Genomic DNA, 144,179 nt, shown 5'->3' on the forward strand with positions numbered 1-144,179 from the left:
TCTGGATCCTGGAAGTCTGAAATCAAGGTGTTGGCAGGGTTGATTCCTTCTGAAAGCTCTGAGGGGAAATTTGTTCCATGCATCCCTCCTGGCTTCTGGTGATGGCTGGTGACCTTGGTTTCTCTGACTTGCTAAGGCATCACTACAATCACTGCCCCATCTTCACAGCTTTCTCCCTGTGTCTCTGTGGCTTGACCTGGCTGTATTTGATTAGGGACCCATCCTGTTCTAATACAACTGCATTGTAACTAATCATAACTACACTAACCCTACTTCTAAGTCACATTCTGAAGTACTAGGGATTAGGACTTTGAGATATCTTTTTGGGAGACACAATTTAACACTTTCAGAGCAGAGAAGAATGTATGTTTTTTTATCACTGTATTTCCTTTTCCACTGACAAGAACTGTCAATGAAGGAGGTATGGGCACTGTGACCTTGAACTATATTTCAAAATGGGTTGTAAAATCTTTTTTAAAAGATCCAGCAACTGTAATTCTTCTTGCTAATGGTGTTACTTGGATTGAATGTACATATTTATTTCAACTGTTTTCTGAAGTCTCACAAATATGACAGAAAGGGATAAGGTAAAACAGAAACAATTTATGGTCAAGAGTATAGGAGAGGAAATGAAAGCCATAAAATTCAGGAAGCTGGAGAGCAGGTAAATGAACCAAAACTGACCTACAGACTTGGGAAAGCTGAAACCTAACTTCACAGAATGGAAAGCCTAGAGGCCCGTCTATTCATAATACAAAGCCACCCCCACCATAGGGAGCAGATGGGACTAATAACAGGAGGACGGAAGAAAGTCTGGGTAAGACAGAGGAATCTCACATGCTTCCCTAATCTTGCTCAATGGGGTGACCACTCCCCTTAGCTCAGAAGAGGGCTGCAGGATTATTTGCTGGAAAAACTGAAGCAGAGGGACTTTGGTCTGGGGGAAACCAACACACATTTGAGTGTGAAGGCACAGCATGAAATCATGGGGATGAAATGAAAGTTAGAAAATGCTGGAAAGCCATCTGAAGCCACCTGTCAAGCAAGGATTCATCTCTGGAGAATCTATTAAGTCCAAGGAAACATACAGAGTTGCAGAAAGTTGTGGTGTCCCCCCAGAATGGAGGAGCCAGACTATCTCCTGTGATACCTCCCCTGGAAAGCCCCACACCTGGGTGGTCACACAGTTTCTTACAGTATAAACATTAAAACAAGGACCACCAGATGGTTAAGGAAAGTCTGCATCGCAGAGAGCAAAATAAACAATAAAAATAAGAAAGAGGAAATGGAGATAATGAAGAAGGAAATTTAAAAGATAAAAATACCCTTGCACACTGTTGGTGGGGCTGTAAATCAGCACAGACACTATGGAAAACAATATGAAGGATCCTCAAAAATTTTTAAATTGAGCCACCATATGATCTAGAAATTCCACTTCTGGGAACATATCCAAAGGAAACAAAAAACATTAACTTGCAAAGATATTTGCACCTGCCCATGTTGACAGAAGCATTCTTTACAATAGCCAATGCATAGAAACAACCTGTGGCCATCAATGAATGAATTAGAACATTATTTATCCATAAAAAATAAGGACCTAGAAGGCATTATGCTAAGTGATGTAACTCAGACAGAGAAAAACAAATGTTGCATGATCTCACTTACATGTGGAATCTGAACAGACAAACAAACAAATGAAAAACTCATAGAAAAAGAGATCAGACTTATGGTTACCATTGGTGGAGAGTAGGGAAGGGAGAGTTGAAGGAAGGTGGCCAAATGTATAAATATCCAGTTTTAAGATGTATTAGTACTAAGGACGTGACAGACAATATGATCACTGTAGCTTACTGTGCTGTATGATATAGAGGGAAGTTGCTTTAAGAGTAGATCCTAAGGGTTCTCATCACAACGAGACTTTTTTCTTTTTCTTTACTTCTTTCTTTTTTTCATATTGTATCTATATGAGATGATGCATGTGAGCTGAATCTAATTCAGTAATCATTTCACAATATATATAAATCAACCCCTCATGCTGTCTGCCTTAAATTTATGCAGTCATGTATGTCTATTATTTCTCAGTAACACTGAAGAAATAAATAGAAATAATGAGTATCCTCAGAAAATATAGAGGCCATTCATTATACCTTGAAATACAAACAGAAGCCAAAGAAAAAGTAACATTTAAATAAAACAAATTGACTAACAAATGAAAAGTCCCATGTTTTAAGTAACATCACCACAATAGATATTTTCTTCTCCAGAACACCAGAGACAAATAAAAGATCTCAAAATTCCACAGAGGGAATAAAATAGTGATATATATCAAACTGGGAATCAAATGACCTGAAACTTCTCAATAGCAGCCCTGCTCAATGGCAATATGAAAAAATGGCTCTTTTCACACAGGCATATTCTCCAAACATATATCTTCTCTCTATATTTCTCAGGAATCTACTAGGCTTATTTTGTGTTCATTATCAAAATAAGGGAATACATCAAGCTAGAGAAAGAGACAAGTCCAAAAAAAAGGGCCACATGACAGAAAAAAAGAGACATCATGAGGATGATATGAAGGGGGCCAAGGTGGATGGCTATGCAGTAGACCTACAGAGATAAAGATATGCGGAGTTGTGGACCTTTCCTGCTCTGCTGGTGGAGAATGGAGATGTTGTGGGTCACTCTTGGGAATAATCCACCTGTACTTGCCCATTTCCATGGATGTACAACCTATGATCCCACCCTTTTGCCCCTCTGTATGGATCTTTGTATAGAGAGGCTTCCCTTGTTTTATAGCACTTCACTTTATTGTGCTTCATAGATACTGCATTTTTTGCAAATAGCAGGTTTGGGGCAGCTCTGTGTTGAGCAAGTCTATGGCACCATTTTCCCAAAAGCATTTGCTCACTTTGTGTCTTTCTGTCACATCTTGGTAATTCTCACAATATTTCAACCTTTTTCATTATTATTATTTGTTATGGTGATCTGTGATGATACTATGGTAATTATTGTGGGACACCACAAACTGCACCATATAAGATGGTGAACTTAACCAATAAATGTTATGTGTGTTCTGACTGCTCCGCTGACTAGCAGTTCCATGGTCTCTCTCCCTCTTCTTGGGCCTCCCTGTTCCCTGAGATGAAACAATATTGAAATTAGGCCAATTAATAACCCTATAATGGCCTCTAAGTATTCCAGCAAAAGGAAGGGTCACACATCTTTCACTTTAAATCAAAATCTGGAAATGATTAAGCTCATCAAAAGGCAAGACAGGCTGAAAGCTAAGCCTCTTGTACCAAACAGTTAGCCACTTTGTATATACAAGGGAATAGTTCTTGAAGGAAATTAAAAGTGCTCTTCCAGTGAACACATGAATGATTAGAAATAAAAACAGCCTGATTGCTCATATAGAGAAAGTTTTAGTGGTTTGGATAGAAGACCAAATGAGCCACAACTTTCCCTTAAGCCAAAACTTAATCCAGAGTAAGGTCCTAACTCTCTTCAATTCATTGAAGGCTGAGAGAGGTGAGGAAGCTGCAGAAAAGAAGTTCAAACTAACAGAGGCTGGTTCAAGAGGTTTAAGGAAAGAAGTCATCTCCACAGCACAGAAGTGCAAGGTCAAGGAGCAGGTACTGATGGAGAAGCTGCAGCAAGTTATCTAGAAGGCCCAGCTAAAATAATTCATGAAAGTGGGTGCACTAAACAACAGACTTTCAATGTAGATGAAATAGCCTTATATTGGAAGAAGATGCCATCTAGGATTTTCATAGCTACAGAGGAGAAGTAAATGTCTGGCTTCAGAGTTTCAAAGGACAGGCTGATTCTCTTGTGAGGGGCTAATCCAGCTGGTGACTCTAAGTTGAAGCCAATACTTACTGACAATTTCAAAAATCCTAGGGTCGTTCAGAATTGTGCTAAATCTACTCTGCATATGCTCTATAAATTGAACAACAAAGCTTAGATGAAAGCACATATGTTTACAACATGGTTTACTGAATATTTTAAGCTCACTGTTGACACATACTGCTTAGGAAAAGAAGCCTACTTTAAAAATATTACTGCTCATTGATAACGCACCTGGTCACCCGATGGGCTCTGATGGAAATGCACAGCAAGAAGAATGTTGTTCTTATATTTGCTGACACAGCATCTATTTTGCAGACCATGGATCAGAGAATCATTTCAACTTTCAAGTCTTATTCTTTAACAAATACATTTCTTAAGGTTATACCTGCCAGAGATAGCAATTTCTCTGATGGATCTGGGCAAAGAAAATTGAAAACATTCTGGAAAGGATTCACCATTCTAGATGTCATTAAGAGCATTTGTGATTCATGGGAATAGGTCAAAATACCAATATTAATGGTTTGGAAGGAATTGATTCCAACCATCAGGGATGTCTTTGAGAGGTTGAAGACTTAGTAGAGGAAGTCACCACAGATGTGGAAATAGCAAAAGAACTAGAATTAGAAGTAATTAGAAGTAGGGCCTGAAGATCGACTGAACTGCTTCCATCTTATGATAAAACTTGAATAGATGAGGAGCTGCTTCTTCGGAATGAGTGAAGAAAGTGGTTCCTTGAGATGGAATCTATTCCTGGTGAAGATGCTGTGAAGGCTGTTGAAATGCCAACAAAGGATTTAGGATATTACATAAATTTAGTTGATAAAGCAGCATCAGGGTTTGAGAAGACTGACTCCAATATTGAAAGAAGTTCTACTGTGGGTGAAATGCTACCAAACAGCATTGCATGCTGCAGAGAAATTGTTCCTGAAAGGAAGAGTCAATTGATGCAGCAAATACCACTGTTGTCTTATTGTAAGAAGCTGCCAAAGCCACTCCCACTTTCAGCAGCCACTGCGCTGATCAGTTGGTGGCCATCAATATCAAGGCAAGACCCTCCCCCAGCAAAAAGATTATGATTTACTGAAAGCCCAGAGGGTGGTCAGCATTTTTTAGCAATAAATTATTTTCTAAATTAATTAGGTCATTTTTTTTAAGCAATGTTATTACACATTTAATAAACTACAATAGAGTGTAAACAATTTGCATATGCACTGAGAAGCCAAAAAAAACATTTGGCTCATTTTGTTGCAGTGGTCTGAAACTGAACCTGCAATATCACCAAGGTATGCCTGTTTCTATATTCTCAAAAAGGACAAAAGGTAGATAAAGATGTGGCTGATCTATGCAGTGTTTATGAAAGTGGATCCATGTGTCCATTCCTGCAATATTGGTTAAAGAAAATGAGGTGGATCCACTGTAGTTGGCAGCAGGATATTAGCTGTGTATGGAATCAACAAAGTTAGATTTCAAAAGAGCAAAAACTGTTTCTTCCCATTCTCTAGACACTTCATGACACTATCTCACAGATAACAAAAAGAATTTTAATCAACTTAATTACTGACAGAGACTGTCAAGTTTTTGTCTTTGTAATACAATTACATAATCCAATAGTTTAAAAAAACGTAAATGGAAAATAACCTTTAGGCATATATATAAAATTTTTCATTTCCTATCATATAAAAGGACAATAATAGTTTTTCTGCTTTTATGGTTATTTGAAAATTAAAGTGAGATCGTATATGTAAAATGCTCACCATAATACCTGGAGGAAGGGTATAGTAGCTATGCCAAATGAATCGGCTGCAAAAATTTAAGATGGCTAGGTGGAATTCAAAACATTTTTTAAAATTTTTGCTTAAGAAACAATATTAAAAATAAAGATAGTTAGATATCTAGTCTAGATCCAAAAGATAATTTAAACCCTTAAGTGACTTGAAGTATAAAATTAGGGTCCCTAACTAAACCATTGCTAATGGACTAACTTATTAATAGCTTGCCATGTTCAGCAGGTGACTGTATGATTTCCAATGTGAGACAATGTGTTTGGAGCAGTGTGGGTAAAATTGCAACATTTCCAGAATCTCTCCCCTGGCCTTAGTGCATCTCCATACCAAGAGGTGTTTCCAAGGGGTGGACAGAAGCAGTCCATCTCCATATCAGTGGGTAATTACAAGGGAGAGCGAGGGCATATCTGGACCAGAGGTTGGGTGGGGTCCCTTTTTGCAGCCAGGTCGTGAGAGACACAGGAGAGCAGCAGTGGATGACTGCTTGTGAGCAATAAAGAGTTTCTCCCACTTTATTTCTCCCTTTGACTGATTTCAGTTTCAAATCCCTGGAATGGGAAAATTTCTTCACCCTGGAGTTACAGGAAAGTTTCCTTGACTCCCCATGTATGTCATGCTCAAAGTGTTGTCTGAGGACCCGGTCCTCTGCAATCTGTTTGTTACTAGTCTGTGATTAGATAAGAACATGAATGGAGAGTAAACATTCAGAAAGTTTTGCATCAGTTTGATGGGGTTATTTTATATCTTAAGAATGTAATTACAAGAATTGGACTTGCATTATTATCTTATTTTTCTGGAATATAATTTACGTTTTACAAAGTTTGGGCCAATAATAGATGGAGGAGCAGGTAGAATAATAGGTCCTCGAATTTATTCTAAACAGCAGCTCAAGAAACATGGATCAGAAACAGGAGCCTACTTCAATTGCTCTATCAGATCATCCTACTTTATTTTCTTTGTAGAAATTATCACTCGGTGAAATAAACTTGTTTGTTGAATTTTTATCTTGTCTCTTTCCTTCTACTAGAAAGTAATCTTTGGCAGGGAGGTCTTATCTGTCTTAGTACTGACAATTAGAACAGCATCTGGCACATACTGGATGCTAAGTAAAGTTTAGTTGAATGAATAAGTGGATTAAATTGTAACTGTATTGGTATCACGGTAAGGATTGATTGTTATTATACAAGAATCAGAGATGTTAAAAGCTCTATCTAGGTGTGGCTTCCAGCTGTGGTGGGATAGTGAGGTTAGTAGCTCCCTCCTCCAAACCACATAATTCAAGTCTGTGACTCCAGAAAATCTTTAGAATTTTTATGAATAATAAGCTTCTTTGAACAAGAAGACTGTTTTCTGACCATTTAGTATGTTAATTATAAACCTTTTTTTAAACTACAGATTTCAAATAGACTCCACTGCTAATGTATTCGGGTTAAATACTCAAATGTAGTTGTAGAAACAAACTATTTTAAAAATGTTTTCCACTTATTTTCAGACCATTTTCTAATCCAGACCAACCTCCCTTGGCCTATTAGTGTGAATTACAGATTCTTCACTGTCATGGTTAAAAGAGAGTAAGTTAATTTGGGTCCTTGGATGACTAAAGCTGGAAGGATATTTTTAACAATTCTAATGACTGAATCTTGAGGTTTGCTGCAAGGACAGTATTAGAAGCTGCTACTGAAGTTAGAAAAGGCTGATGAAGAGGTACCGTTGCAAGGGTTTGAGGGCAGGTGGGGTAGAATAGGAAATAGGAAAACTGTTTTCCAATTGCATAAGAGTACATACCACAGCTGTCCTTACAGAAGCTCAGAAACGCAGCAACTGAAGCTGTCACGTAATAGACAATTTGATGATAGTAACTAAGAAAACACAAAAGGCAGCTAATCTCCCCCCTGCTGATAAAGCTGTCTGAGGTAGATCAATTTAGTCATGGTTGTTGTTCAGAAATTGCCCTTGTTTGATGTTCCACAAGCAGATCATGTAGTTTCCTAGGAAACATCCTTTTTCACTTAAATCTAATTCTCCCACATTGCGGGATCTGATGAGTCACTCTGACTGACTTTTCTCTCACTTCCCTCTATCCATTAAAAAGGACCCACCAGCTGGAAATCTACTAAATGAAATGAATTTATTAGCTCTTTTCACCTTTTTCTTCACTTAACTCTTATGTTTCTTCTTTATAAGTCTAACTGCTTCCCTGATGTGAAGGACCAGAAATAATGAAGGAACGAAGTGTGTGATGTGAGCAAGTGGTGAGCAGTGACTTCTCTCAATTTCTTGGTTATTAAACTATATTTCAGCTTCTGGCTTTAAATGGAAAATATTACATGCATAGAGGCATTTTTTCCCTTGTAACCTGTATGGAATTTGATGTCAGTTTCACTTAATTTCATCTTCCCAGTCACCGTGTACTGTGCAGTTATATGAGAAAGAGAGAGAGAGAGAGAGAGAGAGAGAGGGAGGACAGAGAAGGCACAAGAGGAGAGAGTGAGGAACTTGGAGATGAGAGGGGAGCAGACCACTAAGTGAATCTGTGCACATGTTTTCATTCCTAAGTGAGTCAGTTAATAGGAGCATTGCCACAACAAAATCTAGAACATGAAGGTACTCAAAATAAAATTCTAATTTGTTCGTGAGGTGCAAATATATGATATCTAGCTAGCTAGCTAGCTTTTTTTAAATGCAAGTATCATGTTGACCACTTCTAATACACTGAGCTCACAGTTAATTAAGCTTGCACATTCTAAGCACAGGTGTCTCCTCCATACTGGGAGGTAGCACAGACATGAGTGACAGAACTCTGCTGAGACTTGGCACGAATAAAGCATTCTCAGGCAAAACCTCCCTGTCTCTTTGCTCTGATGGTGGCAGAGAATACCACCTGTGGGAGGGTTCACACGCTGGCTGAGGGTGCTCCCCCACACCCTGAGTTGGTCATATCATTTTTTCTGCTTTTTTTTCTACACCCTCAAGCCTTTACAAATTGCTCTGCTTATGTTACCTCATGTGAGGTGATGCATCATCCACTCCGTTTTACAGATGAGAAAATCAAGGGCTAGAGTTGGTAATGGCTTTGCACTAAGTCACACAGTTTAGAGCAGTTTTAGGACTTGTGCTCAGCTCAGACATGCATGATCTGATGCACAATTTATATTCGTTCCTTCATGGGCAAATATATTGGTTTTCTTCAAGCTGAAAGGCAGTAGAGACGATGAAAATGCCCGTAGCTGAGCCATCAAGTCACTAAGCTCATAAAAGCCCTTATAAATATATCCCAAGCCTAGATGGGTTCACCAATGGGGTTCAAACAAAAGCATGGTCACTATGTTCAGAAACAGTTTGCAGTAGAATTGGCTGTGGCAGAGACTTAGTTACACAGTATCATCTCCTCCCCAGAAAGAGTTTTCACTCCAGGATTTGAGAAGTAGAGGAGAAACTTCCTCAGCTGCTTGCTATGCTGATGGCTCCAAGGCTGTCTGTTGTTTTGGGACACAGGGAGGGAGCTATGGATGTGCACACTTCACTGGGTGACCAAGAATAAGTTCACTTTTGGTTAGAACCATAATGACAGCCTTCTCACTTTTATCTGCTTCCCACTTCAGGTTTCTTAGTACACATTTATCTAATGAATGGGCTCCTTTCTAAACTCTTGAAAACCAGCAGTCTAGCTCCCAGACAATGCATAAGTCTTTTCCTAGTGTGTAATGCACCACCCTACAACTTCAGTGACATAAGAACGGTCACTATGGAGTTCAGCTGGTGTGGGCTTGAATGGTCTCGGAAAGATGCACCTGCCTGAAGCTGTCTACCAATCTAGTCGGGGCGTGGTTAGGACGACTCTCTGCTCATGTGTCTCTCCTGCTCCATATGTGTTCTTCTCATCATGACAGCAGAGGCTGTAGAGCACAAGGAGAAACACACATATAAGGCCAGGGGCAGAAATGACACACCTCCACTTCCACTGAGTTCTCTTGGTCAAGCAGTTGCAGATTAAAACCCACAAGATGTCTGTCCTGCTCCCCACAGTGGGACAGGGCTGCAAAGCTAATGGCAAAAGAGGTGGCTACAGAGAGGATGAAAAGCACATTGAAAATTCTAGGCCTGACACTGACTGTGTGAAAATGGTCATGTATTTATAATCAGAGTCTTAATTTCCTGTTTGGCTAAACTGTGTTATGAGAAGAAGCATTGGGAAGCTCCAGTTTGAAATGAAAAAATAGCCAGGGTTCATCAAAGCTCCATCCTTTTTCCCACTCTGCCTGACCTACTCACCCTGATATTCAAGGGGACTTCTGCCTGAGTTAGGGAGACTCAATTTTAAGCTTTTATATCTTCTGTTTTATCTGCATATCATTTTAGGACCTTGTATGCTACCACATGACAATTAAGACTATAGAAGCAATTATTTTCCAGGAGGCACAGATGTTGTTTATTTCATTTGAGAACCCAAGTCCTTATTGGTCCTACTTTTAAGGTCCATTTCCCAGGAAATATTCCATGCACAGAACAATAAAGAACAGCAAATGACATTATTAATATCTGAAGACTCATTAAATTCTACTCAGTATTAAAATGTTCTAAACTCTCTGGAGAGTTCTGAATATAAATGTCCATTTAACTTACCTTTTAGCTCCAGTATTTCAATTGAGAAGGAATCAGATTTTGGTCAGCAAATGTTATGTAACAGCTACTTCCAGAGGGCTCTAGTCTGTTCCCATTTCCTTTGGATGTTTGAATTTGAAACTGTAGGAAGAAGTCTTTTCTTGGATATTAAGATTGCCTTTACTAACTTCAGACTCAGAACAGCTTATCTCCTTGTCTTTAGGGGACAGTAACTCTGTAAATCTCTGTCTTAAACTCTAGTAAAAATGGTTGCAAATCATTCTGGAATCTGTCATGGCAGCTTCTGTCACTGGAGATGAGCAAAAAATTAAGTCAAAATGAATAGGAAGCTTAGTGTATCTTTTGGGAGACTAACAGGGCATTTAGTGACCTGGTTGAATCTGGAGGAGTTGTTTCCCTAAAATTGAGGCATGTACATGGGTTCAGGTGTATTGTAACGGGAAACAGGAGTGGGGGGTCTGCAGATACTCACAGACTATGCAATATTCACAGAGCCGTGTAGTAAAAGGCTGGACTTGTGCTGGGGAACAAGATTGGAACCTGGTTCCAAAACCAAGCCAAGCACATTTAATAGACCTGGGACACAAGGTTCGGACTGATCGTGTCATCACATGGATGCTCTCTGTGCTGATGCTGAAACCAGACTAACCCCAGCACGCCATACACTCACCGGGCCAAACCGACTCTGCATACAGGTGATTTCTCTGCTACCTGTCTCCCCCTCTGGTAACACCAGCAACTCCTAGAACTAAAACAAAAGTGGGAAGGGATGTGGGGGCCTGTGTGTATCTGACAGGGCCTCAGAAGTAAAATGGAGCTGGGATTCCAAAGAGAGTTTGATTAAGTGACTGTAGAGGAGAGGCTGGGAACACAAGTGATGCAGAAGCTCCACATCTGTGACCTCTCTGGGTCCCAGACTCCTGCTGGGACCTCCCAGGGGCAACTCAGTCAGAGCCCAGAGGGCCAGGGGCCCCTGGTGATGGGAGGGTCAGACCTTGGGGCACAGGGTCTGGCAGAGAAGGAAGGAGAGGGACAAGGGAACAATGATGGAAACATCAGTGCCGTGATGAAGGCCACCGTGACAATTATTTGGTCTATCGGTCTGCTCTTCTTCAAATAAATTGCCCTCATTGCCTTTAACTGTCTCCTTCTTATCAAAGCTGAGGCCTTAGAGATGAAATATCTCATAAATACATTATATCACTTTAATAGTTTCTTAGTGTAGGATCTTAGAGCTTTGTTGCTTGCATTGCTAAAGAAACCCCAAACTGAAACCCAAAGCACGAATGCAATACGGTGTCCATTTCACTGAGGAGGGAGCTCAGAAGGCCTGCAGGAGCTGAGACCTGCCCATATTCCAGGAACGAAATCTTAGGTCTGATGCCAAGGTTACCTCTGGGCTGTCAATATGCCTCTGTGCTTCCATTAAACCCTGTGAATATCGTAGATCAATTACACACCCACGTGTACTGACCACCTAACATGTGCTTACAGGAGATACAGTGGGAAACAGGACATCACGGAGTTAGAGACTCTAGTCCTTTTAGAGACCTGCTTAGAAGTGACAGCCATCAGCAGCTGCTGGTTTGCAGTGATATATTTGCCAATGATACGGTGGAAATTCTGGAGTTTATATATTTATTTCAGTAATCTCCCTTCTTGTATTTTAGATCCTTTTATGAATCCATTTGAACTTCTTTTTCTTTGCGGCTTCCTCCCTACCCCCACCCATCTGCCTTCCCACAGTTGTGAGAACCAAGAGTTTTAAGGGGAACTGCTGCTCAACTTAGCATCACTGCCATGGGTGGGGTTACCTCCTGACCCCAAGGATTAGAGATGCCCCTTTACTCTGAGAGGTACTGGTCTCTGGTTATAACACTACCCAGATATTTATCAGGCATCTCCAGGTATCTGGCATGGAAGCAGGCAGATTGCACACATAATCACCTTTAACGTGTTCCTATGCATGAAATTTATTTGCACACATCAATTCTTTGATTACATTGTTGCTGTCACCACAAGGGTTAACATTATGAAACTAACAAAGAGTAAACAATTCTAGTTTCCAAATTCAAGGCACTTGGTCTGCTCAGGTCCATATAGTTCTCATTTGTTTTAAAGCGTACAAGAGTAAGAATAAAACAAAGTAAAAATGGTTAAGTAGGGGGAAAAGCCCTTGAAAGGGGAAAATAAGACATTAGGTGGCATGTGCTAGACTACCCTTGAACGAGTTTCATGAACTTGGGTATCAGTGAGAGAGGGAGCATGTGCCTCCCTGCCCCCACCCCCACCCCCCCACGTGGCATCTTTCCCTGCTCTATTATTCTGAAGCAGATCTCTGATGAGACTATGTTCCTTTTTCCTGCTGGCCTGAGCCTTCTTTCCTAGTGAGCACCTCTTTTTTTTGTTTGTTTCAGCCCCTTGTTTTTTACACCTTTCAACCGATTTGGGCTTTGGAGAGGGTTTTCTCCACAGCTTTGGGAAAAGTTGCAATCAGCTACAGAACCTTAGAAGTGTAAGACCAGGAGGCAGTTTGGAAATCATCTACTTCAACTTACTCATCTTACCTACAAAGAATCCATAGTCTAGCAATGCAGAAAAACATATTTCTGTGCTGATAGAAATTCTCCAAATCTGTACTGCCTGACATGGTAGCCATTGGCCACATGGATAAATTGTGCATTTGAAATGGGGTTTGTGTGACTAAGGAACAGAATTCTAAATTTTATTTACATTTAGTTTTAACTTAAATTCAAATAACTAACTATGGACAGAGGCTACAATATTAGACAGTGGAGTCTAGGAAGTTCTTGTGATGGGCCCAGGGTCACACAGCATTTACCTGCAGGAGCTCACCTGGTTGCTAGGGACTTGGCTTGGTTCAGGGATCTTCCTCAGCCTTCAAATACTGGATGAATCAGCTGACTAAAACAGAACACATCACTAAGGTGACAGAAGTGAAGTGTCAGCTGCCTCAGCAATGACAAAGCAAAATGGGAGTTGTCAGATCTGGTAGTGGGAGAAAAAGAGGGAGGACCAATATTATTATCTTATAATAAGGGTGTTCCAGATATAATGTTCAAAATGATGCAGAGAAAAAGAAGTTTGGGTGCCTTTTAAAAAAAATTTTACAAAGATATCTGAAATAGAAGCTAAAATATTTATAGAACCATTTCAAATTTGAAGGCTGGGGTGGGGATAGGGAAGATAAGATGCAAGAGGTATAAGAGCACTAAATTTGTCTTGAGCAGGAAGTTAATAGATAATGTCCTAAAATGGATAAACTGAAGAACAATATAAGCATAATCCATCACTGGTTAAAGCTGTTGTCTCTGTGGAGTGGGCTGATGATTAGGGAGAGATGGTGGGGTGAGGGGGACACACAAGGATTTTTTATCATTTTGGCTGTACTTGTGCTTCTTAGTTTTTAAATAAATGAAATAAATTTCTATGAGCTTCATGGATTTGAAATTAGGGCAGAAAATAAACTTATCAGAAACTCTTTTCTCTTAAATGGAGAGATACTAGGAAGTAACCCTTAAGACACAGTGAAGTTGATCATTGTTTTCCCCAGAATTAGCCCAACACACAAAAATATTTACACACAGGATCATTTGTATTTGTCTAATATACAAAGCCGGGGATTTTATCTGACAATCTCAGTCTCTGGCTGCCTTCAATTAGATCTTCTAAATAATTACCCAATGCTGTCAAAATAAGAAAAATCAGGCTAGATGTTACACAAATTCCAACACAGCTTGTAACCTTTCCCAAAGAACAAGCACAAATGCAGAGGAGGTCTTGCTTATTGGGATAGCCCAGCCCAGGAAGGGGGGCTCCTGTACATGGCCCAGTCTGCCCACCAGTCACACAAGCTGAGATTGAATAGGACAGAGCCAAGAAGGAGCTTACTTACGAGCTAAGAGAAACAAGGCGGCAACACCATGCTGTGGCAAGTTCAGTTCATTTTTGAGCCACATGTCAAGAATCATAGACATCTGGCCTCAGATAAGGGTTGAGGATGGGCAGCTGACCAACTGCAGACCCTGAAGGGCCAGCCTCAGCATGTGGGAAGTTCATAGGTCCTAATGTGGCATAACCAGCTGGTCATGGGACCCGTGGCCTGGTGGAGAAGACTGGTGAGACCAAAGTACATACTGGACTCTAACCAACAAGTGGACGTGTGAGAAGGGCTGCCCAGCACAACCAGACTGGCCAATCCATCCCTGGTCTGCCAGAGCACACTCTCCAAGTTTACCCTTGAGAAGAGGGAAGTGGGATATCAACTAGGTGCAGCATAATGTGACCCCTGGGCAGTAGCCCATTGTCCCTCTAACCATGGTCAGTAGGACTCTTTATGTAATAGTGAATTCATTCTTTAATGATTCTTGTAGTTAGCTTTACCATCTCCATTTTTACATCTCATTTCCTAAAATTTCACCCCGAGTTATTTCACATTCTTGAATGAATGTCATCAATACATTAAACCTCCTGACAATTCACTGTACTTCTGTGGTCTAAAACATGCAGGATTCTCTCCCTGTTGGCCCTACCAGGGCAAAGGAAACAAAATAAAATAAAAGCAACGTTGTTTGCTTTCATTCCCTACTAGAAATGAATTCTGGAGGCACCTAGTCCATAGTGTTTCTATCCCTAGAGAGACTGGTCATCCCCAGGATTCCATCCTTTCTACCTAAGTTGACTGCAGACTCCCAATCTCACCAAACCAATGTGCAGTACATTTTCCCAAAGGGACATTTTTGTGGGTCTCCAACACTAAATTCTTGCCCCAAATTCCCAAGGGAGCTGTAAGCTAGCCCTATGTTGCTAATGTAGAGCAGTGGATGCAGACATTCTCACCCTCTTCAGCCTCTGCAGGTCCTTCCTATGAAGTGCAAATCTCCTCCAGAAAACCACCTGCTTTTGTGTTCAGCTCATTGCTCTTGCACGATACCAAGAATTATCACAAATGTCATACTTACTTCAAAACTGATTGCATAAAGTGTCATGCATACAGTCTTGGTCTGCTCAGGCTGCTATAAGAAAATACCATAGACTGGATGCCTGACACAACGCACTTTAATTTTTTAATTTTACAGTTCTTGAGGCTGGGGAGTCCAAAGTCAAGGAGTCAGCTGATTGATTTCCAGTGAAGGCTCTCTTCCTGGCTTGTGTACGGTTGCCTTCTCACTGTGTCCTCTCCTCTGGGTGTGCACATGGAGGGAGAGAGAGACAGCTCTCAATCTTGCCCTGCTAATATGGCCACTAATGACATCATAAGGACTCACCCTCAGACCCTAATCTAACCCTAATGTCCACCCAAAGGTCCCATATCCAAAGACCATCACCTGGAGATTAGGGCTTCAATACATGAATTGGTGGGGAGTGCAAACATTCAGTGCACAACATTGTGTCCCTGGTTCTCCCCAATTCATATCTTTTTTGCAAGTAAAATGCATGCATTCCATCTCAACAGCCCTGAAACTTTTCATTCATTCCAGTATCAACTCTAAAGTCCAAAGTCCAAAATACCATCCAGATATATCTAAATCAGGTATAAGTAAGACTGGAGGTAGAATTCACCCCCAGGCAAAATTCCTCTCCAACTGTGAATCTGTCAAACAACAGAATGGATATACTTCCAGAATAAGATGGTGGGACAGGTATAGGATATTCTTTTCCATTCCAACAGGGAGAAATAAGAAGGTAATTAAGGGTGACAGGTCCCAAGAAAGTCCAAACCCTAGCAAGGCAAATTCCATCTGCTCTTTAGTCTCAAGAATAGTCCTCTTTGGTCCAATGCTCTGCCCTCCAGGCCCATTGGTAGGGGGTGTGCATCTTCCAAACCCATATCCAGTCCCCTGGGTTGGCAGTCCAAGCCCCAAGGCTCTGCCAGGTGACAGTAGGTGCCCAAGTCTTGGAACAGCCCTGTGGAAGCATCCTGATCATCTCTGAATCACTCTTAGGATCATTCTTCCTTTTCCTTAAAGAATAGTACATGTTCACAGCCAAATAGCTATATACAAAGCAGTCCTGGAGGATCAACGATGTTGGACAAACCTACCTTCATTTTCTTGTTTTTTTTTTCTGTCCCCTTTAGAACCAGATGGCAGTGTTTTGCCTGTATAATCCCACCTGTATTCCTGGCGTCTGCTGAGACGGTGGCCTAAGTCCATGATCTCCTTATCAGATGCTTCAGTTACGCCCTCAGTGTTCTCTTCAGAACAAACTTTCCCAGTATGGATAGGCTGAACTTTTCAAATCTTTGAGTTCTGGTTCCTTTTTGCTTGACAATTCTGCCTTCAATTCATCTCTCTCATCTTGCATTTTACTATAAGCAGTAAGGAGGAACTGAGCCACACCTTCAGTACTTGGTTTAGGAATCCTCTCTGCTGAATATCCAGCTTCATCATGCATGCATTCTATTTTCCATAAAACACTGGAACCCATCGCAACAAAATCCTTATGAGAAGGATCTCCTTTCTATCAGTTTCCAAAAACACGTCCACCATTTCCATTGAGATCTCCCTAGCAATCTTTATCTTCCATAGTTCAAGGATGCACCTCAAAGCACTTTCTGTCCCTACCCACTACCCAGTTTCTAAGCCAGTTCCACACTTTGGATTTGCTACAGAAGCACCCGTGTCTTGGTAGCAAAATCAGTCTTGGCTTGCTCAGGCTGCCCTAGCAGTACCACAGACTGGGTGGCTCACACATGGAAATTCATGTTCTCCTAGTTCTGGCAGCTGGGAAGTAGACGATCAGGTGCTCTCTTCCTGACTTACAGGTGGCTTCCTCCTTGCTATGTCCTCAGCCCAATTCCCTCCCAAAGCCTCTGTATCTAAGTAGCAACATATGGGAATTTAGGGATTCAAAATGTGAGTTTTGGGGGTGGGGGACACAAACATTCAGTCCTGAACTACTGCTTAGATTGAATATATGTTCCTTGCTTACAGACCTGGCTCCCTAGTGGTGGATGCAAGGCATATCCCCTTGCTTTATGCCCCAGCCCGCTGGAGTTAGGCTAATGTATCCCTTCTGATTTGTTTCTGTGCAGCCCCCCTTAGTATGAGTGTTTGAGTCAGATCACACCATCCACAGGAGATGTTAGCATGCATTTTGGGCCCCACAATCTAATTTATTAATGTAATCATTCTTGTCCCTTCCCCAGAGTATCTCCCACCTCAAAACCCAGTACTTCTATTTTTTTCTTCCACTTCAATTACATCTGTTGCCAGTGTTGGGGTTTCCTTGGTTCACTGAGAAATAGTATAGGAGCAGAACTCAAACATGCTTGACAGGTCCGTGGTGCTCTGATAATGGAATGACTGCAGAGCCAGCCAGCCACAGATTTCATATTAACTCTCCATCTCAGGTTTTGCATTCGCTCTCGATCTGTTTGTTATAGTTTCCAGCACCCTGTGTTGTTTGCTTAACTTTTGGCATTCTGGGTTTAGTGATTTGACCATTTGGAGGTTGGCTTGACCCAGGTGCAAAGCAACCTGACAGTCTAATTTGTTTCTTGCCACCTGAGGTGTCCTCTGAGCTGCAGCTAGAGGAAATTCAACACTAAATTGTTTTCATAACTGTTGGTGTGTCAAAGATTTGTCATGCACACCTTCATAAACAGGCATGAGAGGCTTCCAGTTAACTAGGACTTCAACAGAGTGATTCAAAATTTAAGCTGTGGACCCATGACAAAATAGATCCTATAGCTCTCTGCTAGTGAAAGAGAATTGGACAGGTGGTTTTTTAAAAATTTAGACAGGAAAGAGACAGATGAGGGAGAGAAAGAGGAAGAGATGGGCAAAGAGATAACAAATGTTTTTTACACATGAACATTTTTTTTAACTCTCAGGGCCTTGATATCTATATTTGCCATTTGAGAGGGTTGCCTAATGACACCCATGACTTCTAGAAATCTTAAGGGGAGTATCTATGTTATGCTGTGTCACGCTATTCTGTTCTGTTCTTTAGTGGTCCTCAAGGTATTCATAGATTGGAAACTCCAATCATTTATCATCCAAACCAGGAGACTTTTGATATCCTTCAAATTCAAAATAAAATGTAGCATTGAAAAGAATTGACCTTTTAAAATGTTTGAAAGATCCAAGAGTGAGAGGCGATGTAATTTAAGTTTTCTTAGGAAATAAAAATTCCCCTGCTGATAAAGAATACTTTATCTACATGTATGCTGGTACATCTGCACCCACAGCCCAAACAGTATGGGGAGCCAGGCCTGGAATTGCCATTCAAGGGGCTCCCTGATGGATGGAGTGCTTGTCACAAAATAAGCCTCCAGCAAAGCCAGTGACATGAGCAAGTACCGAACTTTGGAGTCACGGCTGATTTTTAGATGTAGGTTTTATTACTATTTAGGTTTGGTAAGGCCAAAGGTCAGAAGATGACTCTGCCACTGGAAAGAGTCATACTGCCACCTCCAGCCACCCTGGGAGTCACGAGTCCCTCCCTGGGGCTTCCACAGGAAACCTGTGGCTGGTGCCATTTTATGAGGAGGTTTCCTTGCCTGTGTCCTCCATAAGATTGAGAGCAGAATCTGCCTCTTTCGTGTCTGTTGCCCCAGGATATGGTCATCAGGAAGGGGACGAACGAGAGATAAGTGAGGCACGCCGGTAGAGAAGCATTCCTTCCTGGGTTTGTGACAGTGTAGGGTCAGCACTCACGTGGATCCGCGTGTGGGCTCCTCCTTAAATTTTGTGCCCTGGGGGCCTTGCTAGCTTCGCTAGTCCGGGCCCTGATGGATGGAGTGCTTGTCACAAAATAAGCCTCCAGCAAAGACAGTGACATGAGCAAGTACCGAACTTTGGAGTCACAGCTGATTTTAAATGTAGGTTTTATTACTATTTAGGTTTGGTAAGGCCAAAGGTCAGAAGATGACTCTGCCGCTGGAAAGAGAGTTTATTACTCACAGTTCCCAGGAGGGGTACCACGTTTGCAGGACCAAATGGAGAAGTATCAGGGTTGGTCAGGATGCAGAGGGGACTAGGGAAAGCATGGACAAAAGCCTTTATTACAGTTTCCATGGGAAGGAATGAGCGAGGCAGGGTAAGCAGGCTAGTTTGAATAATTTCAGCATGCTCTGGGATAGAGGGGCTATGTCTAGTTGTCTGCCACCTGGTCCTGGGGTGATTAGGGCAGAAGAATTGTGGCCTTGAGTATAAGAGCCGAGAAAAAGGAGGGGTTGGGTGATGGGATCTGGACTGGTTGGTGTGCATGGAAGGCGAACATGGAAGGCATACTTGCAGGCCAGTCCTTTACCATCTCCAGGAATTGGCTGGCCCTGGAATGGGCAGTCGCTCCATATCAGCAAGGCCCCAAGACGCCAAAGCATCAGAATAAAAAGACATGCTTAAAGCAAGCCTTTCTGAGTTTGTGCTGTCATATGTAAACCTCCGGGTCTCAAAAAACAATAGTGTTAATAATGTCACAAACTTACCGAGCTCTCATGAAGATTAGAGCAAAGGGCCTGGTTGATGCCTTTATGCACATATGATCAGACAAATCTTGAATGTATACCTCAATTTGTGTGAAGGAGGGCTTCAGTGCTGTTATGAAATTGAATGTATACCTCCACTTTTGGCCACTTCTTTGAATAATATTCTGAATAATTCTGCAAAATAGACTTGTTGCTCCAGAAACTTGAGTCTCTCTTTAGGCCCCTGAAGCTTCTTGCTTTGAACAAGGCTAAAAATATTAAGAACCTTCTTTCCCTGGGGGATGATGGTGCTCCAGGCTTCACAGAGGAAGTCAGAAGGTACAGGGGGCTGTGTTTGTGTATTCCAAAGAAAGTTTCTGAAACTTTCCCAAGATTCAAAAATAATTGGTTTTGGCTGCTTTGCAAGTGCCAGAGGAAGCTCTCTCTAGGCTGGTACAGTGAAAGCAGCATCTTCTCCCGACACCGAGCAGGGATTTTTCTAGCATTAGAGCATGTTAGAGAGATGCTGTCCCTATGGCATATGGAAGCCACAGCGGACAAAGGGTAAGTTTTGTCACCAGGCATTAGCTTTCACCTGCCCATTTTAGGGATGGGGGAGGATACAGAGCCATTAACTTCCAACCTTTGTCTCCCATTCCAGGGATACCATCAGTGGATTTAAAAAAAAAAACGAATCACCAACAGTGTGTCATGTGAGCTGCAAAGAGGAGTTACTGTGTTTGCAGCAAGACAAACATAGAAGCCTTCTCCAGGGACTTCTGCTATTCTCATGCTGTCAGTCAGTGTAAAATAGGATCCTGATCAGGAAGCCTGTGACAGTGAGAAGCTGTCCCCTGGGCCTCCCCCAGGGGTTGGAGTGGGTCTTTGCCAGGCAGCATTAGTGGGATGACACTGCTTAAACTTAGTCTAAATATATAGAATGAGACCAGATTGTGGGGCAGCATAAACATGCTCTTCACCTCTCTCATTCTAACAGTTGAATGATTTCTTTGGAATCGTCTGGTTAATTCCTTCCTGGACTAAGAAGCACCAATGTACTTTGGAACTATGACAGGGAGCCCATGTAACACTGTGGCCTCTGCTCCTCAAAAGCAACATTATTAAATGTTAAGTGGTCTCCTTACTCATTTTAGTTATTTTTGTGTATTTCCTTTAAGGTAAGATTTAATGTACCTTTGCATTGTGGAATTTGTTGACAGACTATATGTTACAGCTCTGACCTTTGGAAAATTACTTTCCTTCTGAGATAATTTATAACCTGTAGAAAATATTTGATATCTTAATGTTTTCCATCTCTTACTCTGTATTTCATTTTATTGCATTAAGTAGACCTTGTGCGCAGTTAAGCCTCTCAGATTAAAGCAGCTGTATCATTTCCAAGTAGCTTCTGAGGGGTGGCACTGGCTATGCCCACAGTAGACCTGGTGGGCCTTGTCTTGTTCAGTGAAAGCTCTTAGTTCAGGTAAAGAAGAAAGAGGAGGAAGAGGAGATAATATGGTGATTAGAATTTTGTTTGAGAATTTACAAAATGCCAGGTATTTCACTGTGCTTTTTATTTTCATAGGTAATCCTAACTACTGTTTGAGATAGGCATTATTATAATCTCCATTTTATAGATGTAGACACTGAAGCACAGAGAAGTTAAGTACATTGTCCAAGGTCGATTGTACAACTACTGATCAGGCAGGAATTGAAAATATTTCTAATAAACTATTCAATTACTTTCCTTTTTTAAATTATTCAATTAAATAGTCACTGAAACTAAATGGCACTAATGGACTTAAAGTGAAAACCTTTCCCCATTCTCCAGGCCTTTTTTAAAGAGGCAGCCATTTGTTACTGTGATTTTTTTCCTGATATTGTATCTCCATAGTTCTAAATATCGTGATTGCATTGGGCTTTTTACTTACCAAATTCAGACATTATAAATGTCCTGTTATGGTAGATATGGGCTTATCTGACCTACACATATCCCTCATGCAATTCCTCTTCCCTTTTTCTCCCAGTCACAATGTTTGCATTATTATTTTTACATAAATGATGTCCTCTGCCAAAGTGATTCTTTTTTCATTTTAGCATATTTTTACATTTTTTTCTTGGAATTGACATTTACCTAATTGCTCTGTCTGCTGAGTTAGCTATGAACCTCTTACAGGTTTGTTCTCAGATGTTCTAATGGATCTATGACACACTGGGGGCTCTTCAGAGGACCTTAAAGTTATGTCACCTTCCCCCAGAGATCACCTCTTTCTTTGTGTCCCAAGAGGGTCTGAGTTCCTTTCACCACAACCCTGTGCTGCATCCTCTCCTCTCTGTATTCAGCTCCTTCTACACCACTTACTCATTTTTGGTAGCCCATATCCTCCAGTGATTTCTTTTAAAATGATATGAAAAGACAAGAGACTGCTGTTGATGCTTGTCCTGAGATTTCCTTACTTTATTCTTGCAATGCTGAGTAGATTGACCGGGTAAGAATTCTAAGTTGAAAACCAAGCTTTTAGAAAGGATGATGTGTTCTCTTTTAGTTTCCTATGCTGCTGTGGGAAATCCTATGCCATTCTGAATCTGCCTCACTACATGAAATCTCACTTTGTATCTTTAGGAAGAGTTTAGGATCTTTACCCCTACTTTTCTGAATTATCATTATGATGTGCACTGGTGTGTCTGTGTGTGGAGGGGTATGTGTATGTGTGTAGGTGTGTGTGAGGGGCTAGGTGTACTTTTTTGTGTTTTTTTTTGCCTGGAACCTCAGTTTGTCCTTCCTTTTGGTGACCCTTACCCTCCAGCCCTGGCATTTTTCTTGTATTATTTCTCTAATAATTCCTTCCCTTTTGATTATTCTATTTCTATTTTGTCCTTCTAGAATTCTTATTGCTTAGTTGCAATGTCTTCATTTATTCTTCAATTTTTTTTCTGTTTCAAATGAATATATTGGACATACAACATCATGCAAACTTAAGGTATGTAACTTGTTACTTTAAGTTTCTTATGTCTCTCCTTTCAAACTCTCTTTGTTCTTTCCTTGCTCTGCTTCTTGGAAGTATCCTTAAACTTCTTACATTCAAAGCTTTCTGTCTTTTAAAAAAGTTCCTGATATGAGATTTCAATATCTGTGATTTTTTTTTATAATTATTACTTGTTTTATAGCATGCTGCTTTTGTAATCTCTTTTCTCCCATGGATGGGATATAATAGTTTTTGGTTTATTTTATTTTTATTTATCTAAATCTCATCCACTTTATCTTCCCTATTTCTTCTAGGTTTCTATTTTTTCTATTTGTTTTGGTTTCTGGTTGTTTTTTAATGTTAAATATTTCATTCAGTTATTGGTGCTTTTTAGCTAACCTTTAAGTGGGAGTCATAAAGTGCTCCCTCATGCTCTGGACAGGCGCCTGACTTGTGAGCTGTGTGATTCCGTGGCTGGGTAATTTGGAGCAGAGGAAACTTTCTTTTGGAGCATTATCACTCATTGTCACTGCCTGGAGATATTTTCTGCGGAGCTGTTGTGTACTGAAGTAAGGAATCGTCTTCACAGGGGGTATGTGGTATGTGATGGCCTCAGTGTTTACTTTGCAGATTTTCAGGCAACTCAGCTGTGTCCACATGCACACCCCACTCAAACCTTCCCTGTGACCTGGGTCCTCCAAGTCCTCTGCTTTTCTCAGGACTGAAGGTCAGGCTGCTCTTCCTCAATGCTGTCTCCTCCTGCAGGCATTTTACTCAGAGCGTCCTTTGCTGTGTTAACTCTAGTCCCCATCTTCCATTAGCTTTCCAGCTTAAAACTTGCTCAAATCTCTTCACCATTGCTATTTCTCCTTTCCCCTTTGGCCTGGTTGGAATGGCCTGTTAAATTCTTCTGCTGTTATTTAATGAGAATTTGTTGCAGAAAGAAGAGATAAGCACACAGGCTCCTCTGCCATGTTTAGCAGTAATCCTTAGTGTTTCTCACTCTCTTTTAATGCAGACTCTTTTTGCAACATATTTCTTTATTATTTGTGTGTTTTTCTCATATGTATAATGTTTTATTTTCCTTTGACCCTTTGCAGTTTCAATAGCACATGTTCAGAAGCAGTGCTTTATTTTATTCATATAAAAATCCTTGGTATAAGGCATAGGTATTATTATATTTTTCACACTTGACAGATGGAGAGACCTCCACCCAGGGAGTTTAATTAACATGGCCAAGATCACTCAGACAAGTTTTTCAAGCTTCCTCATTACTGCATTTCGCCTCCCCTCCGTTCCACTTCCAAGGCCTAATTTGTGGCAGCTTTGTGAAATAAATAAAGGAAAGAAGGGAGGGAAGAAAGAGATGAATTTCAAGCACTTGGTTTTAAAAATTTTATTTCTAAACCTATCTGAATTTTCAAGATTAGGTTGGGGGTAATTTGAGGATTTTAATATAGTCCATAACATACAATCACTATCTCAGTGAACAACTAAGATTTGACTGAAATAATAGAATGATCTACTGTTCTAATGTAGAAACAGAGAAGTGAACAGCATGTTGGGTGGTGGGGGAGAGGTTAAAAACTGAGGAGCGCACCTCACATATTTAATGCCTTCACAATCTATGTTAAGTAGGTTTATTGTGTAATGTGAACAAAATTGACAGCCACATCTATAGGGCCTTAATTATGACCTCTGGACATAATTTAATGGAGCTAATGCATATTTATTGCAGCATGCTTCTCATTAAACAACAGCCTGGCCATTAGATGTAAAATACCTGTAAGCAACATGATCCACTTTCTGCTAAGGACCTTCTCTGGCCACAGCACCATTGCTGTGATTATGCGGGGCACTTGGTGTCCTGCGAACTGGAGGCATGAGAGGCGGTGACCTTGGCCTTCCGTAGCCCAGTCTGTCTGTGGGCCCTGGTGGAACTGGGGAGGTCTGTATTGCTTTACTGGAGGCAGGCACCAGGGATGGGCTGGCTGACGCCCCCCTCATGGGCCCTGTCTTCAGATGCCCAGGTCTGTTGCCTGAGCTCTAACTGAGCAGGCAGCTACAGGCTGTTACTGTGGATAGAGCTTGCAGGGCTGGAGAACTGCACGTGGGAATGCAACCCCGCAGCTCCCTTTCTGAACAATCCCTGGACAACGCTCTCCGCCACACTGGTTCTGGGACATGAATAGTTCCTCAAGTTCTGAATCAAAGAACAGTCCTCAAATTGCTGAATATTTAGCTAGCCACTTAGTCCATTGTCTGCTCTCTTCAAGACTGAATACCACCATTGCTGTAAAAACTTCTGGAAATCAAGCAAGTCTTAATCACTCTGATTCTTAGTTGGTGAGGGTGCCATTTAGGTTTTGTTTGCTCCTCATTTCACTGTGCCTTACGTGGCAGCTTCGAGGCAGCCCTCCATTTGAATCCTCCCTCTGCTCTCCACTTGGTCTCAGTTTCTACATCTGTAAAATGGAGACAATAATACTATCCTCCACAAGTAGTAATAATGATGAAGAATGAAAATGTACGCAAACTGTCTGATGCTAAAGTTGCCTTTCTTTTCACCTCTGTATGTTATTTACAAATTAGTTACTAATTTAGATGATAGTTTTGCATTAAATAAGCATTATATTTTACATCTGACATTACATTTGGCTAATAAATTTATATATCCTACAAATAGATTTATATATTTCATTTAAATTGTATTATACTGTCTTTTAAAGTAAAAGCCTATCTGTGCACCTAGAGATCTTAGCTGAGTACATATGTGTGTTTCATGAATTTTCCCTCCAGGAAGGAAATGCTGCAGTTGTCCTTTTAGGTTGGCTGCTTTCTGACACAGGCCCAGGACTGGGCTGACTCCTCTTCGTTTCCCTCTGAGCTCCTTTTTAGGTCAGTTGTGAATATCAGCGCTGTGATCAGTTTGGCTTGTAGGATGTTAGGCATGGTGATCATAGAATCAAGTTGGGCGCTCTGAGCTCACGATGCACATCCTCAGCAGTCCAGCGAGGCTTCCTGAAAATGACAGCTTTATTCCCTGAGACCTGGGTCTCAGTGCCTTGCCCTGGGAGAAGAGGACCAGGTTGCTGCTGTCCACCACTGGTCACAGGCATAGTTCCATCCGCTTACAGCCCCAACTACTTCTTCTCTTGTACCTTATAACAATTATCGTACCTTGAGAGCTGCTATCTACAGTAATCCATGCTCCTGCCTGAGGTGGATTACATCCATATGACACAGATGGGAAAATCAAGGCTCGGGGCTATATGAAGTTAGCCAAAGGTCAGCCAAGCAGATGCAAGCCTGCATCTCATACCTTCTGACTCCAAGTTGGTGCATGGTTTCAGTCTTCTCCATGCTCTTGTAGTGGTTTATGCTGCCGGCACCCACTCTTGCCTTCTCGTACTAATCCCACAAAGTCAGACTCAAAGAGATTCTTGACACACTTGAAGGATGGGATTCCTTCTCCCTGGAGCAGACAGACCAGGAAAAAAAAAGTGTTTCAGTCTGCCTTCTTTGACGATCACCTGCCCTCCCTCACCCCAGGGGCATGCTGTAGGGGTGTGAGAGAGGGTGACAGCTGGCAAAGCCCCCTCTGTAGTTGTTATGCATCCCTCTCAGGGCTGAGCTCCCTCCCTTCAATGCTTTTGGCCTTTTAGGAGAACGTGTCTCACCACTTACTCAAAGGCCAGGGCCTTGGAGAAAAATATACTGCTGCATAGTCAGATTTATATCGATTCTTCCAAGTTGTGGAGGTTTCATTTATCTGTTAGATGGCTGGGAGTTTATAGGGATTCTTACATTTGGCCAAAGAGTGCCTTTTTAACCACTGAGTTCTATTATTCTGTAATTTTCTCTTCATCTCTTTAGGACGGGCCTTTCTTGTCAAGGAAAGCTGTCTGCCACTTTTTACAACATAAATATATTCCTCAGTGACAAAAAGAAGTGCATGGTCCAGACAAGAGCTCAGTCTGAAACGATGCAGAAGAAAACCCAGGTCTAGCCGGGAGCAGGAGACTTAGAAGGAATTCTAATTCTTGCCGGACCCAGACTTGCACCAGAGGCAGGGAGCCAGTGTGACAAGCTAAAGATCCCCCAAGTCATCAGGACCTGTGTGGATTGCCACGTGCCTGTGTGTGTTGGTGTCTGGAGGTGACATTCTGAGTCAGGGTCTTAAACGACAGCTGGCATTTGAAGCCTGTGTCCATGGCTCAGCAAGGGTGTGAAGGCATGGCTGAGCTGGCCAGGAAAGTGTAACAGTCTGGACCACAGACAAGTCATAGTTAAGACTGCCTGTCTTTATAAGGAAAAAGACTGTTGTGTGACCATCCCAGATGGCGTTCTAGACTCTCCCCAAGCTATGGGTTTTAAAACCTAAACAGACCCCAGCCTTCAAGCCCCATAGGCATTTGGCAAGTAGATCTTTCAGAGATGATTTTATCCATTTTGCTCACGGATAGTCTCAGTGAGCTTATGTGTGTGAGGAATCATGGGGCTGCATTCTAAACATGGCAACTTTGACATGACCAGTAAATATGCCTGCCTATCTGAGGCCAAAATTGGTCTCAGTGGATGTGATTGAAGTGGTTTTGTGTTTCTGATTTCTCATCACTGCTTTTTTTTCCAGCACAGACCAGCCCTTGCAGGACGTTTTGTTCTGTATGGTTGAGTTGTGTATCACTTCGGGCCCTTTAAGGGAGAAAAATGAGAAATAATTCAATGTGACTTCTGCTGCATAAATGAGACCTAGAGCTTTGGGAATGTGTTGAGCAGTAATAACAGAAATCACTTGTTTCCTAAAAAGGCATTGCCTGAAACACCACCACCACCAAGTTTTTAAATGTAAGACTGAGTGACTTAAAAAAGTGCTGTGGGAGTTTTAAAGGATTTTGATACATGTAGTTTGAATGAACAGTATAAAGCAAAAACTTGCATTTACTAATTCCCCAGAATGTGTCTGTGCTTAACTGGGGAATTCAGAGAGAGATGTCTCTATAGCTGAGCTCATGTCTGTGCTCAGCTCTTTACTGCTAGGCTTCTGAGTGTCCAAATTCTGAGAAGCATGCTTCTAGCACACCCTGCTAGCACTTCCCAGGAATCTGGTTTAAGCATAAAACATGGATGGATCCTGGAACACCTGACTTTTGTGGCTCAGCCCCCAAGGAATAACCCTTTCTCCCTTGCTGCCTCATTCCGTATCAATAACAGGCATGAATATATGCGAGCTCATTGTCTTATAACTATACTCCAAGAGGCTAAGGCTTTTACTTAATCCTTAGCGTAAGCCCCCTAATACTCAGAAACAGAGCCGTACCCCCTGCTCTGGCTCAAGATGAGGAAGGAAAACACTGACTACAGATTCTCATCTTCTCCCTTTACGATGTCACCTCTTGGTCAACATACTCTGGGAACTGGCAGCACTAGTCTCTTTATCCTTTCCTCCTATAATCCAGGTGCTGAGATAGCATCTTTCACTCATTTTGACCTATTCATTCATTTTTTTATAGTGTGATCTGTCTTTCCTGTAGGTAGCTGAATAACTGATTCCATTTTTTCACTGAATTTTCTAGAACTCTGCCTTTTTCTTTCCTGCCCAAGACCAACTAGATTATATCTTCTTGGAAACATCTACATTATGAATTCTTCTGTTCAAAACAGCTAATGTTGAAGATAATGGTTTCATTTTCATGTAATCCTTAGCAAATAGATAGGAAGAAGGTGAGGGGGATTGCCTAATTCTAATGGCAAGGACTCAGATAATTTTGGATTCCTAGGGCTTCCTCAAGTAGTCTGTGACTGTACCAGCTGGAAAGCTGGTCTTCCTTCCTCGATGTCGCCAACTCTTAGATATCAGTAAGGTTCCAGAGCCCACAACCGGAAGGACTCAGCAGAGAGTGGGAAGCTCTGAGAGGTACAGAGTGGAGATGAGGGAAATCAGTACCACTGTACCTATTTTAGTAAGCCTTTGCCATGCAAGATGAGAAATACTTTTCTAGAATCTGTACTTCAACACTTTCAAAGGCTATGTTTATTGGGTTGAAAGTGCACACAAATTACCTGGAGATTTTGTTAAAATGTAGATTCTGATTCAGATCCTAGGTGATTCTGATGCTGGTGGTCCAGCACCACATTTGAAATAGTAACATCTAAAGCCCACTGTTCAATGCAGTAGCTACTAGGCATGTATAGCTCTTAAGCATTTGAAAAATGATTAGCCCAAAATCATATGTTTTGTTAGTGTAAAATGCACACAGGATTTCAAAGCTTTATTGCAAAAAAAGCATGGGATTTAAAATTTTTCATTAATAATTTTACATTGATAACATGTTGATAGTAGTTAGGATATACTGGACTAAATAAAATACATTATTAGAATTAATTACTTTTTGTTTATTTTAAATATTTTAAATGTGGTATTAGGACATTGAACATTCCATATATGGCTCATATCATATATCCTTTGCATAACACTATTCTAATCATTTTACCTCCATTTCATTGGCTGTGGGTAGCACTGAATATATCCTCTACCAATGGGTCTCAATTTTTTATGCATTACAGCCATTTGTTGAACTTGCTAAAACAAATATTGCTGGTCTACCTCCAGACTGTGACTGGATAGTTCTGGGGTAGGGTCCAAGAACTGCTATTCCTAACAAGTTTCTAAGTGACACTGGTACTGTCAGTATGTGGATGCACTTTGGGTAGCAAGACCCTAAAGTCTTTCTCCTCTTGCCTATCCAGTGGCACTCAGAATATTCTGCCCCTCTCTTTGGTAGTAGAGTCTGTGAACATATCTTCTACCTGTCTCCCTACCTACAGCAACATCTGCTCACCCTATGGCATAGGAAAGCCCCTGAAGGAAAGGTTCTGCCTGTTCCTCTCAGTATCTCCAAAGCACCTAGTTCAATAGTTGGTTTGTTAAATTGAAATGAAATGAATTTTCATGTAGCTGTCAAGTTTTACCAACACCATTTATTGGAGAAACTGCCCTTTCCCCATTGTATATTCTTTCTTCCTTTGTCATATATTAATTGACCATACATGCATGGCTTTATTTCTGGGCTCTCTACTCTGTTCCGATGATCTATGGGTCAATTCTTGTGCCTGTACCATACTGTTTTCCTCACTGTAGCTTTGTAGTATAGCTTGAAGCTAGAGAGCATGATACCCATGGCTTTGTTCTTCTTTCTAAGGTTGCTCTGGCTATGTGGGGTCTTTTATGGTTCCACATAAATTTTAGGATTATTTGCTTTAGATAATTGAAAAATGCCATTGGTATTTTGATAGGGAGTGCATGGAATCAGTAAATAGCTTTGGGCAGGATGGCCATTTTGATAATATTAATTCTTCTTACCCATGAGATGTGATAGATTTCCATTTATTTGTGTCTTCTTCAATTTATTTTCTCAGACCTATTCAGAGTACAGGTCTTTCATCTCCTTGGTCAGGTTTATTCCTAGGTATTTTACTCCTTTTGACACAATTATAAATGAAACTGTTTTCCTGATTTCTCTTTCTGCTAGTTCATTGTTAGTATATAGGAATCCAACAGATTTCCATATATTGATTTTATATCCTGCAACTTTGCTGAATCCATTTACTGGTTCTAATTGCTTTTCTAGAGGGTATCATGCTAAGTAAAATAATCCAGGCAGAGAAAGACAAATACCATATGATTTCATTTGTATGTGGAATCCCCCCCCAAAAAAGAAATAGACCCATGAATATAGACAATAGACTCTTAGTTACCATAGGGAGAGTAGGGAGAGGATAGGTGAAATAGGTGCAGGAGATGAACAAGTACAAATTGTAAAATAAGTTTGTCATAGGAATAAAAATACAACATGGAGAATATAACCAACACTACTATAATATCTTGGTATGGTAATGCAGTAGCCATGTTTACTGTGGTAAGCATCTAGTAATGTACATAATTATTGAGTCACTATGTTGTATGTCTGAAACCAATATAATATTGTATATCAACTGCATTCCCCCAAAAAAATTTAAAAAGAAATGAGCTGGAGTTAATCGAATTAATCATCTTTCTTCCTTTTTTATTTTCTTACTAGAATCTCTGACAAGCCCCAACTATTAAATTAGGAATTAAAGGAAACAGGAATAAGGTTGGTCTTCTGATCAGTCTATTGATCCGTTAATTATTGAGCAAATTGCATTGAGTTTTGGGGCTGTTACTTTTCATTAATTTAGCTCAAGGTAAACCTTATAGCGCTCCAGGTACTGAAGCTTAGGGCAATGAGTTAGCCCAGTTTCACGGGTAAGTGTTTACCTAGCTGGAATGCCAGGAGAACGCTGCCAAGTCCTGAGGAAATTAAGGCTAAGGTGTCATGGGAACTCTGAGGCAGGAGATAGCAGATGAACTAGCCTCTAAAATGTGCTGATTAAAGCCTTGCTATTCAGCGTCCCCCTTAGACTAGAGCATCAGCCTCACCAGGCTTTCAGGCCGACACTTGGACTTACATACTAGAATCTGCATGTTAACAAGAATCTCAGGCAATCTGTAAGCACACTGAAGTTGAAGAAGCAGTAGACTGAAAAACAAATGTAGAATCAGGTATCATATAAACCCAAGGTTAACCCTGGGCTTCTTTCCTGCCTTCCCTGAGGGAATTCTGGGTGTCTGGCCTAAGACAAGTCAGATGGTGGGGTGGAGGCAGATGCCCCACGCAGACGGAACTGCATTTCACTGGGAGAAGCAGACGGGTGGCAGAGCTCTGCCAGCCTGCGACAGCCTCACTCACCACAGGAGCAAATCCCTGAAAGATCCTTGGCTAGGGGAGTTAAGAGAAAGAGAGACTTTGAACATAACAGTGGGGCTGTGGGATCAAGCAGCAGGAAGCTGCTGCTCCTTGACAGCATGAAAGGAAGCCCGGCTCTACCAGTTTACCTGTCTGGGAGCCACCTGTCACATACGAGTGGGAAGCGGATTTGCTGTCAGGTGTTAGGCAAAAATCGCATCCCCTCTCTCCCAGATCATGGGGGTGAGATAAGGACTGAGGTTGCAAGGATGATGGGGGCCTCTCCCCTAGTTTATTGCTTACCCTTTTCATAAGAGGAACACAGTACATAGGGTTACCTCAGTGGGTTGAAACCCTTGTTATGTTGACAAGTAGCAGAACGTTCCAGTTAGTCTAAATGAAATATCATAACTTGGCATCATGCAACAGGCACTTGAGGAAGCAGTAAAAGATGTCTCCAACACTCTGTTTTAATTGCGGTTAACATTTTTTCTAAGTCACATCAGTTACTAGAGGCTGAAACTCTAAAGTCAAAACCAATTCCCAGCAAGGAAGATGAATCACCTTCTTTCTATTTACCATAAAAAAAAGAATTATCTTTACCTTATTGAGGCCACCAGGAAGGTCAAAAGCAAATTTACAGACCAACTCTAGCAAGTTATTAGGCTTTGAGACCAGTTTGAACACCTGTGTTGAATGTATTTTCTCTAACTGTGCCCCTTCATCTCTCGCTTTCTCTTTTTCCTAGTTTTGATTTTTATTCCTATCTTAGTATCATGTTATGCATGTAATGTATATAGTGGAATAAGGCAATTAAAATAAACATATAAAATAAAAGTGGATACATCATTGTGACTGAATTTCTTTTAAGTGAAAGAGGCTTCATCATACCTACTCAAATATAATGGACAGCTACAATTTTAAAATGTCAGGAAAAATAAGTAGGTGGTAAAGGCAGAAAATAATCTAGAGCAAAAACAGAAAATGCACTTTACAATATACATAAAAATTACTGCATAATTCTAGGGAGCATAAAAGCTACCACTAATAAAACTGGTAGAAATGTTCATTTTTATTTATGTGCTTTTGGCAAATTTATTTATAAACATTTATTCATCCAATCACATATCCATTGATTCAACAACTATTCGCCAGAGCCCTGTGAGTGCGCCAGTCCTGTCACTATGTGTTTTGAGTATATCCAAGAACATAAACCAAACTGTGACCTGCCTGCCTTTCAGGGAAGCAACCAATCCATAAGTAAACAAAGAAAATCATCACAGCTTGTGACAATGATAGCAAACAGGAAGTGAGAAATGTGCCTATGAGCAAGTCACCCCAAAACCAGTTCAAGCAACTAGCCATGACTGAGCACACATTGCTGGGGTGCCTCGGTTTGAGCTGGGCTCAGCCAGTCAGTTCTGCATATCTGGGGGAGGCTCACCAGACCTTGGCTAGGTCTCACACCTGCTTCTGAGCACAGCTGCTAGAGCGAGCAATTCAGGGCTGGCTCCGCGGAGATGACTCATCTCATCCTCCCGCAGGCTACGCTGGGATCGTTCATTCAGCCATGGAGCAGGGCTCCCAGAGTGGAGGCCGCAAGCACACAACGCCTCCTGAGGCCTTGCTTGAAACCCAATACATTCCATCTCCTGATAGAAGAAGCTGCTAAGAATTGAGGCCATTTCTGCAATTTAACACATTAGGACAGAACGCTCAGGACGAAGTGCTAAAGTATTGTGCAGTTTGGAAATTGGTTGGATAAAGAATCAGCAAGGAAACCAGCAGAGTGCGGTGTCCAAGGAGTCCCCAGAGGCAAGCAAGAGATAAAGAGTTAAAACTAATGAGACAGACGCAAGGAGCACAGAGAAGGAGCCCACAATAAGTGGTAACTTTTAAAGGCTTCAAAGTATAAAATGATCTAAGGTTCACATGCTGGAATCTTATTTCAGAGTTTGCTAAAATTACTGACAAGCACAAACCCATTGATCCTTCCTCGTCTTTGCATTTTTCACCTAATCATCTGTATTGAAATTGGGAATTGGTTATGCTCTTGTATTTTGGCCTACTTATCAAAGCAAGAACGAGCAGGGATTCAAGGGAGGGAGGGTGTTCAGGAGTGTTCAGGAGGGGGAAAAAACTATTTAATCTGACTGCTTGTTTATGGATCTGATGCAGGAATTTACAAAGAAAATATGTTACACTGCATCCAAAAGTTGCAGTCTGTCATTTCCTTTAATATGTATATGATATATGTATGTGTGCATAGGTTTTTAATATATATACACACACACACACAAACACATATATCACATCTATTTTATATGTAAGTATATGCACATATATATCCTTTTTCTGTATATAATCCATTTGGGGAAAATGCAGTTACTTTATTTTTAGCCTCTTAGTCCTTTTTTCCCACTTTCCACTGTGGTCTGTTTCTGATGATGTGACCTATTGCACACCGTTCTCGGAAGTGTGATCACCAGTATTACTCAAGCGTTACGAACAAGCCAGGAATGATGTGCTCCATGGTGTTAGACATCCAGTATTATGATAAATAGCTCTGTGCTCTAAAGGCGAAAGAAACATTTCAATCCCACAGAAACAGAAGGGCCCTAACCTTTCCTGATTCCACAGATGAACAGATTCTGCTTTCTAGCTCTGATGAGATGGCAAATTTCAAAATGGAATTAAGAAGCTGACATACACACCTGAGTCAGGCTCACCCATGCTTCAGTGACTTAACCATAATGGAGTTCCTGTTTCTTATATTGCCTGTTGACACACAACCTGGACGTGGTTTGTTATAAACAGTTTGTGTCAGAAAGGATGAAATAAATATACAGAACTGAACCCAGTGGCCCCAAACAGTTCCTCCTTTCTTCTCAAAAATAAGGAAGTAGATTAGTTGTTTATATATAGCTTATCTCCTGTCACAACCCAAGCAGGAAGCATAGTTTCATTTCTATGACAATTTATTTCTATCATATTTTGCCCAGAAAGTCAAAGCTTCTCATTTAAGCATAATAGCATTGATTTTCATGAAGATTCTGATGAAGTTAATTACTTGAATAAGCAAATAATTAGGTAACTCATTATTTCCCAAAGTGTTCTGATAATAAATAAAATCAAATTTCTACTGTAGAAAACACCTAAGAAATCCTGCAGAGCACAGACCAGCATAGTAAGTATGGAGAAATTTCTTACTAAAGAAATTGGTTAAATATTATGTAATTCAGAATTTTACATACATTGATTGGACCTGGAACTCTATTATTTCCCAAAAATATCAATTTAAAGTTCATGTTAGTGGGGTTCTGCAGAACACCATTTGGGAACCTCTGAGCTCTATTTTTTTCTTTTCCTGAACAAAGTGTCAGATCCTCTAGAAGAGGGCTAAGTCATAAAATAATTACTGGAAATAGATGCACATAGCCATACCATCCATACTCAAGCAGAAGTAGCTCTCATATCCACATGGTCTTAAATAATTCTAGAAGAAAATTACAGAAAACCAGGTTTGCAGGGGACACAGCATCCCATGCAAAGAGAGCTAGTGAGGATCTTGGTAATATAGAGGGAGGCAAGATAATGTTTTAAAATCCTGAGAAATAACACCATGGAGCAGCTGTGTTGCCTAGCCACTCAGAGTGGGGACCCTCTGGGTATAGCACCCAAGTCAAACCTTGACATCTTCTGGTTAGGTGACGTCTGCCAAGTTACCTAACACCTTTGGGCCCCAGTTTCCTTACCTAAAAAAATGGGATAAACTTAATACTCAATTCAAGGGATTGTTGTGAGGATTAAATTATGAGAATGCTAGCTAGCATAAATAAGCACTTAGTAAATGTCAGCTACTGCTCAAGACAAGAAAGAAATGGAGTTGCCATAAGCAGGGTTTGGTTTTGGGTAGATACTGCTTTCTGCATCTTCTGCCTCAGACCTGTTGACTACAGTCACTGGAAAGGAATTAAAGATCGCCTAGCTAATAAGCCCCACTATTTTATCAAAACAGAAACGAAGGCCTGGGAGTGACTGGGCTGGAAGCATTTAGGTCTCAAACGCTTGCGCTCCTACTCATGGCACTGTAGGAATTTAAATGACACAGAAGAAGTTCTCGTGTATAAAATTAACATGTTCTTTCTGAGCACATACTGACTTTCTCCTTTAATTCTCTGAACATCTTGAATATTCTTAAATATAGTTTTGAAGTCAAACACTTCCATTTTATTCCTGAATTTATTCGTGATGCTTTTAGCATTTTGCCCTTTAACTTGAACTGGATGCCAATAGAAACAGAATATTCCTCATTTTTGTAAGGGAGACTCTACTCTCATTGCTCAGGAGTTTTCAGTGGGGATGGAGGCTGACTCTCTTAGCCTTCCTGGACAGGCTCATCTGGGTCTGTCCCCTGTCTCTGTAACTCTAACCTCCTCTCTAATATCTTTTTACTTTCTCCATCAAATTCTAGGACACTGCCCCTGTTTGTTGTCTAGCCCAGGGATGTAGTTTTCTGCAGGGTCAAGAGTGACTGTTCTACATCTAAAGCCTCCCTTCAGATTCAGCTCTCAGATTTTTCTTTTCCTTGTATGTATTTCTGACAATAGGTTATTTTTAACTATCTGCCTTGGCTTTACAAATACATGAATCTTTTCTTTTTAACTAACATTCTGGGGATAAAGTTAGAAACCATCGCAATTGTCCCCCTTCTTTTTCTGCAACTCTTTGGTTAAAATTTTGTTTTTCATTCCTAGTTTCACTGCTTCGTGACAGAAAAAGTTAGCCTTCCCATTTTCTAGTCTTTCAAATTTACTGAGCTTTTCCTGAGATCTCATGTACAATTGACTTAGGCTCTTGTTCTAAGAAAATTTCAAAATAAATTTTTTTTTACCATGCATATGGAAAGTACTATTTAACCATTGGATGAGTGTTATTGGCTACTTTATTATAAAAATGTCTATAATTTCCTTCATTTGAAAAGTTTTTGAAAGACTGAGATTTTTGCTAAAAGCTACTACAATTATTATAAATGTTCCCATTTTCCTATATTTCTATTTTTTCTTGGATATTGTCTTCACACTGTCATCTAATCACTATGCATTCTACCTGTTTATCAAAGTCAATGACTATTCTTATTTCACATAATATATTTACTCAAAGTTTACTTTGTCTTATGTTAATTTGAAACTACTTCCTAATCTTAATTTTTTTCTAATTTTCTTAATTTAAACTTTGAGAGTCACATGTGTCCCCTTTTAGTACATATTAAAATTTGTCTGGTGAAGTGAGGTCACAGAACTGAGGAACCATCTGTCACTGACTGTTGGCTCTCTCTCACCTTTGACCCCAGAAGCCCTCCTGAACATCCACTCATTACTTCACCTGATTTCCTGTGCAAACCAGACCTGCTGTGTATCATTTTTTAGTAAGTTACAGAGCAGCTTAATGACTTCATTAGTGAGAACAAATTTCCTTTCTATTAAGTCTTAAGATGATGGACTTTTTAAAGTTCATCTACCTAAAAGGTACTTTTAAGAAAGGGATTAGTATAAATATAATGTAGTAGTATATCAAATTTCTTCTTAAATATGCTAGGGACTGTTGGATACACAGGCAAAAATCCAAAGCGTCTCTGCGAAGGTTTCTCCCATGTGTCCATGGGCAAGTCCTGAGGCCCATCTGAGGCTTAGTTCCCCAGCTATGAAATGGGGCCATCTGTTTATCTTAACTATTGGAGTGTCCCTATCCCATTCAGGGGTTTTGTAAGTTTGTGACTACAGAAACAAGACAGATCCAAATACACTCAGTTAGGACACACATGTCCAAGAGAAGCTGCACAAACTCTCTGAGACAGTTTAGAATTTAATGCAGCTTATAGACAAAAGAGGTAATAAACGATTTGAATAAGTGATGGCATGTGGTTGAACCAGTTTTTCTTATGCACTTGTTTTTTTTTTAATACATGTAAAAGTTCAGTGTGATGAGTCCAATAACTAGAGATGTTTCTTTCACAGAAAATGTGCATTTCCAAGCTCTAGTTAGTGGCTCATGCGCTTACCCATGTAGTCACTCAATAAAGTGATCACCAGCTCCTAACTAAAGCTGCAAGTGAGTGGAAACAACCCTGAATGAGACATCAGCCCCGGAGCCCTCAGCTCGGTGACTCTCACTGTGGTTGAGTTAGAGAACAAAGAAAAGGACTTGGATTGTGGCCCTAAGATACCATGTGGTGATAATCAAGAGGTATTTCCTTAAACACCAGTTATGTAAGGCATTCCAGATGTTATATTAAACATATATTACGTAAGTGTGTATATGTGTGCATATATATGTTTTAAATATGACAATATTCCTATTAATCTCCAAGAGAAAGACACAGCATTCAACATAATTGCCAAAGGAATTCTCCTATTTTTGTGTTTGTTCATTTGACAGAACGTCTTGCTGGATGCATGTTCCATGGAGGAACCTTCGGGATGTGCTTGGCTGGACACGTGTACAAGTGTAGATGGACTGAGCAACTCTGCTTAACCCTCCGGCCAAATGCTGAAGAGCCTTTCCTATTTAAACAAACAAACAAGATCAAGAAACAACTGTTTAAGGTAAGCAGAAACTTTTGAATTATTTATTCTTTGAAAAATTGGTATCATAGCTTCCTACAGTTATGACCACATGTTTAATGAGAACATAGGGTCAGACTTACAGGACACTTATGGGAAGTGTCTTCTCTGAGCGTATCACCAATAAGTTTGTAGGAAAGGCAGGCTAACATCACATTTATTTTGTTGTATCTGCAAAACAGACAATCCAAACCCAGAAAAACACTGTGTCACATTTTACACCAGTTCTCAGAATAACCGAATGAAATCATAGAAAAGAACCCGAACTGAGAAGACAGAAGTTATTTGAAACACTGTTCGACTCCAGGGAAAAGCTGTCTTGGATTTGGTCTCTTATATTTTCATCCATGATGCCAATTCCTAGATGTGCCTTTGGCCCGCGTCCTACGTGCAGCTCTACTTCACAGCTGCAAAGTAAACAAGGGGCCAGGAGAGGGACAGAAGTCAAGATCTTGCAGCCAAAACCGCCTAAAATTAGGGATAAAATGATTAATGCCGATGACACATAGAAGAAGGAAGCAAGGCCAGACAGAGACGCTGACAACAGGTACCCAAGGATAAAGAGGGAGACTTCCAATTGGAGAGCAATTGTGGTGAAAAGCCCACATGTGCAATTTATTAAGATGGAGAAACTTACCTTTGTAGTAAGAGAGGAGCCATTTCTGAAATATAAATGGAAGTGGAGGCTGCAGATGTTTCAGGGTGTCCTGTTAGGAGAAAAGGATGAGGCCCGGCAAGAGTGTATGTTGACTGTCTGTGGGATTCACTAAAACAGGCTACAGGTTTCAATTAAATAGCTATCCTAGGGCCAAGTACTCACTGATGCCTTTATCCACGGGTTTTCTTTTTAAAAATTTTCCTCCCTCAGGAAGCGCAGGATAGACTTAGGAGGCATCGTTGTTGAACGGCAGGCATTTCACCCTTTCTCCATAAGTTTCAGTCCCACAAAGAGGAAGGCACGAAGGATAGAGCTGAATAGGATCGTGGCCACTCCATTCTGCACAAGAATGTTTTCAGTTCTCCCAAGCCTGGGCTTGAAATACTTTCCTATAGAAAATACCAAGTAAAAAAGAGAAACCTAGGGACAAATAAAGGGTGAGTCAAATGATGGCATTTAAAAATTTTGCTGTTCTTTTCCCCTTCAAAGGTTACATACTCTCAGCCTCACTGACCCTTACAAATATGCTTTGGTCTTTAAATAAGTGAGTCAGAATGGCACCTGCATGTGCCACATCCTCACAATTAGGCTGTAAATGTGTTGATTTGTAAATAAAGTTATACTTTTTATATTACATTATGTAAAGGTCATCACCTTAGCATCACACAGATTTTTCTTCAGAAAGGGATTTTAAAAACTTCTCTGCAAAAGGCATAATAATCATCAAATACTTTTGTCCCTCCACAAACCTATCCACACATGGAATCCCTCCAGTCTCTCGGTCCATCTAGGTTGTTCGATAATAGCATCAACTCTGCTCTCTCCCTTTTCTGTCTCCCCATCTCAGGGTACAGAAAGCAAAACAAACAAAAACCAAAAACCCAAAACAACATGACCAAAGTCCTAAAATACTCCATAGGGGCAAGAATTACATTGTAACTCTGGCAACGTCTGCACGTTCTTGGGTGTGGTTGTGATGTCAGGGTTTTATGCATCTTCTTTAAGCTGATGACAGGAGAGGAAACACCATGAAGAGTGAGTGTCCGGGAGTCTGGCCCACTGCTCCCCACCCTCTCGCCCCACCTTCCCAGCGTGGCCGAGACCGGTGCTACACTCAGGTGACTCAGTCCATGCTAAGACTGCAAGGCAGAATAGTAGTAGTTTTCAAAAACTTGAAAAATATGGTAGAAAAAACAGGCATATATTTTTGCTCTCTCTTACTGGGATAGTGACTTACTCATACTCGGAGTTGCTTCTTTTGCAAATAAAAGCTCCCAATTTTTACCCCCTCTAAAGAGCTTTCATAGACTTAAGGAGGTAAGCATTTAAACATACTTACTCCAGGGCATGGTGCAGAGTAACTGGTTAGTAACTGCTGCTTGACTTGAAAGCTACAGAAAAATTTAATATCACTACCCAACATGGTTATTTTAAAATATCTTTGTTTCATTATAATGGTGGTAAAATCATGTCATGAGAAAATTGGCAAGTGGAAAAATCATACCAAAATAGTTCTCTGCTATGTATTCTGTAACACATAACAAATTTTAAGGTATTTTTTTTCAGAATGTTTCTTCTGTATCATATATGTTTCATTTTATCTTGGTAATCATTCTGTACACAGTTTGGCATACTTCTTTTTTCAAACTGTTTTCCATATTGCTTCAGAACCATGACACTTTAATACCCCAGAATACTGCATGTCAGAAAAATATATTCAGGTTTTTGAAAAATCGTCTTATTTTTGGAATTTCAAAAATTTTTTGAATAAATGCACTTGCAACAATTACCCTTGTGCACCTATTAAAAATAAGTTTATTGATTTACACTAAGAATGGATACTATTATAGCACATTCTTGCCACACAACTTTTTTTTAGTTCATTTTTTCAGCGTGAAGCAATTGTAAATTACCTAGTGTTCCAAAGGTATTATGTATGAAATATCTTTCAGCTAGAATAAATACAGTATACCAAAAAGATAGCACAAAGCTCTGGATACACTAGCAAATGCATTGTAAGTGGAAATGATGGATTTTACCTGGAAGTAAATTACTCATCTGCCTGAATCTCTGAAAATATTAACCAAGCAAAAATAGTTGCTGAGAATACAGTACATTTTTCAGCAGACTTTTTTCATTAAAAAAAGATACTTTGAGAAATTTGTTGAGCAAAGAAATTTCTGTTTCTCCTCCCAAACTTGTTAAATACTATGCATGGAAGGAATTCTTCACCCAAGGTCCAAGAACCAGGCTGGGGCTTCATGAATGGACCTTGGGAGGTCCAGGAACTGCTAAAATTGTGTGCAAATCTACAGGTTTTGTACCTATGTGAAGTGGGCTTGGGAAAGGACTCTACTTTTGTCTTAGAATCCAGTGCTGAAGTGGGTGGTGTCTCAGTGTCCTCCAGCTATAAAGGGATGTATGTGCTCTTTGATGGTCCATCAGCTCACTCTTGTGTTTGGGAATGATGCTCCCATGGGGAGAGAGGCCTCCCTTTTCCTTCCCTCTAATCCAGCAGGAAAAGGATGGACTAGGCTGCAGGAAAAGAATCTGAGGATAGCAATGGCAGCTGGTGGATCTGCTTGGTAGCAGGAGGAAATGAACTACAGAGGTTTGAAGTGGGCTTCGAGAAAACATGAACCAACAAACAACCTCCAAACCAACTCCTCCCCCAGAGGCAGAACGCCCAGGCCATGGACTGTTGTCCATTTCTCCCTCCCCAGACCCAAAATGCAGTCCTGTTTAGAGGGGCTCCCAGCTATTGGAAAGGAAGGGAATGTGTCTAGTTATCCCAACATTTCATTCTATTCTTTTATACTTAGCAAAAGCCTTCAGACATTCTACCACTGAGAAAATTGAGCCCAAACCAATACATTGTAAACATTCAGCACATTTTTTCCTCCATATTTAACATGTTAATATCTGTGCATGCATTTAAGGTAATATGAATTCTTTCGTGCCTTGTCCATTTCCAAATACTAAAAGTGATTAAATTGCTAAGGCAGTCACAGAAGGACATTTTCTAAAACTCAGAGACACTGTGCTGTATTTCTAGAATATATAATCAGATCCAGGGATCATCAATTTTTATTTCTGGTGCCTGAAATTTCCAAAACTGTGTTAAAAAAAAAAAATCTGCATGCCAAAGTGGTACCAGGCACTGAGCTAAGAGGATTACTTACATTATTTCACTTAATCCTCACAGCAAATTGAAGAGGTTGCCATTTCCAAACTCATTTTATTTATGAGGAAGCAGGCCCAGAGATATTAGTTAATGTGCCAGAAACTTCCAAGCTCATATGTTACAAAACTGAGACTTACATTCAGGTTTTTCTGCTTCTATTGTTTTTACTCTTTCCAAACATTGTCTTTTCCTTAGAGAGACTGGAGATTCTTTTAAGATCACCTGTCAGAAAATGCATATGGTGCTATTCTTTGGAATAAAACTGGGGAGGTTCTGCTAGTCTCAGTCAGGACCAGAAAGGTACTGCCAAGCATAAGCCACTTCCAGCCAGCGTGGGGGTGTAGAGAGCAGAAGCAACTGCCTTGATAAAATAATGCTTCCACTACCCTTGACTTGTTGCAAATGATTCCTCTGAATGAATCACATCATCGACGTTTGAGCCACATTTGCTCTCTCGGCAAAATGGATCTACTTGGATACAGGTTTGTTGTGCTTTAAATTTGGACCCAGCAGTGCTTTCATGTAGAAAACATTCCTTTAAAGTGATGACTCATTCACTCATTCACTCTTAATGATTCTCCTATAACCTGGTTTATGGGTGATTTTGGCTGTGGCGTGTCACCTGGGACCCAGGGATTTAATAAGTATTGGCATGCCACCTCCTCCGCTGAGCGGGCAGAGGAGGCACTTTGCCCGACACAGATTCAGTGTGCTCAGCCTAGAGCTCTGCATTGCAACAAGTGTGCATGTGCCTCCTCTCTGGTGTAGGACAGTCCTGACAGGGCTGAAGGCTGACCAGCAGCTCATGGGTGTTGCTGACATGGTAATATGATCAGCTTTCAGGACAGCCTGGCCCCAGACTCACATTGGACCATGCCGAATTATGGTCCCTTGTTCCTATTCTTAGGGGGTTTGCAGGAAATGAAAGAGACACATCTTGCTCTTTTCCCTCCTCCTCCCTCCCCTTCATGCCCCTCCTTTCTCCCTCCACCCCCATCCTTTCTTTTTTTTTGTAAACAAATATGTTTATGTTGGAGATGGGGGTGGCACAGGATGGGGGGTGCTGACACTCTTCTGTAAAGGGTCAGAGAGCAAATATTTCAGGCATCGTGGGCCGTATGGTCTCTGTTGCAAATACTCAACTTCCTTGTTGCCGCATAAAAACGGCCATAGACAATACTTGAGCGAAGGAGTAAGGCTGTATGGCCACATTCCAATAAAGCTTTATTTATGGACACAGGCATTTGAATTTCATATCACTTTCACACATCAAGAAATATTCTCCTTTTGATTTTTTTCAACAATTTAAAAATGTAAAAATTTCTTATCTCATCAGTCTTACCCAAGCAGGCACTAGTTAACTCTCTGTCAAAGGCCAGGGCAGCTCTGATATCTACCTGGCTCCCTACCTTTGTAAATTTGGCATGTGATGTGTCCTGCTTAGATGCTGTTGCCACTGCCCAAAGATCTCTTCCCCAATTTCTGTTCCAAGCTTAAAATTCCCAGAAGTGTCTTTCATTTTGCTCACTGTCCAGACTCTTGATCTTTAAACTCAAATGGATCTCCTTTGTGGAATCTCTTCTTCCTCTCTGGGTTAGTTGGTTAGGGCCACCATGACCAGCTATCACAGACTGGGGCTTGAAACAACAGAGGCTTATTTCCCACAGCTCTGGAGGCTGGCCGTCGAAGGTGAGGGTGTTGGCAGAGTTGCTTCTCCTGAGGCCCCTCTTTTCGGCTTACAGACAGCCACCATCTCACTGCACCCTCATGCAGCCTTTCTTCGGGTGTCTCATCCTCTTCTGAAAAGGGCACTAGCCCTGTAGGATCAGGGCCCCCTTGCTATGACCTCATTTAACCTTCATTACCTCCTTTAAAGGCTCTGCCTCCAAATACAGTTGCATTAGTGGTTACTGCTTCAACCTGTTGATTTTGAGGGGACACAATTTTTGTCCATAACCCTCTCAATCAGATGTGCAAAAAGATGAACAAGAGACTCAGTAATCAAGATAAATAATATTTTAATGCAATATTTTGAAAACAAATCAAGGATAAAAAAATCAAAAATTTAAATAAAGAAGGGTTGTATGTTGCTCATTTTTCCTTTTGCTTAGGGTTTGGTATGGCTCAGCATGACACTGACTTCTTTCTCCTTGCTCCTCAGCCTGTACTTTTGAGTCCCTTTTTATTTATAATATATAGCTTCCTCTTTCTTGATGGTGAATTTTTTGCAGGTAGGTATTATATTTTATGACTCTATTCATCTCCTCCATTTCTAGTAAGCCCCTGAATGTAGTAGGTGTACAGTAACTCTTGGTTGGCTCAAATGCAGTCACTATATGCTTTTAAGATAGGTCCCTCTGATGGAGCAATTTTTACACTATAAATGTATAAATGAATGAGCTACAATGACCTCTCTCATCATTTCTGTGATGCGAAAGTTTGAAGAAAGGCAAATATATCAAGGAAGCTTGAAGAGATGGAGGAGGATGGAGACACTGTGATGAATGGTCAGGTGGGAGAGCTCTCAGCCAGGGAGGTGGGAGGAGGGGTGTACTGTTTCTGAGAAATCTTCTGTGCAGCAAGTTATGCATGAACCTTGTCATGTGGGATACCTCCTTAAACGTCAGACCTTTAGTTTAAATTTACAGGTGAGGAAACAAAGGAGCAGAGAAGTTAAGTAACTGATAGCCCCCAGCCCGTGAGTAGATTACAGAGGCTCTGAATGGCTCTGAATCCTTTAAAAACTACTTCCATAAAATTATATTTGGGTATACATTAAGGAATAGGCATTATTCTTCTCTTAAGGGATTTACATTTACATGAAAGAACAACAAAGAGCAGTGCAAACCATTAATGACTTCAGGGTTTTGGAACAAAATGTGCTCTGAAATCAGCCATCCTGCTCTTTCAAATTGTAGCAGCTTGAGAATAAGTACTGTTCTACTCAGCTGTGTATTTGCCACGATAGGTGCCATGCATTATGTTGGGTGGATGGTTGACCATCCATGGCAGCCCCCCAGGGATTGGAGGAAATAGGGGTCTGTCAGTTCTGGAGTCATCTCCCAGAGCAGCACTGGGTGCCCACCCTTTGGGTGTCCTCAGACACAGAGTCTCATGAAAGATGTCTCAACTGTGCTACTGGCCCCCTAAGGAATGTATTGCTTCTTACTCCAAAAATATGGTGATATTACTGTGATTCTATCCTCAGCATCCATTCACTAGGAATCCTGTTCCCGTGCTCTTCCGACCCTGTCTTATCTTCTAGAAACCTCCTTTTACTTGTAGCCTCCCCTCCACCTCACCACTGCTCTTCAGGAATCTGAATTTCATTGCCCTTTGCTTCCTGTCCTGCAGTAGGAGTTTTCTCTATGTTAATATCCTCAACAATCCTAAAATGAGGATGTTATTATCTCCCACATGGCAAGGGTTAGCATGTGTCAGCATGTATGAACATGCTCTGTGCTTGCTTCTAAAACTATATCCTTAGGACTCCTCATTACCCTTCCCTACATGCGTGGGGTGAACACAGTGGGATTCACGAGATACAAGAACACCTGGTGTTATGGCTTTGAGGATTCTCTGATGCTCAGTAACCATCACCCCTTCACTGGGGTTGTGTGTTTCAATGTTTGACATGTTCCCCAGTGATTTATAACCAGTGAGGATGAGAGGTTTCTCCATATTACCTCTAGAGGCAGAAACAGAACTTTAAAAACTGGGGGGAAATTGTACACATGAGGAGGGTAAATATTGAGAAAGAGGAACTGAACAAAAGAGGCAAACTTTGGGGTCCCAATCTCTCTTCTGCCTGAAAGGATAGAGAAAGCTGGAATGTAAAGGCCAAGGACACTGGCCTTCTTGCCAGAAGATTGGGGACAAATCTCAGTTAGGCCTCTCATTATCTACACAACCATTAGCAAGTTACTCTGTGTTTCTTCATCAGTATGTGGGAGATAATAACATCCTCATTTTAGGATTGCTGAGGATATTAAAAGGGATGCTAATAAGGCTTAAGCTGCAGGGTTTCTCACTTATAGATGCGAGTAACTCATCCTATACTTAAAATTGCATGTGTGTGTGTATATAATGTATAAAGTTCAAGCCTAACAAAATTTGGACCCATACTTGTTTTAATATTTCTCCTCTTAAAACACATTCAATATTAGATACTAGGAGAATACACGATCTTAAAGCAAGAAATGATATACTTGTTTGTTTGTTTTAACCAACCTAAAGTAACATAAAAGCACACAAAGTTGAAAGGAAGACATTTTAGAAATCGAATATCGTAACAGAATTATATCCACTTATTCTGTATTCTAATTACATTGCAATGTGTAAGCAGTTGTCGCCATAGCCTGTTGATTTTCAGCTTCATAGTGACCTTCCTGAGTGGAATAGCTGGAGCACAAGAAAAGTTAGCTCTATCTAAGAGGAGAGGCATTTTTTTCATTTTAATAATGAATTAGAAATATGTCTAACATTTACTAAGCACTTACCCCAGGATAGGGATTGTTTTAAGCACTTGAAAGATGTTAACTCACTTAATCCCCAGAAGTACTTTGTGAGAGTATATCACTGTTTCAATGTACCGAGGGAAAAATAGAAATGCGGAGTAGTTGGGCCACCCTTCAGTACTCACACAGCTGTGGGGGACAGGGGCGAGGGCTTAAGGCCAAGACGTCCTGCTGCAGAGGCCCTGTCCATAACCACCGTGACAGACTGCCCTCTGTAAGTAAAAAGAAGACAACTTCAAAGAGTAAAGAGGAGAAAGGTTCATAGATTTGGGGGTGGGAAAAGGTAACATTTCTATGTTATAAATTTGACATTTTAAATAAAGAAATAATCTAACTTTGAATAGAAGAACAATGCCAGGTCAACAGTTCAGAGTAACTGGGATAAGGAGAAAATATGAAGTAGTCACCCTAGAGAAAGGATAAGTGAATTTACCATGGAGATAGAAGAGGATTTGGGGTAGTGCTAGTTTGACATCTGTGGGTATAAATGCAAAACACAGTCAGCATCAGTTTGGGATTTTCTCCAGCAATTTTCAGCAACTTGAGTATCTATCCTAGGCAGGTGTCATTAGTCAGGTTCTCCAGGGAAGGAGAACCAATAGGTTATAGATGTTATATATATATAGCAAGAGAGATTGAGATTTATTCTTGTAGGAATATAGGAATTGGGTCACATGATTATAGAGGCTGAGAAATCCCACAATCTCCCATCTGACAGCTCCAGAAATAAAAAAGCCAGTGGTGTAATTCCAGTCCAAAGGTCTGGATAGTGTAAATTTTAGTCTGTGTCCAAAAGCCCGAGAACCAGCAGCACAGATGTTGGGGATGAGTGGATGCATGGCTCAAGCTCAAGCAGAGAGTGGATTCATACTTCCCCTGCCGTTTTGTTCTGTCCAGGCCCTTAGGGGATTCACTGAAGCCCACCAGCATTAGTGAGGGCAGGCAATCTTCTTCACTCAGTCTTCTGATTCAAATGCTAATCTCTTCTGGAAATGTTGTCGTAGAGACACTCAGAAGTGATGTTTTACCAGCTATCTGGGTTTCTCTTAGCCAAGTACGTTGACACATTAAATTAACCAGCACAGCAGGCATTTGAGTTTTATTCATAATAGGTTATTGCCTGATAAGTATGTCAGAATGGAAACAAGGGAGGGGAAATTAAGAGTGTTGTAAGGTACTGGTTACTGTTTTTTACCATGGACTCTGTACTGGGCAAAGAGAGATTTGAGGACAGGACAGGGTGTGAATAGTTCCAATGAGGATAAAGAACTTTTGGGATAGGGGGATTAGACTAAGTGAGCTGCCAAGAGGAGAGATGGTGATCTGAAATTTGAATTTGAGATTTCAAGGCTTTGAAAGAGGTGGTCCTGTTGTTGATAACAATATCTAGGTTTGGACTATTAGTGTGAGCGACTTAAGTAAGGATTTCTAAAGAACAACATTGCTTTACTGAAAAGTTAGGGCTTGCTCAAAAACAGTGGAAGGAGTAGCTGGTGGTGAGCAAGTTAGAGAACCAGTTTATAAGGCCATCATGGATTGAGGGGAAGTGCTCAGACAGTGGTAAATGGTAGTCGTTTAATTGTTAGAATGATGTGTCTCAAAAGATAAGGAGCTTTGAAGGAAGAAGATAGAACAATGATCCAGAATAGAATGATCTTGGAAGACTCTGGACTGTGGGCCAAGTCCTGCTCACCACTGTTGTTGCAATAAAGTTTTATTGGAACACAGCCAAACCCATTCATGTATGTGCTGTTGATGACTTCTTTGGAGCCACCATGGCAGAGCTGCATAGCTGCAGCAGACCTTACCTCTTGCAAAGCTGAAAATATTTACTATTTATATCATTACAGAAAACATTTGCCAACCTCTGATCAACAATGCTATGAGGAATATCTACTCACATTGAAGCTCCAAGATACAAGTAATGTGGAGGGGAAAAATACTTCTATTTGAGAGAAGTGCAGAGAAAGCAGCATCCAAAGAGTGACTCCCAGTTTTTTGTTAAGGGTGAGGTGGTGCAAACAAAGTTCAAAGTAGAGACTGGGAGTTATATCAGTTAGGAGTTTTTTTAAATTTCCAGTTCGTCTAAAGATGGAGAGCTACCGACAGCAGGTTTAAGCATCTACCAGTGTCACTGTGACCCAGAATATTTTGACTTTCCTCTCTGCCAGCCTTGGTAGATCGGTTTTGGGTCCCTCAGCTTTTCACAGCATTGTCTCAGAACTAAAACAACATTCAGATCCAGGAAGCTGGAGATAGATGTGGGCTGGCAAGAAACTGGCCTTTCCCAAGTGGTTCTTGCTTTTCACCAGTGAAGTAAACTCCCCACAAGTCTTTTAGAAGGCTTACCTTACTGAATCAATGGTCAGAATTGTGTCAAATGGACACACCTTGCAGAAAAGAATTCCAGAAAATCAAGTGTCTGGTAAGGGCAAAGATGAATGCCATGACTGACTTAGGCTGGTAAAGATTCATTGCTGTCCTGAACAAAATTGGTATTTAATAGCAAGAAAAAGATGTAAAAGGAACCCCGTCTATGCCACAAACTTTAGGAATATTATCACTCTTTCGCACCCTGAGTTTCAAAAAGCACACCAGAGAAAATGGATAAAATGGAAAGGGATGGGAGAACCAATCATGTCCTTGGACTTTATAAACCTAGAGATCGGATGATAGTTGATAGCGCAGGTGGTTTTGATTCATGGTGAAGACTGACATAATGAGGGTGCAAGGTGTGATGTGATTGGTCCAGTCAGGCTCTCAGGGGATGGCCAGCAATCATTCCAAATTACAGCCTAAAGCCGTGCTACTCACGGAGTGGGCAATTCTGTTATGGATCCACAGGGAAGTAAATACAGGTAGTGAGGGGATAACATTTAGAATCTTTTATAGCAATTAACACTGCTGGACATTTTGATTATATTTTTCAAAAATCTTGACCTACAATAGACTTGGAGGAACAACAAGCAATAAGCAAACAGACAATGCTTTTGTTTCAGACCATAAGGGTCTGAAAAGATGGCTTACCTGGAATATGATCAGGAGGGTCTAGGCCACTACTATATGCAAGGCACTTAGGTCTTTGCAAATGAACAAAAGCCTTTCAGGGAAAGGCCATCTTGAACAGTATGCAGAACTCTGACAAATGAAGGCAGGGTCCATGTCATATTCAAATATAGCATCCTATTTTTTGCCTTCAGGCTTTTGAAATAATTCATACTTCTTGGAATAGTCTTTCCTTATTATCATCTCTCTTTCCATAACTTTGGCCAAATATCACTGATACTTAGTATTTCATTTGAGTATCCTTTTCTTCTATAACTTTCCCTTGACCCTGGAGAACAGGTAAACTACCTCTGCTATGAGATCCCTGTTCTCTATGTAATTGATTATAAAAATGGACTCAATACAGTTAGAGGTCCCTCAAAAATTAAACAATTACCGTATGATGCAGCAATTCCACAACTAGGTATATACTCCAAAAAAATCTAAAACAGATCAGGTATTCAAAAAAATACATGGACATGTATGTTTATATTGGCGTAATAAACAAAAGGTCAAATAACCCAAATACCCATCGGCTGATGAGTGAGTCAATCAATTGTAGTGTATAAATATAATGGAATATTATTAAGCCAATAAAATGAAGGAAGTACTGATACATGCTACAACATGGATGGAACTGTACAACATTTTGTTAAGAATGAAAGAAGCCAGACATAAAGGTCACATATTGTATGATTCCATTTATATGAAATGTCCATGATCAGTAAGTCCATAGAGATGCAAAACAGGGAATGGGGAAAGAGGATGGGGAAATGAGGTATAACTGCTTAAAAGGTTTGCTTTTCTGTGATGCAAATGTTTTGGAACTAGAGAGAGGTGGTGATTTCATGATATTGTGAATGTATGGCACATCACTAAATTGTTCACTTTAAAATGGTTAATTTTATATTATGTGAATCTCACCTCAATTTTAAAAAATGGAGGTGGCTGACCTTTCTTTTGCAGCATTTCCAGTTCCATGTCCCAAGCACCTGCTATGTATAGCCCACATACATATACTTTTTCCAACATGCTGGCAGGAGTACTGGCCATGGCCCCTCTACTTTTGATTTGGACTCTGGTTTTCATTTTCTCATCTACAGCCTGGATGAATTATTATGCACAGTTTCTAGTCCAACTACCAATGGCCAGCAGGATTTTTCTAGTGAGGCCTGGACACTTGAGGAATTGTCTCCTAGCTTGATATAGTTTAAACTCTTAAACAAGTGGGCACAGATTTTAAAAAATCAGCCCCTAATATGTGTGTCTCTGGGGATCTTCCAGACACCACCTACTCATAAAATATTTTGTTTCTGGGATTATTTCTCCAAAGACTGAACACACCGCTTCCACTTCTGTGCAAGTGTCCTATCATTCATTATTTTCAAGGAGTTGTCATCTCTGAACACATGTAGATGGATGGGAAAAGGGGGGAAGAGCATCTACTCAGCCTAAAAAATTATATCATGCCCAATTTTTTCATTTGGCACAGCCCAATCCAGGGAGCTCTTAGTGAGGAATGGGAAAAGAAGGTGTTGAACTGCTGAACACTGTAATGCACACACTCGACGGCCCCTTCAGGAAAGGCACACTGTCCTAGCTGTTGGGAGGACTGACTAAGGACCACTCAAGGACCCTCACCATGAATTATCCATGACTGAAGGAACCTGAGCCATCACAGGTTAAATGCACTTCCTGGGGACAACCAGGCCACAGTGGCTGATCAGTGTGGGTGCACAGGCCCTGCTCCCAGTTGGGGACATGTGTGGATACCTGTGCAGCTATCCAAGCTCCAGAGCTGAAAACTAAATCTCTTTTAAACATCTTCCCCAGTCCATTTCCTTCACTCTCATGCAGGTACTGCTCCTAAAAATGCTCTGCAGCAAAAGCTGCTGCATGCACATCTCCATTCAGGAGAACCCGACCTAAGAAAATCTCCTTACCTTCTTTCAGCTGGCCCAGGTTGGCTTATTTCTGGAGCCCACTGTTTAGGTCACTGTTTCTTTTCCTCTCAATCCTCTTCTATCATTATCATTAATGAAACTTCCTCCCAGCGTTTGGTGATAGGCGATCTTCCAATGTTAGCTTTTTCTCTCGTGTGGATCTTGCTCTGCTTGTGAGCTTTCCTGGTGTTTTAGTAGGATATTAGGTGAGTCTGCTTCAGGCACTACTGGTCCTTGCCATTTTAAACTCAGTGGTTCTCTCGTCTGTCTTTAAATGGTACAAATTATGTGGGGACTTAGGCAGTTTAACACAAATGGAAGTGTTGAAAAGTCTTAGCCAGATGCTAATTTTAGTCATTAGCCTCTGTCCTCCTAAATTATCTGTGAAATTTCAGAATGTGTTCTTGAACCAAATTCCTTCTCCTACTGGTTTATTTTCTAGAGATCTTTCTGTATTTTAATGAGCTCAGGCAGCTGACCAGCTCAAACTTGAGAGTTTGATTTGGACATGTTCCATGTGTACCAGGGCCTAGGCCTTCCTGAGGGCAGTGCAGGGCCCAGGAGCAGCCATGACATTCTTCCAAAGCACCATCACATGTGTGCAGAAATAATCATGCATAGAGACAGAGAAGAACAAGAAAAGAATGTGTGGGTGGCAATCCGGTACCTTGGAGCTTAAGGAAGGAGAGTTAAAATAAAAGACCTGCTTTCAAATTACAATTGAATTTACTAGCTATCTAATTTGGGGCAATTTTCCTAAACTATATGCTCCTCCATTTCTTTATCTACAATGTAAGGATCCTAACACATCATTGGGTCATTACAAGGATTAAATGACATAAGGCAAGTAAAGCTACCTGAACAGTAACATTAACTTATTTTTATTTAATAAATGTGTGACATAATGGAAACAAGATGAAGCTTGAGGTCAAAAGTTGTGAGTATGTTGTAGACGAATCCTTTCACTCTCCCTGGCTTCAGCATCCTCACCCTTATACAGGGGGGAACTGAGTTTACGTGGTTTTGTGATCTTTTAGGACCTTTCTGGTTATAAGTTTCTATAAATGTGTACTAATTTAAATATGACTATACCCATTTTGCTGAATCTTTTCAAAATCGAGACCCTTGTTTCTTCTTTCTGCTAAAGCAAGAGTATTAATAATAAAAGTTGCCATCCTTTAATTTGCCTGATCTCCCTGTGTGTCAGTTATATGATCTTCTGGATCAGGCAGAACCCTAAGTGACTTGCCTGAACATGTTTAGTCCTGGAAGGACAGCACAAATGGTGAAGGGGCCTGAAAAAAATGAGGCAACATCCTTAGACTTTTATCTTTATCATTATCCCAGGACTTCTGGTTCAACTCATCAGTCGTACAGCTCAGGGATGTGTGATTTTTGGGGAATGGTATTTAGCCAGTTGAAACCTTGACAACACATTCTGTAAACAGAGATATCAATTAGTATCTAATCAAGTCACTCTGATCTCATAAAACCTCATTTTCCTATTATTAAGGCAAGTAGAAGGCTGACTTCATTCACTGCAACGATGTTCCATTTTTTTTTCTCAGAATAAAGATCAAAATCCTAAGAAAAGCTTGAAAGATGGGGGCTTAATCTGACCCCTGCCAACTTCTGTAGGCTGAACATAGCCTTCTCTCTCCATCATTCACATGGTTCAGTCATAGTGACCCTCTCTTTGGTCCTTGAATACTCTGGACTGTCTCCATCTTCCGGACCTCTGCATGTGTGTTTCATCTACCTGGACTTCCCTGGTCCATTTCCTTGCCAGAGCCTATTTGCTCTTCTTGCCTTATCTACTACTAGAATATTTTCTCTGAGCACTGAGACAGGATTAGGTACCCATTTACAGGCTTGCAAAGCATTCTGCAATTCCTCTTCATAGTATCCATACCACCTTAATTATATTTTCTGTGACTATCTTCTTAGCTAACTGCACACTGTAAGATCATAGTTAATAAGTGTGGCTTATCTGTCGTTTTCTGGGGGCCTTTCACGATGTCTGACATAGAGCCATTAGAAATGTTTGATGAGAGTGAACAAATGAACATACAGTAAAAAAAACAGTAGAAGAAACAGAGAGCGCTAAATCCCTCAACCACCAGCATCTTCAAGGAGAAAGTTGGTTAATATTAATTAAATAACAATTATTCAGATTAGCATTTCATTTAATTTTCGTGATAACTGTGTGAGATGGTACAGCTCAGTTTTATAGATAAAGAAAATGAAGCCCTCGAAGATTATGCAAATTACTCAAATTACTCAAATTCATACAACCCCCAAGAAGCAGAGATATTTCAGCAGTTTGGCCCAAGATCCATCTGTTAGGTCAAACTGATGAGTTGAATGGAATCACCCCTCCAGCATCACAAACATCTTGAGGATGGTGCTGGTTTGGGAAATCCCTCCAAGAACATGGGATTGCTTTTGTTTCACCATTTTTGTAGGTGGAGGCAGTTCCAGGGGCTTCCACTTGGCCCTTCCCATCGAACAGCCTTCATGCTGTATGTAGGTCTGAGAACCAACGTGGGGATTCTGTCAGTTGCTGAGCATATCTATTCTAATTATGCATTCTAGAACCGGGGAAATAAACACAGGGACCCAGTGGACTCACTGTGACATGGATCTAAGCTAAAACGCTATTGAAGCCTGACTTTCATATGCTCTTGCACTGCCCAGTGGGCCACAGTGATGTTCTGGGTCTTCTGATACAGCTGTCATTTTGGATACAGTGTCTAGTCATCACCAGAAGGTCTGATTATTGACCTTTCTCCAAAGCACAGTCACCCTGCTAAACAGCCTCAGGTTGCTTTGAGGAAAGCTAAGAAGATTAACAGTATGCATTTTGGGTAGTGTCCAGGGTCCTTCCCCAAGTGGACTTTACCCCACTTCCGTTCAAGCAGGTTTGGATCTATAGCTTGGCTCAAGTCAGGGAATCGATTGAGGGGCCATGGTACGCCTTCTCGGCTATTCAAGTTGGACTTCTATTCACTAGACCTAGAACTCTTCTGCCTTTACAGATAAAGTAAAAATTAGTAGATTCCTATCTACCTCTTTTCTAGAGATACCCTGAATAGCAAGTTAATGACATAGGTCTCCATGAATCAAAATATTCTGGTTACTGCTTTGGCTTTGGTGTTCATCTCTCTTTTCAAGCTTATGTGGATGAAAATATGAAAATAAATATACATGAATCAGCACCATACAAACTAGATATTCCAAGTAGATTGGATTAAAATTAGAGATCAAAATAACTTAGAAAAAATGAAACTCTTTTATTTAAAATTATACCTATAAATTTCTACATAGTTTCTAGCTTGAAGACAGAGTCCTATTGAAAATTTCAAAGTTTTATAGCAGAATCACAATGAAAACAACAGATGCCAAATATATAAACAGTTCCAGGGAAATTTATAAACCTAAGTGCATATCCTAGAGAAAAACCTGAATGATAATATGAGCTAAATCACTAATGACTAAGTTTGAAAGTGAATATTAGAATAAAGCCAAACAAAGTAGATGGAAAGATAAGAAAGCTAAAAGGCATAAAATAAAAAAATAGAAAATGACAGGGTAAAGAAAAAGCTATATCGGTCAACTTTTTTCTTAAAAACATAAAAGTGAAAAAAAATCAGTAAAATTGCTGCCATACGTTGAATATGTGTTTTGTGTATGCATATCGTTTTCATTATTTTTTCATATTTTAATCTTTGATCTATTTCATTAAAAATTTTTATTGAAAAGCTTAAGCATTTCTTGTTCTCTTTTCATTTTAACATACTAAAGGACAAAGACAAACAATGGAAACATCAAATATGCTATCCTCCATGAAAGGAGAGTTTCTGTATGAGTTTAGAAAGAGACATGAGAAAAAAGATCTGACAGAATAGTATATTTTAAAGCAGTTTTCTTTTTGTAATGGAAAATAAAAGCCTTTTAATAACTTTGTCATTCTACCCCTTTGTGTCTATTGAGGAGAAAGAAAGAATTTTTTACTTTGGCAGATTGTGTTGTGTTTATTATCTAACTGGTCGGCTGAAGAATTATCTATTCTATTCAGAGGTGCTGTACCTTGCAGTCATTTACCCCCAGCCTGCCCCTGCCCTCACCCCCTGGCCCTATTGGGAGAGCTAAAATTAGGCAGAGTCAGTCATGGGTCCAGTTCACTCTTATATAATTATGGCAAGCTCAGGATAATTCATGTCATGCACATGGGGTTCTTGCTAGTCAAATTGTCATCTGAACTTGATTACATCCATTCATTGAAAAAAATTGTGCTGAATGCTTATTACATGCTCAACACTGATAAAAAATCTACCAGTGTTTCTTGCATTAACATTTGATACAAGGGATCTAAACTAGCTCTATTTTCCTTTGGCCAAATCAAGAACAGTATCTTTGGAAGGAATTGCAGCTTCCTCCCTCCCTCCCTCCATCCCTCCCTCCCTCCATCCCTCCCTCCCTCCCTCCCTCCTTCCTTCCTTCCTTCCTTCCTTCCTTCCTTCCTTCCTTCCTTCCTTCCTTCCTTCCTTCCTTCCTTCCTTCCTTCCTTCAAGGCTTTTCAAAATACGAATGACCTAAAACTGTCATTTATTAAAAAGAAACTGAATATAAAGAAACTCCATCTCAAGTACAAGTAAGAAAATAAATCTAATTACTAAAGTATTATGAGGTCCTTTGTTACAGTGCAGTTTTACTCATTTTGAAGAATATTTATGTATTGTCTTATGTTTGAAAAATGTTTCCACATATATCTCATCATTTAAATTCACAGAGTTTTGTGAGGCAGATATCATATCTCTTTTACAAATGAGAAAACTAATGTTCCATGTTTTGGAATGTGTACATTTATATTGTGATCAGTGCTGGAGGCAGAACTGAAGCCCCAGGGTTTCGTCCTGCCCCTGTGCTCTGTCCATCACACACACCGTTTCACAGGGGTGACCTCATGGCTTGCAGGGGAGGCGGGGGTTGAGGGCTGTGGGTTGGAGGGTGGGAAGCAGGGTTTCTCAGAAGCTTCTGTCATGGCTTTCCTGATGTCCCCAGGTGAAACAATGTTAACCAATAATTTTCAAGGGCTTTATATTTCTTCAGCTTTCATTTTTAATGCTACAAAGTTTTTATTATGGTATAAACTTTAAAAAAATCTCCAGATCCACTACCAAGAGACCTACTTACCTATTCAAGACTTTAAAAAGTTATTTTTAAATATATGTACATGCTAAGACCATTTCAACAGAACGTGAACAAAAGATATAGAAAATAAAAGCCTTGGTCTTCACATCGATCATTCTTTCCCCCTAGTTTAATCATAGTTAACAGTTTCTGATGTACCTTTTTAGAAGTCTTGCCTATCAATCTGTATTTATCTCTGTCATCAATTTATTTTTAAAATCTTTTTATCACATGTGCATGAATATTACATATGTGGCTATCAGTATATTTGTGTTATATATGTTATTTATATAAAAGATATCATATGCTATTTACTATTTGCCACATTTGTTTTTTTGTTTTTCACTTAGTATCTTGAAAATCTTGTGATATAAGGCAGTGGTTTGTGAGGTCAGTATCAAATCACTATCATAGCTCGGCTTGTTCTGACCTTAGTCCTCCGTCTTATCATGTGCAAGATCAGCTATAATGCTTCAAGGCTCTTTCGAGGATTTCTCATTCTGGGGAGCAAGAGAGAGTTCTTCCCAGCATGGCCCCTGATGCAGTCTCAGGACCAGGTGCTGATGGGGTCACTTCTGGGCACTGTATATTCAAGAAGGCTGGTGCCTCTCAGCTGCTTGATGGCAACTTCTCTATTTCTAATCCGGATTGTTACGTATGAGTGAGAGTTTTGGATGGACTTTTCTGGTGAAGGAACTGTTACCAGGTACTATGGACTGAATTGTTTTTCCCCATAATTCATATATTAAGTCTTAACCCTCAAGGTGGTTGTATCTGAAAGTAAGGTCTTTAGAAAGTATTTAGGGTTAAGTGAGGTCATAAGGGTGGAGTCCTAATTCAATAGGATTGTGACCTTATAAGAAAAGGGGGAGACCTCTTCTTCTCTCTCTGCCTTTCTCTTCCCATGATGTGAGGACAGAGCAAGAAGGGAGCCACCTGCAAGCCAGGAGAAAGCTTCCACCAGGGGCTGAATCAGCCGACACCAGGATCTTGGACTTTCTAGCCCCCGTAACTATGAGAAAATACATTTCTGGTGTTTAACTCCCCTCCCACCCCCCACTGGTATATGGTATTTCATTATGGCAGCTAGAGCAGATTAAGACAGCAGGTACAAAAAAAGGTTTGGAGAAAATCAATAGGGCATGAAGTAGGTGAAGTAGAAGAGATGAGGCCAGAATCCTATTGGTACCATAGACAATGAGGTTGGCATCCTGGAGAAAAAAGTCCCAAAATGCACAATATTAAAAATAAAACTTTTCCAGGAATGCAAGTTTTCCCACCTTGATGTGCAGGGGGGTGTTTGTATGGTCCTGATCATCTTCCCAGGGCCGAAGTCACCCTTTCTCCAGGAAGAATACTCAGGCCTTCTCATCACATACCCCTACAGCAGAGGAAAATGAAGATGCATCCCAGGGTTTAGGGGAGAAGCTGAAAGCCTAAGTAGGTCATGAAAGATGGAAGTTTTAACCATGGTATGTATATCTTAATATATATGCATTTTGCATTCTACTTCTTAATATATCTGTATTTATTTTCACATGAAATAACATTTAAGTTTATTTACCATGGGATACCATTGGTGCCCTGACAAGTTAGCAAAATTGGCTGTTTTTCCTTTATTTATGGCCCTTCATGGCCCCTACCCCACCTGCAACATGGTGGTGTACACCCCTTGGAGGTGTGCAAACTGTTCCCAGCAGCCAACTGAAGTGACTACAGCAGGCCCGGAGGATGAAGGGGGAGCATTGCCTCTGCACAGAAGGGCATTCTGCTAGCATCTCACAAAACTAAAACTGAAAATAGATCACACCACCTTTCAGGATTCTTGCCAGAGACAGTTCTTCAAAATTTTCCATTCTTCTGACTCTCCTCTTAGTGCAGCAATCACAAAGAGAGAACTCCAATTTAAACAACAGCCCCCTGAGACAAAACGCTGCTTGAGAGGGAGGGAATGAAGAGGAGTCAAGCACAGAGAGATTAGCTGAAGCCCTGAAGCTGTTGCTACTTGTCTCCATCAGTTTCCGAGCAATGAAATTTGGACAGAAAGTTCTTTCTGTCATTTGAACAAGAGCCAGAATGTAAGCCACCTTCAGCTGGACGAGTGCCATTCATCTGATTTTGAAACTTCCACTTTACAGTGGCTTTTCAGAATTGATGTGCTGGTGTGTATGTGCAGGATTTAATGCGATCAGAGAGACTGGAGTGATTCGCTCAAGCTACGCCGTGCACCCTCTTTGTCATTTTATGACCTTCATGAAGTCTCTTTATCCTGAGAATGCAATGCTGCTTATGTTCCTTGTACAAAAACATTCACAGTAAGTGGTCTGGTACATTCTCCTCTGTTTTAGTTGCATCCAGCTTATGAAAACTGGGTCTGGCACCTTGCAGAACAAACACTATGATAATTGAGCATAATTTTTTATTATGTAAGTCAGAAAATAGGCACATTCTCAGAGTATTCCGAGGGAAGTGGGTGTTGTATGGTGATCATGATTGTGGTGCACCTGTACCTACCTCCCCAACTTCAAGTGGAAGTTAGGATTTGAGGTTGGAACCTGATAGGCTACAGAGAATTCCCAGTCATGCTATGGTCTTCTCTGACTGTTCCTGGTCCTTCAATTTGTAGGACAGATGAGAGAGGAGCAATTTCTGATGTACAGAGAAGGTAGAAGGCTGAGACACAGCATTTATCTTCCATCTCTCCATCCATCTTGGCTTCCATTAACTTGCTCCTCCATATTAAATAGTGTATGAAGGTCAGAAAAAAAAATCACTCTTTTTCTTTCACCTCATCTAAACAGCTTTGCAGGCCAATTATTGCCTTTAAAAATCACAAGACACGAAGACATGTTAGGCATCTGAATTCAGAGTGAAAGGGGGTATTCTTAAAAAGCAAAAATAAATTCAGTGATATCACTGAATATAAAAGCCAATTTTTAAAATAAAAGACACAAATGGTGTCTTAAGTGTGTTTGCAATGAAAAGCAAAACCATCCAAAACACAAATACAAAAGACCATTATAAAGCTAAATGTCTTTTCAAGAGAATTATTTTTGGCATTGTTTAGGTATGCACCATATAGTTAATACTTCCACAGAGGTCAAACTATCTTTCCTTAAAACAGTGATATTCAGCTAGCTGGACTAAGGTCATCTATTCTGAAATCATAATTGTCATATTTCTCCAACAATGTGAATTATTAAGTCCTAAACACGGGAATTCAAAGTCTGCAGTTAGCAACTTTGGTGGCCAAATAAATTAATGTGTGTTTTATCTAGTAGTGAAACTAAATGGGGTGGCATCTATTTCCACTTTTGATTTCATTTTTCTAATAATTCATTTATATTGTATTTTACTGAAATATCCGTCCTTGGTGGATTGGGGATAAAACACAACAAAGCAATGTAATGATAATGTCAACAAAACAAAAATACATGTCCATCACATGAGTTAGAAAATCATTGTTCCAAAATTCTCTTGATTAATCTGTATTTTAGAAAACAAGAGTGCATTTTCCAAAGCTGTCCATCTCCACGGTGCAATACTCAAGCTCACTGAGCACATGGCCTTATTCTGTCTCAAGGCCAAATGTAGAAGCCTCTTCCCCGACATGATCTTAGCTTTAATAACAGTTTACATTTTCACTTAACAAAAACTATATAATCTTCTTGGGTTTTAAAAATGATTTTACATAAAGAGAGTACGCTTTCTTCTGACAAAATATACCTGACCCTAGAACTGACCCTAGTATCAGGTCTGTTCTGCAGTCTATCAGCCATGATGATGATAAGTTTTAATAAAAGGTATCTTCCACTTTTCCTGACAGAGTAACGACATCTCTGCTGACCCTTGTGACACACTGTCTGGGGGTGAGGTCAGTGAAGGGCTGCCTGTTTTGAACTGCAGAGAAGTCTGTCCTCATCTGCCCAGCCCTCTGCTGGCTGGCCCGCCCTCCCAGAGGCTGACTCAGAGCCTGTAAGCTGATGTGCTTGAGGGCCTGTCGATGATTTTGCCATGTTGGGTACAGTACCCTGGGAGCCTCTGAGATTTTCAACCAGAGCTTCCCACTATCCTATAACAAGTAGCATCTCCTTAAGGTCCTTATGAAAATCACACGGCTGCTCACATATAAGGCTCTTGAGTATGGCCAAGAATAATGATCATATTTCAGGCTGAATTTTGGGTGTTTCCAAAGAAGTCAGGATTTTTCTAATAAGGCTTGGTGAGGGTGGCGCTCAAAAGAAATTCAGCCTTGAAGGTGTTGGAGCCTCCACTGGAAGACCTCTGGAAACCCAGCCCATCCAAGTCTCACCATATCCTATGCAGATCTTCTAAGGGAAGACCTCCTTGGAAGTTCACGGGGATTTCTTATTTGATGAGCTTAATGGGATGTGGGACAATTTTTAAGACCGGAAGCCAGCAGAGAACAGCAAGCAGGGAATGGAGCCAGTGCAATACTGTCCTCCACCCTTGAGTAGGGAGATACCTGCTTTCCCTTTGATGGGCTGAATCGTGTTCTCCAAAATTCAAGTGTTGAGACGTTAACCTCCAGGACCTCAGAATGTGACTGTGTATAAAGACAGGGCCTTTAAAGAGGGGCTTACTTAAAAATGATATGGTTAGTGTGAGCCTTAATCCAGTCTGACTGGTGTCCTTATAAAAAGGGGACGTTAAGCCAAACAGAAGCAAAGATACTTGTGCCTTGAGGAAGATCATGTGAGGGCACAGTGAGAAGGCAAGGAAAGAGGTGTCAGAAGAAACTTAATCTGCAGCTGGGTGGCGTAAGCCTGCAAAACCATGAGGAGTAAATTTCTGTTGCTGAAGCTGCTCAGCCCCTGGTGTTTCACTATGGCAGCCCTCACACGCTGATTGCAGAGGAAAGTACACTCCACCTTTGTATCTCATGCTCTTGGCTCTGAAGATGAACAAAATACAAACACATATGAGTAAGGGTGCGAATAATGGGTCCGCATGTGAGGTGGAGGTTAAATGTTGTGACCTGTCTACTGGCCACGCAAGTTTATTTCTGCACAGCTCCATGGCATAGAGGGAGCAGTTTCCTTTTGGAGGTTGACTAGAGCTTGATGATTGAAATTGATATCCTCAGAGGCTGCCCCTTAGATCCCACACCTGCCATGGCTTGTGAAGGACCACATACAAGTGAGAGAACAGATCTGTAGGGATTCTTCTTTGTGGGTGGCTGTGCAGAAAGTAGGTTTTGAAACTCCATTCCTGGAATGCCGCTTCTGGTGGAAGCTGTGACCTGAACAGAGCATAAAAGATGGTTCAAGGTGTCCTCAAAATAAGAGCCTGCCTCTCATTGGTGAAAGCTGTCTTCCCATTTCTATGTTTAAGTTGATAGATTTCTTCCCAGTTTTGACTTTTGGACAATCCAAAAAATGTGTCATACTTATTATTACATTAGAATAAGATGTCAGTTTATGTAATTTCAGAAGCCAGTTGTATATTTATTTATTTGTTCATTCAACAAATGTTTATTTAGTACCTACTATGTACTGAGCATTAGAGTAAATTCCTGGGAACAATGCTTATGTCTCTATGAAGTTAAAACTCTAAAGTGTATGACAGTTGGGAAATAGAAAACTGGGAAGCAATCCGTCAAATAAACACAATTATAATAGATTCTCTAAAAAGAGAATACTGGAGGATGAGAGCTTTTTATAGAAGATCTATATGATGAGAAGAAAAAGCCCTTTAAAGGGAAGACAGCTCCAGCAAGGAGAAACATAACAGAAGCAAGATTCAGGTGTATGTGTTCAAGGAGCAGAACGGAAAACAATGTGTCTGAAATAAAGAAGATGGAAAGTGGTGGAAGCTGAGGTCAGCCTCACCAGACTGAGCCATGTAGTCAGTTACTCTAAGAGCACTTGAAAGCCATGAGGGTCATGTAGACATAGATTAGTATTAATTTTTTTCATTTGGAAAAATACTCCTGACATATTATCTCCATGGCTATGTTTATGGAGGGGCTGCCTGGTTTAAAATGCAGAAGTATAATTACAGGAGATACCTAAGATTAATATACTTTATAGAGTATACTTACCTTCCCCAAACTCTAAAGGATAATATGGGCATGTTAAGGAATGGAGATTGCATTCAGCAGTTTCAAGGGAGCCATTAAAAGTTTCAGCTGGAGCATTAACATGATTAGAACTATTATCTGGGACAATAGGTAAGGCAGAGGTGAACACAGTATATTAGAATGGGCTATATTGGGCTTGAGGCAAGAGGTTCTTTCAGCAGCTTGGGAGAAGTAGGCATGAGGGTTTCTGCCCCAACTAGTGTCCATGGGGAATCAAATGAAAGCATGGCTATTATAGAAATTGCTGAGGTAGCATCCATAATAATAGAATGATGGGCAAGAGGTAGAGTGAGTCCAGTCTGTATCTCTGCTGATGGTAATGCCATTGATAGATGATTGGATACAAATGGAAGAGCAGGCCTGAGTTCAGAAAACATGATATGGAGTTATCTCTACTGCATGTCAAGCACACACACATATGGCCTGATGCACACAAATATTTGGTCTGTATCAAAGTGAGATGGGCATCTTAACCAAACAAGGGGATGGTCAGTATTCACACTCTCCTTCAACCTACCATTAGTAGATATTTCTGGACCACCAGCATGGTGTAGCAGCTCTTCTTTGCAGGTAAGTCAGGAGTTGAGATGCAAGAAATACTATTTTGTGTTTTACTATTTTTCCAATTTACTATTTGTATAATGTACATAATTGCAGAGGTTGTTTGCAAAAATGGCCAGAATTATACACCTGACCTTTTGAAGTGTGACTGTGGGTTCTCTTATAAAGAGGTGGAATCAAATTCTCTCCTTCAGTTTGGCCTGCTTGTGATTTTCTTTGATCAACAGAATGTGGGGGAAGAAGCCTTGTACCAGTTTTGAGACTAGAACTCTCTCTCAAACCTCTCCCTAGGTCATGTGAACAAGTCCGGACCAGCATACCGAATGATGAGAGATAGGTTGGCCAGACACATTCGGTGGCCATTCAAACATCACACGTGTGTGACACTGTCCTAGACCAGGCAGGCTCACACAACTTGTGAGCTGACAGCAGACAATTGGCAAGTGCAGTCAATATCAGACAAGCCTTCCTCAGTCACCAGAACTGTCCCCTGACCTAGAGATTTGTGAACAAAGGTAGCATATAGTTATTGCTTTAGGTCACTAAGTTTCGGGATGGTTATTATACAGCAATAGATAATTAATAGAGGGTTATGCATGTGAACACTGTAGAAAAAAATTGAAATACAGATTAAAAGAAAAAAGATAATTAAAACCATCCAATTTCACTTAGTTGAGATATCAGCTCTGTTACAGCACAACACAAATCGTTTTACAATTATATACTCTCAATGCTTTGTCAGGCTGAATGTTTGAGTCCCTGAAAATTCACATTTTGAAGGCTTACTCCCTGATAACAATAGCATTTGTACATGATGGCCTTGAGGGGGTGGGTAATTAAGTTTGTATAATGTCTGGGGTTGGTGCCCTTAAAAGGACATAAAACGACTTGAGTTGCTCTCAGCCATGTGGAGAAATCAGGAAGAAAGCCCTATGAGAATCTGAACACACTGGACTTCCCAAACTCCAAAACTGTGAGAAATAAATATGTGTTGTTTAAGCTACCCAGTCCATGATATTCTTAGTATAACATCTTGAATTAACTAAAGACACAAGATAAAAATGTGATAAGACTCTCAATACTTTGTTTGAAGCCAACTTTTTCATTTAATGCACATTATGCATTTTCCATGAGAATGAATCCACTTGTAAATGTAGTTTACCAGGCTGCATGGAGTTATTGTGCAATCCATGCATTTGTGTCCCTTTTAATACCTAATATGAGAATGTTTAATAAGCAGTTACTGAAAACAATTACCCTTTGACTATTCATGTCAAACCTGTCCTTTATGGAAGACCAAATAAATGGAGTCTTTCTAGCATCATAAATAAATGTTTAGTTTAGACTGCCTACACCATTATCCCAACAGGAGGAACTGACCAGCATTCCCACTCACTCCTTTTCTACTAAAAAAAAAACCGTTGTGCCTTTGATCTGACAAATGGAAAATACCAATAACTCAGGTCTTGTCTTCCTTTGGACAGGTTGGTTATTATAGCCTATGAACACGTCATCAAACTCGACATCTTTTATGTAACTTAGGTTATGTTTTCCTTCTATTAAAGTGTATTTCCCACTTCGAGGACCATTCCAGATGAAACTGTATACTAGCTTCTGCTAAAATGTTGAATATTTCCTCTAAGTTGCCCTGATAAATGTACCATTTTTATCTGGCCCTGACTGCTCTGTCAGAGAAGGTACTTTGCAGCATAATTACCATCAGTGTTGAATAAGACAAATAGAGAATCCTATAATAGTCAAGGGGAAATTGTTTTCAGTAAATGTTTATTAGACATTCTCATGTTAGGTGCTAAAAGGTTCACAAATGCGTGGACTGCACAGTAACTGCATTGGTACCTCACTGTGTACCAGCAACCATGTGTTTTTCATATTATGTCACTGAAATTTTCCCAGACTGCTATGATCAAGGTGTAATTTCCACTATGCAGAGACACTACTAGTCTAGCTATTGTTTTAGTTGTTATTATCAACCCCCCTCTCCATATACACATGCAAAAGTCCTGTATCTCAAAGACTTTATGATAATTTTTTCTATCAAGCATTCAAGTAGTTAATCCTTATCTTATATAAATTGTTCTAGAGAAGAGAGAGAAAAATCTTCCTTTTTTAAAAGAAAAATTTTTTGAAGCTAAATATAAACTGAATTCAAAAAAAATGCAAGGAAAGCACAAAGTTAATTCAATTTATTACCATAAAGAGAGAAATTTTAAATAAAATGTATGACTTAATTAAAACATTCATTGAATAATATTCTAAGATAGAAGAGAGTTTTTCCCAGGAACACAAGGAACAATTTAACAACAGAAAATATATTAGTGCTGTTTACTATATGAAGCACTGAAAGGAAAAAAAAATGACTATCTTAATAAACTTGGAAAAATTTAATATTGTTCAGCATTTGCTAAGATAAGAATTAACAGAAAACTGTAAGTAGAAAACAACTTCCTAAAGTTGCAAAAGTTATAGATCAAAATCTTCAACAGATGTCTTACTCTACATGAACATTGGCTGACAACTTTGTTTTTACTAATACTGCTCAATATAGTTGTGCAGGTATGAACCAGTGCTATAGCACAAGAAAAAACAAAACAACCCCTGTCCAAAAGTTAATAATTCATTAAAAGAATAAATTGAGAAAGAAGCAAATAAAACTCTCATTTGTACCAGTAAAAATGATCATCTAAGTAGAAAACTCAACAAGTGCCACATACAATTGTATGATCAGCAAGAGAGTGCCGGAAGTTAGAATGACAAAAATCTACAGCATTTTTATTTTTCAACAAAAATAAATGAAAAACTTAGTTAAAAATATAACATAATTTGCAATAAAATAAAAGCTATGAATTAAAGAATTATCATATCAGAATTCCCAGAATCTATGGAAAAGATTTTAAAATTACCCTTGGAATTCACATGGAGAAAATCTTAAATAAACATGGGTAAATAATTCATTTATGGAACAGATGACTTAAGATTATAAATGAACCAAAAAATACAGTTTAAATTCCAGATTTCAGAAGTTTTATTGAGGTATTTGTCTACCTTTAATTTATATGGAAGATTAGATTTCTGCAGAGGCTAAGGCAATTTTTAAAAATAGAAGCATAAAGATGAAATCCTTTATTTCAAAGTTAAAGACATTCTCTGAAGCCAAATATTTTCAATGGGTGGCATTGATGTGATGACAGAAAAATAGACCAATGGAAAAGATTAGAGAACTTCTCAAACATATCTCAAATCACATATGATAAAGTTAGTAACATAAACTGCTGAGTAAAGAGTATATTATTTCATTAGGTGGCATTGGGAAAACTGAGACACTAAATTAAGAAAAACATCATTTTTCACAGAACCCAAGAATGGACTAGCAGTTACCAAAGAGAAAAGGACTGGGGAGGATGGGTGGGAAGGGAGAGAGAAGGGGAATAAGGGGCATTATGATTAGTACACATAACAAAGGGGGTGGGCACGGGGAAGGCAGTGTAGCACAGAGAAGACAAGTAGTGATTCTATAGCATCTTACTACGCTGATGGACAGTGACTGTAATGGGGTGTGGGTGGAGACTTGATAATGAGGGGAATCTAGTAACCACAATGTAGCTCATGTGATTTTATATTAATGATACCAAAATTTTAAAAAAGTGAAAATAATAAAAAAGAAAAACATAGTTTCATTTCTACCTCACACCACATAAATAAGAAACTGATAGAATAAAAATGTTAAGGAATATCTTTAGGACCTTTGGGGAGAAAATGAGTTCCTAAATAATACAGAAGCACATACAGAAACTATTTTTAATATATAGAAATATCCAAGAAATACTGAAAATCATTATGAAAAATATGGAATACACATCCATGCTCCCATCCTTACTCCTCCCCACATACTCAGAATAGTACAAGGTAACTTAGAGAAGAAGAAACTTGAATGGCAAGTCAGCATGGAAAGACATGCTCTCCCTCACTAGGAATCACAGAACAATAATTAAACAATAAAAGAGATATCAGATTGGCAAAGGATAAAACCTCAATTATTGCAAATATTGATGGGATGCTGGGAAATAGAAACTTTTAATAGATGCTAATGCCTCGGTGAAACTCTGAGTGCTTAGTAATGTTAAGTGCTCAGATGTCCTATTATCTGAAATCCACCCAAACAGATTCAGATATATTTCCTTTTGGTGGCATGTGTAAGGATTTCCCTCATTAGGTTATTTGTGGTAGTGAGGGAGTTGGAGTCTGCCTAGGGCAATGGAAACACGAAATATGGTAGATGCATCTGTGGAATGCTCTGCAGCAGTCAAAATCAAATTATATAGGTGCACACCATAATAAAAATGGATTTTAAAAGCATATTTTTGAATTAAAAAAGTGATGAATAAGAGCAAGATTTATAGTGCAATAACATGTACATGAAATTAAAATACACATATTCAAAACAACACTGTATTTTTCAAACAGACTATTTTTCAAAGATGTATGCATAACCAAGAATTTTTACTAAACACCTCGACCTAAAAAGAATGAGAGGAGCCTCAGGATGAAGAGAAAAGTACAATAAAACAAAAAAGGAAATGTGTTAAAAAACAGTGAATATCTACTAAGGGGAAATGTGCCTGAAACATGTACAAGAAAGTCATTGGTAATCATGTTTGCTTTGACTTACATTCATCCCAGATAAAACTAACTACAGCTTGGCCCTCATCTGCTAAAACTGGCAGATTTCAGTTTTAAACAATTCAGTTATTTTTATAGATGTCATTTTCCTACTGATTTTACCAGAACTTCACATGCTTTTGTGACCCAACAATGTTTCTAGCAATTCCTGTGACTATGGGTTGTCATGGTCACCATTGCTCTTTAGCTTGCCACCCTTCTGTCATGTACTAGACTTTTTGATTGGTATTATTACACATCTGGGTATGTTGCAACACCTGCTATCTGTAGTCTGCCTTCCTGTTCTAGGTAGTTCGTAATGTAGCCGTCATCAACACTTTCTGCCCTGTGAAGCTAGACTTTTCCATGGAGTGGGTACTTGTCCATCTCCCATCCTCCCAACCAAGCTCTGTTACTTCCCCCTTCCAGGGTAGCCCAGGACAAATAATGATAAAACCAACCTGTGGAGTTATCAAGAACATGAACCATAGAACAGAAAAGTCCATGTCTCCTTTGAGAAAGGGAGGCTATGACCCTTTCATATAGCTATACCTTAAAGCTCCCCAAAGCAGGCACAGATCAATCCTTCAAGCATCAGCCAAGCACAGACGTGAACCTGGCTTCTTTGTATCAGGATTTCCCAGGCCATACTTCTCTCCATGTTAAAGAATTGCAAGGGCCATTATGCACAAAATTTCACCAATTTATTTGTCCTTGGATATCTTTTTTTCTTGGAAGTATATGATAAAACAGCATCTGGGAAACTTCATTTTGGAAAATTCTAAACTAAGGAGTTTACCTCATTAGAGTTTGCCATTGTATGGCTCACTTCAACTCAGAAACTGAACGGCACAGAAATTAATTGATGACTCAGAATTCAAGCAAACCCAGAACAGAGTTGTTCTTCGGAGTGTCATTCCTATGTTACACATCTTCAGTAATGAAACAATTATATCTTCCAGTTTTTCCAGGTATGGCAGAAGAAACTGATGCTGCCACATGGCTAACTAGGAATAAATAATATTTGATCTTATGCAATTCATTGGTAACTCACTCAGTTCTTAGAGAAGCATGTTATTCGTTCTGTAGGATGTAGAGTCATTTTGTGTTAAGTAAAATTTAGGGATAAAAGCTAAGTTTTCCTTGTAAGTGGAAGTGTTCTTTTTTCTTCTTATTACTATTATTTACAGTAATGTTAAGTGACAGGATCCCAACAACTGTCAATTATAAATTAATATTCAAGAACTTCTGAACTATGAGTTTAACTCATAATTTCCTTGATAAGGGACCAGGCTTTTAATTGTCAGATTCCTTATGTCTTCATAAAAAATGACCCACCTTAGCAACACATATGAATAGAAGCAAGGTCAAAGTGGATGTAATCCTTTTAATTTGACTTGTTTGACAATAATAATTAATGTTTACATAGCCTATAAATCAGTAGAAAACAAAATGTTTATAGAATTCTAGACTGAAATAAAACATCAGCTTAATTGCAAGGAGAAACATGTAAAAGACATAGAAAGGCTTCCTGCATGCTTTTGATGAAGTGTGAGAAGCTAAGAGATGTTATGAACCTAGTTTTCTCAATTTAGCTGTGTTTTTCCAAGAAGCTAGAAATCAGTAACATTTACTGCATAACTTTACGTGTGGGTGGGAAGTGATAAAGTGACAATAATATACATGTTATGTATATGTAAAAAACATGATATATTATATATTAGAATGTCATATATTAAATATATAAAATACATATATTCAAATATTATATATTATACATACAAGCACTCATTAAACACAAACAATTGTGATGCAATGATAAGATCATAGACTTTCATAAGCCCAAAAAGATATGTTCAAATTTGAACAGAGCAGCATTATTTTAATAGCTAAAAACTGGAAACTACCTAAATAGCTATCATGGTATAATGGATAAATCAGTTGTGGTATATCTATGCACTGGAATTTTATTCAACAAGGAAACCGAGTGAATTATAGAGATACATGTAACAACATGCACAAATTTTACAGACATATTAGGTGACATGAGTCAGACACCAACACATGCATATTATATGTGTGTGTATGTATTCTCTTTAATACAATTATATAGGCAGACATAAATAAATTTGGTGTTGGAATTCAAAATATCCTATAGCTTTGTGGGGAAGGGAATGGCAATGATTTAGAGAAGACACAGGTAGGGGTGTCTTCTGGAGTGTTGGCTAAATTTTTTTTTCTGGATTGTGATTATAAGAGGATGTTCACATTACAGATAATCCAATCTGGTGTCTATTGATTTTGTGCACTTTCCCTATGAATGTCATATATTTTTAAGAGTTTGACGGTCCCACTTAAAAAAGATGAAGAACTGGTTTCTGAGGGTGGTGGCAGACCATTCAGTTTCAAATCCTGAATTTGACAGTCATTAGCTTCTGTGGCTATGGAAAAATGTTATGTAACTCTAGAGTTTTGCTTTCCTCATTCAAAAAATGGAATTTACTATATGGATTGTGTTATAGGATTTAGTGGGATTCCATGTAATAAATGTCTTTCTCTCAGTAGACTTTAATAAAATTCACAGAAGTTAATCCCACCCCACCCCAGCTTCTAACATGTTATTTCATGACAGTACCTTGATACCCTTGAAAAGGAAGACTATGTGGTCACATTATTCTGTCATCTGAGAAAAGTTGAGATTCTAAACAAGCTGGGATAAGAAAATGAAGTTGAGTACACACGTGTTGATATCTGTGTTTGCTTGACTACTGACAATCTACAACATTAGGTCATCAGAAGGCACAAAGAGGGCCTTGGGTACCACACTAAGCAGATTAATAAGTCTTGGCTAAAAAACTCAATTTGATTCATAGACCAACTTGATGTATTAATTTGATTAAGGGATTAACACTGACCTATCAATGAGCTAAAACCCCATAGCTTTATTTGTATTAACATCTTAACTCCCAAGAAAATCCACCAGGTTTGCTCTATTTTTGCATGTTTACATCATGCATTTGACATTCACATTGAGACAATTATGCTGAGTAATGTTGGGTTAACATGGTAAAAGTCATTTATTGATTGATTGATTGGTTCAACCAATAATTATGTACTAAGCATTGGTTTTTTGATGAATCACAGTCCTATTTTGGCTTGAGACATGATCAGTAGTTAACACATATCTAAAGAAAGCAGTATTTAATAAACCTTCTGGTTCAATCACATAGACTTTCTTGTAGACTTCTATTTGAATAAAACTTCCAGAGTTGATATAAACTTGGGGCCTCACATATATTGTAAAAAGTTATTTGGTACATCTGTGTGGAAGGAAGCCCAAATATTATCATCATTTTATGGGGAACTTGACTGATTTACAAATGTACAAAATAGTAACATAGAATATAACTTGGAATAGCATAAAAATTTCCTTATTTTAAACTCTTAAATACTATTTATTCAGAAAAAGAATTTATAAAAGGTGAAAAATTCAAATTAATAGTAACAGTTTTTATTTATGTATATGTTTAAATTTTGTTTTTAAATAAAGCAAGGCATTGTGCTAGTAGATAATGCAAAGTTGGGGTAGTCCCAATGAGTTTAATTATGTTGAAAGAGTTTTGGTTTTCTTTGGGGTAGACAGCAAAGGCACATCAAATAAAATTTAATCTGTTTTATTTTTATTTTTCTATCATTCCTGGGAGGATTATGTGCTATTGGGCTGTATAATGGCTGACTTAGGAATCTCTCTATACTTTTCATACTCCAGCTTAGAAATGAATAAATACCATTTGTAGAAGCTCATATTTGAAATACCTTAACTTTATTGGTTTAGGCAAAATTACCACAACGACTGCGTGATGCAGTTAGGTTCTGGAGCCATATTGCCAGATTAAATCTACAAGTCTGGTTCTTCATAGCTGTGTTACTATGGGCAGTAACTTACCACCTCATAATTTCAGGGTTTTTTAATGTTGACGTACTAGGATTTATGGTAGTATCTACTTCACAGAATTATTATGAAGATTACATGAGATAATGGATATGAAATATTAGGTCAGAAAACTTGGACATTGAGTCTCGCACTTACTTTTGAATCAGTTTAAAAGGTTATGCTCTGAGATAGCTGGGTCTGGCCCAATATTATTTTTTCTTTAAATTTTTTATTTTGAGATTTTTAGACCCACAGAAGACTTCCATAAACAGTACAGAGTTTTCATATACTCTTCACCCAGCATCCCTTAATAGTCACATCTTACATAGTTATAGCACAATATGAAGACTAACAAATGAATATTAGAATACTAATAACCACAGTCCTTATTTAATTCCATGAGTCTTGCCACTAATGCTCTATTTTTGGTCCTAGGATTCAATCCAAATCCCATATTGCATTTATTTATTATTTCTTGTTAGTCCTTCAAACTGATCCTCTCTCAGTCTTTTCTTAACTCTCATGAACTTGACACTTTTTCAGAAAACAGGTCACTTGTTTGTTGAGTATCCCTCAATTTGGGAGTGTCATGATTAGACTGAGATTAGGCATTTCGGAGAATAATTCCACAAATGCAATGTGCTCTTCTCAGGACACCCTGTCAGTGGGTGCATTACATTGTTGTGTCTCTTTCCCCTTGATGTTGCCTTGATCACTTGAGTCAGGGTGCAATTCACCATGTGTCTCCATTACTTTCCCTTTGTAATTAACAAGTATGAGAAAGGGAATATTTTGAGACTGCAAATATCCTCTTTCTCTTGACATTTCCACCCATTTAGTTTTAGCATCCATTGGTATGTCTTGACTGTGGTAGCCATTACTGGAGCATCCTCATGGTGCTTTTCTGGTTTCCTCATTCCTTCTACATTTAATAATTGAAATCTGCCATGAGGACCCTTTCCTTGTTTGCTTGTTTGTTTATGACAATTGGGCTCATGTATATTCATTTTAGTCTTTTAACTATAATTTATTACTACCTTTCACTTTTCTCAAATTTTTCCTGATTTGGCTATTGGAAACTCAGATGGATTCCTATGTGTTTTTGACATGCCAGATTTCCTCCTTCTTTCCTTTTTTTTTCTTTTCACATATGTCCCCTTATTCTGGCTCCAAATGGTACTCTAAATTCCTCTTCGACTTTTCCTGTCCCAGCCCCAGAATCTACTAATTTTCCAAGAAGCTCAGGGTCCTTTTAGTAAAGAAAAATATTTGGAGTCCAAGATCCAGCTGCTAAGTGTAATCATTAATACTGGGATGTCATTGCATCAAGATCCTCTCAGCAGACACAGAAAATATATGTATAAACCATGATAAACACACACACACACACACACTTATATGTGACTACATACATATATTTAAAAACACTTTTTAGCTTATAGTCATACTCTGGCTCCAACCTAATATCAGAGCATTCATTCTAGCTTTTCCACTTTATTTATAACTTATTTTTTTGACTGACAAAATCTGTTTCTAATTATCTGTGATATATTTGCTTATATGTTCAATTCTAGGATACCCCAGACTTGCTAATTTATGTACAATTGAAAACAAATTTACCACCTAGAGCACAATATGATGTACTTTCCTTTTTATTTTCTTTAGCTTTACAATAATCCAGGCAAACACTGTTTTCTAAAGTTGATTAGCTCAACCCCTTTCTTCCCTGCCCCTTTCCCTGTGGTTATGAGACATTTCTATAAGGCACTTCAGACTCATTGGTTACAATGTGCGGTTTCCCTCACATCATGGTTGCTATTTTAAATATGTGTATAACCAAATCTGCTATTTATGGGGCAAATTTGTATGAATTTTTGACAAAAACACCACCATTATTACTGTTAAAAAAAAAGTTCCATCTTCTGCTAAATTCCCCCAAATTGTCCTTTTGTAGTCAACCCAACAATTACCAACATGACCTGTTTTCCACCCATATGGTTTTGTTATTGCAAGAATTTCCTATAAATTGAATGATATTGTAGGTGAAATTTTGGGTCTTCCTACCTTTTACTTAGAAAAAGGCATCTAAGTTTCCTCCATGCTGCATGAATCAGTATTTTATTCCTTTTTCATTGAATAGTAGTATTCCATTACAAATATACCACCCCTTGTTCATCCATTTACTCCTTGAAAGATATCTGGGTGGTTTCCAATTTTAAGAGTTTATGAAAAATTTGTTGGAACATTTGTGTATGGGTTTTTGTGGCCATAAGTTAATTTTTAAAGATACCCAGGAGTGATATTGTGGACTCACCTAGTACACACACATTTTAATGTATAAGAAACCTCCAAACTGTTTCCAAAGCAGGTATGCCATTACAAATGTATGGGATTCCAGTTTCTCTTTATTCTTACAGTATCTATCATGAAGACATTTTTATTTCACTTTTTTCTCTTTTTATCTCTACTTCTATCTTCTTCTTTCTCTCTTTCTGTCATTCCAATAGTTGTACCATCTCATTGTTTTAATTTGAAGTTTTCTAATAAGTACTTTTGTTAAGCTTTTCATATGTTTATTTGCTACCCACATTTGTTGTTTCATGAAGTATATGTTCATATCTTTTGTCCTTTTTATTTTGAGATAAATATGTATATGTATGTTCATATACATACATATATATGTATGTAATGTACATTCATCTACAGATGAAAGATGTAACACAGATCTCATATGCTTTTACCCAGTTTTCCCCCGTTGCAACATCTTGTAAAACAGTACAACGTCACAGCAGGATGTTAACATTGATATAGTCAAGATACAGAACGTTCCATAATCACAAGGGTCTGTCATGCTGCCCTTTCAGCCGTACCCACTTCCCTCCCACCACCATGTAATGGGCTCTCTCTGCCTCTGGCAATCTTCTTTGTTCTGAGTCTCCTTTATCTGATAGTAATATAACTACTCCTGCTTTCATTTGATTCATATTTTTATGACATATCTTTTCCCACTTTTTCACTTTCAACCTGCTTATTTCATTATGTTTGAAGGGAGCTTCTTGTAGGTAGCATATAATTGGGACATATTTTTTTATCTACCTTGTCAGTTTCAGCTTTTAATTGTCAAATACTGTCTCTTAATAGTTTAGATGATATTCATGATTATAATCATGAATATATTAGGGGTCAAGTCTTGCACTTTGTTTTTGTTTTTTTATTATTCTGTGCTTTCTGTTTATCTGTTTTCTTCCTGCTTTTCTGTGGCTTATCTAATTATTTTGGTATCCCATTTTGACTTTTCTACTTTTTAAAAATATACTTCCTTGTATACTTTTTATGGCTTTTGTGAGTATTATTTTATATACAAAAACATCAGTCTACTGATGTCACCATTATACCAGTTTGAGTGGTTTAGAAATCTTACCTATCTAGAGGTCCATTTTTGCTCCACTACTTATAATATAATTACATTAAATATTTACATACATTTAGAATCACATCAGAGTTACACATGTTGCTTCAATTCAAAATATGTCCCAATTAGAAAACTCAAGAGGAGAAGGAATATGTTATTTTACCCATATTTTTATTCTTTCTAGTATTCCTTCTCTTTTCTTGATTTTTCAAGTTTCCTTCTTATATATATATATATATATATATATATATATATATATATATACATATATATATATATATATATTTCTTTTTAGAAAACTTGCTTTAGACTTTCTTTTAGCAGAAAGGTCTGCTAGTAACAAATCCTTTTAGTTTTGCTAACCTGAGAATGTCTTGATTTGCCCTTAATTCCTGCAAGATACTATTCCTGATTTATAATTTTGAGTTGACAGTTCCTTTTTCTTATCACTTGCAAAATTTTGTGCCACTTCCTTCTGGTGTCCATGGTTTCTGATGAGAAATATGCTGTCACTAGAATTATGTTCTTTCTAGAAAGTGTCATTTCTCTTTCACTACTTTCAAAATTTTTAGTTTGTCTTTGGTTTTCAGAAGTTTGACTTTTATATGATTTGCTCTGCCTTTTTTTTTTTTAGCTTTTCCTGTTTGGCACTTACTAAGCTTCCTGAATTTGGATGATCTGTTCTTTTTTTTTTTTTTTGTCAAATTTGGGAAATTTTCAGATGTAATTTTTTGAGTATCCTTTCTGTATTACTCTTCTCCTGGGACTCTGAGGACATGAATGTCAAAACTTTGTGATGGTCCTATCGATCTCCAAGGCTCTATTCATTTTCTCCCTGACTCTATTTTCTCTCTGTTGCTCATTTTAGTAATTCCTCTAGTTTGATCTTCCAATTCATTGATCTCTTTCTCATTATTGTCTTTTTATTCCTTCTTCCTAAGTATACGTTTTCTGAGACTGTATAGTCAGTCTTGATTTGCTTCAATTAGTGTTGCATATAAATATTTTCCAATTATTTACTTTTTAAATTAAGATATCATTGATATACAATCTTATAAAGGTTTCACATGAGCAATATTGTGGTTTCAATATTCACCCATATTATCAAGTCCCCCCGACCCCATTGCAATTATTGTCCATCAGTGTAGTAAGATGCTATGGAGTCATTGTATGTCTTCTCTGTGCTGTACTGCCTTCCCTGTGACCTATCTATATTGTGTGTGCTAATTATAATGCTCCTTAATCCCCTTCTCCCTCCCTCCCCACCCACCCTCTCCAACCCCTTCCCTTTGGTAACCTCTAGTCCCTTCTTGGAATCTGTGATTCTGCTGCTGATTTGTTCCTTCAGTTTTGCTTTGTTGTTATACTCCACAGATGAGTGAAGTCATTTTTTACTTGTCTTTCTCCACCTGGCTTATTTCACTGAGCATAATACTCTCTAGCTCTATCCATGTTATTGCAAATGGTAGGATTTGTTTTCTTTTTATGGCTGAATAATATTCTATTGTGCATATATATAAAATCTTCTTTATCCATCTACTGATGGACACTTAAGTTGCTTCCATATCTTGACTATTGTCAATAGTGCTGTGATAAACATAAGGGTGCATATATCTTTTTGAATCAGGGATCTTGTTTTCTTTGTGTAAATTCCAAAGAATAGAATTCCTGGGTCAGATGGTATTTCTATTTTTAGTTTTTTGAGGAACCTCCATATTGCTTTCCACAGTGGCTGAACTAATTTACCTTCCCACCAACAGTGTAGGAGGGTTCCCCTTTCTCTGCATCCTTGCCAGCATTTGTTGTTTCTTGTCTTTTGGGTGTTGGCCATCCTAACCAGTATGATATCTCATTTCCAACTATTTACTTTTAATCTATCTATGTATTTACAATTAAACTGATTTGATATAAATAATATAGGTAATTCATATATTTCTTTTATCCAATCTGACAGTGTCTGAGATATACGTGGAATTTTAGACCATTGAAATTTCATGTAATTATTGATATGTCTGGATTAAAATATACCATCTTACCAGCTCTTTTGCTTTCTGTTCTTTGTCTCTCTTTTCCTACATTCTCTCTGATTAATTCAGCTTTATCTTTTGTATTGACTTATTTATACCTCTTGTTGATATTTTCAGAGCTATTCCCTAGGATTTAAAACATCCATCTTTAATTAATCAGAAGATACCTTCAAATTATGTTATACTGCTTAATTTGTAGGCTTTGTAGCAGTGCATTTCCAATTACATTCTCTCATCCTATGCGCTATCTTGTCATGCATCTCACATTTTTCATATGCTATAAACATATAGACATTGCTATTAGTTTTGTTTAGACAGAGAGTTATCTATTACATAATTTGCATAATAAAATATGCTATTGCCATTTATTTATGGCACTTCAAGAACTCTTCCATTTTGTGTAGATTAATTTTTTTTCTGCTATCATATTCATTTTGTTGTAATAGTTTTCTTTACCATTTTTTGTACAGGAGGCCCTTTGCCAATAAATGCCCTCCATTTTATTTGAGAAAAATGCTTATTTATCCTACATTTTTGAAAGATAGTTTCACTGGGTATAAATCCTGGGCTGACAATTTTCTTTTACTTTCATTAGAAAGATATAATTTCATTGTTTTCTAGCTTACATGGTTACTGATGAGATGTCTGCTATAAAATCATATTTTTGTCCCTATCTAATGTAGGTTTAAAAATCAAGGCCTTGATTTTTAAAAAATATTTTGCTTTTAGTAGTTGGCACGACTATGTGTGTGTGTGTGTGTGTGTGTGTGTGCGTGTGTGTGTGTGTGTGTGTTTATATTTATTATGCTTGAATTTCTCTCAGCATTATATCTCAGATCTCTGGTTTGGTGTCTCATAAATTTTGAATATTCAGCCATTACTTCTTCATATCTTCATTTTTTATGCTCTGTTCTTTCCTCTATTCCTGGTGTTCCAATTTGCAGATGTTAGACCATTTAATATTGTCTCACAGCTCTTGGATGTTCTCTGATTTTTTTCACTCATTTTATTCATTTTGTTTCAATTTGAATCATTTCAAGTAACTGTCTTGAAGTTTACTGATTTTTTCTCAGCTATGATTGATGGGTTAATTGAAGGCATTCTTTATTTCTGTTACTGCTTCTCTTTTTTTAACATTTCTGTTTGATTATTTCTTATAATTTATATATTTCTGTAGAAATTACCCATCCGATCTTGTAGTTCTATACCTTTTCTGTTTAAGTAGAGTTTGGAAAACTTCTTTTGTAAATGATCAAATAGTAAATGTTTTAGGCTTTCTGTCTGTATGGTCTCTGTTGTAACTACTCTATTCTCCTTATTGTAGCATGAAAGCAGCCATATATGATACATAAATGAGTGTGATTGTGTTCCAATGAGCCTTTATTTAAGGATATTGAACTTTGAAATTAATGTGAATTTCACATGGCTTGAAATATTAGTCATGTCTTGATTTTTTTTTCTCCCAAATATTCAAAACTCTAAAATTTATTCTTAGCTCATGAGCCATACAAAAGCATGTAGCCAGCTTGTTTTGGAGCCATAGTTTGCTGACTCTTGTATTAGAGCCTTTAACATATGAATCATCATAATTTTAAATTCCCTGTTACATAGTTCAGACATTTATTTCATGTATGAGTCACTTTTGAGCCTGTTATTTTTTCCTGCCTTTCTGAACACCTTAACGTTTTTGTTGAGTGGTAGAAATCTTATATAGCATAAGTGTCTGAGGGTAGTTTTTAGGTCTAAAAATAGGTATACTTTTCTTTTTGCCAAGCCTACAATATGGGATCTTAAAGTAAATTTTATTAAGAGTAGAGCTAGTTTTGTGTGAGTTGCTGTTATGTTGACACATAGTCCACCATTAAGTTCAAATTTCTCTGGTAATAACCTGTGTTTAATATGGGGGCTGGCTTACCAAATGTCAACTCCACTCAATTTTAGGTCTCTTCTTGGTGTTCCTCAGATAACATCTCTTTCCAAGTCCTTACCCATCACCTTACCATATCCCAGCTCTATTCTGCTGTTTTGTTACTCAATGCTTATAAGCTGAATGTTTGAAAGCAATGGTGGAGGTGTTTTCTCTTGTTCTGATAGAATGTCATCTTAGACATGTGTCCTTTGTTCTTGGGGGTATACTCTTTTATACTCTTGTTTCTCTTACATCTGTCATTCTGGACCCAGTTTGATTTCTGGCCCACTACCAGAATAGGTATATTTTTTCGCCCCTACCTGCAATGAGTTTTCTCTGGTACCCTAAGGATAATAGTATTTACATTAAGGTTTCCATTTCATAGGCAAGATAGAGAAGAATCACTTGGGTGGAGGTTTATGTCCTTCCTTCAGTGGTCACTGTTCCTCTCACATAGGTGTGCACAACAAGGGGAAATTTCTTAACCCTCTTCCTAATCTTTTCTCTAGGCACCTGTAGGATTCATAAAGAAAAATCCTGTAAGAGGTGCAGTCTTCCCAGTTGGTGTGACCTCCAAGCATTTCCCTGATCCTCCCATTCTTGACCTCTAACAATTCACCAACCACTCTAACTAAACCTTTCTTACCAATGTGTGGTTTCATTAATCCCAGGAAAGACAGTGCTTTCTTCACATCCTGCAGACAACCATCTCTCCCTATATTTTGATTGCTCTGTCACAGTTATAAGAAAAGTCATAACCCACAGTTTGTCCAGTTTTTCTATTGCTGTAAAACTAGAAGTGGTGTTCTTTCCAGCTCTCCCCTAAGGTTAAGCTAGATATTCCCAATTTTCTTTAACTTTCTGATAAGATTTGGGTAGAGAGGGATTCCTAATTAAGTTAATTATAATCATTTGGAGTGATCTAGTATAAAAACAGTGGATGATATAATCATGGGTTTTTTTATGTCAGCTTTTTGGGCTTTATCAAGATATTTTTTCTTTGAGGGAAAGAGTGGGGATAATGAGTAAGAAAGATTAATTCAATAATTTCACTCAACTTTATGAACAGGATTCTTTAGAAAATTACAGAATCTGGATACTGATATGGTGTCAGCATAAGGTCAATGTTCAAATTATTAAAAGCCAGAAGACTTCTGTGTGTCTCTTCTTGGCCTCTGAATCTGTTGAGCTACATCTTACAGCTCTTCTCCTTGGGGCTCAGAGTCTAACTAGGTACATGCTGCAAAGTAGCAAGAAGACAAACTCACACAACAGATGAGGATCCTTCTAGGCATTTAGCAGTATGTCTAGCACATATTGAGCAGTTGGGGAATATTGGAAAGTAGTACTCTCAGAATGGCAGTTTTTTGCCTGTTTTTCTGTCTGTCTCCTCCATTAAGTGGCTAATTCCTTGACAACAGGGACTGTATCTTAACTGTCTTTGCATCCAAAAATACCAAGCCAAGGACTGGTACATAGTGAGCATGTGATAAATATTAGTTAACTGCACTAAGAAATAATAAATGATTGTCATGCTCAGTTATGTTTGTCTGCCTGTGCCTGCTAACACCCACATGAAGGCAGAGGTCTGTCCATCATTTTCTTCTTCCTAGTCAGGTGTGTAATATTATATAGGGTAAACTGTAGATGCTTCATAAATGTTGCTTGTTGGAAATAGTTTCTTTTAACAAATTTCCTTTGCTTATACATCATTCATATGGGCAAAAATGGTTGTTCCAGTGTTTGAGCCTGGGTAGCATCCTAGATCCACCATCAACTAAAAAAATACAATTCTCATTTGGGTTTGTTTGCTGTTGGACTGGCTCTGTTCCTTGAGCAGTATATAGTTTGTACATACAGAATTACTTGTATATATTTATATGTATATATAGAGCCTCAGGATAGCTCACCTAAGAAGGAAGAACTCTGGACAAGGCGAAGTAAGTCAGAATTCTCAGGAAGAAGTCACTTTTAGGTTTTGAGTATGCAGCTATAGAGTCTCATTAATGTAATGCTGGCAGCAGTCAGTTCTACTTCACTGAACTTTTTCAACAACCCCGTTTGAAAAGCTCATAAGAATAATTGATACCCAACTCAGTAGAGACAAATATTTCAGAAAAGTTGAAGAATTAGCATTTGGTTTAGATGCATTTGTAGCATAGTGGAAAGAATAAGGAATATACCCTTGAAATGATATTAAACGTAAAATTTCATGGAGTTAAAGTAAAAAAAAACTTGAACTTCATCTACAATGCCCAGTTCTGATAGCAGGGGTAAATTGATGCAAACGTTTTTGCAGTATAAAACAAAAAATATAAGCAAATATGAAGGTATGGGGTAAATGAAATCATTTATAGGACTGATGAGATTTTAGACAATGTCTTCCATTCCTTTGATATTTGTTTAATAAATTATGTGATAGATATTTTACTTTTGGGGGAATAAAGTATGAAGGATTAATATGTGTCAGAAGGAATGACTCTAAAGAGTATTTGGGGTAGATTAAGATATTTCTTTTATTCTGTGGCAAATATTCTCCTATGGAATTATCATATGTAATTATTAAAGATGGTTCCATTTATTTCTTATAAAAACCCAGTAGTTGAAATATTCATCATTATCATTTTAGAAATGAGAATACTGAGGCACAGAGAAGTTCATCAAGTAAATTAGTGAGGGAGCCAGGATTTGCACTTGGTGATGTGAATCTACAGTCCGTACTCCTAACTGAAAGAGTAGAGGGTTCCCGAGGCCACACCCAGGCCTCAGTGGATGGTGGGAGACACAGGAAGCAATTTCATAAGAACTGATGCCTGGAATAAGGGAAGAAGGTGACAAGCTGCTGAATTAATGTAAAGTTGTAAAAAGTGGAGAGCACAAGCCAACAGCACTTTTTGAGCAAAAGCCAGTTGTAGCAATTCAGGGGGAGGAGGGAGAAGGAATTTTGTAAGATCCTCTTGTCTAACAGGTGCAGAAATTCACACTTTGAGTTAGGAAAATATTTGGAAGGTCCCACTATTCTGAGATACAGAGACAGTGCTGGATCCCAGGTAACTCCTTGTTTAGCTCCTTGTGTTCAGGTTATGTTGAAAGGTCTAGGAGCTAGCAAATCATCAGAGACAGAGAATAACAAGAAACCCTTAAGATCAGGAATAAAAATATAGGTAGTAAGGCTGTATAGCTGGAAATGACAGTTATGTTATTCACACATCAGACTGTTTCAAATTTATGTTCATTTGCAACTATTGTTTACTGTGCCCACCTAAAGCCTTTGGAAATCATCAGAGACTAACCAAAGAGCCTGGGAATCTGATTCCAAAAGATACATACTCTAGAACCACATAGCTGAAAGTAAAACTTCAATTTGGTAGACACCTAATGCAATGATTTACCTAAATTGCTAATCAAGATCACTAATGAAGAAGAAAGCTATTTGAAGACTTCAGTGAATTGGATTGGGTGTCTATCCTGTTTTCACTTTTGGAAGATGTCAGGTTTCTTTTCATTATAAAGATGTATGATTTTATGCACCACTTTAAATCTTCTTTAAAATCTGCAGGAAAAATTAGCCTGAATGCTGTATTTGCCATATATCATAGAACCTCATTACCACATACTCGGCATTCTGAAAGAAGCTAAAGAAAATTAGTTCGAAAACTTTAGCAGTGCTTGCATTTAAGAGGTCATACTGAAGTTTCCGTCCTTCCATCCTGACTCTCCTCACATTCCAAAGGGAAAATAATGCAATGTATTTGAAGCTGCAGATACTGCATGAAATGTTGCAGTAAAAGACTTTGTTGTTTGCAGAATGACTCTGAAACTAGCATATTCTATGGAGTAAGGGGCCATAATTATTGCATTGCACCATGTATTTATTTGCTAAAAGAATTTTTGTGAAAAGCTAATTCCCCCATGGAATCAGCTCCTGAAGAAAGTTCTTGATGTACGCTCATTGATAAAGCTGTCATATTATATCTTCTCCATGACTCTATACCTTCTCAGCAAGCTCCACATTTTAAGACTATTTTTTGCAGCTGTTTGATTCAAATACTGGTGATCTTAGTAGCAATTTTTAGCTCTGATCAGCCTTTTCCCCTTTTTTTAAACCTGTCAAATTTAAAACAATCAAGAAAGTGTAAATAATTACTGGTTGTTATATTTATTTAAGTAGACTCTTTCATTAGGAGAGAGATCACATGCCTGGAGCTTCACACATTTTTCCACTTATATAGATGAAACTTTTAGAGAATCTTTATTTGGAATTAAATAATGAACTGCAGGGGAAGATGAGGAGCCTTTGAAAATATACTGGGGACTAACCAGTCAATGAAAAGTCCACCAACTTCTGTCCTAGGAATAAACGACTTTTCCTAGCTTGGGAGTTTTAGGTAAAGGTTGAAGTTTGCTGACCCTCAATTTCCTTTACTGGAAACATAAGAAAAGAGGCATCTTTTATATTGCCTTATCTTGTCTAGTTGTTATCCATTGTGCTTTATTCAGGTCAAAAGGTCACAGTGGTTCACTCCTAAAGTTATGTGCATAACATCGTTCTAAGTTCTGTACACAGAGCAGCAGCCCCTCATGCAGCTTCCGTGAAGGAAGCAGATGAAAACAAAGTATGACAGGTTGTGTCACGTGCTAAAAGCAAATAAAAAGAGCAAAATAAGGAAAGAGAAAATGATGAGGAAAGGTGCTATTTTGGATTTGGTAGGCAGAAAAGTCTTCTCTGATAAGGTGGCATTTGAGAAGAAATCACGAATGAGTGAGAGAGCCAACTGACAGAGGAACGTTGCAGCAGGAGGAACAGCACATGGGAAGGCGCGGAGGCAGGAATGTGCTGTGCGTGTTTCAGGAAGAACAAGGAGGTCACTGTGGATGGCACATGGCAAGCAAGGGGTAACTTGGAAGATAAAGTCAGAAAATTAGCGACAGGAAGGATGATGTAGGGCCTTGTAGGCCAAGTTAGGGAGTTGGGCTGTTACTCTGGGGGAGAGGCATTGGAGGGTTTTGAGCCGAGAATGCCATGACCTGACATGGGTTTTTTAATCTATTTCTTGGAGAAGAGAATAGAGGGGCCAAGAGTGGAAGCAGTTATAAACAAAAGACCAGAGAACCAATGATGGAAGCAGTGGAGGAAAGGATGGCAGCTGAGGAGGTTCTGAATAAATACTGGAGTCAGAGCTGACAGAATCTTTAAAGCATTGTGAGACATGAAAACAAATGCAGTCAACTTACATTACTACTATAAAAATTATAGGTAATTAATTTGGAAAGGATGCTCTAACCTATACCAAGTATTTGTCCTAAGATGCATAGTTTGGTTTACTTCTATTTTACTTGACTTTATTTTACTTTAATTTCATTTTTGCTTGACTTTTACTTTATTTTATTTTAATATTTGAGAATCTCATGTGCAAAGAATTGAATTAATCATGTGCCTTTCCTTCTGGAACATTGTTATCAGTAAGGCAGGCAAGCCCTGTTTTACCTTATTTAATTTAATTTTAATATTTTATCCCTTTCATCTGTGATTTTTGTTCCCTCTTTCACCTTTTCTCGCTGGAGTACAATGAAATATATTTTTCCTTGAATAGTTTATCTTTGAAAAATCTATGCCTAAAATTTTACATAAATAATATCATGCTATAGATTGTGTTTTCTTATTTCTCTTTGAAATAACAATACCTTTAAAAAATTAGTCATGTTGCTATATATGCTGTAGTTCTTTGTTTCTGAATACTTCAGAAAATTTCATACTGTGTATCAGCCCTGTTTAACTCACCCATTCACATAGTTAACTAGTGCTTTTTATAGTTAATAGCCCTGTGAAGAATATCCTTTTACATATCTCTTCATAGTCTTGAATGGCAATTTCTCTGGGGGATATGATCAATAATTTGTTTTTATTTAAATAATATTGATAAGCATATTCACAATGAATTATACACAATCAATGATCATTTCACATTTACAACAGAACCAGGGTGTTTGGTCAATTTTTAAAAGATAAATAAATAAATAAGTTTATATTGATTGTTACAAAGACACTTTCAAAGATTATAGACTAATTTCTTACTTAGCTTTGGAAATTTAGAATTGAGAATAACACCCTGGGTGTAGAGGTAAGGGTATAGAGGATACATATCTCAACATGTTAAAGGCCATATATAACAAGCCCACAGATAACAACATAAATGCTGAAAAGCTGAAAGCTTTTCCTCTAAGATCAAGAACAAGACAAGGTTGCCCATTCTTGTCACTTTTATTCAACATAGTATTGGAAGTCCTAGCCAGAACAAGTAGGCAAGAAAAATAAATAAAGTAATAAAGTCAATAAAGGAAGAAGTAAAACTGTCCTTATTTACAGATGACATGATATTATATATAGAAAACCCTAAGGAGTCCATCAAAAAAGCCAAAGAACTAATAAATTCAGTGAAGTTGCAAGATTCAAAATCAATACACAAAAATCCCTTGCAGTCCTATACACTAATAATGAACTATTAGCGAGAGAAAGAAAGTAATCCCATTTACAATTGCATCAAAAAAGAATAAACCTCCTAAGATTAAATTTAACCAAGGAGGTGAAAGACCTATATGTTGAAAACTATAAGACATTAATGAAAGAAATTGAAGATGACACATGTAAGTGGAATGATATTCCATACTCATGGACTGGAAGAAACATTATTGTTAAACTGGCCATAATGCCTGAAACAATCTGCAGATTCATGCAATCCCTATCAAAAACCCCAATGATATTTTTCAAGGAAATAAAGTAAATAATCCTAAAACTTATATGGAACCACAAAAGACCCCAAATAGTCAAATCAATCTTGAGAAAAAAGAACAAAGCTGGAGGTATCATGGTCCCTGGTTTCAAACTATATTATAGAGCTATAGTAATTAAAACAGTATCATATTGGCATAAATAGAGACACATAAATCAATTACACTGAATAGAGAACCGAGAAATAAACTCATGCATATAGGGTCAATTAATTTAGGACCAAGGAGCAAGGAATATAAAATGAGGAAAGACAGTCTCTTCAACAAATGTTGAGAAAATTGGACAGCCACATGCAAAAGAATGAATCTAAGCAACTGTCTTACAGCATACATAAAAATTATCTGAAAATGGATTACAAACTTGAATGTAATACCTGAAACCATTTAGCTCCTAGAAGAAAACAGAGGGTGTAATCTTCTTGACATAAGTCTTGTTGATTTTTTAATCTGACACCAAAATCAAAAGCAAAAATAAATAGGAAACAACGTACTAAAAACTTCTGTACAGGAAAGGAAACCATCAACAAAATAAAAAGGCAACTTACTGAGTAGGAAAAAATACTTACAAATCATATATGTAATAAGTGGTTGATATTGAAAATATATTTAAAAAACTCATACAGCACAATAGCAAAAAGATTAAATTACAATCTGATTAAAAATGGGAAGATCTGAATAGACATTCTTCCAAAGAAGGCATATGGATGGTCAACAGTACATGAAAAGATGCTCAAAGGAAATGAGTCTATTGCTACCTCCTATGGTCTTGTTGTGGCACCCTACACTTGACCTTAGGTGGTATTTTATGTCATTAAAAAGGCAATTCTGCTCCCTAATCATCTTCCCAAGGTGCCTGAGGATCTCCAAGCACTACAAAAGATATAAACTCTTTGGTACACCAGAAGAAAGTCTTGGAATGAAAATGCATTTAGCAGTAAGTGATGATGGCAGATCCTTTCCTTGAGGGGTCAAGAAAGATCCAAGAGTGGAAGAGTTGGACTATACAAATATATGACGATAAACATCATCTGTATCACAGTTTTGCCCAAAACAAGCCCAGTATGACCTACCAATAATGGTGCTTTTTCATCTGCTTTGTGGTAGCAGCCTGTATATTAGGGGAAAATTCCATTTTAAACTATCCTATATTGTGTTTTGAATTGATAGTGGGAGGTAGAAAATGTTTCTTTGGTTGAACACATTTTATTTCATTTCTAATGAGGAAACAACGCTTTCAGTAGTTAGTAGCATCTTGGCATATAGACAACAAATAGTCCCTCCCTCACAGAAAAATTAAAACAATTACATTAATAAGATACTTGGAATACCTGGCAGTGTATACTCAATAAATACTAGTTTTCTTCTTTCAAACCTCTTTTTGTTCAAGGCACAAAGTTGGGTCTTAGACTACTACTCCTTCCATTCATCTTTTCACTGCCTGTTGCTGGCTGACTGTTTATTGAGCTATGGGAAGTATTATCAGACAACCCCAGTGATTATATTTTGGATGGGTGATGATAGCTTTGTGCAGGTAAGAGAAATCCTTGATCTTAAGAGGGCACTGGATGATGGTGACATTCTGGGGAAGCTAGAGTTGAAGATTTGAAGCTTTCTGTAGCACCTGGAAATTCTGAAGTCATTTGACATAGTCATATTAGTATGTATCTAGAAAGAATTGTTTTAAAGGTACTACTGAGCTCCTTTGAGCAAAGAAAGTCTGAGATACAAAGGTGAAAAGAGAATTTTTACTTTCATTGTTCATCCTTTTTTTTTTCTAAATCGTTTCTCTACAAAAGTTCCACAATAAGGTCATTCTGCAGTAGATCATCAAGTTAATTGAGGGAATAAAGCTGTTTTATTATTTTTCTTAACAAAGCTAATCCTGTATCCTATTCATGCTCTGGTATTAACAGAGTCTGGTCTTGGTAGCCACCAGCTCCTTCATGAAGCAGAAGTCATCTAGAGACTAAGTTGAGAGAGTGCAAGATTTCAGAGGGCATCTCTAACAAATTAGTCAAAAGAATTTGACTTGTGAGGGCCTGTGTAAAGAATCTTTAATTTTATTATTCGAATAAACATCTTGAACAAACAACTTAGAAGTTCACTGAGAAAAAAATTCTACTTGAACTTTATTATAAGGTATTTAAAATTTTAAAAATTCTAGCATATGTGTTTTTCTGCAGTATTTTCAACATGCCCCAAATAAGTCTCAGTACTGATGTATACAAATAAAGAAGATGAAGTCTTCTTTCCCCTAAAAGTACTCATTTTCAAGTGGGTAATTAGAAAATACTATTGGGAAATGCTATTTATATTTTTTCAAATAATTAAAAAAATTAAGTATTGTTACAACTCAACAAGAATAAAGGAGTCTTTGAGACATGTGGTTTTGATAGGGAATTTTGATAACTATGTGGGTACCCCTAAAAAGCAATCACACTTTCAAATCCATGCCACCACCAGGTATAGCCCATACGAACACCAGGATGTTTACTTCAATGCAGGTCAACTAGGGACCTCTGCGTAACTGAATATGTATCTTTAGTTCAATACAGGTATTTATAAAGACAAGAAGTTTATCGATTTTAGGAATATCAAATGAAATATCTTCAGTTTTCTAGTAGATGAACATACAGACTTAGAGGATGTATTAGAGCATATATCAGGGCTGAATAACACACACACTTCATTAAACTATCTGAGATATTTGGCCATGTGTATCTTTTTCCAGGTCATGGTCCCATCTTCGCTTATTCTGATTTGTTATGTGATCTTGTCTCAGGTGGGATTTCCTGGAAGCGGAGGCTGAGAAGAGGATTCCAGTTCACATAATTAATTGTGAGAGTGCTCTCAGGAGAAGTAAGGTGGGGCAAGGGAAAGAGCTTCCTGGAGACAAGGTTTTCTTATCCAGGGGAGCCCAAAAGCATGAATTACATCACAGGATTGTTCCACCTTGATGCCCCTGGATCACTCATCACTGGCCACGAGCTACTGCTCCAGAGGTTGCCAGGAGTGAGCTGCTGAGTAGCTCCCGTTGACCTAGGGAAATGTTCTAGGTGAGGGGTCTGCTCTGAGTCACAGCAGCTTGGAGATGCATACAAGAGCCTGGGAAAGGGAATCCTGGCAGTGCAGCCCATGCCTACTTCAGATCTGCCATCTACATCAGCCATTCCAGTGTACCAAGCCTGGTCACATCAGGCCAAAGCTGCAGCTTGCCCACATCTAGAGTGCAAAGCTATGCAGAGGAAGCCCAGAAGATAACTCATGCTTGGGTAAAATCCTCCACCTGCCCTAAAATGTCTGAGAGACATTACAACTGCTGTGGCAGGAAGGAGCATAGACTCTTGTGGTATATGTGCAAAGAAAAAAAGTTCTTTCAGCCGTATACTTTTAGGGAAACTCTCTTCCCTATTTAAAACATGTTGTGTGACTCTTTCCCACTGTTAACATTAAAAAAAAGCATCCCAGATTAAGTAATTTGCACTAAAAGATTTTCCTTTGCCAAATTATAATAACAATGGATGTATATTGAGTACTTAAAATATTCCGGACCTCGCTCTGAGCAATATATGTGCACTGTCTCATTTTATCTTCAGTTCACACATAAAGCCAGTCATTTAATTATCATCTGCAGTTTCCACATGAGGAAACTGAGGAAAAGGGACATTAATCAGCTTTCTGAAAGTTACCCAGCTAAGGGTAATAATTTGAACTCAAAGCAGTGCTTCTGAAACTTTAATATGCCCATGAAATACTTGGGGATCTTATTAAAACGCATATGCTGATTTAGTACATCTGGAGTAGGAACTGAAATTCTGCATTTCTAACAAATTCCCACAGTGCTGATGATCCAAGAACCCCATTTGACTAAGAAGAGTCTAGAACACTGTCTACTGCTTTCCAAACACGCTTCCTGTGAGGATGCAGCCTAGTGATTCTGTACCTGTTTCATGCCTACTATAAGCATGCAAATTTTATTTTGTCTCAAAACCACTCACACTCATCATGATGCGATGCTGTGAATGTTTGTCTTTATCTAAAAATTGACCTTTTACCCTAAATTTAAGATGAACAAAGTGTCCTTAAGCAGTTAAACACCTTTTCCAACAGGTTGAATGCTTGTATGAGTTCTCAGCTGGTCCTGGATCTGGACGCGTGAGATGGGCCTTAATCCTCCAGAGAAAATTTAATTTACAATCTCTGGCAGTAGCCTACATATAAGAGATGGCTCCTTGGCCAACTGGTGCTCCTTCCTCTCATTCCAGAGGATCCCAAACTATAAAAGACCTGTAAACGCCTTCTATTCACACTGTGTGATTATGGCAAGGGGCCTCCGTAGATCTTTTTGGAGGTGGTCTTGATATGGAGGCCTCTGTCTGTTTCATCACAACTGAGAATCATGAAAAACAAATCATGATTACTCAAAATATGTTAGAGGTGACCATGTTAGATGTGCACAGCAATGAATTCAGCTAATTGCTAAGTGTCTATATAGGTGTCCCACAACGCTAGACACGAGATTTGATAGTGAACAGACACAATGTCTGATGATGTCTGCTGGTAAGGAGGCCTTAGGCTTGCTGTGCAGGATGAGCGTAATAACCCCAGGTCTAACACCTTTATTATAAAGGTCAGTCATGGAAACATAGGGGAGGAAATCCTTCAGTCCCAGGCTATATTGTAATACTGGCCAGCTTTGTGCTGCTGTCATTATAGGCCTGCATCCTAGAGCTGCTGTACACAAATATCAGTGGGATGTTTTCCAGCTTTATGAAGAACTGGGAAGAACCTTTTCTGTTTAGAAATATGGGAGTGAAGTGGGGGGAGGTGATCATGGATTCAGACTTGGGCTCCTAGCTTTGAGCTGGGTTCCACCATGCTGATGGGCTCTGCTCCTCACAGCATCTCCATCCAGCCTGCTCTCTGTGTGGCCCAGACAGCAGAGGCCCAGGTGCTGATGATAAACACTCAGCCTGGGAACATTACTCACATAAAAGTGAGGTTTTTCTCTAGAGTTGATAAAATAATATTTCATCCAGTCTCTACTGTCGCCACCCCCACCCCCCTCCCATTCTTTCCAGCAGGAGTTATAGAGATACTGATTAAGCAGCAATTAAACATCCTAACACTGTCATTATCTTCCTTAAGTAACCACTTCAGCCATGAGGAGGACATTAACTAAAGCAGAATTTAATTTTCCAAGGGTGTAGGTAGACTTTCAATTTGCTTGATTTTGGGTTTGTCAAAAGGAACACTGAGCCTTTTGTTTGTCCTAAGAGACTCTTCATATTGAATTTAGGATTCATGGGGATGGAGTTTCTGTCTTTAGATCATAATATTTGTAAAATGTATTTCCATCCAACAGTAAGTGCTGTCTGCAGGGAAGAAACCACATCTTGTGCAGTCTCTGAATGCTCTGTCAGGTCAGCACTGACTGGCTAGGCACGTGGCCCACTGATCCACAGCGACTCCACCCAGGCCCAAGGCCTACTCAGGATGGCTTCTATTCATTCCTCAGCCAACGGTGAATTTTGGGCTCAGGAAGTCAAGACCTTCTGCAGGGTGCTCAACAGGGATCTGCTTCTTTGTCTCCATTCTTCTCTAGTCTGTGTCCAGGTTCTAGTTAATCCCTCACACTGCTCCAAGTTGTTGTTTTTTTCAAATGTTTAATGGTTACCCTTCAACCTGGTAAGGGTATTTCTTTTCCCAGCTATGGCAATTTAGGAGCCTGAGATACTCTATAAGGAAAATAGAGGGGAATTTGATTTGCAGAATCTGATATGATTTTGTTCTGTGGCATGGCCCCAATTCACCCTGTGCCTCTGATCTCCTTGCCAGCATCTTCCAGTCACATGAAACTCATGTAACTCACCAAAATAGTTTCCACATGAGGGCCTTCATACACTCTGTTTCTATTACTTGCAAATGGTCTTTATTCTGACTTTCCCAGAGCTGGCTTGTTCCTTTCATTCAAATGTCAGGTTAATGCCTTCTTAGTGGCACCTTTCCTGAATTCTCAGTGAAAATCACCTAGTCACTTCTTACATTTATTTTTTGTATCTTTTGCATGAGCAACTTCTAGTGTTGCTGTTATGTTTTGATTTTCATGCTTAAAGCCTCAAAAGAATTCTCTGGATGCTTTTGAATCATTCTGAATCATTCTGGATTCAGTATCTGCCCTGTTTTCTTTGTGATGACGTCAGGATAAGCCTAGGACAAAGGACTTCCTAGATTTACTGGCAAAGCTCAAACAAGCCTTGAAGAAGTCATGTCATTCCAAAAGATTTTGGTAACTGAATAAAATGAAAGATTCCTCCAGCCATCATTACTACTAAGAAAGCCTAGATCCTCTAAGAAGAGCCCTCCATGTTCAGAAAAGCTATATCGCTTATGGCCAACATAATTTTTTAAGAGCATAACCTGAAAGAGCCTCCAAACACTGGGAAATGGTACCTAAGAACATTTAAGCCAGTTATCTTGGTCACTAGCAAGATCCCTGATGGGTACCTAAAAAGACAGAGCTCACAGGTTGATATTATGACTCCTAAGTTTCTCCAGGGCCTTATCCAACACACTCTTGAGGTCTCTGGGAAAACTTCTAATGAACTTTCACTAGGTAATTCAATACAATTTAGTATTCATTATGTGAACAAGGTCCTGTGGCTTAATGCAAACAGGAAGAAGGCTTGGCCTCTGCCTTCAGAGAGTTCACAGTCTAGAGCAGGAGACAGACATGCAGATTTATGATTGGGGGCATAAAGCCCATTTTAGAATAAGAGTTCTAACCCAAGAGCCAAGGGAGGACAAAGAAGGGATCAATCCCAGATGGTGCATCTGGCAGGCACTGCACTGTTTATCATGTAATATATTTAGGGAAAGTGGCTTAAAATAAATGTCACTTGTGTGCCAGTGTTGGAGAAGCTGTCAGTCTCTAACTTAGCATTTCAAATACTCATAGCTTCTGATGAGCTTAGCACCCTTAATGTTAGGCTGAGAAATTCAAAGGCAGACAGTGACACCAGACATCAGTGATATGGATCCATTGCCTGGGAACAGGGGAGAGATGAGGCCCCCCAGTCTGTCCTCTGACATGGATAACCCCGTACTCCTCCATGCAAAAAGCAGTTCATAGCTGCACTCTGTAAAACACCTTTATATCTGTGAACAAATTTGGAAAAAAGTGGCCTTTGTCCAAATTTAGTTGATTCTCTCTCCACATTCTTACCATACTAGTTTCCAAAGTCCCAGCCATATGGATTAATAATTTTGTAACTAAACTCATTTTGCAATTATAGTATGTAGTTTTTACTTAAGGCAAGCATCCAAAGTTATTCCTATTTGACTAGCACACGTTAAGATGCTTCACTTTATACCATCTCATTGCTTACTTCCTTCAAGTAAATTATTGGAAATGCTGTAATTCTTTATAATGGTGTTTAGATTCTTGTCCTCCACCCAAGTGGGTGTTGTGCCTGAATTTCCTCAGTTGACTATAAGTTATGAGTTTAGGATCCAAACAGACAAGTAGGTTTGGGTGGAGATTACCAGAGGGCCTTTCCTTTCCAATTAGCCACTTTCCTCTATATGTGTGTCTCCTAGTAAGATGTTAACAGTGCAGAAGTCCAAAATGTCCAATGGTGTGTCCACAAAGATGTTAATGGTGTCCAAGGATGGAAGCAACTGGTTCATTATGCATGTGTCAATGGAGAAAATGACTTAGAAGTACTTGTGCCAGAATTGACTCTAGGAAAACAATTCAAAATTGTATATTTCACTGAAGATTTGGCAAATAAAACTCTTCTTTATACCCACAAGTTAAGTTGACTTGTTGATTATTCTTATTCACATTAGTAGGATATTTAAAGTTATCTTGATATAGTATCCCTAATTTTATTGAATCTTATGATTTGCTGCCAAATGTTTTACAATACCATGTCCAATCATCCCTAAAGGGATAAGTTGTAGTTATCTTATGGAAGCACCACGTCTAGGCCTGTTTCTTGTATCAACAGAGATATTTAGGGTTCTATAGGGTCAAGCACTCTATGGAAGGCAGAAAAGCACAAGACTGCATATTTAGTTGATCTGAGAGAATAATCAGGGCAATGTTCATCTGAGGAACTCTGAGCATAGTCCCCAATTTCATTTGGGGCCCAGGGTAGGTTTGCCAACTGTGCTTAAGGCTGTAGTCAACGGAAGAGAACATAAATCTCTTGGTAATCTCTTCCTAATTCACTTTTCCAGCTCTGATGTACTGATGGACCCATGATGGCATGTTTTCTCTAATCTTGCTTTAGTGGAAACTTGCCATTACAAATTAAACTACATTCCTTGATGCTTCCACAATTTTTGTTCGTTATGTTCCTCTACTTTGAATGAGTTTTACCCTCTTTTGTTTCTTTTTCTTTAAAGTCTAGCTTCTTTGACATCTCTGTAAAGCTTTCCTCTAATAATCCCAAGTATTTCTATTCTGTTACAACAGCAGTTGACTCAAAACACAGACATAACACTTACCTTGAAAAATTAGTATCATTGTCATGTTGTCTGCTTTTTTTCCCCTTGCTAGCAGCTTCCAGGTCTCTTATATTTTATGTGTTTATGTCTTACAAAATAAGCAACATTCAATTGAATTAAAAATCATTAAATATTAATTCAACGGATATATATTTTAAAAAAAACATGACCTGTTGTGGAAGAATAATCAGTACCAAAGTAAACAGCATTTAATGCAGTTATTATATGGGTGTCTATATGTTTGTGTGTGTGTATATATATATATATGTGTGTGTGTGTACATGTATCTTCAAAACAACATTAGATAAATGGTTTCATGTTAAGAACGTAAGCAATTCAAAGAAGAAATGACATTTGCAGCCACTAACAAAATTCGTCCTAGAGTTGGAGGAGGATTTAGAGGTTGCATGGACTGAGCTCCATGTCTTTCAAGAAAGAGACTTGGGGAGGTAAAAATCATATATGATCTCAATCATGTTCATGATTTCAATAACTAAATAAGTTCCAACAGTTAAAAACAGCTCTGGCTTTAGCAGTGACCTCTTCTCATATTGCAGAAACTTTTAACCAGGTATTTAGTGAATACCTCATTCAGGATGTTCCAGGGGCACTCAAATATCTAAAACTGAGCTCAATATCTCCTCTCCTCTCCAAAATTCTTTGTCTCTTATATTTGACTACAGCAGTTGTTGTCCAAATATATGCACACTCTCAATCCAATAACCCGAGTTTTGCCTCTGAATCATCTTTTTCTGTTACATCCAATGGATTATCAACCTCTGCCAATATTCTCTGCAAGTACTTCTCACACTTATCTTCTCTTTGCAGTTTCTGCTTTCTCAGCCTTAAGTTATTCCCACTGACTCCTCTATGATATGGGTTAACTTAGTAAGCATCTTAATTGTCTCCCTCCAAACTGTTCTGTTAAACCCATCTCATGCAGTGCAGTAAGAATGATGTTTTGTGACTTCACTCCTGAAAAATAAAGCCGAATTCCTTAGCATTTTTTCCTGATTTTTCATGATATTGTTCTACTCCCTTTACAGTCAGATTTCTTTCTTATCCTGTGCTTTTGTTATCCCCATTACATCCTAATTTGCTAGTATTTATCCAAACATGCCCAGTCACACATTCCTTGTTGAGGACAATTTTTGAGTTTTATTCATCATTCTATACCAAGCCCTTTAACTTAAAATATGGCACATGGTATGTTTTCAATAAATATTTGTGAAATTTAAACTAGTTAAGGATATGTCTTGAAGATCATGGATCTTTCTATTACATTGTGCTACCACCTTGGAGGACAGAACCATTTACAGTCACTTGTAAAGGTGAGTCAACTCAACTCTCAGTATCCAGAGCTAGCATTCAAATTTTCAAATTTTCTAGATCATTTTATCCCTTGTATCTCACTATGCCATGCTTGCTTTTGGGTATTTCATAGTCAATGAGAAATGGCATGGAATAATATAATATATATTATATTTTTGACACAAAGGTTATTGGTTAAAATACTCAGTTCTTGCAGCTATAAGCTGTGTGATCTTAGACACATGGAGAAACACATTTGAATGTTAGTTTTGCTATTAGCAAAGTGTTGTAATGATAATTACCTCATAGAGTTATTTAAAAATGAAGGATAAAAGCATATGTGAATCATGTACTATACCAAGTACACTCAGTAAATATTTGCTTTCCTTTTTACTGTTTAGTGGCTATAGTTTAGTTGGGTTGGAGATATATATTAGCAGCTCTGAACCAAGTTTTATTTGAGAAGATGTTTGAACAACTGCCAGAATCAGAATATCAAAATATATGGCTTTCAATTATTCATCCTTTTTGATCCCCTACATTGCTCGAGATACTCAGATGTTGTCTGCATTGCCAAATACACATTAGGGTGATACTTTGAGAGCGAAGGAAGGTTATTTTAGAGCATTATGGACTGGTCTACGATGCTGCCTAATGTGACTTGAAAGATTAATATTTTTGGTTTAGTGTAGCATGTTGAAAAGAACGATGGATGATATTATGGAAGCTGGAGGTTTTATTCCAGCTTTATTATTACCTGAATTTGGACAAGTTGCCCATACTTGGGAAGCTAGGCAGATTATTCATCTTATAATAAGGTAATAGAGTAGATGCTAGTTGGTGGGAGAAGTTTTATGTAGCTCACACTTTTAAAAACTCTCTGTTTCTTTCAGTGCTTGTCAAGTAGAGTCAATCATTAGGGCCATAAACAGATAATTAATTTTTAAATGATTAGAACACAATAACATAACAGTGTAATAGATTATTTTCTCTCTCTCCCTGACAACTCAAAGGTATTTTAGTTTACAAGGAATACTTTATTAGACTTAGCCTTTTGTTGGTATATAACCACTGATCTTAACTGAATTAAAAAGTGATGCTGGGGAGAAAAATATTTCCCAGGAAAAAGATATTGCGTGAATAAGTTAATAATGTGACTGAGAAGAAATTCCTTAATGTAATTAATAAGACAAGACTCAGTAAAGAACATTCTTCCACAGCTTTATTTTGTCCATTTTCTAATTTTAAAAAGGAAAACACATTACGAGTGGAATGAATGGACCATAATGTATGCCCTATGCAGCTGGAATGATGGATGGGCTCCAAGAAGAAATAACCAATGTCCACAATAGGCTTGTGATAATAGAGGGAGTCCTTGGTTTTTGTAGCCAATAGAACTGAAAGTGTTTAATGATTCCCCTCTAACAAATGAGTAATTTCCATTATCTGTCAGTATTCTTTTGTTTTCTCTTTTTTGCATTATGTTATTCAACTTGGTTCCTAGTTTTATAATTAGAAGTTCTTGAATATGAGTAGAGGGGAAAGGAAAAACCTAAAAGGAAATAATTTCATAAAAGAAAGAATAGTCTTTCAGAAAATTTAGGAAGTGATTCCTCTTTACAGTAGGGAAGGAAGTATTTTGATTGAATGATGATGGATCTGTCTGAATTTAATGAAAGATACTTATTTCTTGTGAAATGATACAGATTCAGAATTTTAAAGGTAGCTTTTTTTTCCTCTTTGTTTGTTTGGTGGGTTATATGGCATGGCATGCAGTGAACTAGTTCCCAGGCAGTAAAAAAAGTCTAGTGAGGCAGCCTGGGTAGAGAAAGGGGGCCTGGTTGAAGGCATTCCTTTGAGTTGTGTAGCCAGTGGGCCAAAAGCAGTACCCAAAGAAACAGAGGTAAGTTGGGCTTTGGGAGGCACACAAAGGAGATACAGCCTGGGTGAGAGGGCCACACCATTTTCAGATAGAATCCATATTTGAAGTTAATAGGTAATAATGTGTTGGTTTGGAGTGTTCTAGTTAATTACAGTAGAGCCCTATCCTGCACCAAAGTGGAGGAGGAGACTGCATCCCTGTGGAGATGTGCTGGTTATTAAGCTATTTTCTCTTAATTTCAAACCACCCCCTTCATAGTATATTTTGTGCTGCAAAGCCTAAGCATTTGCTCGTTTCTCCATTGGAAACTAGGTTGTCAGATTCTGCCAGTAGGGATGCAAGAGGAAGACTAAAAGTTTGGTCAAATTAGAAGGATAAATGCAGGGTCACCAATAGGCACATTAGGTGCTTTAACTTGACTCAGAAGGTACCATGAAGAGACTTAATCTTTTTCTCACTTGGGAGCCAAATGTGTGCAAGTGGATATGTATATTGTTCTATATACTCATATTTGATTAAACAGCCTTCCAGCCTATTTCTTATTCACACTCTCCATCATACACCCCACGCTGGGTCCAGAGACTCTCCTGGTCCTGGATGAACATGTCTTCGGCATCTTTTACAGCTTCCACATAGTTGCATTTTTCGATCAGTCAACATTCTTCCATTCCATGATTTCTCTATAGTCCAGAATTTTGTTGAACTGTCTCATGTACTGCTAAATCCAATTCTCTTTACTATTTTGGGTTTATCCCTTTTGATAAATCTAAACTTTTATTTCATTTAAATCTAGGTATGAATGAGAAGTGAATATATATACTCTATCCTCCATCTTAAGCCTGAAGTGTTTAATTTTCATTAAATAAATCTTTACAAATTATAATTACCATTGATTCCATTGATGTTTGATTATGTCTTCTTTAGTTTTTCAATATTGTCACATTGATTTCAGATAAGTAAATTGGTACTATTTATTCAGAAATTGCAGATAGGATTTATATTTTGTGCAAGATAAATAGTATGAGGACAATGCATGGAATAAACAGTAAACGCAGATATATCTTCATGCTTGACATTCATTTCTCACTTGCTCTCTGATTTTAGCAAGTCACTTAACTTCTCTGAGCCTCCAATTTCCTCACCTGTAAAAAGAGGATAATAATACTTAGCTTGTAAGTTTATCATAAAAACCCAAATAGATAATATATAAACTAAAGCAAATAAACTGCCAGGAAGCCAGGGAATTTGGAAAGGGAGTATATTAAGATCATACAGGAAGACTATTTTCATGGTTTAATTGTAGATATACAGTGATAAATGTGGTCCTAACTGTATTTTCCAATTTTTTTTTAATTTAAGAAAATGAAGACCTAGAAAACTTAAGTGCACTATTTTCAACATATAATAGTTTTTTATTAGGAATGGAAGAAGCAATTGCCTGAGAAGTTTAAAAAGGTTTTACATTTGTGATGAGTTTAGAAAGAACTGCCATACTTCAGAAAAGATGGAAGAACCATCCAAATGCACCTAATTGCATGAGTATTACTGGCTGAATAAAACCCTAAACAGGTCCATGCCCTAGTCCCTGAAAACTAAGAGCATACTGTATTTCACTGCAAAGAGATTTTTGCAGATGTAACTAAGGTTATGAATCTATGTTAAAATAGGGTGCTTATCCTAGATTAACCTGATTTGCCTAATCATGTAACACCTTAAAAGCAGAGGACTTATTCCTGGCTGAAGTCAGAAAGATGTAGCAGAAGAGGAAGTCAGAGATAAGACCGAAGTAGCCAAGGATCTCAGTCCTACAACCACAAGGAACTGAAGTCTACCAACCACTGAATAGGATGGAAGTGGATTCTTACCCAGAGTCTCCAGAAAGTAATGCAGCCCTGCCTAACCCTCTGATTTGCCATTGAGATGCTAAGCAGAGTACTCAGCTGAGCCCACCTGGACTTCTGACCTACAAGACTGCCAGCTAATCAGTGGATATTTGTTTAAGCCAAAACATTTTTGGTGATTTGTTATGCAGAGATAGAAAACTGATACAACAAAAAAGTGAGCAGAATGTGTATCACAGTTTCTGGGTCTACAGAGGAACCCATTCTAGGCTAGGTAGACTTTTAAATGATGGCATATACACATAGGAAAGATTTTTATCATCCTGTTAACAATGGAAAACTATTAAAGAATTTAAAAGAGGGGCAATGAGATCAGAAGTTAGTACAAGAACACTCTGTTGGCAATAAGTCAGATGCTATGCAACTTTCCAGAATAATTTTGGGTATGATATGAGTGTAGAGAAAAGAGATTTGGGGATGTGGGGAATGTAGGAGAAAGATAAGAAAGCTGGAAGCTTTCCAACTTGGTCTCAGTAGATAATAAGGTGGTTGAAAAGGAAAAAATAAAGGAAAGAAAGGCATTTTTATTAGTCTTTGTGTTAAAGTACAGCTAGATATTCACTCCTCTGAGCCTCAGGTGTCTTATCTGAAAATATATATAATAATACTTAATTCTTCAGGGGGTGAAGATTATACACATTCATCTTTTAAGGTTATCATATCATTAGATGAGATGACATGTGCAGATCTTGTATCAGTATGCTGGTACCTATGGAGTTTAAAATTAAGTTAGGGTATAATGAGCTTTACGTCAACAACTTCTACAGCTAATTAGTGGCAAAGTTTGATTACAACTGGCTCTTCTAATATGTTACCACAGCCTTTCTCCACATATGATTTCCTCCCTCCAGAAGAGGATGGATTAATTCTTCGCTTCTTTTCTTAAAACAGACAACTTTTCTTAAAATAGGTTCTCCAGTTACTTAAGTTGTCTCTTGAAGTGGAAACTCCCTTTCTTACTGAAAAACTTAGGATACTGGTTAAAAAAAGTAATGGCAAATTCTTCTTCAGATAGGAATACCTTAAATAATACTAAAAAGTTGACTCCCTTCTTTAAAGATCTGTAGGCAAATTTGCATCCAGTCTCAGAGCATCGATCAAAATATGTTTGCCAAATATCTTTTGTTAATGAGTTGTTTTTCAAGTTCGAATGAGGGTGGTGTTATGACCAGAGAACCTAGACCTAGAACCACAGCTGGAGTGTATGAGAGGCAGCAGATTCGCAAAGACACATACAGAGCTCTGACCACTGGGGCTATTAAACATGCTATTTTCTGGAAGGAAAAATAACTGCAGTATTGGCCTTGACTTATATATTCAAAATATTTCCAAGTCATTTTTAATGATTTTAAACAAATTATTTTCAAGATGTTAGCCATGGACTTCACTTCTCAAAATATAAATGTGGAAAGGCAATAACATTGCTTATTTTAAGATGAGATAATTTTGGATGAGTGGTGCATTCATCTTTTGGATATTGCATTTTTAAAAAATGCCAGGAGGGTGCACAGAGTTTTATAAATGTAAATCTTCGTAACATGCTTTTAAAAAGTTCCTAGGGATATAAATTTCTCCAACATAATAAATTCAATTTTGGTCTCATTTGCTTGTCTATTTTTATTATACTTATTTATTCATAACCTAACTTGCTCAAAAATAACTCAAAGTGTCTTATAAGGAGACTAGTCTTAGAGCAGAATTAAAAACAGAGAAAGAAATGAAAAAGTTTGAAATAAAAAGACAGAAAAAAAGACAGGACCAGCTGATAGATAGGTAACCACTGCAAATGTGGAATGCTTTGCTCCAAGTGCCACACATTTGAATCTCAGTTTTGCTCAGGGAAAGCATAGTTCCTCCCTTATTTGAGACTATAGGTAAATTTCTCCAGTGGGCCACAATGAATAGAATACTGCACAAAATCATGGGCACATCCTCAGCAATGTCCATATATTAAATCATCAGTTGCACAGCACTGTTATTTTAATTTTCTGAATACAGGTAGCTGATCTGACGTCAATACACATTTCTACAAACACAATTTCCTTAATGGTTCAGATATGATCCTGTCCATATCATCCAAGGGTATATTTTAGAAGAACGGAGGGTTGTGCACCTATGAGCCTCATTCTCCATTAAAACTCTTCTCTTATATGATTTTTTAAAAGGTCTTGAGCAGTGAGTTCAATATTATGCTCCCCAAGAGGTTCTCCAAGTGCAGCTACTCTGTGCTTGCTTTAAATCATCTCAGCAAGGGAGAAGATTGACCTGATCTTGGGGAACACAAAGAATCTGTTATAATTGCATTATTATATTCACAGTTTGCTCCCTACTCATTTAGTAGAGACTAGGTTTATAAATCAATTCTTTATTAAAAACAAATATTTATTGAGGCTCTACTATCCCCCAGGCAGTTTTTTTGGAGGTTACAATGATTATAAAATAAATCTAATTCAAGACTTCAAAACCTTTGTAGTCTTGGGAAGGATAAGGATGATGCACAGAATGAATTATACAAAGAGAAATTGATGAATGCCAAAATGGAAGGATGGACAAATGGTTCTGTAAGTTCAAAGAAGAGTTAAAAGGAACATAGCATGCATATATTTAGAGGGAAGAAGGAGAATAATCTACAGAAGAAGACAGTCAAAGGGTTAAAAAGGACAAGGATGAAGAGATAGTGATGTTTTGGATTATAGGGCAATGAAAATCTTGGAGAAATGGGCAGAGTCATCTGGGTCAGAAAGCTGCAAAGAAGCAAAGGAGGGTGAATTGTGAGGAACTGCTGTCACCTATGATGATAAGGGGCTTGCTGGATGTCAACATTTAACAATGGAAGCATGAGCAAAAGAGGAATGTTTGCCAATTTGAAATGTTGCTACTCTATTTCTCTTTTAAAAATTAATTATTTTCATCATAGGCATTAAAAAATCAGTTTATTGAAAATATATTTGAAGTTCTTGAAGACTGGAACTTTGTAAAATTAAAAACTTTTTAAAGTTAAAGTTCTGGTAAAATAAAGCCAAAACATAATTGCAAAACTAATTTAGAATTGCCAGAGCATGAACATGGGCCTTCCTCTTTGATTTCTAATGTCTCCTCTTACTCTAGGCTTCCCGACTTATGTACCAGCACAATGAGATTCCATCAGTGGGCCTCATATATGCCACAAGCCAAACCCTCAGGTTTAAGAACAGGTTGGTTCCAGCAGAGAGAAAGCGTGGTGTGCAATGCCCAGTTATTGCTACACCACTACAACGTTGGGTGCACTGACAAGCAGGGGATCTGCCATTTACCCCTATGGTAGCAGCCAGCAGAAGAGTCCTGTGATCTATATGGACATAGGACTTAAGGAACTGCTGCATGAGTTCATGGTTCCCTTGTCCAAGGGTCAGCCAGGGGGAGGTATGTTTCCTTTCAGTTATGAAGAAAAGTTGACCCAATATCTCCAAAGGTTTTGTGAACATTCTTTAGGATACCCTGATTTCATTTTCATTGCACTGAATTCTCGAGCAGAGCTGTTAAATGTTCAGAGTGCTAAGATGTTCTATTAAAGTGATTTAAGCTCTCCCCACCTCCCTCTTTCTTAGGGTCTCTGTATATTCATATATAGTATGGATATGCATTCTACATGTATATGTAGATCATATAAAATACCTTGTATATATTCCTAATATAAAAATCATTCAGTATAAAATTGACACAAAGTTTACTATAACACACCGTTCACAAACAGTCCAAATACCCACTAATGGATAAAAAAGATGTAGTGCATATACACAGTGGAATATTATTCAGCCATGAAAAAGGAGATGTTTTCCCATTTATGACAACATGGATGGACCTTGAGCACATTATACTTAGAGAGGTAAGTAAGGCAGAGAAAGACAAGTACTGTATGATCTCACTTATATGTGGAATCTGAAAACATTAAACCTGTGAAAAACAGAGTAATATGGTAGTTACCAGGAATGGGGAAGCAGACTAACAGTTATAGGTTTTAAGAGTATGAAACTGTATGAGTGGTAAATTAGCCAGAGACCTACAGCAGTGACATAGACAATATTGTACTATAATTATATAATATGATAAATATTGCTACATTAAATATATTATAATATACAAATGTATCATAATATGCAATCATATTATAATATATAAATGTATCAAAGTAATATGCAGTACACTTTAGATTTACACAATGTTACATGAAATTTCTATTTAAAAGCTTACTGAATACTACAACTCTGAAAAATAAACTATTAACCATCTTATAACATAAAAATGGAGCCACTGAATTAAAAAAATTAAACACATGGCTTAATAGTAGAAAAAACCTCAAAACATAATAGAGTGAATTAATGAACTAAAACACTGAACCCAGTGATCATTCCTGAATAAAGCATAAAAGAAACAAATAAATAGAAAATATGACAGAAAAAATGTAGAAATACAGAAGATACATGTGGAAGTTCTAACATCTGTGTACCATGAATTCCCAAAGGCTAAAGCAAACAGATTGGACAGAGAAATATATAATGAAATACAATTTCTCTATTATTTAGAAGATCATGATAAAAGTCTTAAAAGTATCCAGAGTAAGAAAAATAAATGACTACCTAGAAACATTTGAGAATCAGATTACAATGAGTTTAAAGAAAAATATAGTGTAATTTTCAAGATCTGAGTACAAATTTGTTTGAATGAAGTAAAAAAAAAGACAAACTATGAGTCAAGTATAAAAGAAAAATTAAGACAATTTCATTTATTTCATGCCTCAAATTTTACTATCCACAAGTTCTTTAAAATTATTGAATATGTTTTCTTATTACATAAAAGTTGTATTTATAATTTAATGAATACATTTGAAAGAGTGATATAATACTTTTACTTTTAAAAGCTAAAGTTCATAAATCAACAGAAATTACAAACTTGAAATTTTTATAAAAAATTGAGATAGTAACTCTAAAATATAGGAAATATTAACTATTGTTTCAAACTGCTTTGATGTGTCAACCAACAAAAGTGTTGGAAGACCAGTGCCTTAAAGAAGGCAGGTGTTATGTAAATCAAATTAAAACACACCTATATGGTTCCTTCTACTGACATATATTCTGCCACTCCATTTTAGAATACATAAAAGAGTTGTTTTTCTGTTGTTCAAAGGGTCGTCTTGTGTAGGATGGGAGTGAAAATGAGTTTAAAATTTACTCTTATTTTAATGGGAAAGACACAATGGGTTTAATCTAAGAATTCCATTCTGTGAGTGGATAAAGTGATGACCACTAGTTTAGGGTAGTTACAGAGCATGTAACATACATAACTCAGGAAGTTGATTTTTTTCTTTGTCAGAAGCATGAAAGTTGAATAACTTGAAAACCTGGTGAAGTTGTTTCGAAAAATGCCAAGAAGTAATGCCATCACCACCTTTTGGAGGTTAAATGTGCATGCAATGGCACTTTTATGATTATTGAATGTAAGGGGCTACAGTTTGGGGAGAATACAAAGAGTTTTCACTCTCCAGTCTCCAAAAGAAATGGGATTCACACATTTCACACTGTAAGATGTGACCCCGACCAAGATCTCTGCTATCTTGCAAAACTCGTACTGATGGCAGTAACACTCTTGAGGTGACTTGACATATTAACACACACAGGCAGTACCCTTGGGCTTTGTGAATAGATTTTTCTGGATCAAAATAGACTTTATATTTTCCTTTTACTACAATCTAAATAATCCCAGAAAGATCTGTTCTTTAGTTCCTGAAACTACTCTCCATGTCTCAGTTTTATTATTAAATTCCATTTCAAATTATGAACTCAATATTGTTAAGATATCTATTTTTTCCAGTGTGATTTATAGACTCAATGTAATTCTAATAAAAATATCCAAGTTTTTTTAACATCAAGAAACTGATTCTAAACTTTACATGGAAAGGCAAAAGACCCAGAATAGCCAACATAATATTAAAGAACAAAGTTTTAAGACTGACACTACTGAACTTTAAGACTCATCATGAAGCTACAATAATCAAGATAGTGTGACATTGGAAAGTAATATACAAATAGATCAATGCAATAGAATAGAGAGCCCAGAAATGGTTTCATACACAGTCCACTGATTGTTGAGAAAAGAGCAAAGCAATTCAATGGAGAAAGGATAGTATTTTCAATAAATGGTGCCAGAACAACTGGTTAGCCACATGGGAAAAAACAATTTTATGCAGAGTTTATACCCTTTTATATTTTTTATGCCCAAATTTAAATCAGATTGCTTGTATTTTTTTTGTTATTGCTATTGAGTTGAGTGTTCTTTATATATTTTGGATATTAAACCCTAGTCCAGTATATGGTTTGCAAAAATTTTCTCCCATTCTCTAGGTGGTCTTTTCATTTTGTGAATTGCTTCTTTTGCTTTACAGGACCTTTTAAGTTTAATGTAGTCCCATTGTTGACTTTTTCTTTTGTTTGTTCTTTTGGCATTGTGCCCCCAAAATAATTGGTAAGACTAATATTGATTAGCTTCCTCCCTGTATTTTCTTCAGGGAGTTTTATGACATCAGGTGTTATGTTTATATCTCTGACCCATTTTGAGTTAATTTTTGTGAAGGATGTGAGATAGGGATCCAATTTCATTGTCCTCCATGTGTTTCTCCAGTTTTCCCAACAACATTTCTTTAAGCGACTATTGTTTCCATAGGGCATTCTTGGCTCTCTTGTGAAATATTAGTTGACCATATGTGCTAGGAGTTAATTTTGAGCTGTCTATTCTATTCCATTGATATGTATGTCTATTTTTGGGCCAGCACCATACTGTTTTTCTTACTATGTCTTTATAGTGTAGTTTGAAATCTGTATGGGAAATATGATACCTCTGGCTTTGTTCTTTTTTCTTGAGATAGCTTTGAGTATTTGAACTCTTTTTGTCATTCCACACAAATTCTAGGATTGTTTCTTCTATTTCTGTCAAGAATGCCTTTGGTATTTTGATGAAGGTTGTAGTGAATCTACAGACAGCTTGTGTGTAGTAGAGCCATTTTAACAAAATTAACTCTTTCAGTCCATGAATAATGGATATCTTTCTATTTGTTTGTGTTTTCTTTGATTTCTCAGAAAAGTTTTGTAGTTTTCATTATACAGTTCTTTCACTTTCTTGGTTGAATTTATTACTAAGTATTTTCTTTAATTTGATACTATTGTAAATGAAATAGTTATTTTTATTTCTTTTTCAGTTGGCTCATTAATATAAAAAAGGAAATTTATTTCTATATGTTGATTATATCATGCCACTTTCCTGAAATTGTTAATTCCAGTGGTTTTTTGACTGATTCTTTGGGATTTTCTAAAGATAGGATCATATTATCAGCAAATAATAATAATTTTACTCCTTCCTTTCCAATTTGAATGCTTTTTATTTTTTGGTCTTGCCTAATTTCTGGGCCTCTAGTAATATATTGAAAAGGAGTGCTGAGAGTGGACATCCTTGCTTTGATCATGAGCTTAGGGGAAACACTTTTGACTTCTCTCTATTGAATGTAATGTTAGCTGTGTGCTTAGTGTACATGGCTTTTCTTATGCTAATGTATGTTCCTTCTATACCCAGTTTGTTAAGGATTTTTATCATGAAATGATATTGTATTTTGTCAAATGCTCTTGCTGTGTCTATCAAGATGATCATGTGATTTTTTAATCTTTCATTTGATTAGTGTGATGAATTGCATTTATGATTGCCTGTGTTAAAACAATCTTGCAGGATACAAGATCTTGCTTGGTCATGGCATACAATCCTTTCAATATGCTTTCAAAGTCAGTTTGCTAATGTTTTCTGTAAAATTTTTGCATCTGTATTCACCAGGGATATTGGTCTATAGTTTTATTTTCTTGTGCTAGCTTTATCTGGTTTTGGTATCAAAGTAATGTTGGCCTTATAGAATGAAGCACTGGCCTTGTTCCCTCCTCTATTAGTTTAGAAGAGTTTGAGGATTGGTATTAATTCTTCTTTAAATGTTTGGTATGTTTCTCCAGTGAAGCTATCTGGTCCTGATTTTCTGTGTTAGGGGATTTTTGATTACTGATCCATTATCTTTTCTCCTTATTAGTGTGTTCAGATTTTCCATTTCTTGCTGATTCATTATTGGCAAGTTGTACATTTCTAGAAATGTATTCATGTCTTGTAGGTTGTATAATATGTTGGCACATAATTGTTCATAGCAGTCTCTTATGATTATATGTATTTCTGTAGATCAATTGTAATGCCTCCTCTTTTATTTCTAATTTTATTTATTTTAGTCTTCTTATATTCTTAGTCAAGCTAAAGGTTTGTAAATTTTGTTTATCTTTCTGAAGAGCCACTCTAAGTTTTGTTGATCCTTTCTATTGCTTCTTTTGTTTTTCTGTCTCTTTATCACTTATTTTTGCTCTGATCCTTAGTATTTCTCTAACTTTGGGTTTAATTTGTTCTTTTTCTAGTCTTTGAGGTATAAATTTAGTTTTTTTGTTGAGATCCTTCTAATTCCTTAGCACATGCTTTTTTTGCTATACATTTTCCTCTCAGACTGCTTTTACTGCATCCCACAGTATTTGATATGTTATGTTTTCATTCTCATTTGTTTTGAGATGATTTTTTATTTCTGTTTTGATTTCTTTTAGCTATATGTTGCTTACTTTCCACATTATTTTAGATCTTCTCACTTTCCTCTTGTTGACTTCTGGTTTCATACCATTGGGATCAAAGGAGATAATTGGTATGATTTCAGTCTTATTAAATGTGATAAGATTTGTTTTGTGGCCTATAATATGTTCTATCCCGGAGAATTTCCACATGCACTTGAGAAGAATGTGTATTCTGCCACTGTTAGATGAAATGTTCTGTATATGTTTATTAAATCCATTTTCTCTAAAGTATGGTTCAATTTCAACATTTCCTTACTGATTTTCTGTCTGGATGATCAATTCGTTGCTGATGGTTGGGTGTTGAATTCTCCTATGATTATTGTTTTATTATCAATTTTTCCCTTAAGATCTGTTATTAATTGCTTAATATATTTTGGTACTTGGGTGTTGAGAACATATATATTTATGATTGTTGTGTCTTCTTGAGGTATTGACAACTTTATCATTGTATAATGACCTTTTTTAGCTCCTGTTAGTCTTTTGGCTTAAAGTCTATTTTGCCCGATATAAGTATGGTTACACCTAAGCTCATTTTAAATTTTCTGTCTGCTCTATCAACTGGTTCTCTTGGTGTTCCTCTGATTATTTTGATACCCCCTTCACAGTGTGTTCGCATTCCGAGTTTTGTGATTACCAGCTGTTTGGTCATATTTTCATTTCAGAATTCCTGTTTCATTCTTTACACGTTTCTGATTATAGTGACTTGTGCTTGGTGGTGGGGGTTAGTGGGTGTAGGAGGCTCTGTGGGACTCTGCCCTGCCTTTCCAGTTTGAAGACAAACACTCCTTCCATTAGTCAGAGAACACAGGCCCCCAGAGCATACAGGTAAACACATATGAAAAGGAGGGAGTGTCAAGAAAGCCCATCTTTTCTACATATTGCTTCACAGGAAACCTCCCACAGGACTGCCCAGGTTCCCTCCCTTGATCCTTGAATTCATTCACATTCTGAGCTTGGAGATTCCCTGGAACCAACCATCTTCTCTGCACAGCAGTCTTGTACACATGGCTTCAATTCAGATCCTTTCAAGCCCTTTTTCTCCAAAGATATAACTCATTATGCTTTCAATCTTTTAGCAATTCCTCAGAATGACAAGCCCACTATTACATTCCTCATATGTTGTCCAGCTTTATAATAGATTAAAATGTTTATGAAATACCCCTTCTGTCATCTCTCATGATTTTTTTATGGGAGGTACATAGACGTGTTCTCAGTCTGCTCTCTTGATCCAATTTCTTTCTCCAAAGAAACTCTCATGTCAAATTAAACTGCGATTATTTTTTTATCTTGATAATACTCTGTAATTTCTCTAATGTAGTTTCAGAAGAATGATAAAAATAAATGGATACTGCATCTCCTAACAGAGCCATAAACCAAGGGGAACAAAGTTGCATATGTCAAGGATTTAACATTGATACATTTTATGCCATGCCGAACTCCACCAGGAAGCATCATCCTTCCTCAATGAGTTTCTTGGGACCAGCCATTTCAATTAAGTTGTTTATATTACCAAGCCTATTTGTACAAGCACATGCTTAGCTGCCCTGCATGATAGCATAATGGATGGGTTAAATGATGGAGATAAAGCTTTCTGTCTAGCTAAAGTCCTGTGTGTATGCATTCACACATAGACCTAGACATACATAAACTGTCCTTCAAGACTGGACACATTGCACATATATTCTTTAAAGACAGCTTTAGTATCACATACCATAGGAGGCTATTGTTGCTACCTCTACAATTGGATATGCACTCTTCCATTGTGCTGCTCTATTATTCCAAATTCTATGGCTCACATCACCCTGTACTGTAATTTTTTTCTCTGTTTGGCCTTTCTCATCTCTTCACCTTCCAATGAGTCTGAGCTCTTTGTAGATAAGAATGGCAGATGCTCTATTCATCCTTATCTTCAAAGAGAACTTGCAATGGTCTGTTGCATAGTGAACATTATGGGCTCAATAAATACACTTTTAAGATTCACACACACACAAACACACACAGTTACATATAAAGTCAACTATATAGAAAGTAAAGCAAGTGTTACAGCAAACAATTCTATCTTGCCTCAGTTATTTGACCATATATATACAAAAGCTATTTGTTTCTAGTTATAATCAGTGAATATTTATACAAATATATTTCCTAGACCCCTATACAAAGCATATAAAGACAAACTACATGGAGTAGTTCATCTTAGTATTTTTATATATTTATCATGCATATAAAACTTTTATAATCTTTCTATGTAAACATGAACAAATGTATCAGTTTGCACATGTACTTGTACATATGCACATATATACACATATATATATACACACACACAAAATATAGTATTTGCAAACATACAGAATGATTAGAAGAAGGAAAAGGAGAACTACCTTTTGTTATTTTACTACTATACGAATTGGATGTCGATAACTTGGAATATTTGTGTTTTTTGTTTTTTGTTCTGATAATTTATTTTATTTTACTTTTCTGTGTTTCTTTTCAATAATCAAGTATTGACAGAGTAAGAGAGAAATTCTCCAGACTTTGAGAACATGGTACCTTTACATGTATTTTAAAGCATATATTACATGCGTTTACACATATGTACATGGTTTGGTCCACTTCTTATCAAGTTCTGTTTTGTTTTAGACATGGGAACCAAGGGCTTTATTAAAATGAGTCTAAAATGACATCCTTTAATGGTACTGGTCTCTAATCCTTTTTTTTATAATCTGTATCTACATAAAAATTGGGAAGTAAATAAGCACCAAAAGAAATGGGGCAAGTGTATGATCTAACAATTGAAAAGAGGAAAAATTGCCTGTACACTTCCAGCATTAGAAAATACACAGTTCAAATACAACTAGATGTTTTATGTTAAGTTTAAACAACTATGCCTATGATCATTTCTGAATTTGACTCAAATAATATCTTGGAAGGGCTCAGTGACCCTGAAAATGGGACAGTGAAATGACTTCAGCCTATATCTCACTGCCTATAAGTGATAGACCTCTGGTATTAGATTAAAATGTCTGATATGAAATATAAATGAGTCTTCTTTTTTAGATTAAAACACCCAGTAATTTCCTCAAAGCTTTCCAAAGGTGCTGTAATTATGATTGTCCAGTCCAGTACAGAAGTTACATTCATCATTTACAGTGAGGTGCCTGGGACCAAATAAATAACCAGAGGGCAGTGCATATCACAACCACATCGTTATGCAGGCAACAAGAGTTATAGAAATCACACCACGCTGTAGTGCAAAACAAACAGAACCTTGAGAGTAAAACAATCCTCTGAGTAGTGCTTCAATTTAACATACCTCTTACATATCTTAGAGCAAAAAGTGTCTGTGAAGAAGGATTTTGAAACCAAGGCCTTGTTCTGTATTGTGCACTATATATTTCTTTATTCTTAGGTGTAGTTCTTATTTTTGGGGACACAGTAACCAATTAACCTATGCTAATGATGATTTTAGGTCAAAACATTCTGACTGTACCTATCCTTGCTACCTGTTGTGGTGTCCATCCTATGTTTTATCTGTAAGTTCAAAGTTGCCTGTGGCCTTGGCCACTCCAGGATTCCATCACTGCATTGACATGAGACAGCTGATTTCAATGGCAGTATCTATTGACATCACTTTCAGGCCATAGAGGATAGACCCCCATGATCCCCAAGCGCTCTGCTGTCCCCTTCATCAGTGCAACCTTTGAAGCCTTTTTGCTGTGGAAGGATCCTCCTGTGAGACACGTCAGACAGTTGGATATGCAGGTCTCACATAAACCCCCTCCAGTGTGCCTATTATCCAATGACTTGATATTCCTTCCTCTCTTTTTTGTCACACAAGTTGAGGCATCTCATCTGTGTTTTATGTAAGAATCTATGTTTTAGTCCACTAACTCAACAGAAATGCTTCCAACTTGTAGCTGACAATTAATTTAAGAATTTCTGATATATAAACCCATTTCTATACATTTATCCCAATCCAACATTATGTCTTCTTTGACATAATATCTTAGAATATATTTTCAGAGGTATACCCCAAATTTACACAAGTATAAATTAATGCAATCTTGTTCTCTTGATGTTCAAGCTATCTCCTTCTACAACAGACTTTGTACATTTCCCTCTGTGGTATATCAGAATCTGCCTCAATTTGGAGCCTCAAAACAATGGTAGGTACCAGAGGCTCGCCATGAGGACAGTAGGCATCTCTAACAAAGTATTTGCTTCATATCATGTTATAATGGGGCTTCAAACAAGAGAAGGCTGTCTTACTCAGATATGCTGAGAGAAGCTCAAGGGGGATTTGGGGGATAAGCCTGTGAATTCAATATGTGCTTACAATGTAAACATGCCTATTAAACTTGATTAAACTTGTGGTCTAATTTCCAACTATAGCTGCACCATGTGTCCTACAAAAATAACATTATTTCAAGAATTCTACAGAAGCTCTATAGTTTTCTCACCATCCTTTGAGCCCATTTTAGCCATTGTCTTTTTGTAAACTCTTTGGTTAGCCAGACGCAGAAATCATCATGAAACCCTTGTAGTCAACATATTTTAACAGTCTAGGATAACAAACAGTTGGTATCTCAAAGTTTTGTTCCAATGTGTACTTTATTTCAAATATACACAGGTGATAATTTAATTATGTTATTACATGTTGTGAGTTACCCTATTATCACATTTTCTAATGACACTTGGGTTGTGGTTGAATTAATTCTCATCAATTCATTATCTAATCCAAACCTTAACGTTTGAAAGCCTGCTTCCTGGTACTAAGCATTGTATCAGTCAGGGTCAGGATTAATATAGAAACAACTTATATTTCATACATATTTCAAACATTAGGAATTTAATGTGTAGAATTCATCAGTACCTGTTGGATACACTGGAAAAGCAAAGGGTGGAAGAAAAAGCTGGAGGACAAAAAAGGAAAGACCTACCCAGACATCAAAATCTGCAAATACTGTTGCTTTCATTGTCCATAAAGTCATTTCCACATTTGCTGTAGTTTTCAGAGGTTAACTGTTACTCTGCTTCCTTTACAATTACCCACAGGTTCCTTCACTCTGAGCTCAATGCAGCAATGTTCCTGCTAACTTAACATTTCCCAGTTAAGGCCAAGTACCACGTTTAGTTCTCCTTGCTAGATATCTTTGGTCGTATCAGACGCTTTTCTCATCAACTTCCTTATGACTGCAATCGTCTATAAGCCAGCCAGTCTTTTGAGGGGTTGGGTAGGGCTGTTTAGCATCAGTGGTTTTTAATATTGTTTTCCATCTCTTCTCATCTCTGAGAAATGGAATATAGGGACTTCTCAACAGCGATGAATGGTTTATATGCTATTTTAGAATTAGCAGCCCTGAGACAGGAGGACAACAGTTTTATTGCAGGATGTGCTACATCCTTTCCACTTGATTGTCAGGTGAGAGAGGATTCATGACATGGGATTCTGTGTGCACTGATCTTCTACTTTAAGAAACAGGTATGTTTGGAGATTTTCCCTGCCACCAAACCTAGGCCAAAACAATGCATTCTCCACTTTAAACTTTGAAGAACTAGAGCATTGATGTTGTTCTGTTGGTATCCCTTTTATTTGATGCCCAGGCATTGCTTTTGTTTTTGTTTTCTCCCAAGTGTTTAGTAAATTGCAGTGAAGTCTGGTCCCTTCTTAATCTGGTTTTCTCTATTATATTTTGCAAAATGTCACTGAAGTATTACACTATGAATAATAATGATGAGAAAATAATAACTAGCAATGAATCATTATCATATTCAAGATTCTGTTCTTAACAGGCATTACCAGCCACATTAGTTCTGATAACAACACTTTCACATAGTAATAGGATGATCCTTATTTTCCAGATAAGGACTCTGTGGTTTAGAGAAATTAAGTATATATTTCTAGTTCTAGATATCACATCTTATAAGCTGTGTTACTTCAAATAATGCCATCTGCTTGTTTCCTGCATGAATATATATATGTGCAGACACACATTTCAGTTGGGATTTGGCTGAGAAATAGTTATGTGCAAGGCTTTGGTGGCTATATTAAATTGGAAGCCTACAGACTTACTAATAAAAGTACATACAAGGCAAATATGTTATAATGGGTGTGTATATTTCAGAAGGCAAGTAGCCTTCTAAAGAAGAATTTAAATGCATGAAAGCTTATAAGTTCTACCTATTTAAATGACTGCAGTAATACTGATTAGTGGCAGAAAGGAATCCTCATATAAAACTTGTCTGTAGTCAGTTGACATTACTATAGTTACTTGGAATTTATTTTAAAAACTTCAAAAACATTCCCCACTCAATTATTGACCCATATATATATATATACATACATGTATTTATTTGAATGAATTTTTACATTTAAAATGATATATAAATAAATATGCATATTAATAATAGCAACTCTCTCTGAGATAAGAATCAATTATTGCCATAGGCGTTTGCCATCTTGGGTTTTTATGATTGTGTATAACAGTTTTCTCACTGTAAATAAGAGTTAACTATTCTTTATTGTAAATTAAGCCATCCTAAGTTCCATTTTCATTTGGGAGAAAAATGAATATATGATATATGTCTTCTGGGGGAAAATTCTCATTTGTAGATGACTAAATAACCTTTAATGTTTTGGCATTTCCACCTAGCTAGTTATTATAACTTACGATCTAATTAGCATTTGGTATTTGATATCTCTAGTGACTAACAAGACCATGTAAATTAAAGCATTTCAAATCCTAATGTCTTGTTAGAGAATTCCATTAAAATGGAAGAGAAACAGTGGCTTCCTCCATTCCTCACAGTTTACCTTTAGGTTTATTGGTTAATGTTTAATTTTCCAATGAAAACTTAATGACCTTGGAATGTCACGTAGCACCAAGTTCCAGGCTGCTCCCTGCTGTGTCTCATTTCTCAACTGGATTCTCTGAGGACTTTCAGAATCTGAACATTTCAGCTTCAATTGATAGGAAATTTTTAAACATCACAAGACAATACCCAACAACTAATCCTTTTTTATGTATTTAAAAAATACCATTATGTAAGAAACAATGTAAAAACTCCCTAATTATTGTGGCCTTTTAAAATGATGATTCTTTGAAATTGATTGTATGCAGTATCTTTTCAGAGATTCAATGATGCACTCATACACACACATTATGAAATATTGAATAAAATTAATCATACATAGTAGTTTTTCAGAAATTTCTTGATGCATTCATACACATGATAAAATATTGAATAAAGTTTAATTTGTTACATTTTATGCTTAGTTTATATACATAAAAGAATTGGTATAAAACCCTGTTGCAATGGAGGTTATCTAGGGAGGAAAAGCAAAGTACTTTAAATAATGTATTAAGTTTTATATATTTAGTACATCATATACCATAGGCACATATACACATACAAGTGGCCCCAAAAGAGAGTAAGCAGTTATCATAAGAAGATTTTAAAAATTATCAAGTCTTTCAAAATTTGGTTTGAATCATAAACTTGTCCTAGAATCATCTACTTAGGAGGCTGCAGCCTTTCCTTTGGAAACATCCCCAATTTTCTTGCATCTGTACTCAGAAAACTCACAACTACTAAGAACACCAGGTAAATAGAACCACATCTGGCAAAAAAGAAAAGGAAACAAGGAGCACTCAGAATTAACATAAAAAATTCCTGCCTTCTGGAGTTTAACAACTTTTGGGAAGGGATGCAGAGATAAAGAGGCCGCACACCTTGATAAGCACTGAAGAATTCCACGGGGCAAACTTTCCCGCCAAAGGGATCACACATTGGTGCTCTATCCCCAGCTGCCTCAGCTGCCGGAGAACTGCTGCTGTGGCCTAGACGGTGAGCGATGGAAACCTTCTGGAGGCACATCAATTGTTTGGAAAGTTGTTTTCTTCCCTGAAAAAAAATCCAGGTGGTTGTGCCACAAGGTCAAACAAGGTGTGCTTTGGAATTCTACAAATGCCCAAATCAAGATGTTAGCATAGTTAGGTAAATGTAACCGCCATCTTTTACAGCAACATGTGTACTGATAAGTGTGACGGGAAGTATCACATGCCATAGAAATTCTTGGTGAAGATTCTTTTTTCTTTCTTTGAGTAATTCTACTCTAAGATATATATATATAGGAATTAGCACAATAGCTGTGATTGAAGAAACTTAAAATTCGTTTTGAACTAGCATCGGTCAGCATAAGACAAAACCCAAGAGTACACACAGGGGGATCAGGGAATGTTATTGAAGCAGGTCAAAAGCAAAAGAAGACAAGACCAGGCTGAAATATTTCCTTTAGAAACTCCTTGGTAACTTGACAATATTCCAGGAAGAAAGAATTAATAATTAATTCAAGAAATATTGTGTAGTCTCTTGCATATCCAATTATATATTTGCTTATGTATCAGTGAAGTTTTATTAATATGAATGTACAATCTATTAAATATGAGTGATTTATTTAGTCATTTTCTACTTTTATCAGTTCTCAATCCTTCTCTTGAGAAAACAAAAAGGTTAAATCACACCAAATAACATGGGCTTTGGAGTATAAAATATCTGGATTCAAATTGCATCTCCACGGCTTACCAACTATGTCATTTGGGGAAAGTCTCCTTGCCTCTTTCTGACTCAGTTTCCTTAACTGTGAAGTAGAAATAATGATAATAAGGGCAGCATATGTCTTTGCAATGAGCAAGTGTGATGATCCATATGTGATACTTGCCAAGTGCCTAGTATGAGTAAGCACTTACTATTGGCTATTATGATTATCATCATGATTTGTCTTATTATGTCCAAATTTATTAGAAACTAAAAAGGCACAAAAACATTAGACAAAAGACTCAGCTAGCCTTAGTGAGAAAGAAACAGGTCACTTCCCTTCCAGAATTTCTGCCTGGCTATACTATCTATCACAAAGACATGAAAAACAATGCAAACATTCCGAAGAAAACGTATGTATACAAAGACTGAGTAAGAAAGGCAAATAAAACACTGGGAATTCCAGCTGGGGGAAAGCAAACAAGATGTTGGCAAAAAGGGAGAATGGATTGAAGATACAGCATTTGAACAAGACTTTAAGGGAAAAATTTAGATCCAAGGAGGTGGAGAATAGCCAGGAAAGGAATAGCAAAGGTCTCAACAACTGGAAAATGTCAGATTCTTCCTCCTCTGGGCACGGCCGTGCAACTTCCACTGGCTGATGACGAGCTAACAGCTGTCCCTGTTGGGATGAGGCGTGCAATAGCTGATGTGCAATCTGCCATTCTCTCTTCTATGCCTCTGTCATTGCCTTCATTCCAAATGGTGGAGTTACTGTCAGCCTTGTCCTATAGAGGGAATGAGTCACCCACTCCCTCCCCAGGCAAGGAGCAAGGAGCACAGAAGGGACTGAGGAGGGAAGTGAGCCTGCGTTGCCTCAGCCTCTGATAACTGGGCGTTGCCAGGAACACCAGTGCAACCTGGGCTTCCTAACATATGCAGTGGGAGACTTTCAATTGCACTGACTCTGAATTAGAAAAGACATGGCATATGCTGGCCGTCTTCTTCCCTCCCCCTCTCCGCGTGTTCCTTGTTCTCCTTGAAGATATGAGGGTAAGAGTTCCTTTTTTTTTTTTTTAACTATAATCAGAGGCCTTATAGCAAAGCCAGAACTTGTTTTCTGAATCAAAACCCAGTTTTGTTCTAACAGAAATTGTTCTCTCTTCATCACAATAAAAATGGTTTTATCCCCCACTGCATCATACTTACATGAATGTTAAGCAGAAATAGGTGCAGAGTAAGGTAATTTTCTATAAGGCAAGAGATTCTAAGATGTATTTAAGAAAACATTTCTTACATATTTTATTCCATTTGGAACTGTAATCCTCCCATTAATTAAGCTTATCTCCTCTTCATAGAGAGTGATGTGAGGTGATTCAGGGTTAATTCAGCCAAATGATCAAAACGGTTTTCCTCCCATCTTCTGCATGGAATTACTGATGCAAATTCAGAATGGCTGAATCTACACTGAATGTGACAGGAAATAATGGTGGAAACAATAGCTTGTTTAGTTGGTTCCCTCTTATTTTGTTGGGCCAAAAATAATATAAACTACCAAAGGAAATGATGGTACACAGGTGTTGTCACTGCATCTCTAGCCCAGTGAGGTTTTCAAAGTGGTTGCTATGGTAACATGATCATTTATAGACTATAATCGCATTAGGAGAAACTAGTGATAAAATAAGCTCGTTATAACAGACCTTATATTGCTTCACTTCCGGGTGTATCTGCTTTATGGCAAATTGCATTAGTAGAACTATTAAATAAAAAACACATAAGAATGTCACACTTAGTCATAAAATATTTTTGGACAGTGGAAATAGAGATTTTGAAAATTACTGCAGGTGATTTTTTTCATATTATCAAAACTTTACAAATAAATGCAAATTGTTCACTTTTAAAACACTACATAAGAACTCAGCCATAAAAAAAGGAAATCTTACCATTTGTGACCACATGGATGGACCTAGAGGGTATCATCCTAAGTGAAATAAGTCAGAGAGAGAAAGACAAATACCATGACTTCACTTACATGTAGAATTTAAAAAACTAAATGAACAAACAAAAAAGAAATATGCATAAATACCCATAAAGGACTGGTGGTTGCCATAGGGAAGGGAATAGGGGGATGGGCAAAACAGATGAAGGGGATAAAGAGGTAGAAAGTTCAAATTATAAACTAAATTAGTTACAGGAATGGAAGTACAGCATAGAGAATATAACCAATAGTGTTGTAATATCTTGGTTCAGTAATAAGAGTTAACTATACTTATCATGTAGTAATGTATATAATTATCAAATCACTATGTTTTTCATCTGAAACCAATACAATATTGTGTATCAACTATATTCCAAATAAAAAATAATAAAAAATAAAGAAAAATAAAAGACTAAATAGTAATGAAATACATAATATGCATATACAATAAATATGTAATATATAAAATAGATACATGTATAGTAAATAAACAATATTATGTAGTCAGTCCTTCCTCCTACAGCATGCTCATAAAATCACTTATGCAGAAATATAGGCCAACAGGTTATTTATACCCAAGGAAACTAGGACTGAGTACCCAAATTTTAGACAGGATGACTTTCCTCCTAAATTTCTTCTCTCTCTTCCTTGCAGAATTATTCATCACTCAGAATTTTTCAAAATTGTTTGTGTTTTCAATTCTGGAAATATTGTTTCCACAGAGCAAAATCAGTTTCCAGGCCCCTTGGGCTGAGCACACATGTTTTACCTAAGATGATGTAAGAAATTAGTTATCTGGTTAAGAGGCTTCTGTGAGGATGGAAGTGAGTGAATTAAAGGCGTCCTGGGCTGACCAGGACATTAACTTCCAAAGTGATGGAGCATAAGTAGTTTTCTTAATTCCTCCCACTAATACAAGTAAAAATTCAGGACGTTATATATAAAATAAACATAAGAAGTCTCTGAAAGTTGGAGGGAGAAGGCAGATAGATCAAAGGTCTTGGGACAGAGGACCAACACAGTGGTGGGTTCCCTTGAGTTTTCATTTATCCTCATGTGTCTGAGACTGGAGGCGGAAGAAGCCACAAACCTGGAAATGCCAACGGGACTGAATCACCACAGCCCCAAAACCAGTCTGCCATGTCCAGCCATGGAGCCAGGAAAGGGGCATCTAGCAAAAGAAAAACAAACAAAAGTTTCAGACAATAATTGCTCTACCCTAAGCAAACAGCACAGGACAAACTGTGACTGAAGCCCACTCAGGCCGGTAAAGACTGAATGGAAACCAAGACTTTCACCATCACTATTGCTAGGCTGTTTAATGAGATGCCAAATAGCACAAGAATTTATAGAAAGGGTACAATTAAGATCTTCTGTATGCTTTTTACAGATAAGTCAAGTGAGACCAAGAGAGGTTAAATAACTTATTCACAGTGGCCTGTGTTACAAATAGGCTGACAAAAGCAGGCATGAAATTAATCTCTTCTAATAAGCTGGGAGAATGATGTAGAAGATTAAATGACATAGACATATATTCCACAGTGGAAAAAGAGCAAGCTAATAATAAGTAGATAGCTCCTCTTTTTGTAATATACAAAAGTACTGAAGGACATTCACAAATACTCAATTTCATACTTGGGTCAAGGGATTATAAATATTTTTACTTCTTTTTTCATGTTCATCTGTCCAGAAAATTTTACTATGTGTGTACTGCTTTTTAGTAAGAGAAATCATGAGATATCCAAAATTCAAATAATCATAGATTTACACTAAATTTTATATATAAGACTTTAAAAGCCACCATCACATGTGTAATGAAAGGTTAAAAATATTTTCAATGCATAACAGAATGGGAATTATAAAATACATTCTGCCTGTTTCATACAAATGCCTATAATGTAGCTATACTTAAAATACTTAAAAATACTTAAAAATAAAGTAAAATTTCAAACCTTAAAAATCATTTCTATTACTTTCCCTGCAAAGTTTTTGTTGTAGTGCAAATTTAATATAAGTAAATGATAGAATCAAATATGTAATACTTAAAAATAAAGTAAAATACTTAAAAATAAATACTTATTTAGATATTAGTCATATCTTAAAAATACTTAAAAATAAAGTAAAATTTCAAACCTTAAAAATTATTTCTATTACTTTCCCTGCAAAGTTTTTGTTGTAGTGCAAATTTATATAACTCTGTGTATTAAAACATATGTTATACCTGTTAAGCATGGTTTCATATTTGAGTAGTATAATTTTGTTTTCTCTTACATACTTTTGTGACAACTTTCTGTTATTTATTTATGCTTCATGAGTGTCCATTAGCAGAAAACCATCCCATAGCTGTAAACTAATATCTCTAATCATAAAACATATTAATGGAAAATACAGTTTTAACAGAAATGAAATTGTAGTCCCTAAAAAATCTAATCCTTTTCTGTGAATATTATTTTTGTTGCTTCACTTTTGTTTGCAAAATGTCTGAGTCTCCCAGTATGGCACTGATCACAATGCTTGTTAAGTACTTCCCTGATAAGATATTTTCATACTTATTCATGCTATTTTAGACTGTACTTTTCATGCTACAGTGCTTTCATACTACTTTCATACATATTTCAGAAGTGGAGAAGCAATATCCTTCTTTGATTTAAGAAGCTGCTATATTTTAATGTTTAATCATTCACTTCCATTTCATATGTAGGAAAGCATTTTTAACTGTACATTTTTGTTTCAAATGCTCTCATTTGCCTTCTGTTAACATCTTCAGAGTACACATACCACCCACCTTGCTCTTAGAAGCCTTTGCTATGAAAGCTTTTTTTTTAATAGAATATATCTATTGTTGTGTTCTTCTTCACCGAGATCCTTGCAGATGGGATTGCTCATTACGACTCAAACAGAAAATGAATATGCTCTGCTTGCTGAACAAACATGGCATCTCTTGGCAAGGATTTTTTAAAATATAAAGACACACATACATTTCCCTCCTTCAGCTAAATATCTGGAAAAAAAACTGACCTCCAACTAATATCACAAAAATCCTGCAAGTACGTACCTAGCTAAGCTGTTAGCTTTCCAAATGATCATCTGTTAGGTGATGCTAATCTCCCACTGTGCTCTGACACCAGAGTGGATTATTTGATTAATTACCCCCCTACCTGAAAGACAAATGTTTTGTCCTCCATCCAAGCCTTTTGAGACCACTCAAACTGCAAATTTTCATTTTTCAGTTCAAATCTGTTCACTAAAGTCAGATAGTTTTGTTTTTTTATAGGCATTCTCTGGGATCACACACTGGAAAGTCAATGCTGGGTGATTTTATCAACAGAAAATAAAATTCTTGTCTGCAAATAACATAAAGGATTTTATATAACCTAGACATGACTAATATCTAAAGAGGTTGATATTGAAATGGAACAGTTTTTCTACACTTGCTTTTAAAAGCAAGAATCCTGTTGGAAGCCAGTGGCCTGAGGGAGATCTTCCCTTCTTGTATCTTTACAGGTGAGAATATAGAGGATGCTGTATGATTCGTAACCCTATCTCATGAGACATTTTACCCTTGCATCAAGGAGGTCGTCTTATTTTGGTACAGGATATGATGCAACGTTTCCCAAAGTGTGTTCCACACTAACCTAGCATGATGCTGTAAGGAAGAAGTGTCCCATGGGACATAATTAGGGAAGAACTTTGTATTATTCATACCTTCATACGCACACTCGTACTTGGAGAGTCATAATACTTGTCAGCAGATATTTGTAATTTCAAGAGGTCTAAAGACAACGAACCTGATTATTTTGACCTCGTGTTCCCTAAATTCATTCAAACACAGACCCTGTTTGGAGTAATACATTTCTATATCCTGTGGAAGAAATAGTCCTTTGGAACACAATTTTGAGAATGTCATGTTAAAGATTTCATCATAGGCTACACAGACAGCACATGGAATCTTGATTTACAGCACAGACCCTGACATCATTCTTTATGCAATAGTTTCTTTCAAAATTCTCACAGAAGCAATTGCTTGGTGACATTTTATTTTTTTCACCACTTGCTTGACAATCCATCCATTTAAGGGGGCATTACTGAACTGTATCCCCTCTTTGACGTGCTCAACTCCCAAAGCACCTTACCAAGGAAAAAACCTGGGATAAGGCAGAAAGTGTATCAGACACAGATTCAGATGTTTGGTTCAAGTCCTTGAGATGTTGAGAACATCTTTGTGCTTTGGGTCCTCCATCTGCATCTGAGGATAAGGATGATGATGGCTTAATAAGATCTGCTTAGGCTAGAGGGAAGGATGTGAAAAAGTCCCTACATTATGTGCAATTCTCGTATGAAACTGAGTTCTACCATAACTGTATTCTTAAAGAAGCTCCATTGGGCCAGAAATCTTCAGTAGCTGAAGGAAGAGAAAGTTTGTATTCCTTGTCCACTACTAACAACATTTAATTAGATTCAAGGATAAGAATATGATAAGAATGTGACCACTCTGAGGATGCCATGCAGGCAAGAGTGGGACTCAGAGTCCTTAGAACCAAACACCTTTGAGTTTAGAGTGACCTTCTGCATGGCAGCGTTTCTATCCACACCAACTCCTTCTTACACTAATGGAAGATGAGCACCAGGCTCAACCCTATTCTGAGTAGAGAAATATCTCCTTGGCTACGTACAAAAATGTTATTAAAAAGGAAAGGAATTAGGAGGATGTTGGATACGAGAAACAGTAGACTCTAGATGGTGAGAACAGGGAAAATAAATTTCATGCATGGTCATTTCTCCTGCAGCAGATAGTGTGGTTAAGAGAATGACGTGATCTTAGTGAAGGGGTGAAGAAGCACATGAAGAACTCATCCCTCAACAGTAACAAATGTAATTAGAAACTGTGAAAAAATGCTAATGGGAGGAATGGCTCAAATACGATAAAGAAAACCACCAAGTGACATCATTTTGAGCAAAGGACAGAGAAGGGAAAGGAGAATACATTTGACCTCGACACTTGGAAAATTTTTCTAGAGAACAACAGTGATATGAAAGGATTTCTTCCCCTTTCCTTCAAACCTGGTGGATGGCAGGGAATGATATTTATGCCAGTGACAAGATAAACACTGTTTACATATTTTTAAATTTTAAGGGCAAATTAGAGACAGACATTAAATTTAAAGTAGAATTATAGTGTGGAAAATAAATGTGAACTTTTAAACTGTAGACATAATGGTAGAGCTAAAAGATTTGAGGCCTTAGAAGGCAGAAGAGAAAGGAAAATCCAAGGATGCCCAACAATCTTTGGTAAAGAAGGAATCAGTTACGTGGTTTGAAAGGTGAATGGATTTAAAAATAAATCAGTGTGACTGAGAGACGTACAGAGGTAAAATCATAATGCAACCTGGGAAGTGGTTGAGGAAAGAGAAACATGACCACAGGGAGTGATCAAAATCCCTCATTTTGTAACAGAAAGCAAACAAGGAGTTCCTCAATTTGAGCATATTAAGAAATGGAGTGGATAAGCACATGTAGAAAGTAACCAGAACAATGAAAACAGAAATTCTAAAAATGAATTACCTCCAAAGGTAGGCTAAGAATAGAGGATTTTTAATTTCACACTCATCTGTACTGTTTGGACATTTGATACAAGCTTAACTTTAATAAAAAAAAATGCAGATCCACTTGCAGATTTGAATCATTTGGGGTGAATGTATTTTAATCTCCTTTTTCTCTTCCCTTATAGAAATATAGAAATATTTTCCTAATTACCCAGCAGCCTCCATGGACTGTTTTTGTTTTGTTTTGTCCTGTTTTGTTTCATTTCAACCATCCTGCATAGGGTTATGGATCTTTACCTGGGGTTGAACAATATCCACTACTTATGTTGCCCTTGCTGAATGAGCTTGCTGTTTTCCAATTTTGCATAGAAAAAAATTCTGGGGCACATGGCATTGAAAGGTGTTAGCAAACTTAACCAAATACCTCTGAGTTCTGTTAGGATTCAGGAAGGTACTATAGGGAAAAGGAACATTCTCGTATACTTGATCAGAAATAATAGAACGAAGGCTAGCAATCACTGGACAGAAGAAAAATTTGGGAAATCTGGTTTACTGTTTTGAAAAAGAAAAGTTAATTTTTGGACAATTATTTAGACCAAATCCAACTCTACAGTGGTTTTCTATATAAATGGGGAAAGAAAGTTAAGCAGAATTACTCAAAGGACAATTTTAAATTAATAAAAGATTATTTAAAATCAAGGATCAGGTAATATAGAGCATTACAGGCTGTGGAGAAGATTCTGTATTTGGTTCTGTATGTGATGTGAAGCCATCAAAGTTTAGAACAATTTGGGGAAATGGCATAAATGGTGTGATTTTTTAAACATATTTTTGGGTAGTCCTGTGGACAAAGGACAGTGGAGAGGTGGATAAAGAATTGGTAGCAAGTGACTGTAATGGGGTATGTCAGGGGGACTTGATAATAAGGAGAGTCTAGCAACCATAATGTTGTTCAAGTAATTGTACATTAATGATACCCAAATAAAAATAAAAATAATGTAAAAAAAAAAAAGAAGTGGTAGTCATCATCCCAGTTCTGGTGATGATATGGCTGCTTGTTCTGTGTTCATAGCGGTGGTGTGGATGGCGGTCAGACTCAGGATGTACTGTCAAGGTGCAGTCGATCCATGGATTTATGGTAGAGTATCCGAGAAAGAAGGATAAAATGTGATTCCAAACATTCTGGCTGGAGCAGTGCAGGGAACAACAGAGCCCTTCTCTAGGATGTGGGGACACTTTAGGAAGAGTAAGTTTGGGGAAGAAAGTCAAGTTTCTGTTTTGGGCACGTTATATCCACAATACATACGAGACACCCAACTAGAAAAGCTGCACAGTGTAGGTGGGTCTGGAGCCAAGGGCGATGGTCAGTAGCAGAGAGAGAGACAAGGGGATCGTTAACCTACAGATCAGGGCCACTCCGAGCGCAGTTCTGGGCCCATATCAGTATATGAAGTGTTACTGGAAAGCAGCCTGAAGTGTCACAATTGAGACTAACTGCTTAGAAATTGTGCCACGGGGTGCCATCAAAATCCCATGGCCAAGTGTGGTGCTCGTGTCACAAAGTGATAGATCTGACAAACAAGAAAAGCCATTTCATCGCAGAGAGTTAAAGACGCACGGAGATGGCACTCTGAGGGGCTTTGTGTGAGCTCATGGGGATTAAGGATGGAGAGAAAACAGAAAGGCACCAGGAACAGAGCCTCCACGCTGAGGAGGACGGGCCAGCTAGAAACAGAAAAGGAATAGCTTGTGAAATAGGGTGGTTAAGAGAAGCCAAAGAAAGAAAATGTTTCAAGGAGAGATGGTGTGCTTGGCGGTATCAAGCATGATTGAGGGCAGAGTAGGCCATAGGCTAACATGCAGCCTCCTCAAGTTCAAATGTCTGTATCTGCACCCATACCCGTGTCCGTGTTTATATCTGCATCTATGCCTACCCCTCATGACCTTTTCCGCTTTTATTAGCACAAATAATATTAACTCTCACTTAAATTAATGTGGCAGTTAGTCTCTCCATTGCTCTCTTTTCCTTCACTATCTTGTTCCCTCCATTTCATTCGAAGCATGAAGCTAGAACTTTTTTTTCAAAAGCCCAATAGCAATCAGTGTTTAACCTTTTTAAAACCAGGCTGTAGCTATGGTGTAATAAAAATGCTATGCCTCATAAATTACTAAAAATACCTTTGATAGCTGTCCAGTTCTTCTCTTTCCAGTCCCCAGGCTTTCCGCCCTGAGCTGTGAGCTGAGGCCTGCATGCAGGATTCCATAAGCAGCCATAGCTGCATGTCCTAGGAAGGCAGATCACCCACAAACAAGGTGATCTGGACTGACAGTCACCAAAGGCGGGGTAAAGAAAATGCTCAGCAGGATCCAACATCTGCAGGCTCACTTTATCCTTTCTAATTCTGGAGCCGCGTTCATTCCCCGAGCGGTCTCCCTCCCTGTGTGCTACCCAAATTTCCCACGAATTCCTCTCCAATTGTAATCCTAAGGAAGAACGAGCTGGCTCACATGTTGCTCCATTTCAGATCGCTATTTATTTATTTCCCATCATGGCATTTCCCACTGAAATATAATCCAGTTGTGCTTTGGGCTCATTCCACACTTGCATTTACCATATTTAAATAGTCATTTGCTATGAAATCTGTGATTCCCCATAATATTTTGGGGATCTGTATGTGCTCCCCTAAATTCACTGGCTATGTGATTTAGATTTCTACCAAAGTAAATCCATTTCATCACTTAGTATAATAAATTTCCTTTAGGATAATTATCATTCAACATCAATAAAGGGGAGTATCAAATCCATTTTAGAGGAAGTTGATTGTAATCTCAGCATAATACCTAGTTTAGAGCCAGCACCAAATTAAAATTACACTTCGAGTAATTCTGTTTAATTTTTTCCCCATTTAAATAGAAAACCACCAGAGTTGATTCAGTCTAAATAATTGTATGAAAATTAACTTTTCTTTTTCAAAATGGTAAACCACATTTCCCAATCTCATTTAATATACACACAAACTTCACCAAGGAGCTGAACTGCCACCTTCAATTTATTAAAAATGTTAAGAACATCTGAGCTTTCTTAGGGTATTGTTATTCTATTCCACTGTTATCTTTTAACAGTCAAATTCTGGCACAATGTAGCTCTTATATTTTGAACTTAGTATCTGATATAACAAATTAATCTTTACTTATCTTCTTTTTGTTAAAAAATATTAATCATATAAGTTCCTTCACATTTTGTTGTTGGGATACTGGTAGGTACCAGAGTTTATATCTATATTATGAATGTTAATAACATTAAGTTCATATGTAAGGAAGGTATTGATGCATTTTTTATTTATAACCAGATATCTTTTCTGAAGTCCTTTTTTTAAAAAATATTTTAATTTCACTAATTTATTTAACTTAGATTTTTTAAATTTTGATTTTATTTAAATATTTAAAATTTATCATTTTGTGTATATAATGGAAAGATAAGAGGTTTTAATATAACTGTTGTATATATTTGTATATTTTTCTTCTGTTTTTCAATCAACTATCTTGGATATTGAAGTCAATGTTTTGTGGGAGATGTTTACTTTCCATTTTTTAATATGTATACTTCCAGTCACTTTTCTGTAGTAACAGTGGGAAGTCTTGTCTTTTTTTTCTGCATTTAGTAGGGATTATTCTACATTTTAATTATTATGTATGATATTAGTACCTTGAAATATGCATAAAGGAAATATTTGATGCCTAAATAAAAAACACATATATGTATATATGTATGCACGTGTATATTTAATTGTACAAAAAATCTTTGTTTTTACATCTATTGGAGTGACTTTCTTTTTTTTGTTATTTATTTGAAGAGTTATGTTACTAGATTTCTTGATGTTTGTCCACACAAGAATTCTTGAAATATCTTCTGTATGACCATAGTATATAATATTTTAACATGTTATTCTTTCATTTACTATGTCTTTATAATTTGTTTTTCTTTTTTTCTTTTGGTATCATTAATATACAATTACATGAGCAACATTATGGTTACTAGGTTCCCCCCATTATCAAATCCCCACCACATACCCCATTACAGTCACTGTCCATCAGCATAATAAGATGCTATAGAATCACTACTTTGTCTTCTCTGTGTTGTACTGCCTTCCCCATGCCCCCCAGCTACGTAATGTGTATTAATCGTAATACCCCTTTTTCCCTTTATGCCTCCCTTCTCACCCATCCTCCCCAGTCCCTTTCTCTTTGGTAACTGTTAGCCCATTCTTGGGTTCTGTGAGTCTGCTGCTGTTTAGTTCCTTCAGTTTTTTCTTTGTTCTTATACTCCATATATGAGTGAAATCATTTGATACTTATCTTTCTTCACCTGGCTTATTTCACTGAGCATAATACCCTCTAGTTCCATCCATGTTGTTGCAAATGGTAAGATTTATTTTCTTCTTATGGCTGAGTAATATTACATTGTGTATAGGTACCACATCATCTTTATCCATTCATCTACTCATAGACACTTAGGTTGCTTCCATTTCTTGGCTATTGTAAATAGTTCTGCGATAAACATAGGGGTGCGTATGTCTTTTTGAAACTGGGCTCCTGCATTCTTAGGGTAAATTCCTAGGAGTGAAATTCCTGGGTCAAATGGTATTTCTATTTCGAGTTTTTTGAGGAACCTCCTTACTGCTTTCCACAATGGTTGAACTAATTAACATTCCCACCAGCAGTGTAGGAGGGTTCCCCTTTCTCCACAGCCTCGCCAACATTTGTTGTTTGTCTTTTGGATGGTGACCATTCTAAATGGTGTGAGGTGATACGTCATTGTGATTTTAATTTGCATTTCTCTGATGATCAGCAATGTGGAGCATCTTTTCATGTGCCTGTTGGCCATCTGAATTTCTTCTTTGGAGGAGTATATGTTAAGATCCTCTGCCCATTTTTTAATTGGATTATTTGCTTTTTGTTTGTTGAGGTGCATGAGCATTTTGTATATTTTGGATGTCAACATCTTATCAGATATGTCATTTAAGAATATATGCTCCCATACTGTAGGGTACCTTATTGTTCTACTGATGGTGTCTTTTTCTGTACAGAAGCTTTTTAGTTTAATATAGTCCCACTTGTTCATTTTTGCTTTTGTTTCCCTTGCCTGTGGAGATATGTTTATGAAGAAGTTGTTTTGCCTTGAAGATATTTTTGCCTATGTTGAAGATATTTTTGCCTATTGAAGATAGTTCTGCCTATGTTTTATTCTAAGAGTTTTATGGTTTCATGACTTACATTAAGGTCTTTGATCCATTTTGAGTTTACTTTTGTGTTTGGAGTTGGACAGTAATCCAGTTTCATTCTCTCACATGTAGCTGTCCAGTTTTGCCAACAACAGCTATTGAAGAGGCTGTCATTTCCCCATTGCATATCCATGGCTCCTTTATCATATATTAATTGACCATATATGCATGGGTTAATATCTGTACTCTCTATTCTGTTCCACTGGTCTATGGGTCTGTTCTTGTGCCAGTACCAAATAGTCTTGATTATGTGTGGCTTCATAGTAAAGCTTCAAGTTGGGAAGTGAGATCCCCCCTGCTTTATTCTTACTTCGCAGGATTGCTTTGGTTATTCGGGTCTTTTGTGGTTCAATATGAATTTTAGAACTAATTGTTCCAGTTCATTGAAGAATGCTGTTGGTATTTTGATAGGGATTGCACTGAATCTGTAGATTGCTTTAGGCAGGATGGCCATTTTGACAATATTAATTCTGCCTATCCAAGAGTATGGGATGAATTTCCATTTATTAGTGTCCTCTTTAATTTCTCTTAAGAGTGTCTTGTAGTTTTCCGGGCATAGGTCTTTCACTTCCTTGGTTAGGTTTATTCCTAGGTATTTTATTCTTTTTGATGCAATTATGAATGGAATTGTTTTCCTGATTTCTCTTTCTGCTAGTTCATCATTAGTGTATAGGAATGCAACAGATTTCTGTGTATTAATTTTGTACCCTGCAACTTTGCTGAATTTAGATATAAGTCCTAGTAGTTTTGGAGTAGATTCTTTAGGGATTTTTATGTACAATATCATGTCATCTGCAAACAGTGACAGTTTGGCTTCTTCCTTACCAATCTGGATGACTTTTATTTCTTTGTGTTTTCTGATTGCCATGGCTAGGACCTCCAGTACTATGTTGAATAAAAGTGGGGAAAGTGGGCATCCCTGTCTGTTCCCAAACTTAGGGGAAAAGTTTTCAGCTTCTCGCTGTTAAGTATGATGTTGGCTGTGGGTTTGTCATATATGGCCTTTATTATGTTGAGGTACTTGGCCTCTATACCCATTTTGTTGAGAGTTTCTATCATGAATGGATGTTGAATTTTGTCGAATGCTTTTTCAGCATCTATGAAGATGATCATGTGGTTTTTGTCCTTCTTTTTGTTGATGTGGTGGATGATGTTGATGGATTTTCGAATGTTGTACCATCCTCGCATTCCTGCGATGAAATCCACTTGATCATGGTATATGATTCTCTTGATGTGTTTTTTAATTTGGTTTGCTAATATTTTGTTGAGTATTTTTGCATCTATTTTCATCTGGAATACTGGTCTGTAGTTTTCTTTTTTTGTGGTGTCTTTGCCTGGTTTTGGTATTAAAATGATGCTGGCTTCATAGAATGAGTTTGGAAGTATTCCCTCCTCTTCTTTTTTTTGGAAAACTTTAAGGAGAATGGGTGTCTTCTCTAAATGTCCGATTCAATTCAGTGGTGAATCCATCCAGTATGGTGGTTTTGTTCTTGGGTGGTTTTTTGATTATTGATTCAATTTTGTTGCTGGTAATTGGTCTGTTTATATTCTATGTGTCTTTCTAAGTCAGTCTTGGAAGGTTGTATTTTTCTAAAAAGTTGCTCATTTCTTCTAGGTTTTCCAGCTTGTTAGCATAGAGATTTTCATAGTATTCTCTAATAATTCTTTGTATTTCTGTGGTGTCCATCATGATTTTTCCTTTCTCATTTCTGATTCTGTTTATATGTGTAGATTCTCTTTTTTTCTTAATAAGTCTGGCTAGGGGTTTATCTACTTTGTTTATTTTCTCAAAGAACCAGCTCTTGGTTTCATTGATTTTGTCTATTGTTTTATTCTTCTCAATTTTATTTATTTCTTCTCTGATCTTTATTATGTCCCTCCTTCTGCTGACTTTGGGCCTCCTTTGTTCTTCTTTTTCCAGTTTCAATAATTGTGAATTTAGACTATTAATTTAGGATTGCTCTTCTTTCTTTAAATAATCCGGGATTGCTATATACCTTCCTCTTAGAACTGCCTTCACTGCATCCCACAGAAGTTGGAGCTTTGGGCTGTTGTTTTAATTTGTCTCCATTTATTGCTTGATCTCTGTTTTAATTTGGTCATTGATCCATTGATTATTTAGGAGCATGTTGTTAAGCTTCCATGTGTTTGTGAGTCTTTTTGTTATCTTTGTACAATTTATTTCTAGTTTTATACCTTTGTGATCTGAGTAGTTGGTTGGTATAATTTCAATCTTTTTGAATTTACTGAGGCTCTTTTTGTGGCCTAGTATGTGGTCTATTCTGGAAAATGTTCCATGTGCATTTGAGAAGAATGTGTATTCTGCTGCTTTGGGTGTAGAGTTCTGTAGATGTCTGTTAGGTCCATCTGTTCTAATACATTGTTCAGTGCCTCTGTCTCTTTACTTATTTTCTGTCTCGCTGATCTGTCCTTTGGAGTGAGTGGTGTGTTGAAGTCTCCTAAAATGAATGCATTTCATTCTATTTCCTCCTTTAATTCTGTTAATATTTGTTTCACAGTTGTTAGTGCTCCTGTGTTGGGTGTGTAGATATTTATAATGGTTATATCCTCTTGTTGGACTGACCCCTTTATCATTATGTAATGTTCTTCTTTGTCACTTGTCACTTTCTTTTTTTGATGTCTATTTTGTCTGATATAAGTACTGTAACACCTGCTTTTTTCTCCCTATTGTTTTCATGAAATATATTTTTCCATCCATTCACTTTAGTCTGTGTATTTCTTTGGATTTAAAGTGAGTCTCTTGTAGGCAGCATATAGATGGGTCTTGCTGCCTGGAAGAGACTCTTGGTTGCTGCTTTCAGTCCATTTACATTTAGGGTGATTATCGATAGATATGTACTTAATTGCCATTGCAGGCTTTGGAACAATGGTTCAAGGGCAGATTCTTTACTATCTAACCATTTAACTTAACTCACTTATTACGCTATTATAAACACAATCCGATGTTTCTTTATTTCTTTCCCTTCTTTCTCTTCCTCCTCCACTCTTTGTATTTTACATGTTTTATTCTGTATTCTTTGTGTTTCCAATGACTGATTTTGTGAATAGCTGATTTTATTTTGCATTTACTTAGTATTTGGTCTACTTTCTTTGCTGTGATTTTATTTTCTCTGGTGACATCTATTTAGCCTTAGGCATACTTCCTTCTAGAGCAGCCCCTTAAAAATACTCTGTATAGATGGTTTGTGGGAGGTAAATTCCCTTAGCTTTTGCTTATTGGAGAATTGCTTAATCCCTCCTTCAAATTTAAATGATAATCTTGCTGTACACAGTATTCTTGGTTTGAGGCCCTTCTGTTTCATTGCATTAAATATATCATGCCATTCCCTTCTGGCTTGTAAGGTTTCTGCTGAGAAGTCTGATGATAGCCTTATGTGTTTTTCTTTGTAGGTATCATTTTTCTCTCTCTGGCTGCTTTTAATACTCTGTCCTTGTCTTTGATCTTTGTTATTTTAATTATTAAATGTCTTGGTGTTGTCCTCCTTAGGTCCCTTGTGTTGGGAGATATGTGGGTTTCCATGGTCTGCAAGACTATTTGTTCCCCAGATTGGTGAATTTTTCAGCAATTTTCTTCAAAGATACTTTTTATCCCTTTTTCTTTCTCTTCTTCTGTTACCCCTATAATGCAAATACTGTTCCTTTTGGATTGATCACAAAGTTCTCTTAATATTCTTTCCTTCCTAGAGATCCATTTGCCTCTCTCTCCCTCAGTTTTTCTTTATTTCTGTTCTCTGATTTCTATTCCATTAACAATCTCTTCCACCTCATTCAGTCTGCTCTTAAATCCTTTCATTGTTTCATTTCTGTTATCTCCCTCCTGAATTCATCCCTTAGCTCTTGAATATTTCTCTGTAGCTACATCAGCATGCTTATGACTTTTATTTTGGATTGTTTTTCAGGAAGATTAGTGATTTCAGTCTCACCAAGCCCTCTCTCTGGTGTTTGAGGGATTCTGGACTGATCAAGGTTCTTCTGCCTTTTCATGGTGATGGGAGTGGTCACCAGTGAGTGGCACGTGTGTCAGCTGGGAGAACAAAGTCCCTTCCTGCTTGCTGTTGCCTTGCCTGTCTGCACTGTCTCTGCCAGTTAACCACGCACAGGAGCAGCCTCTGAGTTAATCCCCTGAGCTGCCGTGGGCAGGGAAGCCCTTGGGATGGCCTAGAGCATTGGCGGGGGTTGTAGGCGAATGGCGTGTGTTTTGCTGTGAGAACAAAGTCCCTTTGTGCCTCCCAGACTCTGTGCCAGTCTCTGCTGTCTGTGCCAGTCAACTGCATGCAGGGAGCATTCCCTGGGTCTTGGTAGGTTAGCTGTGTACAGGGAGAAGCCTCTGTGTTAAGCTGTGTGGTTGCTGTAGGCGAGGCTGCTCTCTGGCTGTTCCACAATGGTGGGTCAGCCAGTTTTTTTGCAGTGCCTAAGGGGGGGTAGAAATGGCAGGATACTTATCACTTTGAGGATTTCTGAGTTGCATTGCCACCCAGGGTTAGGGCACCCAAAGTCCCTTAAAGCGTCTAACCTGATGTGCTGAGTTTGCCAGACAATTTAAACCCTTGTCCCATTAAGACTTTTAAAGTGCCTGCTTTTGTTTCATCCCAGGGCAACTGGCTATTGGAACCTGTTCACAGTCTTAATCTCAGATTTTGCTTTTTCACTCCTCTAATATCTAGTTCACCATGCAATGTGTGTCGGTGCTCCTGGTGCAGATTACTAGGGCTGGTTATTTAGCAGTCTGTGCTCCCACTCCCTCCCCACTCTGACTCTTTTCCTCCCACCAGTGAGCTGGGGGGGGGGAAGAGCTCAGTTCCACCAGGTCACAGCTTTGTGTCTTATGCTTTTTGTGAGATGCTGAGTTCTCACAGATATAGAATGTAGCCTGACTCGTGTACTGTATCTTCTGGTCTCTCTTTTAGGAATAGTTGTATTTGCTGTGTTTTCAAAATATACGTGGTTTTGGGAGGAGATTTCTGCCACCCTACTCATGCCACCATCCTGAGAATCTCATGTCTTTCTAATTTTTAAGCATATATATTAGAATATTTTATCTTCTTCCTTTGAGCAAACATACAAGTCATCCTCTTAAACTTTCTCAGTGAATTCCTTCTATACAATTGTTCTCCAGAATTTTACAATTTCCTATTAATCAATAGCACAAAGAATTCAAGCATTCATTAGAAAATTAATCCATGAACTGATTACAATCTTTCTCTTTTTAAAGGCTCATTTAGGATCACTGAAAAGAAAATGAATAGAAGGCAGGTGAATTATTTATCTATCTCTGTAGGTTCTTTAATTTCAACCCTTGTAATAGGTCATTAGGAATCAGCAGATATTAATCACATTCCTTGGCTTCTAGAAGATTTAATGGCACTCTGTCACTATTTTGATATAAGAAATACCAACTGATGTGAATTATTTTTGATAGAAAAAAATAACAGCTTAAAATAAGAAATACCCATTTGTAGAATATCTATACATCTTTTGAAAAGTGTAACTGGAAACATTTTACTGAAAGTATACAAGTACTCATGTATACTTTTACAACACTTAGTGTGATGAAACATTTTAATGTCAGGATAGGCTTGAAATTTCTTAAAGCAAAGTTGATTTTCTTTCTTTTTTTTCAGGTACTCAGGATCTATGTCCAATGTCAAAACCTACATTTTTCCAAGTGGTTACTGATGTTCATTTTATAAGTTCACTCTGTTTCATGTGTAATCAATTAGACAATCTCTTTCAACTCACTTGTGAAAGCAAATGGAAATATCTCCAGGGGCATGGATTAGTAACACTTGCAGTTAGATTACTACCAATTAATTGAATTCTCAATACTCCAAAACAATCATGTACATAGATTATTAAGAACTACTGAGTACGTCATAAGATTTGATATATATTATGGGAGATTTATAAATAAATTGATATTTATGATTTGCCCTTGGGGAGCTTCAAACAATAATTTGGCAAATGTAATTGGATGTCAAGTTACATGACATGATCTCTAAGTCCTGAAATATTTGAAGAATGGAGAGATGACAGAGGAATGGGTTTGTCAGGGAAACTTCCACAGATCAAGAAAAATTTTAGGCTGACCATGAAGAAAATAAAAAGGAATTGAGATAAGCAGAAGAAGGCATTCTTAGTAGCTGAAACCACATAAGAAAGGCAAGGTTGAAGTGCTATTTGCTGGACAGTTTGGATGAAGGTGATATTTATATCTGAGTGAATTTCTAGTGAACCAAGGAACTAGGCCTTCCCCTTAATGCTGTCCATGACACACCATGTGCTATGCTATTCTGGTTCCATTAATGAGTTTTTTTAAAAGATTACTGTGTATCAGTGATCTTCATCAGGCCATCTGCATGTACTGCTGAATTCAAAATGCAAACTGGCTTTGGGTTTAGTGGGAAACATCATTTTTTCTTTAACTTGGGGGTTAATTCTAAGAGGGCTAAATCTTTCAGATAATAAATATGGTTTCTCCTACTGCATTCAATGGAAAATGAGTTCCATATGCTATTCCTGTGAGTGTCCATATCAGGTATGCTCTCAAAGGAAACTCTAAACATTTCATCTGAAAAAAAGCATGGCCCAAAGAAGCAGAGGGAGCCAATATCAGCTGCATCCAAAATGGCCCCCAGGTGAGCTTCAGAGTGAAATCAGCTTTGTCTGCGACAGCACTTTTATGCCCTTACTGTAATATTTGTCCTTCCCCTATTGTCCCATTCTCCATGACAGATATCAAATAGCATAAGATCATTTGGTAGGAAGAATAAGTCTTTTGTTTCATAACCAAATATTAATCTGCAAATTACAGCATTTGTTTTCCTGTGTTGGCTCCATAAGGAATACCCTAATAGACTCATAATAGACTGTCATTATCACATCAGCGAAAAGTAAGGTGCTTTCAGTGGGATAAACTATTATATGACAATTAAGCAAGTCCAGTGGACTAATTGGTAGTTCCACAAAATTATACCCAAATGCTTGATTATGAAAATCATTGAAGGAGGGACCGTAATTAAAATATCTATCTCCAGCAAGGAAAAATGCTTCAAAAAACAGCAATATGGGTTTCACTAAAAACTTTTACTTTTATGGTTCAGTGTCCTCTTCTCAAGTGGGAAATAAACAATTTTGAGTGCTCACTATGCATAAAGTATTTGCAAACTGAAAATACAAAAAAAAATTAGAAACAGTACTTCTTCTGAAGGAGAAGTGTGTCCAGTGATGGTCGATAGATGAGCATTTGTCATTCATTCTGTGTGTCTGATCAGAAGTACATAGAGTGTCTTGCCAGGTTCCCTAGAATCTATAGAGGTTAGACAGAGGTTAGGGAAGGCTTTCCAGAGAGAAAAACAAGTGAACTTAGTATGTGAGGATGTGTACATTTTAATCAGGTTAAAACATGCATGGTGATAGCATTTGCTGACCAAGAGGGTGGATCCTGTATCTTTTAGATAGGGGACGCCAGCATGCCAGAGTTACATGAAAAGGACAGGGTGAAAGAGGCTTCTACTGAGCACTCCATTGTGTGAAGTGTGGAATGTCAGTGACATCAGACAAAGGAGCTCTGCAATAACCAAATGGGGAAGACTGGCTCCCGTCTAAGGAGAGAGACTATTCTGTAAGCAGTGGTGGCCACTGAAGGATTCTAAGCAGAAGAATGGCAAAATCAGATTTCTATTTTGAAAAGCAAATTAACAGTCCCATGTAGGGCAAAATCACTCATTAATCTTTCAAAAATTGACGATTGATTCCCTAATTACAATGGATCTTTTTGCAAGAATGTTCCTTCTTTTCTAGTGATTCAGAAAATCTTATGGATGTTCTGACCTAATTTTTCTTAAACATTACCATGATTTCAGCTATTTTGCTGTGTTTTATGTCTTCAAACCCATGACTTTTGCTGTATTTTCTACCAGATATGTGAAAATTGTGCAATTTACAATAGGAAAGTATTTCCAAGCTTGAGATAAACTCCTGTAATCCGGGGGAAAAAATCCCAGGGCAAAATACCTTTGAAGCCAAAATCAGTCAAAGGGACAAATAAAGTGGGAGAAAACCGTTTATTGCTCACAAGCACTCATCTGCTTCTGCTCTCCCAGGTCGCTCATGACCCAGCTGCAGAAGAAAAAGGTCCAGATATGCCCTTGTTTCCCCTTGTAATTACCTGTTGATATGGAGATGGACTGCTTCTCTCCACCCCTTGGAAACACCTATTGTTATGGAGATGAACTAAGGCCAGGCCCAGAGACTCTGGAAATACTGCAATTTTACCCACAACTCCTCACCAGACTTCCGAACAGTGTGCTTTCAGGTAATTGCCAAATTGCCTGTAAGTCAAGATTAAAAGGGAAAATCAAGCCACGTCTTTTGAAATCTGTGGAGAAGCACATATTGTCAGATTTCTGTAGTATCTGTGCTTTTGAAAATGCGGTATTTCAAGCTCATACCCTACTGATTTGACAATTTACAAATTACCTTTTAATAAGAAGGGAAGAGGCTGGATCCTTCTGCCCTCGCCTGCTCTGCGTGTGCTTCACATAAAACAGCTCCAGTTGCTTGTATAACGAGACGGCTCAGAGATTCTGTGATGCTGTAGGATTTTACAGAAAGACTAAACATAAATATCCAAAAGAACCTCTCTTATTCATCCCATTTTGCCACTTAGATCAGTTACGTTTTTAAAACACAAAATGTGAAAATGGCTTTTGTGTTCTGAGTTAATAATTTTCTTCCCAGAGACAGTTACTGACAGTGATTTTTTCCTCTACTAAAGCCTTATGCAATGCCTGGTATCTTCTGGATCCATTGCTTTCTATTTTTCTGCCTCTTCATTGGGTTTGGTTACAACCCCTACTTCAGATTACACTGAAGGATAATTTCCCCCCTTAGGAAAATGAGGGTGGGCTTGTGCTGCAGGTCTCAAGCTGGTGGAGCTGGGTGCTCTTACTGTTTCATTTCTACTCTCTCTGTAATAGACAGAAACCATGCTTAAAACTATCATGTTTCTCACATGCCATTAGCAGCTGGAGTTGTAGAGTGCTTATTATGGGTCCTAAAGCCTGTATGTGTATTAACCTGTGTAATCTTCACAGTGACCCTATGAGGGCACTGCCACAATGATCTACAAAGCACGGGAGAAAACCGAAGGGTAGAAAGTTGCTCAAGCTCACACAGACCATGAGTGGAGAAATGCACAAAGCTGACTCCACAGTGCTGTTAGCCGCCACCACAGACTGAAAAATGAACCTACTGTCACCTTGCTCTCAGCTATGGCATCTCTCTATAACCAGTAGATGCATTCACATTTGCACCACCTTGTGAGGTGGTAACCCTGATGATGTGATTCTCATTTTACCCATGAGGAATCTGAGATTGTTCCCATTGTACAGGTTAGAAACCTCACATTTGGAGTGAACACAGGCACATGCTGTCTCTTAAGAGTCCCCCATCCGCCAGTCAAGTATCATTACTCGACCTATGATGGTGAGCTAAATTAGAAGCAAACAACTGTACAGTAGCTTACATGCCAGGAGGCATTCCAACAAAAGTCATGGTCAATCCATGCCTGCAGCATTGATTACCATTTAAAAGTTAAATATTAGAGATGAATGTGGTTTCCACTTCTCCACACTGTTTCCGAAAAGTAATTTATATGCAAACTACCCAAATCTTCCCATAGAATCTTGTTCCACATACCAGATCCGCTGTCCCTTCGATGCTCCTAGATCTAGGAAATTAGGCTATTTGTCCAAAACAAATTCCGCTGTCTGAGACAAATTCACACTTTCAATGCTTATTCCTGGAAGATGTCCTTTGCACCTGGTACCTCTCTAGCTGCTGGGGAGTACCATGAACACAGGTAGACAAAAACTCTTTCCCTCACCTGCTAAGAGGGGGAAGGTGACAATAATAAACAAGTAAGATACATAACAGACCGTGTACTGATAAGTGCTAAGGAGAAGAATAAAAACGAAGAGAATTTGGAGAGACAATGATGGAGGATGTAGTTATAAATATGTCTATCAGTGTATCTATCATTGAGAAAGTGACTTTGAGCAAACACTTGAAGTGAAGGGAAGTATAGGGGTGTCAGCAGGAAAAACATGTCAGGCAGAGGGACAGGACGTGTGGGAGCATGTCTATGGGTCCCAGGAAAAGCAAGTGGTCTGGACTGGGTACAGCAGAATGATCAAGGGCAACAGTAAGAGTAGACTGGGGACACACTGGAAGGTTTGGAGCACAGGGGTGATACCCTTCTGAAAGGACCCTGCTGACTGTGAACTGAGAGCACACTGTAAAGGGATGAAAAGGAAACAGGGCAACCTGTACACGGAGCTGTTGCAAAATCCAGGTGAGAGATGGTGTTGACCGGGGCCAGGTGGTGGCCACGTTTTAGGGGCGCATTTACTCCCACTATGACCGCATAGCTCCCCAACACATAAATTACATAACCTCTTTTTTTGTTTTTTTTGGTGCAGTCTCATGAATTTGTTCCTCTCTTTCCTTGGCTCATATATTTAAAACCTATCTGGAGAGCTCATTGCATTGGGTTTTTTCTGCTCCAGCAGCCATGCCCAGCCAGAGGATTTTCATACTGGATTTGGAGGTTATGGTATTCAGAACATTTAATTTTGTATTGTCCTGAAGGTACATTTTCCCTGGCCTGCTGTCAAAACTTCATATACTAATCCTTCAGTCAAATAAAAATCTTCAGTATCTAGTTTATTTTGAAAGTCTTCGTTGTAAATGATCAATACTACATAGGTTACACAAATGGTAATAAAGAGGTAATTCTATACACATCACATCTTACAATCATTAAATGTCATCTAACTCCTGTTTACAGACCAATTTTTTTTTCCCTAATTAGTTCACCTGTTCAGTTTCCTTTAGTTTAGAGATTCAGCATCCTATGGTCTTTCAGTAATTTCCTTTTCCTTCAGTTATTCTTGTGGAAAGGCTGAAGTGCTGTGGAAAGACACTAATGAGACTGTAATCCACTTAGCTTATTTCTATGTTTGGAAAACTCTCATGGGAGCAGACACTCAGCACACTTGTGACAGAGATGCTGTCCATGTGAAATAACTCACCAAGGTTTTAAAAGCTGTGATGCGTTTGTTCATACCATAAGTATTTCATTTTATGAATAAACGTTTGTGGCTTTTGTTACCAGGACTGTTCAAGATTGTTTTGGAAAGATAAGCAGAAGTTCTTGGCATGGGAAAATGATTCCGTTTTGAAAACGAAAGCTGTACTGCAGTGAGGGGTGCAGGACTCTACTCAAGAGTGTGTTGGGGTTTTGATGCTCAGCATTATTGAGAAGAAATAACAAACACTGGGACCATTCAGGGAAGGCTCTACCCTTGGGTAGTGAGCACAATATTGTCTTTTCCTTTCTCGTCTGAAATTTGTCACCGAGGTATTTTTAGCTCAACAGGAGTGAGTGACTCTGAGTGAGTGGTTCACACTCTATACTGTTGAAAACGCTATTTATTATTGATACCGCCATGCATATTCTATGGAATATAAAACACTCTAAATTTTCCACAGTGCCTTTGGCACAACGGAGAAGAGAACTTTTTGAAAGGAAAACATTGCCTCATCTATAATAAATTAATAACAACTCAATATGTGGTTTTTAAAAGTAACTAAGTGCATTCTAGCTATTTTTAAAGGGATTTTAGGCCAAATACAAATACACAGCTCTAAAAATTTCAGTTTGGGGATTAGCATTTTGATGCTCTCTCTCCCTCAGGTTATACTTGTCCTACCTAAGCATTTATATTCTTTCTGAAATTCTGTATATGGACAGACAGGAAATAATTAACTTCCATTTACAAAATGTTTTATAATTTACAATCTTGAAAATTACGTTCATTTTCTCTTGTTAACTGTGGAGAAATATCACAGGATGTATTTTAATTAGTCCACCGCCAGAGGAGAAAACAATCTTGGGAAAAGTTGTGGGACAGGTCGTGGTATGCTGTGGCTTGCTCACAATTGAAGATTTCATTTATCCACTTCTTTGAGATTTTTTTTTAGGCTCAACTTTTATCTGTTTACTGCCTCCGTGCACAATGTCTTTAGACAGACATTTCATTGGGACCATCTGTTTCTGCAACTGGCCTTCTGAAACTTTGCTTTTGGACTATTTCTGTGTCCTATTTGCACTTAGCTTCTGGCATTCTATCCCTAGTTTAGGCTCTCAGAGTGAGTAAGATACAAAAACCAAACATAAGGGAGTAAAGAAAAAAGTAGGTCTCTGTCCCCGTATTGTTTGTCCATCGTCAGAGTTAACAATCAAGAGGAGATGGAACTGCAGTATTCCTACGCCTGTATCTGCAGGGCAAGGTGGGGTCCTGGAGCCTCCAGTTTCTGCCACTTTTCTGGCATCTGCTAGATGGGTTAATATTTGCAAGTCATATTAGCCATTCTGGCTTTCATTCTCCTGATAGAAAATGTTGAAAATAATCCCTCATTTTCTGACAAAGCTATTATGAGGAGCAAATGGTCTGTGAAAGTGATTATTTTTTTGCTTTGTAAAGCTCTATGTAAGGATATATCAGCTCCTGCAATGATCATTACCACAGACCTCCTCAGAGCAATCAGTGGCAACTCCTTACTGCTAATGAAAAAGACATCTGAAGCCACAGTGACTCGTGTGCTTTCTCTGTGAAGGTATGAACCTTCAACAAGAAATTCAGATATGACATAGGTAACATGTCTCTGTTTTCTCTGAAATAAGTTTACTTTGAATCTCTGCCTCATCCCTCCAGATGGGCAGGATATACAGAAGTATAAAGTTTTAAACATGCCTACACAGTGGAGTGAGTGGTCTCTTTCATGACTGAAGCATCTGTGTGGACACCAGTGAAGGACCTGCTGTCCCACCGCTTAGGTCTGGTGGCTGCGCTATGTCCTTGTCCAGCTTAAGGCACAAGATTATTTAAGATGCCTGAAAATCCAGACCCCTTAGATCTTGCTGTCTTGGATCTACCAGGCAGTCATCTGAAGAGGTCTTAGCTCCCTGCAGTTGTGGGGGTGATTCAGTCCTAGGCTACTGGCTAGCCCACTAATCTCCAAAACTTCCCGGATTTTCCCAGAGCTAAGTTCTCTCCCTCCTCAGACTTCTCAAAGCACCACCTTAAATTCCCTCCCCATCCAGAACACCTATCTTTGTCTCTTTGAAATATCCTGTCACTTTAAGTTAGGTTCTGTTTTTGATTTGTCAAGGACACAAGGGAAGGAAATAAAAAGAAACTGACCACCTTCATGTAATGGTAGAAGAGAAAAATACAGGGAAGGTGAAAGAAAGCAAATCAATATGTTGACTTATGCAATTAATGATTTGAGTTTGAAAACACTCAGTAAGGTTGCCTGACTGCCATCCTGGCTTGCAGAAAAGTACTAACCAAGAAGTTGACTTGCTGGTGACTTCCCTGGTTGTTACACCAGATTTTGCTTACATTTTCAGTGATGAAAGAGGTAAATGTCTCATGTAGCAAGGTCAGCAGTGGGGATGAGTAAGTACAGGATGGGGAGAGAGGAGGTAGGGAGAGAAGGAGAGAGAATGAAAAGATAGAAGCAGACTGGTAAATGCATAGAGAAATTGGTTAGAAAAAAAGTCCTGGTTGGTCTTCCATATGAGATGGTCGAAGAATGGTTTGCTGTAGAATGCTTCATGAATCTGATCTTTCAGTAAAACAGTGCATAAGTGAAGACAAACAATTAGGAAAAAGCAAGGTGCATTTAAGACACAGTAAATATGGAAGGTTTCAAAATACAGCATTATATGTATTTAGTTACTTTTGATTATGAAAGCAATAAGGAGACATTGTGGAAAATATGGGAACTTAAACAGAAAATCAACATTACTCAGAATCTATTACACAAACGTGTATTTATAATAAAAATGGTTTCATCAATTAACTTTATATATGCAATTTCTTCATGCCTTGAAAATAATTTGAATAGGTCATTTTCACGGTTCTTAACATTCCTTTCTATAAACATATCATAAGCCATGTAATTATTTTCCTTTCATTGAATGTTTATATAGTTTCCATTTCCTTGATAGTAAAAATTACACTGAATTAAAAATCTTTGCACATAAATGTTGTCTTCATTTTAATCATTTCATTGTAAAGATTTTAAGAAATTAAATTATTTAATCGAAGGTATAAATGTATTTCTCTATATCTGGTGATAATTTTTTATCATGGATTAATTAATTTAAAACTAACTTTTAATTGCCGTTTCTTACTGATCATGAAAATTCAATGTTCTCTCACTTGCTGCTAATGTACCTACTATGAGCATCAACTTCCAATCTCGAATCTTATCCCTCTTGGAAATATGATGTTGGGACAGACCAGCTAGCTTCCTAACACATACCAAACTCACTGTAGGTTAAACCCTGGTTTATGTGTATTGAAATCTGGTATTTGACAATGAGAAACTTAAACCTCTGGTAATAAACATACAGGTCTGTTTATTCTACACGCCTCAAATCCAATATTATGATTTTCCCAAGATG

The sequence above is a fragment of the Manis javanica genome, chromosome 15, assembly GCF_040802235.1.
Source record: "Manis javanica isolate MJ-LG chromosome 15, MJ_LKY, whole genome shotgun sequence".
Classification (NCBI taxonomy): Eukaryota; Metazoa; Chordata; class Mammalia; order Pholidota; family Manidae; genus Manis; species Manis javanica.